Below are 142,809 nucleotides of genomic sequence, written 5' to 3' on the forward strand. Positions count from 1 at the left end.
TGTAATAATTTACACAAGCTAGGTGGAGACTTGTGGGGCTCTGCTCTGTGAGGGGGAGGAGAAGCAGGAATGATGGGGCAAAGTTAAGACTGGGGGGGATTTCCAGGTTTCCTGAGGGTTTGCACTAACTGTTAATTTTCCCATTTGCCAATTGTTTAGCATTTTAACACCGCTCTTTGGAACGCCTTGGTTTATTTGCACCTCACATTTCTCTCAAACTTGGTTGTCTTCGGGAGCTCTACTTAGAGGCTTGGTTTTGCTGCGGAAGGGGGGGCTGGTGCAGGGGGCTCTCTGGCTGCAGGTTAGGCTGCCCTTGGGAGCCCTGGCGCTGGGCTGGCTTTTTTCTACGTTTCATGACGGATTCTTGGAAACAAGTCCAAGCGGTTATTTAGTGCAACACGCAAAGCTGCCAAATCCATGCCCCTTTAGCAAAAGGGCCTAGTGCCTACGTCTTAGGAGGAACTTAGGATCCTTCCAGCAAAGGGGCCAAAGGAGAGATGGCAGGTCCCAGGCGCAGAAGCTATAGGAGTTGGTTGCATTTGGCCGTAGACGTTTCAGGCCTTTAACACAAGATTTGGGGTCCTGCTGCACCGCCCCCCTCGCCCGCCTGGCCGCCTCCACTGCGCCGCTCTTGCCCAGCTGCTTGTGCTGCCCTGGTGCCGGTGTTCAGCGTGCAAACGGCTTCTCTCCTTGACCGCAGGGCGGGGGTCCAGGCCTCGCCGGGCCAGCTTGCCGCCCTGTCCCTTGTTTTCTGTCCCCGCACCCCCGGGGGCGCGGCGTTCGGGGCCCGTGCTAAGGTGGTGACGAGCCGGGGCCTGCTCCGTGGCTAGCCCCTCTGAGGCTGGGGCCATCCCCGCGGCACTCCGGGGAAGGGCGGGCTCCCCACCGAAGGCAGCGGTTCCGCGGGGGGGGCCTGGCAGCAGCCCGCGGCCGGGGGCTCCCGGCGAGCGGCGCGCCGCGGAGCGGAGCGGAGCAGCTGGCTGGCGTGACCCGATCCCCGCTCGCGGCCAATCAGGCGGGCGTGGAGGCGGGCGGGGAAAGTTGCCCGCTGGAGGCTGGCAGCGGCCGGAGCATCTGGGAGCGCCAGGGACTTGCTGAGCCCCAGCCCCAGCGCAGCAGCCCCGGGGCCGGCCGCCGGAGACTCCCGCCGAAGGCGCCGTCGCAGGCTCCAGCCCCCGCTGGACCGGCCGGGGGCGATGCTGGCCTGCGCGGAGATGCTGACTATGTGCCGGCTGTCTGCCGAGCCCACCCCCGGCGCCGGGCGGCCCCCGCAGCCCCGCGGCCAGGGGCTCTCCCTCCTCCTCGATGTAAGTCGGCGCGGGGCGCGTCCCCCCTGTGCGCGGAGCGGGGCGAGCGGGCAAGCAGCGTCACGGTCCCTCCCCGCGGCCCCCAGGTCCGGGGGGCTCAAGCCCAGGCGAGCCGCAGCCGGGAGCCGGCGGCCGGCGGCCGGCGGCGGGCACTGGGCTGGGCTGGGAGCTGGCGGGGTCCCACAGGGCAGGTGGAATGCCCCGCAATGGAGACTTCTGACCGGGGCTGCCCCCGGGCAGGACCCTGCGGGGGAAGATGCTGGTTTAGTTGCTGTGACCCGTGTGTGTGTGTGTGTGTGTGTGTCTGCCCGCTCACACCCACCATGATGCGCACCGTCAACGACCTGTGACCAAGGGGCACCTGCAAAATCTGCCTTCAGGGGCACAAGCAGGCAGTGGTGTGGGCAGAACAGGTGTGTGAGTACAAAGGACAGAGAATTGTGTCTTTGCATCCCCACGTTTTGCGTCCATGAGCTAGGTGCCCGGGGTTGAAAATTTGTCCATAATGTGCAGTGCCATCATTTGGACTGGGAAAGAATGGGGAAATCCTTGCTTTCTCCTACGGAACAATGAGCAATTCCTAGCATTGTTCCCTAACAATACACACGCCTATTTCATCCCCCAACTTTGCAAAATGCTACTAACTCCTCCATTTGAGGGCAAGCTTTGCGGGGGGGGGGGTGTTGTTTTTCTTCATTGTCCTGCAAGTAGAATAGTACGTGTTTCTTTTTCAATCGGTAGCCTGGGAGGAGGGAAGCAGATTTTGGTTTTTTGGGCTGGTCAATTTTCATGACCAGTTTGGAAGCTTGAGCCCCAAACTGAATTGTGTAATGTAACTAAACCTACAGCTGCTCCGGAGGTAAAAGTCACCAGAGCATGGTTTAAAATCTCAGCCGGGAAATCTATGTTAACAAAGGTTTATTGTAGCTGGCAGTTACACACTTAATGTGGGTGATGAAGGGTTTTCGAGTCCAGCTCCAAAGAGGACTGCCAGCTGGGAAACATTTGAAAGTGTCTTTGTTTTTAACGTGCTGTGTTTACTGCAGAGTTGTGGGTATTGTCTGATCATTGTGTGCCCTGCCTCTCCCTCAGAAACTAAGAGTTAAAAGCAGCTTTGAAGTAATGATCTGACTTAAGGCTTCCAGGCAGCCCTCCGATGCTAGGAGCTGGCTAAGAGCAGCTGTTTGGGCTTCCTGCAGCTGTACCTGCAGTGGAGAACTTTCTGTTGATATCTTTCATCTTGACATTCAAAGCAAAGAGCCCATTGTGCGTGATGCTCTGCTCCCCTGAGTGTACCGGAGAGACATTAACGGAAACCCCTGTGGCTAATGGTACAAAAGTGAATTGTATGAAATGTTTATGAAGCCAGATGCTGGAGCTCTCTGGCTCCTTGTGAGAGGTCTCCATACCTTCACACCCAGGCTTTGCCAGTTCAGCCTCCACTGCTCACAAGAGCAAAAGCCTTTAGGAACAAACAGCCAATTGGCTATTGTTCCTTTTGGCTCATGGATCTTAGTCCTCAGTACTTTCTCTTGAATTGTGTATGCTGTGGAACTGCTTCCTACTTAGACAGTAGCTTGGAGCTGTGGAAACCACTGCCCAAGGCATTCTCTCCTCCAGAGGGTCTGACGGGTACCCCCAGAGTCAAATGTGCCCAGCTGACTCTTAGAAATGTGGCCTCCTGTGGCCCTCTGCCTGTGGCTACACGGTCACCCGCTGGGCTTTGTGCAACTGAGTCACCAACAAGAGACATCGCTCTGGAAGATGTAACTGAAGTACCAGCCCCAGTTATGGGTTTGGATTGATTTTTTCATTTTCAGACAAGCAGCATTTCAGCTCCCAGCTCTTTGCCTGGATGTCAAAGTGCTGGTCACTCCTGTTTCAGGCAGAGGCCACCTCTCTCCTCCTCCCCTTTCCGAGCAAGTGAGGAGCCCTTCCTCGGACTGAAATCAAGCTGGTGGTGGGGTGGCCCAGTAGCTAGGGGGAGGGTTTAATGCTGACAGATGGAAATGAAATCGAAGCTTCGGCCCTTCCCTGAGGCAATTTATAGCCAAGGTAACCACCAGGGACAGAGTCCAACAGGAGGAGCATGACTTGCAGGTCTTTGGAGCACTGCTGGGTCTGGAGCACAGTTAATCAGCATGGCTCATCCAGAACCAGTGACGTCTGATCAAATAAACTGTTCCTGTTTGCACCAGTAAATAAATCTGCAGGATTTTGCTTTGAAAACTCTAAACGGAGGATAGACAGGGCTGAGGAGGTGTTATTACACTGGGAGCAGGGTCAGTATGTCTGTTGTGACAGGAGCAGCTAAGTTTCTGGCTAAGAGTAGAGTAGACATTTGGGCTGGGATTTGCAATGGACCCTAAGAGAATTGGGTGCCCAAATCCCAGGTCAGCTGAGTGCCCGATTCCCAGGGCTTCTTTGCAAATTCCAGCCTTTGCAGTTGATTTGCAACGTTAGGTGTTTGCAGCTGCGCACATATATTTGCAGGTGTCTAACTTCCCGTGTCAGGTGACCACATGTGGGAGGTTGGTGCTCAGGTACCCTTGAGATGGGCACAGTGTACAAGCCTGTATAGAATCACATGAGTTACCATATGTAAATACCTGCATGTAACTGTCCGTGCTGAACTTTGAAAATCTGGCCCTATTTCAGAGAGAAATAAAGTGGCAGAGAGCAGTAGACAGCAGTCCTGACAGTCCCAAGTGTTTAAAAATAATCATGAGTCAGATCTCCAAATATCATATATAAATAATGATAATAAATATTGGGTCATTTTTAGTTTGTATTCTGGTTTCAGATCCTTTAGGGATCATGTTTTCAAGCTTTTCTCTGCAACCATGTGGGCAAGAAACTCACTTTAAAAAGAGCTGAGATTCTCATGTAGTCACATGACTCCAGAAGCTGGGGCTTTAAGGAAAGCACCAAATAGTGTGAGACTCATGATAAAATTGTGAGAATTGTCAAGTGCAACTGTTTAAAAGTGACACCCACTAGTGCTTGTCTAATCTAGATGCTAAAATATTGACATGCTGTCTGTTTTATCCGCTGGAATTACACCCCCTATTCTAAACATGTCATGAACCAGTTGAAATCAATCCTATTTGCTCAGGTACGGGTGTCTGACAGACACCTCAAAGACCAGGTGTGGCCCAGTGACTTATACCATCCATGGCTTTCTTTAATATAGAAGTCCTCTTATGGACGTGGCAGATCCCAGCATGCAGTGCTCAATCTTGATCTCAGTAGCAAGGGTGCTCGTCTCAAGGTGGAGCATTGCATGTTGGGAAGAGTAGTCTCCGAGGGAAGTAATTTAGGTGTGCCTCTGAGACTGAAGTCTGGGTACCCTTTTGCTAGGCCAAGAGCATCTGGGCAGCTTTTAGGGTGAAATCCTCAGTTCCTGTGCAAAGCACAAGTCAACTTGGGTTGCATGGGGGATGTCATCCTCCCTCCACCCACAGGCAGGGTGCCGGATGTGGATTTAAACCCCACTGGGGGTTTGTGGCCAGTGGGTCTGTGCAGGCAGCAGCCCCACTCTCTCTGTGCCCTTCTCCTTTGGTTCCTGTCCCCCCAGCCCTCAGTTCCTGGGAGAAGAACCCCCACAGAACTCCCCATCCTTGCATGGCTGCTCCGCTTCCTGGGCTGCGCTGCCGAATGTGATCATTTCACACCATTTGGCTCGTCAGGAGTCAGAGGGGCCAGGAGCAGCGACTGCTGCCCAGCAACAGGGTGCCGATGGAGAGGCCCAGCCTGAGTACGCCTAGCTGCTCATCTCAAAGCCATCGTCACTGCAGGTTGACTTTGAATGGCAGCTTGCTGTGCCAACCATCAGCTTCGGTGGGGCTATTTGTGTAGTGAGTGGCTATGCACCCTGAGTAAGGGTGGTGGAGTCGGGCCCTACAGAGGGTTGAGATTGGGATGGGAAAATCAGGGCCGAGGCTGCACAGCTGGTAAGTGGCCCCTGACTTTACAGCTGTGAGAGCCTGTGTTTGCAGTTTCTGTCCTGGGGACAGTCACAGGGAGGGGCGAGGGGAATGTCTGAGGCATAACTCAGGACCATCCCAAGGCAGTGGTATGTTTGCAGAAGGAAGCCATAGGAGTTCCCTTCCTCTCTGCTCACTGCTCCCCAGCAGCAAGCACTCAATAGCTGCCCACCTGGGAGTGTATTTTTCACTTCTTCATCCATTTTGCTGTGGTTTGCATTAGCACTTGCTAAATATTGGCCAGGTTGTGCCTGTGCAGGTGATGGCTTCCCCCTTGTTTCTCCCAGGCAGGGGCTGGCCGCAATTGCAGCCCTTGCACTCCCCTAAATACAGGACTGCAAAGTGTTAACTACACCAGAAAGGATAGGCAGAAGGAGGGGGTCATGGCTGTCCCCTCCCACATTGCAGTGACTTGGAGAGGAAGGAGGTTCCAGTGCTTAGGGCTCTAACCAAGACCAAGGTTCAATTCCCAGCTCTGCCACAGACTGCCTGTGTGACCTTGAGTAAATCACTTAGTCTCTGTGCCTCAGTTTCCCCTCCATATAATAGGGATAATAGCTCTGCCTTACCTCACGGGGTGTTGTGAGGATAGATCTATTGGGGACCGTGAGGCACTCAGCTACTGCAGTAATGGGGCTTTACCTAGACAGAGTGCACAGAGCGTCCTCTTAAGGAGCAGGAGCTGCACTCCCGCAGCACAGGTGATCCAAGCACCAGTCACCTTGCTTTGCGGCTTTCAACCCTCTCTGTGCCTTCCCCTTCACCTCATCTCTAAAGCAGCTGAGAGATGGGTGGGTCACCCCTGGACTCCTGCACTTTCCTTCTCTGCCTGGGCATCAGGGCAGAGCTCTGTCCTGTATGTTTGTTTCAGAACAACCTGTGTGTTCCAGAGAAGGCTGGCGTGATTAGAATCAGAACGAGAGATCTCAGCCAGTGCTGGGGCAGTAGCTTGGCCCATTGCTTCCCAACTCATTTTGCACCTCGCGTACCTCCCTGCCCTATCCGACATCCGGAGTTCTTGCAGTGCGGCATTTGTAGCTGAGCTTCCCATAAGGGAAGATTGTACGGAAACCTGAGCCACATCTCTGACCTGGCTCTGGCTGGAGGAGCTTCCCAAGGAATAAAGGGGGAACTGAACTAAGGGAAGTGATAATGTGACAAGGAACTTCTTGTCTCTAAATCCAGCTCCTATTCAACTGGGGTGAGCATAGTAACTCGCTTTTCATGCCTCCTTAAGAGCTTAGGTATCATGAGTTTGCAAGACAGTCCAGTTCTCAGCAGACTTGGGCAAACAGCAAAGATGCCCAAACTGATGCTAATTGGCAGTTTCACTGGGGAGGCTAAGGATGCATTGTGCAAAAGAAAGACCTCTCTGCCCCTAGCCCTTTCAGCTCACGGTTGTGGGGTGTGAGGCCTGTGGACCTATTCTGTCACTGGAGGATTTCAGTCCGTAGGACTGTCGAGCCAGCGTCAATGACTGCACGAAATGTTCAGCTGGATGGAGCAGGTAGAGCCCCACTTGAAAAGAATGGTCTGGCTGGTGAATGCTGCATGCCAGTAAAAATCCTCTGGGCAGCTGCTTTATTACCAAACCAGTTCATCAGAGCACCATTAGCACAATTAACCCCCGAGGCACGAATCTTGTTACCACCAATCCTAGAAGCATCCAATGGCTGCCCTTGTTCTCACAGCTTCCCTTGGACCTTCTGTTTGGTTTCTCTGCTCATAGGTTAGTCCCAGAGTCAGGTGGGAGGATTTTAAAACTTCCACTTTCAGCACTGAGTAACTGGACAGCTTCCAAACAGCTTCGCTGAGCTTGGCTGTGAGCAAGAGCCTGCTTCCTTCCATGTCTCCTCCACTGCCAGCCTCACAGATCAATACATGTCTGCATCTGGAATGATAAGCAAGAGCGTGTTACACATGAGAGGTACGTGTTAATACACTGCTAGTCTAGAGCCACCTCTCACGGTGCGTCTCCAACACTTTACAAACATCAGTTAAATGAGTATCACGACCTACCCCTGGGGTAGATTGAGACACACAACGGTGCTGGGTAGCTAAGTGTAACTGTAATTATCCCTGTTTTACAGATGGGGAAGGCAATGCACAGGGATTTTAAGGGATGTGTTTATAAAGGGTCTCTGCTTGTTTGTTCCCACATGTCTGCATGCAAGCAGATGCGTGCTTTAAAAATTCTAACCTGCGTGCACATGCTTTCAGTCGGCTGATCCCTGTAGTGCAGATCCACACACCTGTGCCCTCAGAGGTCTTAGACTAGTGACTGGCAATGCACACAGGAGGTGTCTGCACCTGCCAGGTGTGGCTGCATGCACGTGCATGTGGAGAATGGCCTTTGAACATGGATCCTTAAATGACTTGCCCAAGGACACCCTGATTTGGCCCAGGACAGCCAGGAGTCATTAGCTGTCCCTGGAGTTGGACCCAGAAATCGTAGTCTCCTTCTCTCTGTGTTACAACCCCCACCACTCCAGCTGGTGCTAATTAACACCCTGTTTGCATGCAGTCTCAACAGAGGCGCCAAGGACTGAACGGGTTCATAGAGAAGGAACTGTCCTATCAGCCATAGATTAGTTCCTCCAGGTCAGGACTGAGGCCCACGGAAAGGCAGCCTGTGGAAACCTGATCCACTGTGGACTATACCAGGTTTAAACAGAGGCCATTAGTCTCTAAGGCTTCCCAGCACCTTTGAAATCAATATAGTTCTCACACACACACACACAAAATGAGGAGTCTGCCTCCCACTCACTTGCTCTTAGCCACTGGACATATCGGTCTCCGAGATTACAGAAGATTGAAAATAAAGAGCCCCCCTTTATTATCTCTGGGACTGAAAGGGCGTTACCCTCCATCCGTCCTTGAAGTGACACCCTGAGCTCCATCCTGCGTGGGTGAAAATTCTTATCGTTTCCCTGCGGCAGGCGCATTGAGGCCTGGAGGGCAGGCTTAGCCCAGGTGCCGCTGAAGATAGATACACCTGATGTTCCTTCCTGTAGGCCGTGCTGGGGAAGGATGGAGGTGGAGGTCAGAGAAAGCAGAGAGGATTTCGGAAAGGCAGGTGACAGAAGGCTCCGGCTGCTTCGGCCTGCCCGGAGCCTTGGCCAGGTCTGTGTTCATGGCTCTAGCACAGTGGGGCCCTGCGAGGAACTGTTTGCCACTTCAGCAAGCGACTGCAGCCTGCAGTGTATCTGGCAGGCTCCTTTGTTGTGAGCCTGATGGTGCCCGTTAGAGAAGTGAGACCCCAGGACAGAGGGGTGGGCAGACGAGGGGGGGCAGACAGTGGATGGAGGGACGGTGGATGTAGAGTCTGCTGAAGCATCAGAGGCCTGAAAGCCACACCAGGATATTGGATTCCTTAGACACAGAGAGAGAGAGCACAGGGCTTGTGCAGCGCGCTAGGCTGGCTCCTCTGTGCTTTCCCCTGTAAAGGTACTAGAGGGCAAGGGCGAGAGGAGAAAGGAGCGAGGAGAAGAGAGAGCAGACTTGAAAAGAGGGGTCAAAAACAGGGAGTGGAAGAGGAAGGAAGGCAAGGGAGGGAGAGAGGATTTAGAGATGAGACACCCCCTACCGCACCAGTCGTTATCCATCACCTGAGACATGCAGGCCGCCCAAAGCACCGAAGTAGCCTTCCCCGCTGACGTTCATCCATTGAATGGCCTTGGCAGACGTGCAGAACGCTAGGCACCAGAGCCTCCTGACAGCTTCCCGCTGCCAGCTTGCCACCCACTGCCCGCTGGCTCCCCCTACCCCCTGCTGTCTCCCCCCCCATTCCCCGCTGGCTCCCCCTACCCCCTGCTGTCTCCCCGCTATCCCCCGCTGGCTCCCCCTACCACCTGCTGTCTCCTCCCCATCCCCCACTGGCTCACCCTACCCCCTGCTGTCTCCCCGCTATCCCCCGCTGTCTCCCCCTACCCCCTGCTGTCTCCCCCTACCCCCTGCTGTCTCCCCCCATCCCCCGCTGGCTCACCCACCTCCTCTGGCTCACCCCTTGACAGCTCACCCCACTGCACCCAGCTTAGATTCTTAGTGACATAAATAACAAGGGTCAGACTGGCTGCTCTGCAGGCTGTGTGCTCCTGGGTCCAGAGGCCTGGCATGGCCAGGAGGAAGCAGTCATCCTGGGAGAGCTGCCAGCAGTGCAGAGGGTCAGACTGAGAGCAGGATTTATCCAGCCAGCTCAGTAACAGCCAGAGCTCATAGTTAGTGCGACCCCACTGCTGTTCTTTAATAGCACATTCCGGGGGTGCCCAGAGGTCCCACTGGGGAGCGGGGTGTCCTCCCGCCAGGCAGTTGAACAGACGTGTAGGTAGCTATAGCTTCTGCCCTGAGGGGCTTGCAGTGTAAGAAATCCTCTCCCGTTTGCTTGGTTTATTCCAGTCAGAAAGCTGCTGGAGGAAGCTGCTTGATGCCACAGGCATCTCGGGGAGTGACATTAATCCAGGCGTCCCTGTTTGCTCCCTCCCCTGCCCCCTGCACCTAACTGAAGGGATTTTAAAAATGAGCCAGTTGCGGCCAACACAAAAGGCAACGACAAACCGTCCATGAGCTCAGCTGAGGACATGCTGGCTCGGAGCTGGCAGCGTGGTGGCTTCACGCCCCCAGGAAGCCCAGGTCATCCGTGCGTCCAGCCGGGAGTTTAAAGGCCAGCAATTCTGGGATGGGCGTGGGAGAAGAAAGCAGGCCACTCTTGGCACCGGAGAGGATGCCAGCTGCATGCTGGTAGGGGGAGCTGGCAGTAGGTGGTGCCATGCAATAGCAAGGGAGGCTGGAGAAGGTGCAGGGCTGCCAAGGGACAGGGAAATAAAGAGGGGGTTTACTGTTTAAATTGGATCTAAATGTCCATGTTTGTGGGTGGGTTGTTGGAGCTCGTTCCAGTGCGGCATGCTGAGCTCGAGGTGAGGAACGCATGCCAACAGGCAGCAGGCCCGTTTAACCTGACCCTGGCAGGCCTCTCTCTGGGCTGCTAAGGCTGATGTACTCTGGGGTCCTGCGCCAGCCCATAACCCAGAGGCATTGTGCAGGCAGAGTGCACCCACGGCAGAAAGGCTGGAGTCATTCCCAAGTCTGCGTGGCTAGGTTTCCATTCTGTCCCCTGGCCCCAGCAGCGTGTCTCACATAAATACGTCCTCACAACCCACTCCTAAGGGCTGGATTCTGGCCCGTACCCTGGGAAGGGTGGACGAGGGGCTGGGCAGCGGCCGGAGCCCTCCAGAGGATCTGACTGAGCCAGCCAAGCAAGCCCCCTGCCACCATTGCAGAGAGGTTCCTCCTCTAGACCAGCCTCTGCCCTCTGGTGCAGAGAGAGGCAGAGGCAAGTGCTTCATCCTAGCCTCACCATGCCCCCTTTAGGATATGTCTGCTCTGCAGATAGGAGCGTGATTCCCAGCATGGGTAGATGGCATGTAGCCAGGAGGTCCAGGCGGGCTTCTGCGCAGGCAGCTACCCCCAGCTACACTACTATTAGTGCACTAGCTTGAGCAGAGCTGGCCCGTGTCTACCTGAGCTGGGAACCATGCTCCCAGGTGAGCACAGACATACCCTTAGACAGCTCTAGGATGACTAGGCAGGAGCAGGGACTGCTCTCCCCAGTGGGACTGGCCACACCCTACACTGGGGATTGAGGGAAGGGGAGTTCCTTGCATCCTATCAGATGTCACTTGGAATGGTCTCATTGTCCCCAGGAACATCTAATCCTCTTCTGAACCCTGCTGAGCTGCCCCAGTGCAAGCAGTCCAGGCTGGGCACTCCCCTCATGGGCTGGATGGAAACCAAGATTTCCAGTTCATGGAACAGTGTGAGTTTTATTCAGAATGGTTTTATTCCACATCAGGATGAAACCGAGACCTTGTGACATTTTTTGCAGAGAGCCCCTCACTGTAGAATAGCCAGTAGCCCAGTGATTAGGGTACCCAGCTGGGCTGTGGGAGACTCAGGATCAAGTCCCTGTTCTGTCTGATTCAGGCACCTAAATATCTTCGAGGATCTGGACCCAGGAGGCCTGCAGACTATCCCACGCACCACCCATCACTTGGGAGGCAGCTGATCAGTCACAGGTGGTGTCGAGCCCACCGCCCTTAAAGAGCCATCCCACCCTGTGACAGTGACCTGGATAGACGTGGCTTTCACAGATCCCTGAGGTTTCCAAGACACTCAACAACCTTTACAAACCATGGGCTAAGTTTTCACAAGACCCCTGACCAGACTTGCAGGAGCTCTGCACTCAGAGTTGGAGCCAGATTTCCAAAGGAGTTCAGCCCGCCACTGCTCCGCTTTTTGGAAAATCAGGGCACTAATTTGGGATCCTCTGTGGGAGCTGAGCTCTTCTGTACAGGGAGGATCCCCGGCCCAGATGTGTGGCTGCACATGGTTGACGGCTCTTTGTCAATAGCCTGAACAGATCAGCCTCACATGCCGCAGGGGAGCAGAGCCGTGCAGGAACGAGCCATGTTTACAGAATCACTGTTCTTGATCATCGCTGCACCCTGAGGTCAGTCTTCAGACAGTCCTGGGATTCCCTTTGTAGATCAGAGAAATCCAAGTCTTCTCAGGAAAGAGGTGAAAGGTGGCACTGTGCTGGAGGCTCAGCTTTTGCTAATAGCCTCCGAAAGACAGAAGAAAGCCTTTCTCTCACAGCCATAGGCTTTGAAGTGTTTGGCATGTTTATGCTGAGACAGCAGAACCTTCCAGCTGGTGTGGTGGCAGAGACGCCCCACTCAAATCGTGCACAGCAATAGCAGATGGGATGTCCATACAGGACAGCCAGGGAGGTTTTTTTCTAATCTTTTCCCTGTTCCTCCTTTTCTGTAATTTTCCCAGGTGACCTTTCCCTCAGCATGTTCTGCCCGTTTATCAACAGGGAGATTCATTAAGGCAGCAGCCTGTTTTCCTCACTGCTTTTGAATTCTGGTTTCTTGAATGCCCAGTGTTCTGCACAATGGGTGGGATTTTCCACAGCTCCTTAGCAGCCCCTAGAAGTGACTTTCCTAGGGCACTTTGGAAGATTGCACCCAACGTAAAGATCGTGTCCTAGCCTCATGTGAATCCTTGCCAGAAGTTTTACACCTATGAACTCCTCATAGGGGGAGGGGAGAGGATCTGTGTGCTCGCAACTCTGTTCTCTCCTTTTCTTCAAGTGTGGGGAGTTGGGAACTTCTCTTCCGCCCCGTCCCTCCACCCAAGTATGGACAGCACTGAAGCCTATGACGTACAGAGAGGTTTCAAGGATCATTTTATTTATTTTTGGAAAGCCCTTTCTGATCTTTGGATAAAGGAACTGATTGAGTTTGAAGTACAGTGTTTTTATTCCAGTATATTTCCACTTCTGAACATCTCCAGTGCCTGGGAGACTTTTCTGCACTCCAGCGCTTCAGCACTAGGATTCTGTGTGAAATCTCACCCTGTTGTGACTGCCAGCCCTGGGATCTGAGAATCCAGCCGAGTTCATGCATTGTTGTTAATGATAAAGGTTCTGCATTCAGCGCAATTCTGCTGAAAATGTGAGAGCGTGAATAGAATCCAGCTCACTGTCCCAGGGCAGGAAGGAAACAGATGGCACTAAAAACCTCCTTTGCTCCCTAATTCATCAGGTCACTTGACTCTGAGTGCACATGGGGAGCAGTTCACTTGAGCAAGATGGTGCCAGTTTAGTCACTTTCCTGACCCTTCAGAGAAAATCATTGTAGTGCCTGCCTGGTGCTCTCCCAGGCCTACTTTACAACCAGAAGACAAACTAATGAGCCCAGGCCCCATGGGGTGGGTAGAGCTGTGCTCCTCAGCCACTGTACCAAAGTTATGCCAAGGCTGCTGCTTTCCTTGAAATCCTTTCCTTGTTCTCTCCCTGCCCCTCTGTTCATTGTCCATCGGATCTAAACCTGGATTGTTAAGGCTGGCTTATCTTCCACCCACTCCGCCAGAATCGGCCCTGACCTCTCTGTTGTTATGATTAAGTCAGAGATTTTCCTTTCTGTGCTTCTCAGTCTCACTCTCTGGCTCTTTGTCAGACTCTGGGATGTTGCCTTGCAGAAATGTGAGTTCCTCTTTTCATTCCCTGGAGGGATCACACCTGAGAGTCCAGGAGTTGAGGATGTTATCTCGCCCTGTGGCAGCGGAGGAGCTCCCAAGGCACTGAATAAATTCATAGGGAGCTTAACAAAGAAATGGCTGTTGCTTCAGCACTTGCTCTCTCCCCTTCAGCATCTTTAGTCTATTCAATTGACAGCTTCTCAACGCAGGGACCGGGGCTGTGGCTGGCGGTGAAAAGTACCAGATAGCGGCTCTGGAGGGAGACTCAGCATTACCTGCTTTGAGTGAAGGCAGCAGCAAAAGCATCTAAGGGAGACTATCTCTCAAAATACATGGTCCTATTACAGGATGATGGGCCCCTTTAAGAGGGGGCAGGGGTCCAGTGCACCTGTGACTGATTACCTGCTGCTCACTTAGGCTTAAGGGAAAGCACCTGGACCGTACAAAGAGGGAAGGAGGAAGAGCAGGCTGGGGCTCTCCCCCAAATGAATAGGGGTCACGTTGTGGATGATTGTGTGCTTTGGGTTAAACACAGGAGAATTAAAGTGTCTGGGGAGAGAGTCAATGAAGCACACAGGGAGGTCTCAGAATGGGGAGCTGCTTTGGGGATTGTAATTTTCAATCACGGGTAGGCGGGGCAAACCCCAGCACACGGATCCCAGGTGCAGGGGACTGGATGAGTTCTGGCTCCCTGTCATGGCCTCGAGGAGCTCTCACTCCCCAGGGCCATGGTCGGGGTACAGAGCTTCTCCAGTCTTAGGGCCGCAGGGGCGGGGGAGAGAAAGGAGCAAACGGGTTGTGGGGGCTACAGTGGGGGGGGGGTGCAATGGGGCGGACCGTGGATGGAACAGGCGGGGCCACGGGGGAATGGGAAGAATGTGGTGGGGTTGTGGGTGGGGCCACAGGCAGAATGGGCGGAACGGGGGCAGAACTGCAGGTGGAAGGAGTTGGGAGGGAGTCCCCACTTGCTCTGGCCCAGGGCCTCACGAACCCTTAATCTGCCTCTGGCTGGGACATAACAGACTGATGATGGGAAACATTGATCCAGAGCCACTATGGTGAGCCATCGGGTTAGTACAGCCATGCGATAGGTCAGGGTGTTGGGGCTCTACTCCTGCTCTTCCCCTGACGCGCTGTGTGACCTTTGACATGTCACATGACCTCTTATACCCCTTCTACAGTCGGGCAAACAGCAGCCAAGTCGTGCTTCCCACCGTGTTGTGTGTCATATGTGACATTACTCAGAGTCCAGGAGCTGAGGTCATTACCAGCCCTGCAAACGAAGTGCCGCTCCCATAGCACCAGGTCTTTCACTCGGTCTCAGCTAGGGCCCAGTCCTGCAAGTCTTACTCAGGTGAGCCTCTCTCACCCATGCATGAAGTGAGGGCACCACCTTGCATGAGGAAAGGCAGCAGGATTAGGCCCCTACTGGTGAAAAAGGCTGAGTATTCAAACCAAACAGTTATTTTTAAAGGGGAAAAATATACCAGCTTCAGGAATTTAATTTAAAAAAGTAACTTCCTTTAACAACCCCCGTCCCGCCCACAGCACTTAAAATAGAATCTTACAAAATGGAAAAAACGCACTTGCTAACTGCCTAGCCAGGGGCTAATTCGGGCTGCGATTGCCATTCTCTAGGCCATTTGAAGACATCAAGACAGCACTAATTAGGGTTCCTATTATTAGTGTGCTTTGTTCTCAAGGAATCTAACTGCAATAGGATGGCAGGTTATCATTTCACCTGTCGGATTTCATCCCTGCAGTGGCTCACAGCAAGGAAGGCCTCATGCTTCACATGGGGGGCTGGGTTTGTTTCTCACACCCAGCCTGCACTCTAACAGAATTATCAGCTGTCAGACAGATAACGAGGAGAGACAGCATTTGATTGTTTTTATTGACCAACACATGGGTTGAATGCCTAGCAAGCACAGGCCCCATGTAACATCCCGAGAGGCCTCGGGATCGCTGTCTCCGGAGGTTCTTAAGCTGTTGCTTGATTTTTCTTTTTGGGAAGTGGTAAAGAAGGGGAAACAGGCAAAAGAGGTTCGTCCGCCTGTTGTTGTATCATCCCCCAGGTTAGCACCGATGGATGGATTTAAAGGGAGGGGCTGTATTCGCAGCTGGTGTAGATTGGCATTGCTCCATTGACTTTAATGGAGCTGTGCCATTTTATACCCATGGAGTATATGGAGACTGGAAATAGGCACTTGCCTCTGAGCTCTGAATCCTGCTCAGGGCTCTCTAGGGACTCAGTTACTCACAGATTAGCCCTAAACTCATAGATGGTTTCTGGCGTGATGTGAATTCAAAATCTGCTGTACAAAGGAGGAGACCTGTAGCTCCACCAAAGGCAAACTCCTTCCTTCCTCCCCTAACTCCTGGCAGCTGTTCTGAGCAGGGCAGGATCATTGTAAATACAACAGCAAGACTATGGGAGAGCCTCCCTGCTTCCAAACTGACTTTCACCCCAATGTTCAGGGTCTGCACAATGAACATGCATCACTTAGATCGCATTTCAAGGCTTCCTAGGCACAGGAGGCACTGGGGTGAGTTCCAGAGTCCGTGGTGGTGGTGATGGGAAACTGGTCTGGTTAGTGGCTGAAAGGTGAAAGAGAACTGATACATATACATATAATAAAATAGGTGCTGAGAACAGGGTTAATAAAAGAGATGGGCCTGAACCAGACAGATCAAGTCTTGCGGTGCTTGGATCCCTGGGGGAGGTTTGACTCGTTGTAGAGTGATGGATCAGTTAGAGCATTTGGATCTGGACTTGACCTTCCCCTAAGTTCAGGTGCAGTTATCTGTCTGGGGACTCTTGTATCTCCCTCGCCACAGGGTCCGAGTGCCCCACAAACATGAATGAGTTTATCATCACGGCACCCCTGTGATAGGGAAGTACATCCTTGCTTTACAGAATGGGGAAACTGAGGCGCAGAGCGATTAAGTGACGAGCCCAAGAACACAGAGAGGGTCAGTAGCACAACCAGGAATTGAACTAAGTTGTAGGCTGGTATCCTAACCACAAGACCAGCCTTCCTGCTTAGAGCTTGTTAGGGCTCAGATCTAGCTCTAGTTAATAAGACTTTGCACATACAGCTCTTGTACACTGGGAGTGTCTCCAGGCACCCTGCAAACCTCACTGTAGCACCCTGGGAGGTGCTGTACATAGGGTTTACCAGTTGTGCTTGACAGACAGAGAAACGGAACCACAGAAAGATGAGGTGACTTGGTCCGGATCTCACAGTGAGTCAGTTGCAGAGCCCAGGAGACCTAGCACCCAGTCCTCTCATGTAACCAGTAGGCCCCATTCCCCTTCTGGAGGACGAATCAAACCACCTGGAGAAAGGTTTCAATTTTCTATAGCTATTCTGGATCACCTTACAGAATTGAGGAGAGACATCTACCCCTGCACTGGAATTCTATGGGGTGGTTAATAGAGACCCATGGAGAGGATTTCATTCTCTACTGAGTTCTGTAGGGTTTTAGGGCCATTTCACAGGCTTCTAGAGAAATGTCTATAGAAAGGCTTCTCTATTTGATGCCTGTTCCATTCTAAGGCTTTTTTCCCGTGAGGATCCTTCTCATATCAAAGGGCTGTAGACACAGAACAGTCTGCAGTGTGATCAGGATGCATCTCTGCGATCCCTGGCTCTTTGCACACAGTCAGGCTCCTAGCCTAGTCTCACTCCCTGAAGGGATGCAAACCAGAAGAGAAGGCAGTTGCCAAGCCAATGTCTGTTTAATAAGAGGGCAGCAGGCTGTGAATACAAAGGACAAAGAGCAACTGGTACGGTGATGCCAGCAGTTTGCTAGGTGATGCCACCAGACTGGGTACAGTTGTCTTGGCAGTTACACAGGTGCACCCATGGGAAAGAGGCGGAGGAGGGAGTTCAGCATTAAAAAAAATCAGCAAGAGAGAAATGAGAGGGGGAAAAACCAGTTGATGTGGGGCAGATGCTGCCAGGTTCTCATGGCAGGAAGGGCCTTTCCCAGGTAATGATAGCCAGAAGCTGTCCTGTGATCACTGATTTTTGGGATTGGCGGCAGTTTTGTAAAAACCAAATTTGGTTTGGGGCGAATCCAGTTCTGAAATTTGTTTTGCATGTTCAGTGAATTGAAAGAATCCATTGCGGGTCTGTGCCAGAGCAGGGGTTTGAGCCGGAGTTTCCCACCCCCCAGGAAAGCAACCTGTGCCCAGAGCTCATGGGTTAACTCCCCTGTGAGGTGTGCACTGGACAACAGGTGAGGTAAACCACTGGACCACCACAAAGGGAGAGCTGAGCGCTTCCCTGGGGGGCGTGGAGGGCTCCCCTGGAGTCTTGTGGGAGCTCTCCCTGTAGGGGGTGGAGAGCAGTGGGGGGAGGCAAGGGGCAGGTGGGGGAACAGGGCTTTTAAAGAGCCACTTTGTTCCCCTTTGTGCGGAGGAAGAGGGTTGAGGAGAGCACAAGCTGGAGGTGGTGTGGGAGAGGCAGTGGACGGGTGTAAAGCTGGATCCAGTACTGACGGTGGTTAGAGCAGTCTGAACGCCTGGCCCAGGGGTGCATCCCCATTGGGACCTGGAGGGAACAAGCAGAACGATCCCTTAGCCCACAGCAGACGAGCCTCCCTCACAGCTTCTTCCACATGATGTTGGGATTTCAGGGGCAGTCTGGGAGAGGATGGGATTTGGGGTGGGGTAGGCAGGGAGCATGCGGAGCAGCCTGGATTGCAGGATGCACTCTGGGGGAGGCCAGGATTTGGGGGCTGGGTGGGGAGCTCTGCGAGAGGCTGGGAATATGGGGGGCTGGGTGGGGAGCTCTGGGAGAGGCTGGGAATGTGGGGGGCTGGATGGGGAGCTTTGGAAGAGGCTGTCAATGTGGGGGGCTGGGTGGGGAGCTCAGGGAGAGGATGGGAATCTGGGGGGCTGGGCAGGGAGCTCAGGAAGAGCCTGGGAATGTGGGGGGCTGGGCAGGGAGCTCAGGGAGAGGCTGGGGATGTTTGGGGCTGGGTGGGGAGCTCAGGGAGAAGGTGGGAATGGGAGGGGGCTGTGAGTGCAGGAGGGTTAAATGGGGCATGGTCCATGTTCTACTGTTCCCCTGCACAGGGGTAAATTTCCCTATTCTGCTCAGTGCTGTACCAGCAGTGGCAAACCGCTGGCATCTCAACCAAGAAAGGGCGTGAGTGAGGAGCTAATGCTCAGAGAGATGCCTGGTAATGCTCGTTGATTAGCACAAATGGGTTAAGATAGCTGGCGTGGGAAGGCACAGATCCTTGCTCCTGAAATGCATGTGTAATTAAACGTGTGTGTGTGTGTGTGTGTGTGTAATAACTCCATGTGCTGAGCTCAGCAGAATGGAAGCTGCAAATGCAAGATACAGCAGTGGCTGGGTGCAGACCGCTCCCACTCTGCGGCTTTGGCATCCAGGGGAGAGTTTGCTTTGACTCCAGAGAACAGGCTTCTGTTGTGTCCTTTGTGACCGCCATAAATAAAGCCCAAACATTTACTCAGGGAGGGAAATGGGTTGTGGGCCACAAGTCCCCGCACCCCTCTTTAATCGCTGCATGTGGACAGGATCCACAGTGGCCAACGTTCCACCCCCCGGCTATGCACCTCAGAGCGGCTGAGGCCAAACCGAGAGCTCCCCAGAGCAGATGGATCAGAGGTGTTAGCCCGAAAAGAGGAGACGCTTTGAAAAGATCAAACGTGGCTGTGAAGTTTGTTAGCTGCATTTGTGCCGTCCTCTTGGTCCCCCTTCAATCCATGACTCCCAGCATTAAAAACCTCCCTTTTATTGACTCTCACGCAGCTCAGCTTCAGTAACGCAAGTCGTGCAGGGAAAGTCTCCTGTAGTTCTGGCTTTCCTAGCACACAGGAATGAGCACAGTGAACTCCGGGAGATGTGCCAAAGCTTTTTGCTCATTCCTTAATCACAGACATCGGCATGGCTGCAAAATAGCTCTGAGCTGGGGGATGGCGAGGAAAGGGCCGAGAGCGGCAGATTTAGCCATTGCTCGACCAGCTGGTCTGAATTTCTGACCTCAGCGACCCCCCCCCCCCGCGATGAGAATGTCCTGCATGCTGCCCCAGACTCTCACATCCTCTAGATCCTGGGCCCTCCGGGATAGGAACTGACTTAGTCCTCTGGGTGTGCAGCACCCAGCACAATGGGGCCCTGATCCCACCTGGGTATTTTGGGCTCTATCACAAGGTACATATTGACTATTACTAATAAATAATAATTGGAAGATTCATTAAAACAGTACTATTCTTACTGCTCAGAATAGTAGCACTTTCCTTCAGACGATCTCAAAGTGCTCTGCAAAGGAGCGTAATGCCATCATTGCCATTTTATAGATTGGGAAACTGAGGCATTACAAAGGGATGTGATTTGCTCAAGGTGACCCAGCAGCAGAGCTGGGAGGAGAACCCAGCTACCCTGAGTGCAAGGCTGGTGCTCTAGCCACTAGACAACATTGCTTCCAGGTAATTCAACTCTCACCAGCCTGTGCAGTGAAAGAGGCTGTACCTCATCTGCCCTCACTGCAGAGGGCACTGCAGAACACAACCAACAGCAGGTGCATCCCCACGGGCCCAGAGACCTGGAGGGAACAAGCGGAACGATCCCTCGGCCCACAGCAGTTGAGCTGGAAGCCAGTGCAGACTCTGGAGGTGACGCTTTAGTAGGCCTGGTTCCATCACATATAGCCGCGCTTGTGTCTGTGGCTGGAGACTAACTGGAAGGTTCGGGGGGCTGTACAAGCCGGCACTGCGGACGTTCAGAGGGTTTTTCTGTTGTATTTGGTCTTAAATGAAACTCGTTTTCAGGCTGATGCTGATCAGTTTGTAGCTTTCAGTTTGGTTTGGAGCGAGAGCTCACTTCACCTGCCCAGTGCATCTGATTTAAAATAGGAATGAATTGTTACTCACAGTTCTATCATCCAGGTCAAAGGCTCTCCGGGGAACCTGATTGAGATTGCTTTGCCACTCACTGCATTGCAGCTCCCCTGGGCTGGAGTGTGGTATATGTTTTACATCAAAAAGCAACATAGCCGAGCAGGCTAAGCTCGGAAGGCAAGAAAAATATTGTGTCCAAGTCAAATGACAGGGGGAGTTTAACACAGGCAGACTGTGATTACCTACACTGGACCGTGCCTGGGACACGGCAGCCGACACCCCACTTCTGTGACAAGAGCCACCACGCTGCATTAACAACACAAGTTTCGAGTGGCCATTCTGTGCCATCGGCATGACGGGACCTCCTACAGCATAGCACCCTTAGGCCCTCTCCTGAGGCATAGATGTGGGACTAACTCGGGGAAAGGGGCCCCCTGCAGAGTCACTGCAGCACGTAGGTGTGCCTTCACCCCCCAATCCAGGCACCTACGCTGCCCAGCTGGTGTGCCTGCAGAACAAGGTGGGAGGGTGCTGGTGCTCAACCAGCTGGTTCTGCCCATGCTCTGGCACTGGCTTAACACCTTGAGCCCAGCCCCGGGGATCCTGGCCTGGCTTCAGAGGTTAGCTCTGGAGTTCTTTGGGCCAGGACTGCACTGGGTCTCTGCAAGGGTTTCGAGTCTTCCCGTGGAGGAGCGGGGACAGGGCCTGCTCAGCCTTTGCAGCCAGGTCCATGTCTTCCGTCTCCAGGCCCTGCAGAGACTACTTTATTTTGCAGGTAGTCCAGCATGGAGCACGTTGGCATACGCCTTCCTCTGCCGCCTCCGAGGGCTCCGATATGATGGGCAGCTCTTTTTTCTTCATCCGGGGGGTCTTCTGTGAGACCTCTCTGAGCTGCTGGTCTTCTACCAGGACCTCCTCTGGACCTGGAAGCTGGTCTCGGCGACAAGGTCCATGATGACTGCTGAGGGGGCAGATCTCCTCGCAGAGCCCCTGCTACACAACCCCCAGCTCGGTGTGCAGGTGGCAGAGTCCCCCTCGGTGTGCCGGAGGGTGGTCCTGGCAGGAACCACCCGAATTGGAGACCTTCTGGACTACGTTTTGGGGGACTGGGTGGATCCCCTGGTGCTCTGTGAGTGCACGGGGCTCGCCACCCCTCATACTCCCTGGCACCTACTCCAGGAGGTGAGGGCAGCCTTACCGCCCACCTCTTGGGCCTACCTTGAGTGGGTCCTGCAGGAGGGTGCTCCCTGCCCACCCCTGGCCCTCCAGACCTTCTTATAGGCCCCTTGCCACGAGCCCCCCTGATTCCCCTTGCATTACTTGCACGCAGTCATGCAGCCAGCTTGTTTCTGAATCGCGCCTGGGGAACAGATGTACACCTTTGTGCACCACACGTTCCGTTTCCTCACCCTTGTATCTGGCCAGGACACCAAGTGGTGGGACCTTCTACCACCTGTGGAGGGTGAGGAACCCTGGTGGGTCAGTCTGTATTCCACCCTGGTCCCATGGCCCACCGGGGATATCAGCTGGCTGCTCCTTCATGAAGCTGCGAGCACGGGCTTGTATCTGGCACGGTTCATCCCCCTCCCTGACAAACGCCCCTTCTGTGGCGTCAGGGAGACCCTTCTCCTCAGGTTCTGGTTGCAGTTTTCCCTGCACCTCCTGATCTATGCTTACTCCATCTGTGGCCCCACTCGTCATCCTCCTCCTGGTGCTGGCCAAGGTGGCCGTCTATAAAACCAGGAGGAGGATGCTGGACAGGGAGGCGTTCTGTGACTGTGGGACTATTTCCATTCCTCCCTTGGTTCACGTATCCGGGCAGAGTTCCTCTGGGCCGTGTCCACTCATAGGTGCTGGAACTAGGGGTGCTGGGGGTGCTGCAGCACCTCCTGGCTTGAAGTGGTTTCCATCAGATCCAGGGTTTACACTTTGGTTCAATGGCTCTCAGAACCCCCACTGTACACATTGTTCCAACGCCCCTGCGTTTGCTGGACACCTTTGAGGAGCAGTGGGCACTGCAGACTCTGCTCAGTATCCCCCTCAGGATCCCTGATTTTGAACCTGTAACCTCACTCCTGTCCCTGGTTTATCATTTGTTGTCCCCCAGATTCATTTGAGTTCTTGGCTCAGTAGCTCCTCCCCTTATGCTGAGGGAGGGGCCTTCACCCTGGGAACTCAATAGGTGCAGAACATGGTGGTGCCTTCTTTGCTCATGCGAATGTGCACTCAGTCCTGCAAGCCATCTGTGCCCAGAGCTCCCATGAACATCAGTGCAAGTTCCATGCCCAGGGACACATGGGACTGCCCCTTGCATTTGCATGTTGCCTTTGTGATTCTATTGTCCCTGAGACCATAAATACAAAATCAGAAAAGATCAACATGCAAGAAAGCAAAGTGGAGAGAGCCCCTCCGTCCCCCACCTGGGTGGGGCTTTGCTCTAAAATCCAGAGAAATCCCCAGTGGAGGAAAATGCAGGTTTCCTTATTGAGTGGTAGGCTGGAAAGCTCCAAAGTGCATCAGCCAGTCCTAATGGGCTCTGAGAGAGCACAGAGCAGCACAGCCTGGCCTGACTCAAATCCTGTATCCCCCAGGTACCTATTACCTAACACTGGCAGGATCTGGGCTAGTTTATATCCCTGAGGCAGCACAAGATGGGGAGGAGAGGTGTGTGTTCTGCTGCAGACTGCATCCTTCTGCTGAGGCTCTGCACACTCACTAAGGGGGAAGCATGATGAGGAGTGGGTAAAAGCCAGGGCTTTGGGAGTGTGACCAGCATAATAAAATCCCTCTCCCCGGCCACAGGACAAAGGGCTTCTTAGGGGAGAAGCTGCAGAGGTTCCTACAGGGACATTAGTATAGAGGGCAGGAATGCATACGGAAGCAGGAAACTCACAGTAACTCAGTGCTTGCCCCAAAAGAAGGGGAATGTAGAGAAGTGTAAAAAACATTTCAAAGGGCTAAATTCTGCATCCAGGGGAGCTCTTCACCCATTTATGCCAGCAAAGAATTTGGCTTGTGACGTCTAAATGTTCTGTCTGGTACCTGAGTTACCGCCACAAAACCTGGGCGTTCAGATGCAGAGGGCCTAGTTCATGCACGGACGCAAACAACAGAGATAATGATGGGTATGAAAGGGACCAGCACACTTTCTACTCATAACTGGCCTCTAGTTCCCAGGTTCATTCCTAGAGACCTTTTAGAACATAGGGACAATACTTGCTGGCCTCCAATCTTCTGATACAGTACCTGGTTTTAACAAGAAGTCGTGCAGACCAATAATAGACATCGGAAAAGCAAATTGTAACAAACTCTGCAGAAGATTCAAGAAAGAGGCTAAGATGGTTTGGACACATGTCAGGAATGGACCATCTGGGGCAATACATGCCAGAGTGCAAGGAACTAGAAACAGAGGAAAATCGAGGATGTGTTGGATAGACCTGGTGAAGAATGACATGGAACCAAAAGGTTTAAACAAGAATGAAACTGTGAAGCTGGTACAAGATAGAAAGTGGTGGAAAGATTTCATTTGGCCCAGTCGTTGCTGTTGAGCTGATGGATGGGAATCAAAGAGATGAAAGAGAAAAAAACCCATAATGCCACTATATAAATCCAGGTTACGGCCACACCTTGAATGCTGCGTGCAGTTCTGATCACTGCATCTTAAAAAGATATATTAGAATTGGAAAAGGTCCAGGTAAGGGCAACAAAAATGACTAAGGATATGGAACAGCTTTTGTATAAAGAGAGATTAAAAAGACGGGGACTTTTCAGATTGGAAAAGAGATGACTAATGGGGGATACGACAGAGGTCTATAAAATCATGAATTGTATGGAGAATGTGAATGACAAAGTGTGTTTTACCTCTTCCCGTAACACAAGAACCAAGGGTCACCCAATGAAATTAATAAGCAGCAGGCTTAAGACAAACAGAAGGAAGTACTACTTCACCCAACACACAGTTAACCTGTGGAACTCTTTGCCAGGGGATGCATAGGTGCCAACTTCTCCTGGCGCTGGTGGGTGCTCGCCCCCCCCGGCCCTGCCCCCACTCCACCCCTACCCTGCCCCCATTGCAACCCCAACCCCAAAGTCCCCGCCCCCTCCCTGCCCCATTGGACTCCTTCCCCAAATCCCTGCCCCAGCCCTGCCTCTTCCCTGCCTCCTTCCCTGAGTGCGCCACGTTCCCGCTCCTCCCACCTCCCTCCCACAGCTTGTTACACTGTGAAACAGCTGTTTTGTGGTGGCAAGCACTGGGAGGAGATGGAGGTGGAGGTGAGTGAGCTGAGGCGGTGGGGCGGGGCCAGGAGCTTGGCTGCCGGTGGGTGCAGAGCACCCATCAGTTTTTCCCTGTGGGTGCTCCAGCACCGGAGCACCCCCAGAGTCGACGCCTATGAGGGGATGTTGTGAAAGCCTAAACTAAAATGGGGTTAAAAAAATGAGATAAGTTCATGGAGGACAGTTCCTTCAATGGCTATTAGCCGAGATGGTCAGGGACACAACCCCATGCATGTCCCTTGCCCCTGATTGCCAGAAGCAGGGAATGGATGATGGGATGGATCACTCAATGATTGTCTGATCTGTTCATTCCCTCTGAAGCACCTAGAATCATAGAATAATAGAGTTAGAAGGGACTTCAAGGGTCCTCTACTCCAACCCCCTGCCAAGATGCATCTAAACCATCCAAGACAGATGGCTATCCAGCCACGAAGCAGTGCCATGAAGCAGTGCATATAGTGGCATTGGCCATTGTTCTGACCCATTATGGCTGTTTTGATGTTCTTAAAGAAAATCTAAGGGAAAAAGGAGTTCAGGAGAGCTGGCAGTTTCTCAAAGAGACAATATTGAAGGTGCAATAGTAAACCATCCCAGTGTGAAGGAAAGGTAGGAAGAATAGAAAGAGGCCACTGTGGCTGCATCAGGAGGCTAACAATCAAAAATGAAATCCTACAGGCAGTAGAAATATAGACAAATTGCTAAAGACGAGTACAAAAGGAATAGCACAAGTAGGGTCTGTAATGATCTAGGGACTAGACCCCCCCATCTGCAAAGTCTGGCTCATTGATGTTCCGACAGTGCTACCAGGAAGCCATGGAGCTGTCCGACTAAGGAGCAGTGTGGATAGTAGCTGATGCAGGAAGTACGGCCCAAGAGACTCGGAGTGACAGTGCCCTGCGGCCCTCTGTTTGGCCAAGGGCCCTATTTAATCCCAGGGGTTGGCCCAGGAAGATGGCTGTGCATCTTTGGCCCCCTGCAATGCCAGACTTTGTTTGGTGTCCTGATCTCTGGACTGTGACTCTGACTTTTGCCTCCAGATTCCAGCCTGGTACTACCTCTGGACTCTGACTCTGGCCTGACTCTGACCCTGGTTCTTGTGATTCCTCCAGCTCCTGCTTGACTACTACCATCCCTGGTGGGAAGACCTCAGCCCAGCTTTGACTGCTAGGCCAGACTGCCCATGCCCTGGTCCCTTACAGGGACAAAATGAGAAAGGCAAAGGCACAAAATGAGTTATACCTAGTAAGGGACATAAAAAGCAATGAGAAGAGGTTCTATAGGGGCAAAAGGGGCAATTGCCCAGTGGCCTGGGCGATTTTAAAGGACTAGAAACACAGAACTGCAGGGCTGACAGGGATCAGTTGTTCTCTGTGTATACTGACAGTAGGACAAGACGTAATGGGCTTAATCTGCAGCAAGGGAGAATTAGGTTAGATAATAGGAAGAACTTTCTAACTATAAGAATAGTTAAGGCTGCCTAGGGAAGTTGTGGAATCCCCATCACTGGAGGTTTTTAAGAACAGGTTGGACAATCACCTGTCAGGGGAGCTCTGAGTTTATTTGGTCCTGCCTCAGCGCCGGGGGCTGAACTAGATGACCTCCCGAGGTGCCTGTCAGCCCTGCTGTTCTGTGTTTCTACATTTTTGTTAGCAACTCAGCTGCTTACTCTTGTGTACTGTCTGAGCTCATGGATGATGCTATCCATTCCTGGGGATATGCTGCTCTTCAGTGTATCAGTTCCTTTCAGCACCACCTCCTCTGTCTCTACCAACTACCAGAAACAAGTAGTCTGGGGTAGGAATACTCCCAACGTCCTGGGTGGGAAAAAGCAAGGCAAAGAAATCATTTATCTACTCTGAAACAACCTTATTTGCTTCTTTCACCTCATGTTGGCCCAGCCGAACCCCTGATTCTTTCACAGACCTCCTGTTTCTGAGGTACTTGATGGGTCTCTTGCTATTTGTTTTTATATCAGAGGGTGAGATTTGCAAAAGCACCTTAGTGACTAGAAGCAGGAGACCTTCTGATTTTCAACGTGACTTGTGCAGTGAAATCGCTTGGGTGCTTTTGAAAACTTATTTCAACTTCCCTCTTCGCACGGTTCCTGCTTTCCCTTTGACTTTGCACCTACCATTGTTCCGTATTATTATTGTCTCTACAATGAGATTCGGGCTTCTCACTGTGCGTCGCTCCGAAGCCTGGAATGTCGGAGTCAGCGTGAAGTGGTGGTAGCAATTGCCAGCATGGCTGAGAGCTCTTTTCGGTCCGCGTATCACCGGGTTCCCCCATCCCTGGGTTTCGTGGCCTGCTACTGTCCAATTTTAAGTTCTCAGCCATTTTGACTTTACACATTATACCCCTGCAACATCAGGGCATGTGTCTCTGCCACGCCAAGAGTCCTAGACCATGATGGTATCAGAGGTAAGTCCATCACCGCTCTTACACCACAGCTTCACTGGTTGTCTGAGAGACTGCACAGATGGGCGAGCTGCCACAGTTCCTCAAAACCACCCACACAGCACAACCAGCACACAATACCACAAACACATCGTCCCTCATGTCACACACCCCTGATTTGCACCTGCACAAATCAGCACGAATCTCATAGCACAACACAAGACTGTGCACAAATCAACACAATTCTCCCAGCACAACACACACAGTTGCGGGCACACACCCCCAACTCACACTTACCATAAAGCCACGGAAGTCCCCAGTCCATCGCTAGTTATTTGGACTGTGGTAGCATCTCGCAGGCCCAGCCTCGACCAGGACCCCATTGTGCTAGGTCTGTGCACACACTGAATAAAAAGATGTTCCCTGCCACAAGGAACTTACAGTCTAGTTTATGCTTCTTTCTACTGGCTGCACTGAAGCTGGATTTCCATTTTCAGACTGATCGCTGTTCGGTTTGAATAATCCCTTTCACCAGTTTACCACGCTGTTTTTATACCTTGCCTCCCTGCTCTCTGTTTTGCTTGAGAGTATTTTGTGAGGCTTCAGTAACCTCCAGGACAAATCTACAGATTTTAGTCTCCCCACCTTTGACTTTCAGTTGTCTTTGACTAGCTCCAGACTAGCAGCCCCCTTGTAATGGGGTTCCATCAGATGAGGAGGGCAGGGCTAGGAGACGCCCAGGGATTGTGCTGCAGGAAGTGGTGGTGGGGATGATTAGTTAGATCGCACGTGGTAAACAATTCCCCCCGTGGCTGGTATTGCCCACCTGAGGGAGCTATGTGGGCTTTACATCTTCCTCTGGAGCACCAGGAACTGACCACCGATGGACACAGAGTAGTGGATTCGATAGATCATTGGTCTGCCTTGGTGTGGCCCAAGGTGGGATAGCTGACAGAATGGGTTCTTGGTCTGGTCTGGTCTGGTCTGGTCTGGTGTGGCACAAGGCGGGATAGCCGACAGAATGGGTCCTTGGTCTGGTCTGGTGTGGCTCAAGGTGGGCTAGCTGACGAAATGAGTCATTGATCTGTTGTGTATGTCCCAAGGTGGGCTAGCCAACGGGATGGGTTCTTGGTCTGCTCTGGTATGGCCCAACGTGGGATAGCCAACGGAATGGGTTCTTGGTCTGCTCTGGTGTAGCCCAAGGCTGGCCAGCAGATAGAATGGGCCATTGATCTGTTCTGTATAGCCCACAGTGGGCTAGCTGACAGAATGGGCCATTGATCTGTTGTGTATGGCCCAAGGTGGCTATCACATGGAATGGATCATAGGTCTGTTCCGTTTGGGCAGGACTTCTAACACTATTTTGTTACCGAGGCGCACAGCCTCTGAAGTGACTGCCTCTCAATGTAAGGTTATTTCCCTTTTTTACATTTTCATTATAATGTGACTAAAAGTCACACAAGCTTTGATCAGATATAACCCCTCGAACACAATACAGCTCTGGGCCCTCACAGCCCGGCACATTATAACACTGCTGCAGCATCTTTGGCGTGACTTACAAATGAACAGAATACTCCTCAATTCATCTGAAGTCAGCCAAGTGTGTACTGATTACCAACCAATACCAGAGGAATGAAGCGGGGAGGGAGATCCCCTTAACAGTAGCTCAGCTCATCTGCTTTTGAGGTGTGTGGGTGGCAGGTCAAAGCAAGTGATAATTTCTTCTCTACCTCCTGCCTAGTATTATCCATTTTCTTTCATCAGCTTCCAAAGAAATCAGTACAAATTGTATCAGATGTGAAACAAAGGAACAGATTACCCCATTATCCAGAATTACTTTAGCCAGAAAACTGACTTTCTGTAGCCAGCTCCTTCATCATACCCAGGATGACTCTTACATGCATGTTGTAGTGGGCACAGAATCAGCTACTGCTCTGCCCTCACTAGAGGGAGAGGAGTTTTGCTGCTGGACGGGCTGCTGGTAAGGAAGATCTTCTAGGGAAGGGAAGTCCCATTTCCTTAGTGCTGTTACTCAGGGATTTTTCTGATGGGTGAAATGCGGGAGGTGCTGCACTAAGTGCTTAATGCTGTTGTCTTTTTAAGGAAGTGTGGCCTGGTGGAGAGTGCACTGGACCAGAATGGGCCTCAATAGACCTGGGTTCTATTCCTGGCTCCACCGCTGGCTGAGTTACCATGGATGAATCACTGCTCTCTGCCTCAGTTTCCCCCTCTGTAAAATGGGCACAATGATACTGACTTCCTCTGTAAAACACTTTCAGATCAACTGGGGGAAAAACCCTCTATACGAGCTAGGTGTCATGGTAATTATTTTGTTTAAAGGAGCTGAAACATTGAAGACTTTAAGTAACAACCATGGTCACATGCTTGTTGCAGGTTGCAGGCCACATGCTGCAATCTGGTTCTTTCTAGTCTGGATCCCTCCATGCTCGCTTCTCTAGGAACAAAAAAATGCTCTGTGCACATGCTGGAGTTTGCTAAATCATAGACAGGCATCCTCAGGGCTCTGTAGATTGGAGGAGAGAAACAGCTTGAATAGTTTGCAAAGGAAAATCTCCTCTGACCAAACCCATCCCACAGTGGTAATTAACACTCCAAGGATGTGTCTACACAGCAGCAGGGAAGCTGCTTCCCCATGTGGGCAGGCAGACACATGCTAGCCCTGCTCCAGCTGGTGTTCTAAAAATAACAGTGTGGCTGCAGTGGCATGGGCTGTGGCTTGAGCTAGCCACCACAATCCTGGCCAGCCCCCGGCACATACTCAGGTGGCTAGCCTGAGCCACAGCCCTTGCCACTGCTGTGTAGCCGTACCCCTAGTAATTTGGGTAGATTAGCACCTCATTAGGGGTCTGCAAATTGAGTGTCCTGATTTGCTCTGCAGCAGGGATTGGTGCTTTTCTGTCTCACTCAGGAATGAAAAGACGATACCCTCTATCCCCAATGTTGTTACAACACGTTCTATGTTTTTCTTTTCAGGTTTTTCGACGAGCCGACAAGAACGGTAAGTACTCAGGACACGGTATCCTATTCTTGTTCCCAAGCTGCCTGTAGGAAAGTAGATTTAATTCTTTCCCTATGGAGGTGTCTGCCAATAAAATGACAAAGAAAGGAAAAACAGCTCACCGGCTGTGAGGAAAAGAGCTCTGAACCTTCTCATCCTCCTTCCCCTGCTGCCTCTGGGAAAGCCTTTAGGGAGATAAAGAAATGGAGCACAAGAATTGCCCGTCCAGATTAGACCAGTGGCCCACCTGCTCCATAGATGTCTTTGACAGCTGCCCATGCAATAGCCCCTCCTCCTGGACAACAGAATAACTTGCTCCTAGGGGAAGTTTCTTCCTAGCTCTCTTATCCGTGGTTGGTTTGTGCCCCAGCTGTATGAGGGTCTCTGTCTGACTGCCTTTTGTGTGGGTAGCGATGTATTTATAGAACTTCTCCAGAATAACACAGGGCAACCGCAATTTACTAATTGTGTGAACCCAGCAAATAATCAACTGCCACCAAAAACAGCTTCCCTTCTGCAGATTTAAAATGAAATAAGGTGCTCTTGGGCTGAGAGCCCACCCGAGCAGGATTCGTATGGTTCTGTCTATAATGCCCTTCATATTCCAGGTGCACACGAATGTGATCACATTTTCAGGGCACCCTGGCTCTCCTGATGTTTTATAATTCAGGCCCTTCCAATCGCGCACAGAACTTTGTGCAATCTCTCATTAAAACTGTCCCAGCTCGTGAGCCCTGTACTATACCTAGAGCCCTAGGCATCTGGGTTTGTTGCAACAGAGGAATAAGAGAGATGGCTAACCCCTGTCTGTAACCTGACGATCAGTGCTAACCCCTCTGCAGCACCCGTACCTGTGCTGTTTCCATTATCCATGCTGACCTCTATACCAGGCCAGGCCTTTGCTCTTTCCCTGTAACCTGACGTTCATTTGATGATGCTGTTTCTGGTTTCATTTGAATTTGGCTGTTGTTGCATCCTCCCTGGCCCACGCGGAAAGCAAAGCAAAAACAGACCCCCATGTAGCTGGTGTCTGGCCTCCAATTGGCCAGGGCTAGAAAATGAAATCAGAGCACCCTTAAACACATGCACATTATGGGCCTCATCCTCAGCTCACTTGTGCCAGATCTAGTTCCTCCCTACATCCGCCAGCACCTGTAAGACTGACGGCAGACAACAGGGGAGAAAGAAGAGTTCTGCATCCAGCAGTGCATTGACTTTGGCTGTTATGGGACTTCAGTGGGACTGGGTCCACCGTATGACTCAGCTGCTACTGGAAGAACTCCAGGGCCAGAGGGGTGGCCGTGTTAGTCTGGATCTGTGAAAGCGGCAAAGAGTCCTGGGGCACCTTATAGACTAACAGACGTACTGGAGCATAAGCTTTCGTGGGTGAATACCCACTTCTTCAGATGCAAGAAGTGGGTATTCACCCACGAAAGCTTATGCTCCAGTACGTCTGTTAGTCTATAAGGTGCCACAGGACTCTTTGCCGCTGGAAGAACTCCTACATTCAGACCACAGCCACACAGCTACCTGGTTAGCCTTTTGGACCAACAGGTCCCTTTCCAGTGAAGTCCTTGTCAGTCCCACAGGGCCCAGGGTTGAGAGCTGTGCCCATCCCTCGTTTTCCCTAGTTCTAGACCCTGCAGTAAATGTGCTTGACAGAAAAAAATTGGCCTTGAAATATTGTGCTAGACCCATGGATGAAAACACAGTTTGAGAGGAGTAATCCACTCTTCTAGCAAGCCCTCCTGTACTGGCTAATAGTCATTGAGTTTAAGGCCAGAAGGAACCACTAGACCATCCAGTCTGACCTCTGTATATCATGGATCACCAACAGTATGCAGCACCTACGCACTAAACCCAACAACCAAAATGAGACCAAAGTAAATGATACCCACAGGAGACTGGACTGTTCTGTGCCCCAGGCAGAGAACAGGAGGGGCGGAGGTGCCCCAGTGCCCGAGGCCCCTGCAGTGGCAGGGAGATTATTAAGTGAGATCTACCCAGACAATCCTGGCAAGTGACCTGCTGCAGGGAAGGTGACCCCTCCCCCCCTCAGATCATTGCTCATCTGCCCTGGGGGAAAATAGAACATGACAAGCCACATAGCCCAATGTGTTACTGTTCTGCCAGCTCTACAATGCAGAAGATTTGCCCCAGAGCCAGAGAGCAGCAAGCAGCCATTCAGCAAGGAGAACCCACTGTGACTGGTTCCTCCCGGGGCACCACCTGGAACTGGGGTACCATGGAGCCCTCTGACCCACCAGCCTGGGCTCCCTTTCACACTTTGCTGCTGTGACAATTTGCAGACACGCCCCCGGTCTTATACTTCCACCAGCATTCACACAGGCAGGGACACACCCAACTGCAGTTAAATGCAGGCTCTCTGACCAGCCACTGCGTGTGAACCAAAAATAAAGAGGCTATAGCCAAAATAAACCCCAGTTTTCCAGCCTAGAACTCCAGAGTGGTACCATCCTGCCTTGGGCCAAGCCCCAAACAGTATGAATTTATTATGCAGTTCATGCCCTCGCAATGTGGAAGGAATATGCAACAGCCTCTCTGAGCTAAGATTCCCACACGCTTCACTCCAAACTCACTGGTTTAGATTAAAACATAAAATAAATTTATTAACTATAAAAGATAGATTTTAAATGGTTATAAGTGATAGCAAACAGATCAAAGCAAATTATCTAGCAAATAAACAAAAACACAAAGCTTAATATACTAGATACATTGGATATGAATAGCAGATTCTCACCCTAACGGATGGTACAGGCAGACTTGTAGATTCTTAAAGCAGAAGCTGCATTAGCTTTACAGCTTGGGTTTTTCAGGTCTTCATAGACAGGCTAGAAATCCCTTTAGCCTGGGTCTAGCACTTCCCCCAGTTCAGTTTTTTTTCCCTCAGGTGTTTCTAGGAGTCTTCTTGTGTGGGGAGTGAAGAACAACAGATGATGTCACTCCCTGCCTAAAAAAGCTTTAGCATAAGGCGGGAACCCTTTGTTTCAAAACTTGATTCCCAGACTGGTTTGTGGAAAAATACTGACATCCCAAGATGGAGTTCAGAATCATGTGGCCTGGTCACATGTCCTTGTAGAGTCATAGCAGCCATTACTTACAGGCTGTCTGGAGAGTTCACAGGAAGGCTCACCACATGGGAGATAAGCTTCTCCTAAGGCCTATTGTTTTCCCTAATGGCTCATTGCCCTGATTAGGCCCTTTCCAACCAGCTATCTCGACTGAAAGCATCTTGTCTAGTGGGCGTTACCCAGGTGTAACTACATTTGAAGTACAGATACATAGTCAGTATTTATGACTTTAGATACAAAAATTATACATGCATACAAATAGGATAATCATATTTAGCAAATCATAACTTTTCCAGTGACACCTCACATGACTTATCTTGTACAAAATGCATCATAATTATGTCATAATTAGATATTATAATAATATTACTATGACAAATATGGGGTGCAGCATGACACCCACTCCACCCCCAACAGCTGGAAGCTGCTGGCTATGCCAGCTGGACTCTGATGAGAATATGTCTGTATTTAAGAGATGAACCATGTAGTGTCAAGGGTCCTCCCGGGAATCACTCTGCCGAGTGGCCCTGACAAGGCAGGAAAAGGAGAGCTTGCCTTACAAATGCATTACAAATGTTTTGTAGCAACAGCAGCCAAAGGGGTCAGAGCCACATTCAAAGGAGCGCTGTGGGCTCCGATCCCCTGCACCTGCAACTGGATTCCTGGCTGTTTCCTTTCTCTGATCACTTGCCAAGCAGCATCTGATTGCTGCGTTTGCTGGCATAGAAGGGGGAGAACCATATTTTACTCTTTTCCACTGTTATCCAGCAAGGCAGAGGATAACAGTCACTTGTGTGCCTGATGCGTCCCATGGCACTTTTTGCAAGAGTTGGGCATTAGCCCTGGCATCCTTCTTAAACGCCAGTTTGGTTAATAATATGCTGGCTCCCTCAAGATGTGACCACTTGTAAGTAGAGCAGGGGTCTGGGGATCAGGACACCTGGGGTTCTGTTCCTAGCACTTCCACTGACTCGTGGTAACTTCCATATCCTCCCAGTTTCTCTTTCTGAGCTGGGTTATTCCCTTTGGTTTGGTTAGCCCCAGATTTTCAGCTGTGGCAACTGATTTGAGGAATCTCAGTTCTTAGGAACCCACTGTGAGAAAACGGATATGCTGAGCCCTTGTCCTCTGAAAAGCAGGCCCCTTTAAGGCACCTTGCATCGGACTGCTAAAGACAGACATGCGTAATCACCAGGCCCTTTTGAAAATCTTCACTAGTTTGCTGTCAAGCTTAGTTTGAAATGCCCCCAGTGATGGGGCTTCAGCAGCTTCCTTTGGGAGACTGTCAGTAGCCCAGCAGATCTCAGTGTCAGGGATTTGATCCTTAGATTTTCCTTTCTTAAAATGGGGTTATAATACTGAACTGCAGGCATTTTGTGAGGCTTAATTAATGTGTGCTTGCAGTATGCTTTGAGGGCCTCGCCTGGAACACGCTATAGAAGGACTAAGTGTTGTTATTATTATTATTTATTATTTATTATTAGAGCTATGCAAAGAACAGAAGTTCTGCTTGGTGAAGGATTTGGAGATTGCAAAATCTGACTTCATTCTGAATTGGAGAGAGAACTGGGGGCTGAATACTTTGGTCTCATTTGGGTTGGGGGGTTTAGTGTATGGTGATAACTGAACATTTTGAAACACTCCGAAGGAAAAGTTCCCCCCCCCACACACAATTTTTGTTTCAGTTCACTTCAGAAGTTTTGTTGTGACACAATTCAACTTTAAAAATGTGTTTGTATTATAACGTAAACAAACGGGAAATTAAAAGTTCTTTCAAAATGCAAAATCAAAATGTTTCCTTCCCCAAATGTCGCTGCGATGTTTTGACAGTGTCGGGGCCCTTTTTCCTTGCTTCTCTTCCAAAATAAAATACTGGGGAAATCGACTTGATTTCATCAAGTATTTGTTTTGACAGCGCTGTGTCTTTTGATGGAATGTGGTTCCACTGAAATGTCTATGACCATACAGAACACTCCCAGTCAGCCCACACTTCTTGTATAGACTTTACATGGCTGGATTCACTTCTCTTTGCAGCTGTATAATTCTTCCTCTCCTTTTATTTACACGCAGATGATGGCAAGCTGTCATTTGAAGAGTTTAAGAACTATTTTGCGGATGGGATTTTAAGCTCAGAGGAGCTGTGGGAGCTATTCAGTGGAATTGACAGGCATCATTCAGAGTAAGTACTATACTGTCCTAGGTACAAGGACGTGAAGCAGGATTTAAAACTCCATTGTCTGTGGATAGGGTGACATTTGGAGATTGGTGCAAATAAACCTCTGCAATAAATATTAGGCATGAGATAAATCCACACCTTGGAATTGTCAGATATTAATATTCATTGAATACCAGATATGAATGTGGCTGCAGAGTCAGACATTTGGGGACAATCACTGTTAGATTTATGTGAATTCATTCCAAGCAACATTCATTTAAAAATCATGCTACAGCGGTTTGCAGTTTAAAAATCTGTTTCAGAAATACGCACCACTGTAAAACCACATTAGAGCCGAGATAGAAACATGCAGTGAGATCAAAACAATGACAATTCTGTGGCGTGAGTGACACATGGGACCTCAATTCTCATTTACACGAAGGCTGCTTTACCCCACCCTGTCAGCATAAAGGGGCCTTCAGATGGGACTTAGAGTGACTGAGAATTGAGGCTACTTTCGATGAAAATAATGAGCCGAATTCTGATTTCTATAGGTTGGAGATATCCTAGAGGAACAGTAGAGTTACTCCAGAATTCCACTGTTACGGAGATCAAAGCCTGCCCTAGTGTATTGTTCTACACAACGTACAGCCAGATGGCATGGAAATGTTGTATTTAATATTTGAACCAGAGTGAGGGCAAATTTCATTTTTTAAAATGATAGAGGCCAATTTTATCTTTGGCATATATCCATTTAAATGAATGGAGTTGCACCAGGGAGGAATTTGGCCCTAGGCTTTCTACACCATCTGGGAGCAGATGGACTCTCTGATCTGAGTAGATCCTTAGCACGAGCAAGCAGAGTCTCAGACTGCTGGTCAGAGAGACCAGAAAATCTGTCATCTCTTTCCAACGCTTTCAAAGTCGTGTTATCTCAATAGCTCAGAAACATTAATTACTTTCCCCCGCCCTATTGAGTTAACGCAGTTTTCCCTGCAGTAAGACAGGGAACTGAGGCACAGAAAGATGAAGGCCAGATCCTCAAAGGTATGTAGGCACCTAACTCCAAGTCTGTTGCAAAGCCAGGAACTAAACCTAGGTCTCTTTTGCCTTAACTGCATTATAGACTCTAAGGTCAGAAAGGGACCATGCTGATCATCTAGTCTGACCTCCTGCACAACGCAGGCCACAGAACCTCACTCGCCCAGTTCTGTAATAGACCCCTAACCTCTGGCTGAGTTACTGAAGTCCTCAAACCATGGTCTAAAGATTTCAAGTTACTGAGAAACTACCGTTTACACTAGTTTAAACCTGCAACTGATTGTGCCCCGGGCTGCAGAGGAAGACAACCTACCCCTCCACCTCTACCCCCTGGGTTATAGTAGTAGCAAGATCAGGGCACCTGCTGTCTTTCCATTTCCACCATTCTGCAGGGTCTTCAGCATATGGACTACAGGGTTTAGCATGAGCGGTGACAGCTGTCACCACCATGTTTGTGTTACCAGGGATTAGAGTCTGTTCAAATCTTCGCCTAGCAGCTGCACGGACTTATGAGCTCCAAGGGGGAGTCTGTTGTCAGGAGCCTGATTGCTGATTCTCTGTTCTGTCATCTCCAGCAGACTTTTCTCCCCTTAGCCAGGTTTCAGGTGGAAATGACAGCTTTTGCATTAGACCAGTTTGTCTTGGAGGTGAGACTGTGAACCTTAAAGTGAGCAACCAGCATGCAAGCTGCATCCTTGCTCAGATGCAACATGGCTGAACCACTCAGGCAGGATGACTTGTGAAATGGTTCCTGTTCTGGTGCGGATGCTTGGATCTGGAATGTGTTGAACAGTCAGAGCTCAGAGAGTAGAAATAACTACAGAGATCGAAATGAGGTCTGAGCTTATCTGGCAGGTTAGCACCCTGTGGGGCTCTGGCATTTGAATCAGTCTCTCTGACACTCCCCAGGTGTGGAATCAGCAAGTTGTCAGTGAGATCTTCAGGCGAAAGGATGGATCCCACTTATTTACCGACGTCTACCAAAGCAAACAGTAAGGGGGGTTCCACCTGCTTATGCCATCTTACACAATTGACAGGCTGCAAAGACAGTGCCCTCGGCATGCTGTGCAGCTTGCAGTCTGATTGGGTGGTGTTCGAAACCCACTTAGCACAGGTGTGAGGTGCTGCAGAGCCAGACTAATGGATGAAGAGCGTTTAAAATGGCTGACCATAATGAAGTTTGCCACAGGAGTTTAAATGAACACTGATTTTATTGGTAAGGAATAAAAGATCAGAAGAAGAATATCTTTCTATGTTCGTTATATGCTCCCCGCCCCCAGCCATAGTAGCTGAGCACCTCACAATCTCTAATGTTGTCCTCACACCCCCCCGTGAGGCCGTGCGTGGCTGTTATCTCCTTGGTGCAGATGGAGAACTCAAGTGCAGAGAGACTGACTGATGTGCCCAACGTCACACGGGAAGCCAATGGCAGAGCAGAGCGTCAGCCTATTAGTGATTATCTTCTATGTGGAGGACGGGTGAGGTCCCAGAGGCCTGGAGAAGGGCAAACATAGGACCTGTCTTTCAAACGGGGAAGAAAGAGGAATTATAGACCAGTCAGCCTAACTTTGATGCCTGGAAAGATACTGGAACAAATAATTAAACAATCAGTTTGTAGGCACCTAAAGGATAATTGGGTTATGAGGAATAGCCAGCATGGATTTGTCAAGGACGAATCATGCCAACCCAACCCAATTAACTTCTTTGACAGGGCTACTGGCCTAGTGGATGGGGGGAGGCAGTTGACATGATATACAGTAAAAGCTTTGTTATCTGGCATGTTGGGGGAATGGAGGATGGCGGTAAATCAAAAATTCCAGTTAACTAAGAGGGAGGGAGATTGGGTGGCAGGGGCCCTCAGGGCTGGGGGTTGGGGCACAGGAGGGGGTGCGGGGCACAGACTCTGGGAGGGAGTTTGGGTGTAGGAGAAGGCTCGGGGAAGGGGGTTGGGGCATGGGAGGAGTTTTGGGGGGGCAGATCTGGGTGGTGCTCACTTTGGATGGATCCCCAGAAGCGGCGACATGTCCTTGCTACTCCTAGGCAGAGGTGCAGCCAGGCAGCTCTGCGCACTGCCTCCGCCCGCAGGCAGTTCCTGGCCAATGGGAGCTGCAGAGCTAGTGCTCACGGCAGAGTGGGGTGGGGTGGGGTGGGGTGTGGCAGCGATGAGCCCCCATGGTCGTTCCACCATCTAGGAGCAGCAGGGACATGCTGCCACTTCCGGGGAGCCATGCGGAGCCAGGTAGGGAGCCTGCCGGCAGCACACCAACCAGACCCTACTGAAGATCAGAAATGCCGGTTTATAGAGCTTTCTGGTTGGTAAAGTGCTGGATAATACAGCTTTCACTGTATCTTGATTTTAATAAAGCTTTTGACACAGTCCCATGTGACATTCTCATAAGCAAACTAGGAACATGTGGGCTACATGAAATTACTGTAAGATGTGTGCATAATTGGTTGAAAAACCGTACTCAGAGTAGTTATGAATGGTTTGCTGTCAAACTGGGAGGGTGTATGTAGTGGGGTCCTGCTAGGATCTGTCTTGGGTCCCGTACTATTCAATATTTTCATTAATGATTTGGATAATGGAGTGAAAAATATGAAAGATGAAAGGGGTAGCAAGAATTTTGGAAGACAGGATTAGAATTCAAAACAAGCTTGACAAATTGGAGAATTGGTCTGAAATCAAGAAAATGAAATTCACTAAAGAGAAATGCAAAGCACTGCACTTAGAAAGGAAAAAGCACAGCCACAGAGAGTGGAATAACTAGCTAGGAATGGCAGTAGAGCTGAAAAGGATCTGGGAGCTATAATGGATCACAAATTGAGTATAAGTCAACAATGTGATTCAGCTGCAAAAAAGGCTAATATCATTCTGAGGTGTATTAACAGGAGTGTTGTATGTAAGATACAGGGGGCAATTGTCCTGTTCTCCTTGGCACTGTTGAGAACTTTGCTGGAGTACTGCATCCAATAATGGGTGCCACACTTTAGGAAAGATATGGACAAACTGCAGAGAGTTCAAAGGAGAGCAACAAAAATGATAAAAGATTTAGAAAACCTGACCGATGAGGAAAGATTAAGAAAATGGCATTTTTAGTCCTGAGAAAAGACTGCTGAGGAGGGATCTGATAACAGTCTTCAAATATGTTAAGGGCTGTTATAAAGAGGACAGTGATCAATTGTTCACTAGGTCCACTGGGGCTCAATCTGCAGCAAAGGAGAATATAGAGTGACATACCAGTGCACAATCCAGACCAGCAGGGGGCTGTATCACCCGTGCCCTGCAACCTTGAGTGCCTCACAATGCCTTGCTATAGTAGCTTCCATCTGGGCCACTCACAAACAGCATGCAGGTCACACCCTGTGTGTAACTGCAGCCTGCCAGTTACACCTTGGCTCTCACCAGCCTGGGTTATACTGCAGGGTGACCCCAACACATCCCCAGCCCAGATCTTCCCCCAGACATGTATGTCCTGCACTGCCCAGCCCTCTCCTGGACAATACAAATATATTAAATCCATTATTCCTTTAAGGGACTAACATGCCATCTTATTATCTTAAATAGTTACCCAGACACTTCAATTTAAACACACTCCCCAACCCTATACACTGCAGTGTTCTGTGCCCGCACCACACTGGCACCACACCTTGGGCCATCAGAAAGCTGTGGACTTGTGCTCTGTGACTTGGGCATGGTCTGTGTATGGGGGGCTGGTGCTAAACCATCCTGGTGGTCTGCTGAAGTGATGCATGATGTGGGGGTCTCCGGACATGTTTCACTGTACGTGTTTTATATATGTGCCCCCTTCTGCGCTGCCTCGATGGGGAAGGTGAGGGCACTTGGCAGTGGGGCTGGTGGCAGGGGAAGGTGTGTCTGGTGGGAAAGGGAAAGCAGGAGTGCTTGGTGTGGCAGGGAGCAGCAGGGGATGCAGCAGCCGCTGCTTGGAAGGCAATAGAGATACAAGGAGAGAGTGGCTAGACTGAGAGGATTTGGGGAAAGTGAGTGAGAGAGGAACAGGGGAGGGTGGAGAGTGAGGGGGTAGGAAAATCCTTGTTGTAATAAAGAACTATAGTTAAGTGGAGCGAGAAGTGACTATGGGCACGTCTACACTGCAGCTGAACACATGCATTGGCCCACGTCCGCTGACTTGGTTTGCAGGGCTCAGGCTAAGGGGCTGTTCAATTGCAGTGTAGATGTTCAGGTTCAGGCTGGAGCCGGGGCTCTGGGGTCCCATGAGGGGGAGGAACTTCTCCATGGTGATGAGTAGCTTAGAGACAGGCCCATCCCCAGGGATAAGAGTAGTTCAGTCAGCATGCAGTCACGCTCCTGAGACGGCCTCTTCTGATGCAGGTTTCTGGGCTGTTGTACACATGCCTTTTAGGGTCTGGCACCAGTTCATTTCACAGTGGGCACAGAACAATCATCAGATGGCAACAACTTTCACTCACTGCTCCTGGGCTGGATTTGGACTGGCGACCTGATGATGGAATAGTCTGTGTCCTTTACTGATCTCAGATTGGCACTGGAGGTCCAGCATGGGGCAGGATAGTGTGCTGCTGCATCTAGGATCAATTCTGGGCAACCTCTGATCCCGCTGGAGAGATGGTCACTTTGTACCAATAATTTATCCATGTAAAATGCTCAGGGGGACTTTCAGGTAGGTGGGCCATTCATAAACAGGTGGAGGGGGGCGGTCCCGAACAGAAGTTTCACTATGTGGTTACATTAATTTTTACCAGACAAGCAAAATTCTCTTGAACAGGTACCGGCTCAGGCACAAAACCCCCTCACCTGCTTTTCAGTGAGTGAAAATAGTGAAAAAATTAAAGATATTTTACTCACGTACCAAAGCAATTTACTGACTCCAGGCTGTGCAAGATTTTATGAGGCTGAATTATTTATCAGTTCACAAAAATATCCTGCTGACAGCCCGTCGAGCTTTGGGCAGGGTTGGTTCTGGTGTTCGCCAAACAGATTAGACTTTCCCTTGACTCGGCACTTGTGGCGACTCTAGGTCAACTGGTTTTTCAGGGGGTGCTGTAACTTGCCCTGGGATGTGCATGTGTTTCTTAAAAGCCTGATCCCGCTACCACAGAAGTGTTGACTAGTCGTTTGGTGGAGCCATCTCCCTGCTGGTGCTGCTGCTGTTCTGAGCACCCTGCTGGAATGTGCACATGTGCTTATGAACTATGGGAGAAACGCATTGTCTGTGCAACTTGTGCAGTACAGTCCTCTTGCTGCTGCTACTTTGGAGCCCTTTCCTGGATGGGGTATGGCTCTACAGTCCACGGCAGTGACTCTTAACCTTTCCAGACCACTGTACCCCCTTCTGGACTCTGATTTGTCTTGCATACCCCCAAGTTTCACCTCACTTAGAAACGACTTGCTTACAAAATCAGACCTAAAAATACAAAAGTGTCCCACCGCACTGTTACTGAAAAAATGGCTGACTTTCTCATTTTTACCATATAACTATAAAATAAATCAGTTGGAATATATAAATATTGTACTTACATTTAGTGTACAGGTTTCAGAGTAACAGCCGTGTTAGTCTGTATTCGCAAAAAGAAAAGGAGGACTTGTGGCACCTTAGAGACTAACCAATTTATTTGAGCATGAGCTTTCGTGAGCTACAACTCACTTCATCGGATGCATACAGTATATCGAGCAGTATAAACAAATCATTGTATGAAATTTTAGTTTGTACCGACTTGGCTAGTGCTTTTAATGTAGCCTATTGTAAAATTAGGCAAATATCTAGATGAGTTGATGTACCCCCGGAAGACCTCCATGTACTCGCATCAGTACGTGTACCCCTGGTTGAGAACCACTGGTCCAGTGCACTTGCGTGTATCTAGAAGTGGTGTCCCGTGAGCTGTGAATTGCACTTAGAATTGGGATGAAGATCTGTTTATTTTACTCTGATTTTATTATTTTCCCATGTTTCTGGGTGAGCAGCGTTCTCACTCCCAAGTGCTCTCACTCCACTGCTCAGCATAAACTACTCCAGACCTGGAAAGAAATATGGGCTTTGATTATTTGAAATGGAAGACTGAACTGCAGTGGGAAAGCCTCAGAAAATGGAAAGTGAGAGGGGCTGGGGGAGTAATGTGGGAAAGAGAAATTGGAGTGAAAGTGACATGCTATGAATCAAGGGGGATGAGAGCGAGGAGGGAGCGACTCACTAATTTCAGAGGGAGGGGTGAGGTATGAAGCACATTCATCCCCATGAATCACTGACAGGGCCATTGAGCATTTGAAAAATCTTTGAAGAAGCACAAGGACATGGGAGAGTTTTGTTAAATTGTAATGTATTTGTTTATCTGCTTGATGCCGAGGGGGCAGGGTTCCTGCAACTGGCTTAACAAGCTATTGCCTTGGGAGATAGAGTACAGAGACAAACACATGCTGGAGGTGTCACATGCTGGCTTGCTGGCTTCTGAGGCTTGCCAAATGGAATAAAAGCCTTCCAGGGAAAAGGAGGTAGAGGGATTGTACCTGTGCAAGGAAGTGTATCCCACTGAGTGGACTGAGAGCAGGCAGACAGCTGATTTCCCAGGAAAAGCCAGAGGACGTGATTGCCCTTGGATAGCTTTTCCAAGAATGACTGTGAGACAAGAAGCCTGTTTCTTTGAAGACAGCTATTCTGAACTGAAACTCACAAGACTGATCAGTCATATTACTTAGGAAGAAGCAGGGCTGGTCAGATAGGGTGCGACACCCTGGTGCACAGGCCATAGATGCGCCTGGGTACAGCTGTGTGCCCAGGACTCTCTCTCACCCTTTTCATTCACAGGGCACGTGCAGAGGTTAAATGAATTCCAGAGAACATCCTCTGCTGATTTGACTTCCAAAGCATCACATGCCCAGCCGCACTCCCTCTCTCTAATCAGCACTGCATGGGAAATAGCCAGCAGGAGTGGGGAGCGACTGGATTATTTGCATTCAGTGAGACAGCTCAATCATGGGAAACATTTTCACTGGCACCAATCACCCCTTCTGCTTCCCTTTTGACTTCCCATTGCCTAAAGCAGGCCAGGTCTCTCCAGCAGTCGGCTCAGATCCACAGCAAGCTGATGGGATATGCTGTGATGGGGATACCCCCTGAGTTCCCACTAAGGGCACGCTCTTAAGACCCATCACCTGCACTCCAGGTGGTGAGAATGGCTCATAGGTCACTTCAGGTTCTGCCCAAAACTCTAATCAATTCATGTTTGCAAAGCATGTTTTGCTCCTCAGACGGCAGGTGATGTTGTGAGTTCTGATTTTAATAAGCATGCACCTTGGGAATGCATTTTCACCTGCAAAGCAGTCAGAGCAGAATGAGGAGACACTTCTAATGATCTGTGGCAGACTGTCTTTCCAAAGTGTGATCATATCTAGGTTATTGCTGCCCTGCATTCTTCTCAGCTCCTGCTCTTACACATGGAGAGGATGTGGATATTACACCATCTCATTAGCCAAGGGAATGGTATAAATAAGATGGGGCCAAATGCTGGGCAATGATGCAAAGGCTGAGTCAAAGGACTTTGATCTGCATGAAAATGTCTTTCCCCACCCTCCGTCTGTGCTCGGAGACTCACTTTTTACATTGCTGCCCGGTTGGGGCCAGCTTTGATTTGCCTGAATTTGAACCCACTTGGACATTTTGGTTTTGTAAGTTTGACTTGATCAGCATTGGGTTCCCACCCCACTGGGAAAGACTGTGCAGAAAGGGAGCAGAGAGAAAATACCTAACGAAGCAACCAGATGGGAACTGGGGCAGAGAGACAGGGGAGCGTGAAAACAAATCCAGAGAGACTGGGAGACAAAGAAGCAGCGAGGGGCACAGAGACTATTCAAATGAAAAGAAGAAATGCAGTTGATATGGTGTGTATAGGATCATGCTTGTGCTGGCTGAGTTTCTATCGTATAGGGACTGATCCCAAACTCCTTGAAAGCTGTGGGGATCTCTCCAGTGACCTCACTGGGCTTTTTTGGATCAGGCTTGGAGAAACAGGCTGACCTACAGCAAGAAAAAAAATGTTGATTTGTAAACAGACTCATCCTTTTGGGTGGAACTGCAGGCCAAAGTCTAACCCTATCACACTGGGGCAGCACGGCAGGGTTTCATATGTGTTACACGCACTCTGACCCTCTGGTGGTGGGCACTGGCAGAGACCCAGAGGTGAGGATAGAAGTTGGCCCTAAGAGTCTAAATTAGAGGGGGGGAAAGATTAAAAACAGATGAGATGAACATCTGTAAGGGATGGTCAAGGTTTACTTGGTCCTGCCTCAGTGCAACAGGCTGGGCTTGATGACCTCTCAAGGTCTCTTTCAGCCCATTTCTATGATTCCTCAAATAAAACTAGTTCATGAACCTAAAAACCGGATGAAAAGTTTTCCCAAATCACAAACTTCCCAAGTGTGGACTTCACATTTGTCCGTAATTGAAGCCATTTGGGTCTTTAATCCACTTGGCCTCACTATCAATAGTGTTCCACTTTAAGTCCAGCATAAGCAGGTTCATCTATAAATGTTTTTCAATCTTCCTTTATATCATGTCACTTGTCAGCACAATGGTTCGGGAGGCCTCCAATCCCAGAAGCCCTCCCCATCGCTCCAGAATGGAAAGTATCACTAGTATGTGGCAGTGGGAATAGGAAGACAGCTTCTCCTCCCTCTGGCTTTGGTCCAACGCATGCAGGTTACATTTTCATTGGCAGCTTGATTTCAAGGAGAGATGATGATGGAGATTTTCATACACAACACGAAAATTGGCTGGGTAATGGAATGATCCCTGCACATCTTCTGCCATGCACACCTGTCTCACTGCCAGATCTCTTCTACTCCCTTAGGTAACAGGACTGACATCTGGGAAGATGAATATTTTAGATTCCTCATCCATTATTTTGCTCTTCTTCTGTGCCGCTCCCATTGTACTCTCTCTCCCCTTTGTCTTTCTCTCCCTCCTTTCTCCCTCCTTTGTAAATGGTGCTTCTGGTGATGAGAGCAACATAAGAATTTAGCTAGCTAGAGTAGAAAGATTAGATCTGAAGGAATAAAACTCATAGCATGTTCCAACTTGTCTTTTTCTGGAGACTTCACTCTGGCTCTGATAAATAGAGAGCAGGTTGGAAAATCAAAATATTTCCTGTGGGAAATTTCAAATGAAAAATCTTTCAAATTTTTTGGTTGGAAAATTTCTGTTTTCCCATGAGGCCTTTCAAATGAATTCAAAATGAAAATGTTTAATTTTCACTAAAAATGTTTTTTAATAGAACTGAAGCAAAATATCATTTTAAGCTGAAACTGAATGAAAATTTGTTTCAAATCAATGTTTACTTAAAATATCATTTTGTTTAGGTTTGTTTAAACCAAAAACTCAAAATGTAATTTTAAATTGAAACGAAATGGGGGAAAAGAATTGTTTCATTTCAAAATGTTGATTCCGGACAAAAATTTGTATTTGGAAATTTCCTGCAGGAAAATCATATATATTTTTTGGTCAGAACGGACATTTTCTCACTAAAAAAAGAGACTTGATTTCAGGAAAAGTCTGTGTTTTGGTGGGGAAACTTTCCACAGGAAAGTTCTGACTAGATCTATTGAAAAAGTTTCTCAGTTAAGCTGACGTGCCCAGCCTCGAAAGGATGAAGTAGTCCTGATTTTCACTGAGTTCACCCACAGCTGCTTACAGAACAATGCAAGTCTCCAGAATTCATTTAGGGCAGCACAAGATCAGAACATGGTGCTCTGGAGGGATGGCTTTGTGGGTACGTCTACACTGCAGCACTGAGTCTCAGAGCCTGGGTCAACTGGCTCGGGCTCGTGGGGCTAGAAATTTGCAGTGTAGACATTGGGGCTCAGGCTGGAGCTCAGGCTCTGACTCCCTCCCCGCTCATGGGGTTTTCGATCCTGGGTTTGAGCTCAAACATCTATGCTGCAGTTTTTAGCCTCCCAGCCTGAGCCCTATGAGCCCGAGTCAGACACCCTGGGCCAGCTGCGGTCGTGCCATGGATCTTTCATTGCAGTGTAGATGTACATTCGTTTCCACCCTGTGGTGACACTGCATTAAACACCTGTCAGGGATGGGCTAGGTAGACTTTATTCTGCCTTACCGCAGGGGGCTGGATTAGAAGACCCCTCGAGGGCCCTTCCAGGCTGACATTTATTTGATTCTGTTCATACATGATAGTTGCACAATTTCAGGTCACCAGGCAGCAGTGTGACCTCGTGCTTTGAAGATGCAGGTGGGACAGGGGCTGAAGACAGCTGGTGGCTGCATTCTCAGCAGACAGCAGGGCTCCATGTGGGCTGGAGATTAGGACTTTTCCATATTGTTCCATTGAAGGTATTGGCTCCCAAGCCCACCTTCCCAGCTGGCTCCTCGGTGAAATTCGGGCAACTCTCAGTAGCCACCAAGCTTTTTGTGATCAGCTAATTAAATAGGGGCGGGGTCATGTGAATAAGGGGGAAGGTACTAAAGGACGAATCCGCCTGACTTCTATCAAGTGCTTGATAAAACTCTACTAAGCATGCAGTGGGGCACTGTCCTGCATGGGCCCTCGGGGGTAGGTGGGGGGCTGGTTGATCTGTGGAACTGAGCTTCTGGATCCTTGGAGGTTTTCCCACGCCAGCTGTTAATGCTCCAGAGATTTTTCCACAGCCTCAGTGTGTTTTGAATGAGATTATGGGTTTAGCTTCCTGGCATTCATTTCGCCAACCCCTTTGGACAGCATGTTGGTAAATTGCCTTGTTATTATTAGTTTGGTATGAGTAATGCTATCCATCCAGGCTGGTTCAATAAAGGCCACATATCTTTCTGGACTGGGCCAGGCAGGGATTTTTTAAAAATTAAGGTGCATCAAATTCTCCCTTCTGCAAGAGATAGCTGGCAGGTTACTGTGACAGGACAGAAGTCGAATGTACTGCCAAGAGTTGGCTTCTTTTTCATCTTGTGAGACAGAAAATATTGAGGGAGATTAGAGAGGAGAGACTGGGACTTCTGGAGGAAACCTGGCTCTTGCACCTTTTGGAGAAATGAGGTCAGAAATCAGCTTGAGTTCCTGGTTATACAGAGAGAGACAATATAGGACATTTTATCTCTCTCTCTTACATTCACGACTCGAGAAAGCAGTGAAGTCCTAGAAGATTTTTCATAAGAGATTATGGGTCTCTAATCTCAGGCAAAGGTCTCCAACTTTAAAGTTTGATGCAATTATGAAAAACTTCCCATCCTCTTTGCTGTGGCTGATTGATATTTTCTTGCCCTGGATAATTTCCAGGGGTTTTCTGACAAAATCCCAATGGTGTGATATTGACAGCTGTGGGATAATTAGGGTTAATTAGTCATTCATGGTCAAAGTACAGCCCTGTAGAAGTGTAGAGACACTTGCTAAAGAGCCCTAGGTAAGGCCCCTAGATGTGGGGCATGGATCTGTTTTCTGAGTCAGGCAAGGGGATGGGAGTGAAAGAGGAGAATCCCGAAGCCCAAGGTCTAGGTGTCAATATCCCAGGTGGTGTTCTGGAAGAACAATGAACATGGACGGGGTTCTGTGGTTAGGACATGTGCTGTAGGCAAAGAAAGCTGTGTTTGCAGCACCCTTTTGAAAGCTCCAACATTGGACATATGATGCCTTTAAATTATTGCCTTCTGATTTGTGCTGCAAAAGTATTTTCCAAGTACCATGTAGAATCATAGTAATGTATGTCTGGAAGGGACCCCAGGAAGTCATCTAGTCCAGCCCCTCACATTGAGGCAGGACCAAGTAAATCTAGACCATCGTGCTGACAGGTGTTTGTCCAACCTACTCTCAAAAATCTCCAATGATAGGGATATCACAGCCTCTCTTGGTAACCTATTCCAGAGCTTAGCTCCCCTTGAACGTTTTTCCTAATATCTAACCTCAATTTCCCTTGCTTCAGATTAATCCCATTGCTTCTTATCCTACCTAGTGTGGCCATGGAGAACAATTGATCGTCATCCCCTTTCTAACAACTTTTTACATATTATCAGATCCCTCTCCCTCAGCCTTCTCTTCTCAGGAACTTGTCACAATATAATCCATCCCACTTGCTGAGACGTTTTTAATTCATTCCATACAATCTATAACTCTGCCATTCTAACCCTCCCTGGAACCCGGCTTTTGTGATTATATTGGAATGGTGCTGCTCCCGAACCAGAGAGCACAGATTAACTCTCAGGTACGTGCACAAGGAACTTTGGCTTGTGGTCCCTAAGGAAAGAGGGACAGGCATGGAAATCCAGGAATGCCAGATAGAAGGAGCACACTGGAATGGAAATACTCTTTCCATTTTGAAATTCTCAAAAGTGATGAGCCGTGATTTAGCAGCATGACTCTTCTCCGGGTTTGGCTAAGTGTTAAATTATTCAGTGTTTCAATTATTAATTAATGTTTGTTAAGTATTTGGAAGATGCCAGCATTATTAATAATCCTGGGCCTCTGCTGAGAAGCCAGAAAGGGGGGGCTAATAAATATCAGTGGTGACCGGTGGCATTGGAGCAATTTTTGTAGTGAGGGTGCTGAGAGCCCTTGAACACAACTGTAAACCCTGTGTATGATGGAAACCACTTCAAGCAGCACCCCCAGCACCCCTCGTTCCAGCACCTGTGGTGGTGACAGTGGCTGTTTGTGATGGGAACTCCCGTCCACTAGACACTGGACTCAAACACACCAGTTCATTTCATGGGCATCCTGAAACAGCATTAGATGGCAGCGACCTTTTCTTTGTAGGAGAGGTTGCAGGACTAAAACCATTCAATGTGGTAAATCCTTGACCAGGCTTTGATTTAGGAAGGAGCAATCAATTGCACAAATACAAAATGGGAACTGACGGCCTAGGAAGGAGTACTGCGGAAAGTGATCTGGGGGTTATAGTGGATCACAAGCTAAATATGAATCAACAGTGTAATACCTTTGCAAAAAAACCCAAACATCATTCTGGGATGTATTAGCTGGTGTGTTTATAAGCAGGATATGAGAAGTAAGTCTTCTACTTTACTCAGCACTGATAAGGCCACAACTGGAGCATGGCGTCCAATTCTGGGCACCACACCTCGGGGTGGTTGTGGACAAACTGGAGACAGTCCAGAGGAGAGCAACAAAAATGATTAAAGTTCTAGAAAATGTGATCTCTGAGGAAAAAGTGAAAAAACTGGGGTTGTTTAGTCGAGAGAAGAGAAATCTGAGGAGGGACATGATAACCATCTTCAAGTACGTAAAAGGTTGTCATAAAGAGGAGGGTGATACATTTTTCTCTTTATCCATTAAGGAGAAGACAAGAAATAATGGGCTTAAATTGCAGCAAAGAAGATTTAGGTTAGACAGTAGGAAACACTTCCTAACTGTAACAGTAATTAAACACTGGAACAAATATCCTAGGGAGGTTGTGGAATCTCTGGTATTTGAAGTTTTTAAGAACAGGTTAGACAAACACCTGTCAGCGATGGTCTATATAATACTTACTCCTGCCTCAGTACAGGGGACTGAACTAGATGACCTATCGAGGCCGTTCCAGTCCTACATTTCTATGATTTGCCTTTATTTTTTGTCTTGACCTGTCTCGGGGTGGCTTCTTGCAAATAGGCTGTCTGGGAAGGGCAGCTACTGCTCACCACACAGTGGCCCAGAACAGGCTGGTTTGGAGAGAGCCCTGGGGGCAAGCCAAGCAAGGGGCCATTGGATCTGTGCTTGTGCTTAGAACTCTCTCCCCAGGGAGTGAGAGGGCTGGGCCTGCCTGTGGGTTGGGGGGTTGTGAATTCATAGATTCATAGATATTTAGGTCAGAAGGGACCATTATGATCATCTAGTCTGACCTCCTGCACAACGCAGGCCACAGAATTTCACCCACCACTCCTACAAAAAAACCTCACACCTATATCTGTGCTATTGAAGTCCTCAAATTGTAGTTTAAAGACCTCAAGGAGCAGAGAATCCTCCAGCAAGTGACCCGTGCCCCATGCTACAGAGGAAGGCGAAAAACCTCCAGGGCCTCTTCCAATCTGCCCTGGAGGAAAATTCCTTCCCGACCCCAAATATGGCGATCAGCTAAACCCTGAGCATATGGGCAAGATTCATCAGCCAGATACTACAGAAAATTCTTTCCCAGAAAATTCTTTCCCAGGTAACTTGGATCTTACCCCATCTAAAACCCATCACAGGCCATTGGGCCTATTTACCGTGAATATTTAATTACCAAAACCATGTTATCCCATCATACCATCTCCTCCATAAACTTATCGAGTTTAATCTTAAAGCAAGATAGATCTTTTGCCCCCACTACTTCCCTCGGAAGGCTATTCCAAAACTTCACTCCTCTGATGGTTAGAAACCTTCGTCTAATTTCTAATCTAAATTTCCTAGTGGCCAGTTTATATCCATTTGTTCTTGTGTCCACATTGGTACTGAGTTTAAATAATTCCTCTCCCTCTCTGGTATTTATCCCTCTGATATATTTATAGAGGGCAATCAGCCTTCTTTTAGTTAGGCTAAACAAGCCAAGCTCCCTGAGTCTCCTTTCATAAGACAAGTTTTCCATTCCTCGGATCATCCTAGTAGCCCTTCTCTGTACCTGTTCCAGTTTGAATTCATCCTTCTTAAACATGGGAGACCAGAACTGCACACAGTACTCCAGGTGAGGTCTCACCAGTGCCTTATATAACGGTACTAAAACCTCCTTATCCCTACTGGAAATACCTCTCCTGATGCATCCCAAGACGACATTAGCATTCAGACATCCCACCCCCTACTTAGCTCCCTGCACAAAGGTCTGTTTGCAGGGAGAGGTGAATTTCACCCAGAGAGTGTAAGGATCCCTAGTAGGCCTGGTGGGGAACTCCACCATGGACCATTGTGTGTAGGACAATACTGATTCACCAGCTCTGACAGGCAGGGAGACAAGAGAGGGGGAGTCATGCCCCAGAATAGCCCAGTGGCTGATGCACTCCACTGGGTTGTGGCAGACTCAGGATCATATCCCTGCTCTGGAGCAGTGACTTGAACCAGGCTCTCCCACACAGTGCGTGTCCTAACCACTGGGCTGTGGAGTCCATCTCTTAATTGTTTATCCCAAGTGGAACAGCTCCAGCAGCAGAGCTGGTGGTCAGGGCACTCACCTGGGATGTGGGGACCAAGGCTCAGGTCCCTGCTCCAAATCAGGCAAGGTGGGGACTTCAGTGTTGGTATCACACATGCCAGGTGAGTGCCCTGGCCACTGGGCTATTGGTGCTCCCTGGTTTTTCACGAGAAATTTGGAAAGGTCTCAGTTTTGTTTGCAGCATAGTTGCAGCCATGTTAGTCCCAGGATATTAGAGAGTCAAGTTGGGTGAGGTAATATCTTTTATTGGGCCAGCTCCTGTTGGTGACAGAGACAAGCTTTTGAGCTTACACAGAGGTCTTCTTCAGGTCTGGGACACTACATGACACCCCAACATCATCAATTAATCAAAACTACCCCTAACCAGAGCTGAATTATCTGTACTCTCCAAGGGACTGAATTTCTGCCCCACCACAAGTCCTGATACCATGCTAATGTGCGGGGGACTAGAAGAATTTGTTTGCTGACTCTGCCCCAAAGAATTATTTCACAACAAAGTCAACCCCACCCACAGCTAGCACATCCCCCCCAACAGTCATAAAAAAATCATCTGACTGGCCACCCCGCAGCAGACAAAACCACACAATTCACCATTACAGTGGTTGCTTCAGAAAAAGAATTAGAGTGAAATCCTTAACAAACATCACCTCCACCACAATCTCCCCACCATTAAGAGGACAGCCATACAGCCCCTGAAATCCAACCACCAGACAGTGATCAGACCAGCAGACAAAGGGGGTACCATCGCAGTCCTCAGCCAGGATGACTAAATTAATGGGGCCAACCAACAACTCTCTGACACTACCTAATATAAAAAACTCAAAGAAGAGCCAACACCACAATTCACCCAGGAATTTAAGGATCTCATCAAATCCTTCCCCAGAAAACTTCAAGAGAAACTCTATAACCTCCTCCCCCCACGAATCCACACCAGGGACCTTGTACATGCTTCCCAGATACACGAACAAGGGAACCCAGGCAGACCCATCATATCTGGCCCTGGCACTCTTACTGAAGGAATATTGGGACTCATAGACCATCCTCAAACCACTCACCACACAAAGAGCCAGCTTCCTCCAGGATACAACCAACGTCCTCCAGAAACTCTGCAACATTAACAGCCTGCCTCAGAACACCATCCTTGCCACCATGGATGTCACCTCCCTGTACACCACCATCTATCCCAATGATGGCATCGCTATCTGCCTCAAATATCTACAAGACAATGGATAACACTCAGATATTCATCCCAAATGCATTACCGAACTCGCCCATTTCATCCTCACCCGTAACTATTTTATATTCGTAGAATTAGAAGAGATCTCAAGGGTCATCTAGTCTAACCCCCTGCCAAGATGCAGGATTTGTTGTGTCTAAACCATCCAAGACAGATGCTCTCCAGACTCCTTTTGAGAGCCTGCAGTGAAGGCGCTTCCACAACCTCCCTAGGCTGAAAAAGAGGCTAATGCTCCAGGTGAGACTTGAACTCACAACCCCAGCATCACTCCACACCATACTGCTTTATAAGTACTGTGCACTAACCAGTTGTGCTACTGGAGCATCTAGGTTAGTTTAACCTTGGGAACAGCCATGGGTTCTAGGATGGCTCCACACTACGCCAAACGGTTCATGGGCCACCTTGAGGAAGAATTTCCCATAAAACCAGTGATATATCTTGATGATATTTTCATAGTCTAAACTCCCTCATGGATTTCCACCACAACTTCAGTCACCACCCATCACACTCTTGCTAGAACTCTCCCACACCAGCATCAACTTCCTGGACACCACAATGAGCTTCAACAGGGGAACCCTACAGACAACTATAAACCCACAGATCACCATATTAACCTTCACAGATCCAGTTACTACCCCAAACACACCAAAAAATCTGTTATCTATAGCCAGACACTCAGATACCACTGAATATACTCTGAGGAGAAAGTTTGGGATATATACCTTAATATATTTCCTTAAAACTGCTTTCACCAAACAAGGACATTCCACCAGAAAAGTAGATCTCATCATGGAATGGGCCACCCAAATAGCCTGAGAGAACCTGCTTCAAGATGGAAAAAAAACCCTCTGATGGCATAACCCTTCTTGTCACCTACCACCCCACACTGAAACCCATATGGAGTATCACTAAACAATTACAACCCATACTCAATGGGGACCACATCTTGAAATAAATCTTTCCTGTACCCCATCTTCTGGCCTTCAAACAACCCCCAGACTTGACAAGCTCATCTTCAGAAGCAAGCTCCTCGTAGACTGGGATACACCAACTAAAAGTGGCACCAGATCTTGCCATAACAACAGATGCAAAACATTTAGACATATCTGCTATGATGATCAATACCCACCCAGAACCACTGCCCATGAGGATTCTGATTGGGGTCAATGACCAGCTCCATTGATGGGACCAACCATACTATTTAAGCCAGAAGGAGGCACAGAAAGTTGTCTTAGCAAGCTGAGAGACTTCCTGACTGGATTCTGCACTGGACCCACTTTTGCTTGATCCTTGGCCCCTGATTCTAGCTCTGACTCCCAGCTTAGTTCCTGATTGTGACTCTGACTCCTGGCTTGGATTCTGGCTCTGACCACTAGGCATGACCATCCCTGTTCTGGCCACTAGGTGAGACTGCCCACATCCTAGTTCTGACAGTATGCCCTGTGCACACTGCAGACTCCGGTGATTGGACACCTATTGCATGGTGGTGCCATGCACTATTCTAACTTTTCCCCCTTGAAGTGGTTGTATTTCAATGATGGGTGAAATTATTAAAAGACAGACTGGTAGATCACAATCATATATACAGAGATAAACGCAAAAATATTATGTTTAAAGAACATTACTAAGGTTGCAAAGACAAGCACTCAAAACTTAGGAAATGCCAGACTTCAGGCTGCCTGCGCAATCTTAGTTCGGTCCCCTGTGTGTGTGCATTAATGATACAGCCTTCAATGACATGGCCACGTGCTATTTTCCCCACAGGGCCCCTGCATCATTCAGTGCACAGAATGGACAGCGTTCACCGAATGAGCCGCTGCTCAGGATTTTGTTTCTTCATTGTTCAATGTGAGGCCTCGTCCCTTATTTCCTGCATACTGTGCAAATCTTGCTCCGAGGACAGAAGTATTAATTTCCTCAGCGGCTTTTCTGTGGTGCCCATCATGACCGTATCGGAGTGCTTCACAAACACGAATACGTTTATTTTCACACCACCCCTGTGAGATGCGGGGATGGTCTCCCCATTTTACAGGTGGGGATTTGAGGCACAGAGATGAAGGTCAAAAATGTTCACTAATGTTGGGTTCCTGATTTGGTATGGGTAGGATCTGTTTTTTCAGAGTCCTTAGCATTATAGAGCATGTCATCCATTCAAAGCACAGCTCCCATTGGCGTCAGCTGCGGCTGTAAGTGCTCAGGACTTCTGCCAATCAGACCACAGGGACTCAAGTTCAGCACCCAGAGAAAGAGGAAAACACAGTTAGTGACTGCTTGTGAAAACTTGGGTTTAAGTGGTATGAATAGCACCGCACAGGAACTCGGTGGCAGAGGCAGGGATAGAATTTAGTTCTCCAGGGCAGCATTCATCTGCTTTGACCACGAGAGCTTCCTTTCTCTTCCTGTCATCCCCTGCCTCATGCACGTACATAGATTCATAGATTCATAGATATTTAGGTCAGAAGGGACCATTATGATCATCTAGTCTGACCTCCTGCACAACGCAGGCTGCAGAATTTCACCCACCACTCCTGCAAAAAACCTCACACCTATATCTGTGCTATTGAAGTCCTCAAATTGTAGTTTAAAGACTTCAAGGAGCAGAGAATCCTCCAGCAAGTGACCCGTGCCCCATGCTACAGAGGAAGGCGAAAAACCTCCAGGGCCTCTTCCAATCTGCCCTGGAGGAAAATTCCTTCCCGACCCCAAATATGGCAATCAGCTAAACCCTGAGCATATGGGCCAGATTCATCAGCCAGATACTACAGAAAATTCTTTCCTGGGTAACTCGGATCCCACCCCATCTAATATCCCATCACAGGCCATTGGGCCTATTTACCATGAATATTTAATTACCAAAACCATGTTATCCCATCATACCATCTCCTCCATAAACTTATTGAGTTTAATCTTAAAGCCAGATAGATCTTTTGCCCCCACTGCTTCCCTTGGAAGGCTATTCCAAAACTTCACTCCTCTGATGGTTAGAAACCTTGTCTAATTTCTAGTTTAAATTTCCTGGTGGCCAGTTTATATCCATTTGTTCTTGTGTCCACATTGGTACTGAGCTTAAATAATTCCTCTCCCTCTCTGGTATTTATCCCTCTGATATATTTATAGAGCAATCATATCTCCCCTCAACCTTCTTTTAGTTAGTCTAAACAAGCCAAGCTCCTTGAGTCTCCTTTCATAAGACAAGTTTTCCATTCCTCGGATCGTCCTGGTAGCCCTTCTCTGTACCTGTTTCAGTTTGAATTCATCCTTCTTAAACATGGGAGACCAGAACTGCACACAGTATTCCAGGTGAGGTCTCACCAGTGCCTTGTATAACGGTACTAAAACCTCCTTATCCCTACTGGAAATACCTCTCCTGATGTATCCCAAGACCGCATTAGCTTTTTTCACGGCCATATCACATTGGCGGTTCATAGTCATCCTATGATCAACCAATACTCCAAGGTCCTTTTCCTCCTCCATTACTTCTAATTGATGCGTCCCTAGCTTATAACTAAAATTCTTGTTATTAATCCCTAAATACATGACCTTACACTTCTCACTATTAAATTTCATCCTATTACTATTACTCCAGTTTACAAGGTCATCCAGATCGTCTTGTAGGATATCCCTGTCCTTCTCTAAATTGGCAATACCTCCCAGCTTTGTATCATCCGCAAACTTTATTAGCACACTCCCACTTTTTGTGCCAAGGTCAGTAATAAAAAGATTAAATAAGATTGGTCCCAAAACCAATCCTTGAGGAACTCCACTGGTAACCTCCCTCCAGCCTGACAGTTCACCTTTCAGTAGGACCCGTTGTAGTCTCCCCTTTAACCAATTCCTTATTCACCTTTCAATTTGCCTATTGATCCCCATCTTATCCAATTTAACTAATAATTCCCCATGTGGCACGGTATCAAATGCCTTACTAAAATCTAGGTAAATTAGATCCACTGTGTTTCCTTTAAAAATCTGTTACTTTCTCAAAGAAGGAGATCAGGTTGGTTTGGCACGATCTACCTTTTGTAAAACCATGTTGTATTTTGTCCCATTTACCATTGACTTCAATATCCTTAACTACCTTCTCCTTCAAAAATTTTTCCAAGACCTTGCATACTACAGATGTCAAACTAACGGGCCTATAATTACCCGGATCACTTTTTTTTCCCTTTCTTAAAGATAGGAACTATGTTAGCAATTCTCCAATCATATGGTACAACCCCTGAGTTTACAGATTCATTAAAAATTCTTGCTAATGGGCTTGCAATTTCTTGTGCCAATTCCTTTAATATTCTTGGATGAAGATTATCTGGGCCCCCCGATTTAGTCCCATTAAGCTGTTTGAGTTTCGCTTCTACCTCAAATATGGTAATGTCTACCTCCATATCCTCATTCCCATTTGTCATGCTACCATTATCCCTAAGATCCTCTTTAGTCTTATTAAAGACTGAGGCAAAGTATTTGTTTAGATATTGGGCCATGCCTAGATTATCCTTGACCTCCACTCCATCCTCAGTGTTTAGCGGTCCCACTTCTTCTTTCTTTGTTTTCTTCTTATTTATATAAATACAGAACCTTTTACTATTGGTTTTAATTCCCTTTGCAAGGTCCAACTCTACTTGACTTTTAGCCTGTCTCACTTTATCCCTACATGTTCTGACCTCAATAAAGTAGCTTTCCTTGCTGATCCCTCCCTTCTTCCACTCCCTGTATGCTTTCTGCTTTTTCTTAATCACCTCTCTGAGATGCTTGCTCATCCAGCTTGGTCTACAACTCCTGCCTATGACTTTTTTCCCCTTTCTTGGGATGCAGGCTTCCGATAGCTTCTGCAACTTTGATTTAAAAAAATCCCAGATCGTCTAACTTCTGTAACTTCTGTAACAAATGAGACAGGGATGTTACAGACAACAGCTTTCTTTACTACACAACACTGATTATGTGACCATGTGATTGAAGACTGTATCATAGTGCATGTGCATAATGGGGCTCGATTAACGTTGCAAAGGAAACCTTAATTCTGGCATTTCCTACCTTTTGAGTGCTTGGGTTTACAACCTTGACAGTGTTCTTTTAACATCGCGTTTTGGGTGTAATTTCCTAAGTTTTTAAAAAAACAAACTCCCCAAAGCCCAGAAATTCCCTCCTATAGCATTACATTGAATCCCACGTGGGTCATTAGCCAGGTTGGAACCTTCTGACCACCGCACAGACCTGCCAGTTGAGCTAATGGAGTAACCGATAGCAGAAGTAGGTTGTCATCCTGTGTGTGGGCCAGCTCAGGAGGCGTGTGAGACACACTTAGCCAGTGGGTATCGCAGATCTTAGCGGACAGCCAAGGAATGGTGAGACTCGGGAATCAGGTGTTCCATTCCAGCCTCTGGAGGGGAGTGTGCTGTAGTGCGCACAGTCTCTTCTGCTCATTCCCACCAAGCGTGACCCCATCTGCCTGTCCCCTCCAGCCTGTCCCAGTCCTGTCTCTTCCCCACCCCTGGCTCTTTGTCTCACTCCCATTCTCCTCACCTAGCTAGTCCCAGTCTCCACAACTTCAGTCTTCTCATCCCAGTCTCCTTGCCCAGCCATTCCCAGTTCCCCTCACCAAACCTCCATCTCCTTGTGCTCAACCTCCTTGCTCAGTGAATCCCAGTTCCCCCTGTCCTGGATCCTCATCTGATCTGTCTCTCTCCCCCATCCCAGCCTCCATCCCCCCCATCCTCATACCCATACCCAGTGGCTCCCAGCCCTACTCTGCGTCCCAGCCTCCTTATCCAACCTCAGTATCCATCCCCCTCACCTGGCTTCTTGCTGCCGTGTCCTTGCTCAGCCTGTTCCAGTTCACACTCCACACCCCAGCTCCCCATCAGATCTTTCTCCAGGCCCAATCAGCCCCTAGTTTATCACTGGTTCTCAGTCTCCCCCTACCTACTGGCTCCTGGTCTCAACGTTTCATTCCCCAGCTCCCACTCCCAGTCTCCCTGCCCAGGCAGTTCCTAATCTCACTTTTCCTCTCCCCTGTCAATCTTCACTAACAGTTTCCACCTCATCCCACTGGCTCCATGTCACAGTATGCTCCCTCCCCCCACAAATCCAGCATCTGTCCCCTCTGCATCTAAATCAGGTGGTTTCCTCCCCCATAGAGCCTGGACCTCTCAGTGTGTCTCATTGAGGGCACAGGCGAGACAGGCTTCCTGCTCTGAGCCTGGGCCTGGACCCAGCATGGCCCACCGGACCCTAGAACTGTAGTTGCAGGGAAAGTCCTATTCAGCTTGCCCAATATGGGGATTTAGCTGCTAAAAGCAATGAAATCTCTAGGCATGTGTGAACTGCAATTTTTTTAAGGCATATACTTTGGTCATATTTGGGAATTTTTACGGACAGGGATGGCAAAAGAAATATCTCTCATACAAAGGCCATGCCCCTGTCAAATTTCAAGTCCCTGCTCCAAAGCATGGGGGCATTACATCTCCTCAAAGAAAATGTCACCAGAACTTTTTAACATGTGCAAAACAGCGTATTGTTTCCCCTTTTGACTGGAGTTTGTTAACCAAAATTCAGGATCTTGCAGGTTGTTTCCATTCAGAGGAGAAATTTATGGAATCAAGTGTTTCTTTGTGTGTAATTACAAAGAATGTATATAAAGTCCTATTTCCCTGAACACAGTGGGAATCAAGGATTCCCAGGAGACAGTTTCTTTACTCACAGTTCCAAGCCTCTCTCCAGCCAGCACTCTGCCCAAAAGATTTCTTTCTTAGCTTTTCCTCAGGGTCATGCTATAAGTCTGTCTTTGATTGTCCTCATCTTTTTTCTACCTTCTCTGTATCTTTCTGTAGTGTTTCTATACCCAGCCCCTGCATTTGCATTCAGACCCCAGGGAAAACCTCCTCAGATTGCATGATTCAGCTCCTACTCCAGCCTTCCATGTGGCCTGTATTTTGGAAATAGATGCTACTGTTTCAGCCGTTTATTCCATAAAGGCGCTCAGTTGCTTTTCATATTTGCCCTTAATGAAGGGCAACCGTTACATCCATTAGCTTCAACGAGGCTTCGCCCAACCCCCAGCATAGCTGCGTTTTTCCCTAGCCTTGTTCTCAGAAACGGCTGAATCATTTTAGCTGAAATTTCTCAACATAGTTCAGCCCAAATGGTTAAAATTTGGCAAAATTACATGCAGCTGAAAACTGGGCCTTATAATGGGTAGTGTTGGGCAATCTTAATAACAAGTGGTGCTACCAGCCCTGTGTATAATAGTTTGCAAAGTACTTTGGGATACTTTGGAAAACATCCTACACCACGAGATGAAGAAAGTAATTGTTATTGTTATTGTTTTATTTGTTTAGCCTCACAACAGTAGCTGCTAAAAGCAATCTGATGGCAATATTACCGCCTGACTGTCTCTCTCTTTAAACAAACCACGTAAGTCAGCAATCAGCAGAGGAATTCTGACATGAAATTAATTCTCAGAAAATATAACCAACCAGTCTGTGTTTGTCTCATTATTTCCACTAATCTAATTTTTTTAATGGAGCATTTCACTCAGCTTTGCATTTCCGTTGGTTTGGTCTGGAGAGGCCTCTTAGCATAAATTTACTCTAGATTCAAAATAGGACAAAGAAGACACTCATTTATGGACAGCAGAGAAAGGAGGTGCCTTTCTTTCCCTGCAACTCAGACACAGACACACACGCATGTGCCAACACACGGGTGCACAGTACCACTTTAGAACCTTTCCCCCAGGTTCTAGATCCTCTTTACAGTGGTCTCTCACAAACTATGGGGTCTGCCCTCCCACCCCCGCAGTGGTCTGGACAGTGCCTGGCTGGGGACAGAAGCTCTTGCCTTAGTTTTATTTATTGGCAATATTGAAAATAAGAAAATATCAGTGGTTGCCTTGGATTCCCTGCAACATTCCCCTATTCCAGCTCCAACTACTGACTCTTTCATGCATGCAGGACTGAGCAGGATTTTCCTCTGCAGTGACTCCTCCCTGTATCACTTGCACTGAGGGTAGGCAGTGGGTTGACTGTCACCTCTCTGCTTTCAATGCTTCCCTGCTAGCGCCCCGCCAGCATGTTTCCTCTGCAGAGGACAGAGGAGAGGAGAGGAGAGGAGAGGAGGGGAAGAGATGGGAGGGAGGAGGCATTATCTGCCTGGGAGATGAAGGGGCCAGAATGGGGGGACCCAGGCTCGCCATGAGCTCCTGTCTCCCCATAGGCAAAGAGTTAAATAGCGGTAAGATTTTGTCATAAATGCTGTGTGTACCTCCATGCGCTGCATGGTATCACCCTGCCTGCTGCACAGGGTGAAATCAGAGGGGGTGGTAATTGGGACACCAGCAGGGAATGGCAAAGAGAAGACGCATGCCAAGGGCTCTTGGGGAAACAGTGGGGAAGCTGTTCATTGGGGAATACCTCCTGCCTGTCTCCAGCTAGGCTAGTGAAGTGTATTCCTCCCAGGCTGAACACAGGGTGAAAGAGGATACTAAAACCTGAGAGATGCTCTCCTCGGCAGGAAGGGGCCGGGAGGGGCCAGCAGCGCTGCTGGAGGTGAGGTTTGGACAAGCTATGTGTACATTACATGCTGGGGCGTGATTCAAGCAGGTTTGTACTCAGCACAGCTCAGCCCTGTAACCTCTGCCTCTTCGGTGTGGTGTGCTGTCCCCCTCTAGTGGCAGCTAGGCCACCTAAAGCATGATGAGCCTGCTACAGCCCTGGCTAAGCGAGATGTGTCTTTTAGCTCATGACGCATTAAGCTCCAGAGGTCCCAGGTTTGATTCTGGCTGCCGACTAGAGTCTGTCAGCGTAACTACTAGTAAGAGAGCTAGTACGTGAGTGGGGGAATTGCCAGTGGGGGATTTGCCGTGGGAGACGTTAAAACCTGGCCCTTTGAACCCGCCACCTCCTGGGTTACCATTCGAAATTTCACCCTGAGAACCAGAGCGATTGGCTTGCATAGAAAACCAGGACAAAGTTAACACATTGCAACCTGATCCATGGCTCCTGAGCTCCTGCTGCTGCCTTGGAGGTAGCTGGGAGCAGCAGGGGTCGAACCACTCTCAGAATCAGGCCCCTGCTGAACCCTTGTATAACTCATCTGTTTTTTAAGTAGAGCTTTTAAAAACATGCTGATGAACAGCATGTGAACTAGAGAGTTCATTAGGGCCTCGCGTCCGCAGTTCTCAGCTGGCCCTTTGCAGCAGCTGTTTCTCTTGAGACCTGACCCATCCTCTAACCAGAGTTTGTTTTTCTGTTTCTTGCAGCAACTTAGAGACAGAGAAGTTGTGTGGTAAGTAGGGCCGCCAGTTCGGTACTTCTAAATGAATTAGTCCGGGAAGATTGTTTCAGAATTGCCCAGGTTTCTTGCTTTGCAGGATCACTGGCAGAGACAGGACACTCGGGTCTGAGCCAGTCTGGCCGTTCCTATTTGTGCATCTCATCCAGTTGTGACAGGATGATGTTGCAGGAACTCTGCAAGTTGGAAAGCATGGAGTTTGCCCCTGGGTGGGACATTTTGATCCCTGGGAAGGAAAGGGCGTTTTGCTTTATTCCATGGGTGTCCATCTGGAGTCATTGCGCTGATTTCAATGCGATTAACATGAGTTAGCAGACAGCAGTTTTGATCTTGTTTCATTATGTCTGGCACTGCAAATGCCTGCTGTGTAGAAAATGATCCTCAGCTGCCATTCCAGGTGAGGGCACAGGACAAAATAACATCCCGGCAGCAGGTTTCCTAGGAAATAGCAGGATGGAGACAGGCCTTGACGGAATTGCTTTGAAATCTAATCTTGATTGTCTGTCCCACTCCAGATTATTTCTCGGAACACCTGGGAGAATACAGACATGTGCTTTCTGCTCTGGAAGCCCTGAACACTGCTGTCTTAGCTGCCATGGACAAAACCAAACTGGTAAGGATGGGGCCTTTCAAAATCTAGGACCCACAGTGTGGGGAGGAGAGAACACATTGCCGCAGTGAAACCTGGGTCTTTGTAATGAGTGCTTTTGTGCCCTCAGATCCTTGGTGGGAATGTCAGCCCTCGCATGAATGTGTTAATGATAATGTAATTAACTGGCTAGTGTGTATATGCACCACTGCCCGCTAGTGGATGGAACTGAAACTCTTCAGCTGTATGTCATAGGCCCTATACTGCTAGTAGCCCATGCGGATTCTAACTGAGCCCGAGAGGCAGGAGCTGTGTGTTTGGAGCAGAGAGCTCCGAGTTCTGTCCCTGCTGTCCCCGTGGAATTCTGAGAGGCGGTGGGGTGAGTACAACACAGGAACAAGCAGGAAGTCGGAGGTGGCTGCAGCCTTGTCACAATGTGAAAAACAGGCTATTGCTGGGCTCAACTGACCGTAGCGCACGGGCTGGATGGATGCAGCAAAGCCTGTGGGCTGCATGGTATCCTGGTAAGAAAAAACAGCAGCTTGTAAAAGTCACAGCAACGTGCCCTAGTACCTGCATGGGTCTGGAAAGCACAGAGGTGCCGGGGAGTAGACAGGGCTGCGTTTAGCTAATGGAGTCTCTGGCTTGTGGGTGCTGAGGAGACTTGTTTGGATTTTTATTCTTGAGTGCTCCTGCAGCAGGGACAGGCGGTAACGTGGCCTCAGTTGTGTGTGTGCGTGCAGACTCGTGTATCTTTTGCGCTGGTAAGTGTCCCTTTTTATGAAACCAGGGCATGTGTGTGCCTGCTAGTGAGCACACACTAGACACTAAGCATTTCCAGCCCACTGCATCTCCCAAGAGGAGCTGTGCCTTCCCACTAACTAGCCTTGGGGTGGCCCAGGACAATGGGCAGTAATTCTTGAGCTAGGTTTGTACCCTTTCTGCAGGTATCTATGTGGGAGGGCAGAAGCTCACTGTCCAATATTATCCACAAGAGACAGGACAGAAACTAAAAATTATCCAGCAAGCTGATCTGGTACTGACCCTAGTTAGGACTCCAACCTTTCCCTCTAGCCCAGCTCTGCCCCTCAGTACATGACAAGGAATCATCCCTTCATTGCCTTTCTTGATCCCGTTATATGTTCACTATGCTTTCCTTGTTACTGTTTTCCCTCTATTCTCAGTGCCAATAGCCTGCCGAGCCCCACCGCGTTCCCTGGCTCTTTCCGGACAGTTACCATCACAAGTGCTCTTTGTTTGAGTTTCCTCCGGCAAAGCAGCTCCTTGCTAGTCATTACGAGGCAGAATAGTCTCCATGTCTGTAGCTTGCAGTGGTCTGAGTTGCGCTCGCGAGCTATCTAGATGGCTGTGTGTATTGCCTGGCTCTCCGGCTGGTGGGATATCACTGTGGAGTAATGGAATCCTGTGGATTCCCTAAGCATTGCAGCCAAAATACGACCCCCATATTCAACCAATGTGAGTAATAACCTCATGGTGCTGCTGCTCTGCTCTCACTCCAGTAGGAACAAGGCTGGCTTGACAGAGAGGGAACTGCACCATAGGCATGCCTGTGGCTGTCTCACTGCATGTGGAAAGGATACGTCTAGTCAAGGTATTATCATAGGGAGGAATACTACCCAGGAATGGTCACAGGTATTTGTTCCAGTTTTAAAATTAATATGCTTCGTCCGAGTGCATGATCCTTATATGTTCGCTTTCTACAAAGAGACCAGGGGCTGATTGTTAAAGGTATTTAGGTGCCTACAGATACCTAATGGAGCATAGGTGCTTTGGAGAATCTCACCTAAGTGCCTTTCTGCATCTTTAGGCACCAAAATATCTTTAACAGGCTTCCCTAAGCAGCCAGTTTGCTGGCAGGAACGTTTAGAGAAGCAAGGAATTTTGAGTGAATAGGAGGAAAAAATGCAGAAAGAATTTCAAAGTTGTAAACGTAAATCTCCACACTTGAAATCTGACTCTGAGAGTTACCTTGTCCACTTAGGGTAGGGACAACACCATGTGACCTGAGGTCTGAGTCCATTCAAAACTAACCAACACAGCTTGAGTATTGAATATCGAATGGAATGAGGGGCAGATCCAACCCTGATTCCCAGAAAGTATCCAGAGATAGAAAATGAGTACTTGTGGCATCTTAGAGACTAACCAATTTATTTGAGCATAAGCTTTCGTGAGCTACAGCTCACTTCATCGCATCCGATGAAGTGAGCTGTAGCTCACGAAAGCTTATGCTCAAATAAATTGGTTAGTCTCTAAGATGCCACAAGTACTCCTTTTCTTCTTGCGAATACAGACTAACACGGCTGTTACTCTGAAACCTATCCAGAGATAGTGACTCTGCTTTGAGAAAATTACAAACTGCTAAGGACAATCCACAAACAGAAGAAGAGGCTAAATTCATTGGATGAATTCCTGGCTACAAGTCATTTGCTTTAGTCCAGTTGCATGTGCTTCCCCTCTTGCTCTATCTTATAAGCTCCCTTTGCATGGTTGGAAGGCAAATCTGTGACTCGTAACTAGGCCACGCAGGCCAGGCCCTGCCTGCTTGTGTGTTGTATGGCAGAGTGTCTGCAGCAGAGAGCATTCCATGCTAAATACAGCGGTGAGAAAGCCTCTGTGACTAATGGATGGGAACACTCCCTGGGAATCAGCAGCCCCGTTTTGTATCTTAAGCGTGTAAATTGGCTTGAGTCTGTGCTCAGGGGCTTATTCCATTCACAGCTGCAGGGTGAGATGGAATTCCCAGGGGTTTTTCTTTCCATTTCACATGAAGCGGTTCAGACTCAGCATGCAGCAGATTAATGCGTGTGTGTGAGAGAGAGAGAGGCAGAGAGGAGAAGTGTGTGAGTGAGTGAGAGATGGAGAAGATGTACATGTGTGTTTCCAAGTCGTTATGCTTCATATAAGGTTTCTTCCATTGTACAAAAGTGTAGGAGCTAGGGGAGCAGGGCCACTGGCCAGCTCCACCAGCCAAGGAGGGTTGGTGTTGCTGGTGTTCGTCCCCCTCGAAAATCGGGCTCCAGAGACATTGAGTTTAATGCCCAAAATGGAGTCATCCAGATTTAGGGCACATTTTGGAAAATCAGGCCTTAAGTGACTTGCCCACTATCACACACTGACAATGCCAGGAACAAAACCCAGGAGTCCTGGCTCCCAGTCGTATGCTTTAACCACCAGACAACTCTCCCTGCCATTAAGCAAATGGTTAACTTTGAAGTGATTGCTCAGAAATAAAACTATTCAAGGCAGCACATGGCATAGCTGCACAGAATTCCAGACCTCAGTTCCATCTGCCATCTATTGCTCCCTTCAATATCCTTATTAAAAAGGAAGCAAGAGGCAGAAATATGCAAATCCCTGCATTCATAGAAGCCCTGCATACAGGATACGGCTGCGCACGAAAAGATTCTGACACCTGCTACCCACTCACTGGCATAAACAAGGCAATCAGAATCAGAAGAACATGTGAACAGCGGGCAATTACACCATGGGGCTGTCACCACAGCCATTTGCTTCAGCTCTAGGGGGAGAGAGAATCATTCACAGTAGGTGTCAGTCAGACAGTCCTGAGTTTGTTTCCGTTGGGGTGGAAGGGAGGATGGCTCAATGGGTAGCAGCACCACACGCTACCCTTCTGCACTAGCCGGGACAGAGAGACATAGCAAGTCATGGAAAAGGAGAAGAGGCTGATGAAAGTGAAGGAGGAGGACTGAGACCCACTTGTTCCTGTTGCCCTCCTATGGTGAAAAAGTACTACACCATAAAGAGACCGGGCACATTCCTTCCTGCTCCCAGCAGGCGATCAGCTTGTGCCATGAGGACACAGGGTCCTTGTAATTTTTATCCTTGGTGCTGTGACTGCAGACCCATCAATTATAGGTGGCACATGATGCAGCAATGCCTAGAGTAAATGATGCCTAATGCTTCCCATGATAAAACCCCCTTTTCAGTTGCCTATAACTTGGCCAGACTTTAACCATTCAAGCTACGTTTTCCGTGTTGGGTGTCTGCCTCAGGCTGAATTCTTTTGGAAAGTTTCAGCAAAAATGGTTGGGCAGATCCCAAGAACAAGTTCTGGGGGAAATGAATTAGTTGTTTATCAGGTAAATAGGAAAATAGGGGTTCCAATTCCCATAAGTCTCTGGTTATTTAGGTCTCCCACACAGTAAATAAAATTGGCATATTTCAGATGTCACCATCACCTCCAGTCAATATCCTCATTAAAAAGGCAGCAAAAGGCAGAAATATGTCCCATCCTATATGGGTTGGGTTTTTTCCAGGCTAGATTCTGTTCTCAGCATGGTCTGTGCGTCAAGGTTCATTAGACACAGGTACAGGGCAAGATGAAAGTATCTCCAGACGGTGTTTTTTGTAATGAGTTAATCCTTTGAGTATTCAGGTGTTTCTACAAAGAACAGTGCAATTACCGCCTGCTTCCCAGTGTGGCCCCCACATGATCTATTCATTCATTTAACAGTTACTGGTTTAATTATGCAAAAAGAACAGAAGGACTTGTGGCACCTTGGAGACTAACCCATTTATTTGAGCATAAGCTTTCATGAGCTAGAGCTCACTGCATCGGATGCATTCCATGGAAAAGGGTTGAATTATGATAACGCTCACAGGGATGTTAAAGATGGCTGTATGGGCCTGGTCAGCAGGCACCTTGAGCCACTCGTTTTCTTAAATGGACTTGTTACTTTTCTTTATCGCCTCTTACTCAGCTCTTTCATTGCTTGAGCAAATTCTCTCCCAGCACTCTATGCAATCCACTGACATTTCTGTGGATAACAGAAGCAAGAAGGCCAGGCTGAAATGCTAGATGGAAATGTAATGCAGTTCCAGGATCAATGCTAGACGTACAATAGGAGACAATGTTGGAGAGGTTTTTTTCCCCCTAGGGAGTTGGATCAGGGAGTAGCTCAGAGCTAACTCCTGCTTGTTTTACTCATGGTAATTGTCACATTGACTTGAATGGGGCTATATATGTGAGTAAGGAGGGTCAGGTTAGGGTTTACTATCCATAGCAAAAGTAGACAGCAGGGGATGAAGTCTGGTTTCTTATTAATGTGATGTGCCCATAGGCTAAGCCATTAGAATAAATTAGTCAACACATAAATAACCAGCTCTAAAAACATCAGGGATTTTCAAAAGCAGGTAGGTGACTCAGGAGCCTAAGTACCAGTGATTTTCAGTGAGACTTAGGCTCCTAAGTCACTTAGACACTTTTGAAAATTTTCCCTGTTGCCTCTTTCCCGCCTGTGTCTTAATCACATTCCCTCTTCACTCAGGCTGGCATTATCCAAGGGGTCCAGCTCCCAGGGAAAGTAACTGGGATTATTACTTATCACAGAGCGCTGGCCAAAGTCCATCAGATTTAAGGCCCCAGAATTGTTTCCATCCAAACCTCCTGTTTTCACTCAACCATAACTGTTGAATTTTTCGATTTCTGGGCTGAAGTTTTCCAGACTTGGTCTCTGTCCCAAGGGAATTTTGGGGGATGCTGGTGGAAGTTAAGCAAAAACAGCCCAAATGTCTTGGAATTAAGGATAAAGAAGAAAATAGTTTTCATGATATTAAAAAAATGTGTGTTCATCCAGCCGCCCCCCCCTTTTTTTGAACAGCCCTAAAGTCAAAATGGCTGGGGATTTTAAGTTCCAATTTGGCAGGGATATAGCCATCCTGCAGGAGCAGTGCAAGGCTTTGTTCTGGAGGGAATTGGGGTTGATTTGCTAGTTACCTGTGATTGAAAATCACCATACAGAGTATGGGCAGTAGATTTCTTTGCTAAGCAATTTAGTGGCACACCTAAAGAAGGCTGCATTACACTTGTGTGCAGAGCTAACTTATCTGAGCAATACACAGCTTAATCTCCTGAAGGGCCACTTTCTAACTATTTCAGAGAAACAGAAGTTCTCTTCCTGTTCCCACATTCCCCACCATGATGCTCTTCGCCTACAGGAAGGTGCTTGGAGCCAATAAATGCAGAATTCTCTCCTCCTGTCTTCCAGTGACTTTCACAATTCCTTGCGCTATGGGGGGAGTCCTCCTCTCTGGCCCCTGTCCCGTAGCAGCCTGCCTGCACCCCAAACTCATCCCCAGCCCTCCCCCACCCCAGAGCCCACCCCCCCAGCCAGAGCTTTCACCCCCCACCGCACCCTCAACCATCTGCCCCAGCCCTGGGCCTCTCTAACACCACAAAGCCCTCATCTCCAGCCCCAGCCAGAGCCCTCATCCCCCTGCACCCTAACCCTCTGCCCAAGCCCTGAGCCTCTCCAACACCACAAACCCCTCATCTCCAGCCCCAGCAGAGCCCTCATCCCCCTGCACTCCAACCCTCTGCCCCAGCCCTGAGCCTCTCTAACCCCCCAAGACCCCCCAGTCCCAGACAGAGCCCTCACCCCCCACACTCCTACTCTCACCCTGAGTCCCTCCCACACCCAAACCCCTCATTCCCAGCACCAGACAGACCTCTCACCCCCTACAACCCTACTCTTGTCCTGAGCCCCTCCAATACTCCAAACCCCTCATCTGCAGCCTCACCCCACAGCCCTCACCCCATAGCCCTGCACCCCCTCCCGTCCCCAAACTCCCTCCCAGAACCTGCACCCTGCACCCCAGTCCCCTGCCCCAGCCTAAGGCCTGCACCCCAGACCTCCTCCCCCACCCAAACTCCCTCCCAGAGCCTTGGGCAGGTGGGGGGTGGAGTTTGGGTGGGGGTGGGTTCTGGGCACCACCAAAATTTCTACAAACCTGCCACCCCTACTAGGGCCCAGGCTGGAGTTTCATTGGCAGGGCAGGCTGGACCTCCCTTTGCCTCCAGGAAGGTGGGGGACACTGACTCTCAGAACCTGGAGGTAAAAGAAGGCTGGAAAATGTAGTTCCCCATAGCAGCCATGACAAGGGACAAGCATGGTGGGAAAGAAAAGGACTGTGTAAAAAGCCCCTGGGGATAAAGATGCTGGTCCCCTTTTAAAGTGTTTTGAGACCACCAGATTAAAACCTAGACATCTTTTGTTTTATTTACTGCTTTATGTTTCCCTGTTTTCAAATAATTTATGAACACCTTTCCAGGGCCAGATCTAGAAGGAATCAGGCTGGGCCTCTGGGACTCTCCAGAGTTCTGGGCACACACATTCTCTGTTCTTTGGTTGACTCTTGCAATTGTTTCTTTGTACAAATTTTGAAGCTGCTGCCTCTGCCAAGTGTCTGTGACACTGCAGAGACTGGCTGAGTGTTCTGGACAAACCAGGATAAAGCCCAAAGCAGGGGCCATTTTCAGTTTTGTTTACAAATCCCAGAATTTGTCTTTACTTTTTGTCCTGATCCATCTCAGGGTGGCCTCTGGCAGAGAGCCTGTCTGGCAAGGGTCACCTTGGCTGCAACTGCACACCATGCATTGGCTCAGAGCAGGCTGGTTTGGAGAGAGCCACGGGGGTAGGTCAAGTAAGGGGCCATCAGATCTGTACTTCTGCTGGGAACCCCCAGCATCTCCAGGGCATGAGAGGGCTGGGCCTGCCTGCAGGTTGAGGGGGGTTGTGAATTCAGACACCCCAATTCTCACTTAACTCCCTGCACAAAGGTCTGTTTGCAGAGAGAGGTGAATTTCACCCAGAGAGCGTAGGGCTCCCTAGTAGGCTTGGTGGGGAACTCCACCATGGACCATTGTGTGTAGGACAATACTGATTCACCAGCTCTGACAGGCAGGGGGTCAAGAGAGGGGGAGCCATGACCCAGAATAGCCCAGTGACTGATGCACTCCACTGGGTTGTGGCAGACTCAGGATCATATCCCTGCTCTGGAGCAGTGACTTGAACCAGGCTGTCCCACACAGTGCGTGTCCTAACCACTGGGCTGTGGAGTCCATCCCGTAATTATTTATCCCAAGTGGAACAGCTCCAGCAGCAGAGCTGGTGGTCAGCTGGGATGTGGGGACCAAGGCTCAGGTCCCTGCTCCAAATGAGGCAAGGTGGGGACTTAAATCTGGGTCTCGCACATGCCAGATGAGTGCCCTGGCCACTGAGCTACTGGCTGCTCTGGGATGGGCACTCCCTGGTTTTTCCTGAGAAATCTGGAAGGTCTCAGTTTTGTTCTGCATTGGAATAGAAACAAATGTTGAAACCTTGACATTTCCCCCAAAATATAAATCTTGTTTTCCGGCCCCCCTCCTGTCTACCTGCCATGGCAAAGCAGAACTGGTGATCAGACCTGTTCACCAGCTGAAAAGCAGGCTAAGAAAGTGAAGTCTTATTATCTAGAGCCTCTGGACTGGGACTCTGGAAAGCTCAGCTATTCCTCCTCCTGCCACTGGCTTTCTGGGCAAGTCCCTTTGTGCCTCTGTGTCTCAGTTTCCCCATTTGTAAACTGGGGATAAAGATGCTGGTCCTCTTCGTAAAGTGCTTTGAGACCGCCAGATTAAAACCTAGACATCTTTTGTTTTATTTACTGCTTTCCATTGCCCTGTTTTCAAATAATTTATGAACACCTGTTTCTCCTATGCTTGCTTGTAGCGAATCACTGTAGCGGATGAATAATGGGCCCCTTGGAAAGGCTACATTGGAAGCCAACAAATTTGCATTCTGTACCTTTCCTCCTCAGCGGATCCTAGGGAGGGTCCATGGGTAATTAGTTCCAGACGGCTTTTGCAGTAAACAGAAGAGAGCGTCTGAGTTTGTGCAAATCACGCAAATACAAAAGAATGATGTTGGCAGTGATTTCAGTGCCCAAAGCTTTAGCTAGAGAGAATGAGACTGTGCACAGCTGGAGTCTATTCAGGAATCCCCAGCCCACATTCAGGTCCCCCCCAAAACCAACGCCCTGATCCCTTTGTAATAGTCTCTTTATTTGGATTTCCTTACAGCTGGGGCAGGAGATTGAAACAGCAGGGGGAGCTCTCACCACACCAGCCAAGGAGATGAGGTGGGGGAGTTGGTGGGGAATACTGCGTAGCTTTGGTTTCCTCAGAGGAGGGAAAGCTGTTCCCTCCCACTTACTGCCATCCCCGCCCCCCCACCCCTCACCCCCCGGGCTCCTAAAACCATGCCAGAGACCTTGGGGGTTGGATTCATTTGACCGGGCTGTGGACATCCCGATGGTTCAAGAGGCGCATGCAACCTCAGCCTCCATGTAGAGCAACCCCTTTGCATGAGGATAAGTGGTTTGTATCTGTTGCTGTGCTGTCTTGCTCTTGGTTTAGCCAGCCTGGGTTGAGACACTCTGCCTGATGCTCAGCTGCCTGGTGGCTGGGTGTGTACCTGGGTGTGCAGTTGCGAAACCCTGACCCGGTACTCCAAATAACACCTCACATGCTGGGGGAGCTCAGTCTGAACTGGACTCCAGCCTTCCTGCTTCTGGCCCACCTCCAGCCACGTGGGAAGTTCCTGGCTAGCCCACACTGAGCTCCCGTTACCACCTGAACGGCGTTGTGGTGAGCTGACCTACAGCGGAGACCTGTCCAGGCAGCCAAGGCCGGGGCCCGTTTAGTTGCTTCTCTAGAAGGTGCTTATTCATGGCCTGGCAGGTAAATGAGGAGGTTCGTTTAAAACACAGAAGAAAGTACACCTGCAATAACGTTGCCTCTGCCAAGTGCTCTCCCAGTGGCTGAGGTGAGAAGCTATATTAACAGCTGCTGTCCCCTCCCTCTCAGGCTGGAGAGGAGAGCTGGCTCTGGCTGACACTTCTGCACATTTGAAGCCATGGGGACACTGGCTCAATTAATGGTCGTGTCCTCTGGGGTTTTTGTCTCCTGACAGAAACGTTTCCCACTCCATGTAATCCAGGTTACTCAGCGGATTTGGGCGAGCGTTCCCAATGACGCAGTTAAATCATAAACCCCTCTTCTCTTCCTTGAGACACTGTGTTCAAGCTTTGCAACAGGAGTTGCATCTGCTATCTCCTCTAGAAATGAATGTTACTGATTATTGCTGCAGACCTAGGCTTTGTGACAGTCGTATGGCACCCAAAAGTAGGGGATCTTCCTGTCATAAGAGTAATTCAGTGGTATGGGGTTCTCAGCTGGATGACGCTCATGACAGAGGAGCATCCAGGCCAAATTGGTGTGGGCGGCGTTGCAGCCCCATGCGTGAGTGCTGTTGTATCTTGGCACTATTGTAAGGTGGGGGCTGGGTCTTGAAGCAAAGACGCTAAGGTGGGGCATGTCGAGCTTTTCAGAATCCACCCTTGTAATAGTACAATTAGCTGCATGTTAGTTAATAATCCCTACTTCTTCTATAGCATTTCTCATCGGTAGATCTCATAGCACTTCGCAGGCTGTCATGTATTTATCCTCACAACACCCCTGTGGGCGCACCTGCACTGTCTCTGGGAGTGAGCCTCCCAGCCCGGGTACACAAGGCACGTTACAAACGGCTGTATAGACGTGGCTTGGGCTCTTGAGCCTGAGGGAGATGCCTGAGAGCCTGAGCTCCAGCCACTACACAGCTCTCTTTAGCACGCTAGGATGAGCCCCACATACACAAGTCTATAGACCCAGGCTGGGAGCCTCACTCCCAGGTGCGGTGTAGACATTCCCACAGGGCCAGGGCAGTGCTGTTAATTCCATTGTGCCTCAGTTCCCCTTCTGTACAGCGAGACTGAGTGTCTTGCCCAAGTCAGACAGGAAATCTGTGGCAAAGCAGGAAATTGAATCTGGGTCTTCTCAGTTCTAAGCCGACACCCTAACAACTGGGCCCTCCTTCCTCTCCAAAGCTCTTGGGAACAATCAGAGGAGCTAAGCTCAGGACCCCAGTGAGGGGGGCACAGCTGGCTTTATGCCATCCTTGCCATCCCCCAGTCCTAGGGGATGTTGGAGGCCATTTCAGCCCCCAGTACAAGTGAGAGCCACCTTGGGGCTCAAGGTGCTCTAAAATGGTGGGTGAGCCTTGTGCTGTTCACCCTGTATATGGAGTTTCACTAAGAGTTTATCTGGCCAAAGATCCCTTCCTTTTCACCTCAGCAAGTGATGGCAGGCACTTCCAGGGAGCACTGGTAACTACGGGGGCTCAGGAAGGCCATCTGTTCATTCCCAGTGAGGAGCAGCTGAAGCAACGGCAGGGGACTAGGTAATCATCCCTAAACCTCCCTACTGTGAGGTAACTGCAGCTTCTCATCCGCCAGAGCAGAGGAGGGGATGGAAGAGCCAGACCCTTTGGAAAGAAGAATTGTGTGCCAGCTGGAAGGTGGCTGTTAGCCCAGTGGAATCCAGATATAGCAAAATGAAACATCATTGATTTTGCAACCTTTATTCACATTGTGGACATTCACTCATTTTAATTTGGGGAAACTGAGGTACAGGAAAGGGGAAGTAACTTGCCCAAGGTCTTGCAACAAGTCAGTGGCAGGGCTGAGGATAGAACTCTATCCATTGGTCCGCACTGCCTCCTAGTCCTGGCTCCTGGACTCGAGAGACCATTGGTCTGTTGCGACATTCCTGCGCAGGCTTGTCTGACATATGAACTGTTCACAAACATGTGAATGTGTACAAAAGCCTAGGTGTGGGTTCTCCCAAATCTACGGCCCCAATGAGCAGGACTGAACAAGCCCTCAAGCGTTAGGCTTGAGTGAGCCTGGATCCTCATTATATACAACACTCGCCCCCTTCCTCCTGCACAGACTCTTGGAAATGCCAGCATTGACAGGGTTAAATTCAAGTGCTTTCTTTCAGGGCTTACAAAATTATGGAGCCCTCAACTTCTCCATGGGTCAGAGTGAGATGCAATAGGAATGGGATACATTCAACCTTGACAGTATTGTGGGAATCTGTTTTGGGGACACGCACTCTGGAGAGCAAATTCACAACACCCAGCAAGGAGAAAAGTCTGATAAGCTTCTGATATTTTTGGTGATTCATTTCTCCTCCCGTTTGAGTGACCCAGAGTTCACACTGAGTGCTAACCACTTGAAATATGTATGTGGTGGGAATGAGATGCGCCTGCACTTCAGAGCTTGCATGTGCGCGTGTTAGTTTATTGTGTGTATCTTCTAGACTAATACATAGCCTTACTTCACCAGGGAGCTTTGCATATACACACAGATTAATGTATTGTCATAATAGATATAGATCATGCAAAATATTGTATTTTCCTAATAAAACAAGTTATTTTTTATATTTTTGAATTAGGGCTGTCGAGTAATTGCAGTTAACTCAAGCAATTAACGCAAAAAATGTAATTGCGATTAATGGCACTGTTAAGGAACAGAATACCAATTGTAATATATTAAATATCTTTGGATGTTTTTCTACATTTTCAAATATATTGATTTCAATTACAACACAAAATATAAAGTGTACACTACTCTCTTTATATTATTATTTTTATTATAAATATTTGCACTGTAAAAACGATAAACAAAAGAAATAGTATTTTTCAATTCACCTCAGGCAAGTACTGTAATGCAATCTCTTTATCATGAAAGTGCAACTTACAAATATAGATTTTTTTGTTACATAACTTCACTCAAAAACAAAACAATGTAAAACTTTAGAGCCTACAAGTCCACTAAGTCCTACTTCTTGTTCAGCCAGTCACTAAGACAAACAAGTTTGATTACATTTACGGAGATAATGCTGCCTGCTTCTTATTTACAATGTTACCAGAAAGTGAGAACAGATGTTCACATGGCACTTTTGCCAGTATTGCAAGGTATTTACATACCAGATATGCTAAACATTCATATGCTCCTTCTTGCTTTGGCCGCCATTCCAGAGGACATGCTTCCATGCTGATGATGCTCATTAAAAAAAAATGTTTTTTAAATTTGTGACTGAACTCCTTGGGGGAAAATTGTATGTCTCCTGCTCTGTTTTCCCCGCATTCTGCCATATATTTCATGTTATAGCCATTTCAGATGATGACCCAGCACATGTTGTTCGTTTTAAGAACACTTTCACAGCAGATTTGACAAAACGCAAAGAAGGTACCAATGTGAGATTTCTAAAGGTAGATACAGCACTTGACCCAAGGCTTAAGAATCTGAAGTGCCTTCCAAAATCTGAGAGGGATGAGGTGTGGTGCATGCTTTCAGAAGTCTTAAAAAAGCAACACTCCAATGCAGAAACTACAGAACCTGAACCACCAAAAAAGAAAATCAACCTTCTGCTAGTGGCATCTGACTCAGATGAAGAAAATCAACATGCATCATTCTGCACTGCTTTGGATCATTATCCAGCAGAACCCATCATCAGCATGGACGCATGTCCTCTGGAATGGTGGCTGAAGCACAAAGGGACATATGAATCTTTAGTGCATCTGGCATGTAAATATCTTGCAACACCGACTACTACAGTGCCATGCGAATGCCTGTTCTCACTTTCAGGTGGCATTGTAAACAAGAAGCAGGCAGCATTATCTCCTGCAAATGTAAACAAACTTGTTTGTCTGAATGATTGGCTGAACAAGAAGTAGGACTGACTGGACTTGTAGGTTCTAAAGTTTTACATGGTTTTATTTTTGAATGCAGTTATTTTTTGTACATACTGCAATTCTACATTTGTAAGTTCAACTTCCATGAGAAAGAGATTGCACTACAGTACTTGTACTAGGTGAATTGAAAAATACTATTTCTTTTTTTACAGTGCAAATATTTGTAATAAAAAATAATTATAAAGTGAGCACTGTACACTTTGTATTCTGTGTTGTAATTGAAATCAATATATTTGAAAATGTAGTTAACATCCAAAAATAAATAAATGGGATTCTGTTATTGTTTAACAGCACAATTAATTGCACAATTAATCACAATTAATTTTTTTAATCGCTTGACAGCCCTAATTTCAATGATACTAAAGTAGGATGAAATGAATAATACTTTTTTAAAACCCAGGACTTTGTTGGTAAAAATCAGTTTAAACTGAAAGCGAAGGGGCTTAAGCATACATAACATAAGGAAGACCATGGGCTCCATGTACACACACAGTGCACACTGACAGAAGAGCTTTTTGGAGGGTGTAGGAACACCAGCTCCCAGAAAGACATTGTCTACGCTGACAGAAGCACTGCTCCATCGACACAGTTGTGTCTACACTGCGGGGTTTGTCGGCATAGCTGTGTCTGTTGGGGTGTGGTTTATACACATCCGTGTCCAATGTTGCTATGCCGGTATACGTTTTAAGTCCTAGCCTGTCATAAGCAGCCCCATCAAAGTAAGTGCTTCCCAATATGAGTGTTACAGAACTGGCCTTGCAGCTGATAGAGGTTGTGTGGGACAGTCTGCTGCGATACAAAACTGCTACCTGGAGTGTGGAGGGTGAGGGGAGACCACTTCCTGCATCCGGGGATTGGTGAAGAGGGGGGGTGATGGGGAATGGGCAGAGGAACCATCGAGGCAACAAAGGAAATGGAGGAGCTGTGGGGAGAGGGGTGAACCACGAAGGGAGGAGAAGGACAACAAATGGGGCCAGTGAGAGAGTAACCCTCTGGGGAGGGATTCAAAGGTTTTTTCAGATGAAAGAATTACATTGATGATGGTGCAGAGACCCCTGTCAAGGAGCAGGCTGGAGAAGGCAGCCATGGGGGAGAATCGTTCAGCTCCTCTAAAGTGATATTGTAGAAAAAGGATTGCACAGATAAATAACTTGGTCTGAAGAAAACCTTCAATGCATTGTGAAAATGTTATTTGAACTGCTTCCTGAAACCGCAGCTCTGTCTGCTTTTCTTGGCATCACAGTGAGGAGCAGAGAGGTGACTGGCCTGATCGTGTTCAGGTGTGTGCCAGCCCAGAATATTGATTTACAGGAGATCAGATGCAGAACGTGGCTAATCACACATGCAAATACTTCTGATTAGCCACAGGAGGATGCCCTTACTTCAATTGCTTGTGGAATTGCAGTCATTTTGCATGCAAATTAGGCACACAACTGGGTCTGTGTGTAACCCTTCTGCCCGTCAGAGTTGGCAGCAACAAGGGCCGGGTTCAATATCTAGGGGATCCATTCCAATAACACAATGCAAACCGGCTCGAGCCCCCACCCAGTGACCTGGGACAAATATATACCACCCCCGCTGGGCGCCTCCAAGAGGCAATACTTCCCCTCTCGCAAGCACATAGTCTGAGTGTAGCAAAAGCCTTTTAATAACAGAGAAAAACAATGTGGCATTATGTTGGGGAAACACCACCAACAGGACTCATAACACAACCCACGAGCAAAAAAAAACCCACCCCAGGCAAAATGGGGCATGCCCTTTTCCCTTTGGTTCTTGAGTCCAGCAACCCCAAATCACCCAAAGTCCCAAAAGTCCAATGCCCCAAAAGTCTCTGTCCCTGGTCAGGGCAGCCCCAGAGTTCGAAAGTTTATCTGAGGAGCTTTACCTCCCAACCTGGGTGGAGATGGGACGGGGGTAAGAGGCACCTTACATGATCTGAAGCTGAGCGCCCCATAGCTCCATAGCGGCGCTCTGCTCTGCCAGCCGCCCCACAAACTCCTTCGCTCCGCTGCGCTCCGCTCCGCCAGCCGCCCCACAAACTCCTTCGCTCCGCTGCGCTCCGCTAGCTGCCCCACGAACTCCTTCGCTCCGCTGCGCTCCGCTCCGCTCTGCCAGCCGCCCCACAAACTCCTTCGCTCCGCTGCGCTCCGCTCCGCCAGCCGCCCCACGAACTCCTTCGGTCCGCTGCACTCCGCTCCGCTCCGCTCTGCCAGCCGCCCCACGAACTCCTTCGCTCCGCTGCACTCCGCTCCGCTCTGCTCCGCCAGCCGCCCCACAAACTCCTTCGCTCCGCTGCACTCCGCTCCGCTCCGCCAGCTGCCCCACAAACTCCTTCGCTCCGCTGCACTCCGCTCCGCTCTGCCAGCCGCCCCACAAACTCCTTCGCTCCGCTGCGCTCCGCTCCGCTCTGCCAGCCGCCCCACAAACTCCTTCGCTCCGCTGCACTCCGCTCCGCTCCGCTCTGCCAGCCGCCCCACGAACTCCTTCGCTCCGCTGCACTCCGCTCCACTCTGCTCCGCCAGCCGCCCCACGAACTCCTTCGCTCCGCTGCACTCCGCTCCGCTCCGCCAGCTGCCCCACAAACTCCTTCGCTCCGCTGCGCTCCGCTCCGCTCCGCTCCGCTCTTCCAGCCGCCCCAAAAACTCCTTCGCTCCGCTCCGCTCCGCTCCGCTCCGCCAGCTGCCCCACAAACTCCTGCGCTCCGCTCCGCTCTGCCAGCCGCCCCACAAACTCCTTCGCTCCGCTGCGCTCCGCTCCGCTCTGCTCCGCCAGCCGCCCCACGAACTCCTTCGCTCCGCTGCACTCCGCTCCGCCAGCCGCCCCACGAACTCCTTCGCTCCGCTGCGCTCCGCTAGCTGCCCCACGAACTCCTTCGCTCCGCTGCGCTCCGCTCCGCTCCGCTCTGCCAGCCGCCCCACAAACTCCTTCGCTCCGCTGCACTCCGCTCCGCCAGCCGCCCCACGAACTCCTTCGCTCCGCTGCGCTCCGCTAGCTGCCCCACGAACTCCTTCGCTCCGCTGCGCTCCGCTCCGCTCCGCTCTGCCAGCCGCCCCACAAACTCCTTCGCTCCGCTGCGCTCCGCTAGCTGCCCCACGAACTCCTTCGCTCCGCTGCGCTCCGCTAGCTGCCCCACGAACTCCTTCGCTCCGCTGCGCTCCGCTCCGCTCCGCTCTGCCAGCCGCCCCACAAACTCCTTCGCTCCGCTGCACTCCGCTCCGCCAGCCGCCCCACGAACTCCTTCGCTCCGCTGCGCTCCGCTAGCTGCCCCACGAACTCCTTCGCTCCGCTGCGCTCCGCTCCGCTCCGCTCCGCTCTGCCAGCCGCCCCACAAACTCCTTCGCTCCGCTGCGCTCCGCTCCGCCAGCCGCCCCACGAACTCCTTCGCTCCGCTGCGCTCCGCTAGCTGCCCCACGAACTCCTTCGCTCCGCTGCGCTCCGCTCCGCTCCGCTCCGCTCCGCTCTGCCAGCCGCCCCACAAACTCCTTCGCTCCGCTGCGCTCCGCTCCGCCAGCCGCCCCACGAACTCCTTCGCTCCGCTGCGCTCCGCTAGCTGCCCCACGAACTCCTTCGCTCCGCTGCGCTCCGCTCCGCTCCGCTCCGCTCTGCCAGCCGCCCCACAAACTCCTTCGCTCCGCTGCGCTGCGCTCCGCTCCGCCAGCCGCCCCACGAACTCCTTCGCTCAGCTGCACTCCGCTCCGCTCCGCTCTGCCAGCCGCCCCACGAACTCCTTCGCTCCGCTGCACTCCGCTCCGCTCTGCTCCGCCAGCCGCCCCACGAACTCCTTCGCTCCGCTGCACTCCGCTCCGCTCTGCTCCGCCAGCCGCCCCACGAACTCCTTCGCTCCGCTGCACTCCGCTCCGCTCCGCTCCGCCAGCTGCCCCACAAACTCCTTCGCTCCGCTGCGCTCCGCTCCGCTCTGCCAGCTGCCCCACAAACTCCTTCGCTCCGCTGCGCTCCGCTCCGCTCTGCCAGCCGCCCCACAAACTCCTTCGCTCCGCTCCGCTCCGCCAGCTGCCCCACAAACTCCTTCGCTCCGCTGCGCTCCGCTCCGCTCTGCCAGCCGCCCCACAAACTCCTTCGCTCTGCTGCACTCCGCTCCGCTCTGCCAGCCGCCCCACAAACTCCTTCGCTCCGCTGCACTCCGCTCCGCTCCGCTCCGCCAGCCGCCCCACGAACTCCTTCGCTCCGCTGCACTCCGCTCCGCTCTGCTCCGCCAGCCGCCCCACGAACTCCTTCGCTCTGCTGCACTCCGCTCCGCTCCGCCAGCTGCACCACAAACTCCTTCGCTCAGCTGCGCTCCGCTCCGCTCCGCTCCGCCAGCCGCCCCACAAACTCCTTCGCTCCGCTGCGCTCCGCTCCGCCAGCTGCCCCACAAACTCCTTCGCTCAGCTGCGCTCCGCTCCGCCAGCCGCCCCACAAACTCCTTCGCTCAGCTGCGCTCCGCTCCGCCAGCCGCCCCACAAACTCCTTCGCTCAGCTCCACGACCCACAAGCAGCTCCTGCCATCCACACACTGCTCCGCGTCGAACTGCTTCACCAGCCGTCCCGCAAACTGCTCCACAATATATCTTCAGGCTCCCCCACTACTTAACACAACACTCAGTGATTTCAGCTCGTAGGTGAATTCAGCTTGTAGTAGGGGAGCCCCAGTGCTGGTACACTGCCAGCCCAAAGTGAGCTCAGCAGCCTATAACTAGACTTCTAATGAAATCAAAATTAGCTCTGATATTCCACAGTGGAGAGAGGAGGAAGTGCAATTAGCATGTAAGGCCCTCACCAAGGGGCCCATGCCACCAAGTACTAATACTTGTCCCCAGCCTCTCTCTATTCACACAGTTTTGGAACCCATGACCCTTGCCTAGCGAGTGCTACTTAGTTGATGGTGAATCCCTCCATCATAACAAAAGGCCACGTACAGTTCCAAGCACAGTTCCCATAATCAGGGTAATAACAATTTATTCTTCCTGCCCCAATAACAGAGACACTGGGGATCCCACAGCAGCCAAAGTGACCATTTGAGCAGCTATGGTCTCATTCTAGGCGTGGTGGGTGTGCCTATGCAAATGAGATCGGCCCCTGAAGTTCTTTTTCACAACTTGCCACACCTCACCACCAGATGTCAGGGTGGAGCTCATCCTGACACTGCTTACATGTGTTTTTTGTGTATAAAACTGCATCCCTAAATTGTTTCAAAATCAGGCCCGCAATGTGTGGTTTGGAGTTTCAGACCTTCTGCAGAGTGCTGGGAGATGGTGGTCTCGGGATAATGGGGTCAACAGGCAGTGTTCTAGCCCAGATAATCATGTCCAGGGACACCGGGAACACCCCTGCAAACCCGTCTTCGCACACACAAACGGCATTTAGTGTTAAATAACTTTGACAAGCCATCGCATATCTGTTTACTCATTCACTGTGTTCCATTGCAAATGTTTGGAGGCGTGGGAAGGGGCATGAGAAGTGTGTGACACCATTTGAAATATTGCCCTTCTGATCTTGGCCCGTGTTTTGGCTCCCGGATCATATTACTGTTCATGAAAGAATTGCAAAGGGAAAGACCGCTCGGTATTATCTGAGTTTATTGTGTAGACAGCAATAGAATGCTTGGGCACTGGACATCTCTTCTACAGAAAGAGAGTCAATTCTACCTCCTAGGAGTAAGTCAGTAAATAATAGATTCTGTTTTAGCCACAGTCAGTCATTTGAAATGCTCATTTTCCTTCCTCCTGAGCCCCATCAATGGTGACAACGCTTCTACAGTGGACTGTAGCCAGAGAGCTCCTCACCAAGGAGCAGGGAGTGCAGCCTGTACCAGAAAGGGACCCCCTCCATTAGGGGGTCCAGGCAACACCCCTCATCCAGTTCAAAAACCATGACCACGAGAAGCAAGACTGAGCCCATGGTCTTCCTTATGTTGTGACGCCTCTGCTTCGCCTTCTCCTTGTCTCCTTTCCTTTCACTCCAGAGGGCTGAGGCTGGTGCTGGTGGGCAAGCCTGGATTGTCTGCCACCCGAGGATTTCCCATCCCTGGTGTATGGCTGTCACTGGTGGGGTGGCACAGTCCAGTGGGGGATGGGAGGTGGTTATTTGAGCTGGGATGCACAGAGCTGGTCTGGAAAGTAACAAATTTTCCCATTACTTCTCCCTTACTGGTGTGAGGGCTAAGCAGGTGAATAGCCAGGGTCAGTGTATCCCTCAGAGGCCAATGGAAAGTCCCCAAGGACCTTAGTAGATAAATCCAAATGTTGCGTTCTGTTTTCCCCTGCTGTGCCAGCAGAGTATGTAATGCAGGGGTGGGCAAACTTTTTGGCCCAAGGGCCACATTGGGGTTGCAAAGCTGTATGGAGGGCCAGGTAGGGAAGGCTGTGTCTCCCCAAACAGACTGGCCCCCGCCCCCTATCCACCCCTCCCACTTCCCACCCCCTGACTGCCCCCCTCAGAACCCCCAACCCATCCAACCCCCGCCCCGCTCCTTGTCGCCTGACAGCCTCTCCCAAGACCCCCCAACCCTAAATGCCCCTCCCAGGACCCCAACCCCCCGGTCCCCTGACTGCCCCGACGCCTATCCACACCTCTACCCCCTGACAGGCCCCCCGGGACTCCCATGCCTATCCAACCCCTCCCTGTCCCCTGACCCCCCGCCATGAACCTCCACCCCATCCAACTGCCCCCTGACTGCCCCCCAGGACTCCCTGCCCCTTATCCAACCCCCCCGCCCCCCGGCCCAGCCCCCTTACCGTGCCAGAGCAGCATGTGTGGCAGCTGCACTGCCTGGCCAGAGCCAGCCTGCCCACTGCGCTGCCCTGCAGGAGTGCGCAGCCCCACCGCCCAGAGCACTGCCCTGGCGTGGCTGTGGGGGAGGGGAGACAGCAGGGGAGGGGCTGGGGGCGAGCCTCCCCGGCCAGGAGCTCAGCGCCGGGCAGGATGGTCCCGCGGGCCAGGTGTGGCCCACGGGCCGTAGTTTGCCCACCTCTGATGTAGTGTATACATGTTGTGTTTGCAGGGTATGAGTTGTGTCTATGGTAAGTGACTGTTATGTGTGTTTTCCTCTCTTCCTTTTTGTGTTTGGTTAGCCCACTGATCCCTCTTGCTAATGGTTGTAAGCTCCTTGGCACGGGGACTTGTCTGGTTTTTTATCCCTAACGCACCTTGCAAACTGGCAACCAATGAAACGTAATAACAGTGAATAACCTAATGATGACACCCCAGTAACTTGGGTATGTCCTCAGTGGATACTTACAAATTTCTTCTTCTAAAACAGTGTTTGAATCACACTACCTCCTTCTCCAGATCTTTCCTCCTACCCTTGCATTGGCATTCTGATTGTCTTTCTCGAGATATAATTTCTCATGCTGGGGCTTCCTCACGGTAACAGCCACTCTTCCTTGGGAGGGAGGTCAGGGTAATTCTGCTGCCTCCCACCTCTTGGGAGATATGCCTCTGACTAATAGGTCAGTTGTAAAAGCCACCAAACTGCTATTGTGAGGTCACCAAGATGTAGTTTTGCAGTGAGTAATCAGTGACTTCAAGACTTGCCCCTGAGTGTGACTCTGAGACTTGGTCCCTGGATATGAAGAGCTGAAGGGGCCTTAAAGTCTGTAGAGGGGATACTTGTACTGGGAATAAATTTCATTCTGCAGATTTGAATTAAGTTTGAGGCCATCCCTAAACCACTTCTGAGATACACAACCCCATTGCACTGTCCCCGCAGCAAGAAGTATCAGCAAAGAAAACTCTGCTTGTGGATTCAGTGATAATATTTCCCTTTCTCAGAGTATTGCTAGGCAGCAGCCTCTCTAGAGCTAAAGTGGCCAACTGAGGGGCAGCCAAGAATGCTGGCATAACTCCATTAACTTCAGAGGAGCAATGCTTGCAGAGAACTGGGTCTTGAGTTTCCAGAATTGGGCCAATCATGCACCAAGTCCCTAAAATCCAAGACCAAAACTTGCCCGAGCCTCAAAACTGACAGGTTGGGTCTGGGTCTAAGGTAGAATTTTTCTGCTTGATTTGAAGTGAAATGTACAAGGAGTTCCTGAGTTATGGCGTCCTAAAAATAGCAGTATTCAGAACGGAAAAGGTCTCTTAATTTTTGTCACTTTATAACAAAATGAGAGAGAAAGAGAGAGAGAGAAACTTAGCTAACTAGCCTCCCTGAGCTGAGAGCCGATGTCCACCACCATAGTTTATCTGATTTAATGTCAAAACCAGAATTATTAACTTTGTATTAGGAATCTTGCTAATGCAACATGGGGAAAGAATGCTTTCTATATATGCTATCATCTGCACCTCTACTCTCCTCCCAACCCTGCTCCGTGTGGCTCTCCTGAGTTCTGCTGGAGAAGGTCCAGTCGACAAATGGGGTGTTTCTCTTCCTGACATTCATATGAACAGCTCGATTGGGGATTCCTTCTACAATCTGCAGGACAAAGATCCTTTCTAGTGAAATTCAGGGACTTTAAAAAAAAAATAAGGAAATTCTCCAACAAAACTTTAAGCTGAAGTTAAAGTTGCAGCAACACATCCGTGTCGGGTGCTTTGTATCCCTGCAAGGCACAGTCTCAGAGCCTTAGTGTTGTCTGTACACAAACTGGAACCAAAATAATTAAATCAGTTTTCATTCATGCCAGCGTCAGTTATTTTGGTGTAAGCCTATACGTGGCGACGCGTGTTTCAGATTAAGAGTGGCCACACACAGACTTCCATTGAAACACTCATAGGTGTGAATTAAAAGCAGTTTAATTACTTTGATTCCAGTTTGTGTGTAGATAGCCCCAGAAATAGAAACTCAGGAAATCCAGGAGGAAGGTGGTATTTCTCAGACAATGCACTCATATGCACTCAGATCATGACAACCTTAACTCTGCCCCTGGAGAGACAACAGGAAACTGGGATGCCAGATGCATTGCTTTCTTTGTTACAGAGACCTTTGCATTCCTGCCTTGGCTTTAATTGTATAGGCAGAATTATACCATTTTGGGCAGACAGATAGCCAGAACAGTGGTTATTTATTAGAAACTAATTGAACTTCTTGTGCACATATGCTGCCCCGCACTCCTGGTACTCGCCCTTTCTCATCCACATATGCCGGAAGGACTTAAGCGAGGCTGCCATGGAGCCTCCAGCCCAGACTGCCATACTCCTCTTTGGGGCAGCCAGAATTTTAATCCGGTAGCCTTTGCCATATAACAAGGCATCCAGCTCTGAGCACATCCTCTCAGGGAAACCAGGAAACATTGATGAGCCCCCTGATAACACAGTGTTACCGATAATGTCCCCCTTGCACTCGTCTGGCACCTTCTGGAGGCTTTGGAAAGCTAAAAGGTGAATGCCTGGAGAATTTTGGTCCAGCAGTTTTGGCTGGAAGAGTGGCTCTGGGCAGCAGAACCGCTCCTTATCCAGAGTTATCCAGTGCCCATCAGGGGTCTTAAAACACACTGGGAACTGGTGAGCTTTGTCTTGGAGGTCTCCTTCATAGTCCATGGACACGTAGCAGCACTGCTTCTTCAGCTGGGTCACCGTCGTCTTCTGCAAGGCATACAGCAGCTGTGGGTCATTGGAGCTCTTCAGCAGCAGGGTATGCATGTGCTTGGAAAGGAAAAACCCAGCCACATCCAGGCGATACGTGGCTTCCCTCCAGATCTGCCCAGCGCAGATGGAAGTGACATGGGACACCCCAGCCCCAGCCTCCACAGCCAGGCCAGTGACCCTGCCACAGGAGCAGAGGGAGAGGAGGCCTGTGTTAGCCACGTGCAAGGCTGGAACAGCGAAGGCCTCAAAGAACACCTCGGCCACCTTCTCCCGATTGGTTGTGGGGCAGGAGGGAGAGTCGGTCATGAGCAGCGGCTGCTCCTCAGGGGACAGTCTCAGCCCGCAGAAGAAAAGGTGGCTCCACAGATTTTCCATGGCTTCCCAGTCAGTGATGATGCCATGCCTGAGCGGGTGGGTTTTGGGTGCCCTGGCACCCCCTGTCCCACAGCCAGTAGCAGTGAGATGGCATGGGATCTCCCGCATCACAGCTGGGCAGGTGGGAGGCATGGACGTGGTCTTCAGCACAGACTTTGGCTTGTCCTCTCCAGCAAAGCCGGCTCGAGTGAAGCAACTACCATTGTCGATGACAACCGCAACCTTTCCCATAGTGTTATCTGCACCACCAAACTGTCTGAGCTTTATCCACTTCTGACGTCAGGATGGGGAAGATGCACAGTCAGGGATTAGAGGGAAGAAGGGAATTGGAAAGCTTGCCTCATCCTGCAACAGAGCAAACGGATGATCTATAATGCAGTGTCTAGTCACGTTACCAGTTAAATACAAACCCATTGTGAATGCGGGATTACAGCTGAGAAACGCAATGATCAAGAGTCAGGACATGCCCACAAGCCGGGGGTTCCTCAGCAGCAGTGACCTGGTTGTGCCGTGGAGTTGCCCCCTTCTGGAGTTGGTCTGGTTGGACACTTTTGGCCATCTCATCATGCCTTGTCACGTAAACACAATCATGCTGGTACGTCTGCTCAGCAACACATTGCATTGAAACAGGCTCCCGTCACAACAGGACAGTGCTCCAAGAGCCCAAAGGAATGATCCGGAAGAATGGCAATCCAGACTGCTGCTTTGGTGCTCCTAGGCTGTGATTTTTCAAAACTGCCTAGGGGATTTGGATGCCCTACCACATTAACTTTAAATCTTGACTCTAGTGCACTATCTACGGCCTGGGCCTGGTTTTCCTACCCCAGACGGGTCGTAGGGCATTTCTGTCTTAGCAAGGCCGCATGTACGTGGCAGCTCCCGGTGTGTGTGTCAATGTGGCTTGATAACCATCTTGCCTTGTGCGGGTACCAAGCAGAATGTGCACCATGCGTGCAGCCATGAGTACGCAGAGTGAGCACGAGGCCAGAGATGCACTGATGCTTGCCCAGGGCTAGATAATCAGGTGCTACAGCCCTCTGAAAGTTATTGCCAATGTATTTGCCTAAGAATACATCACAACTCAGAGGGTCTGTGCTATGAACAGAGGGTTTGAGTGATGCTATGTATCACTTCACCCTAAAGACTTAAACAGTGCTTAGACCTTGTGCTGATTCTCCCTGAAACCTGCATTTCCCCCCTCATCAACTGATACCTGCATGCATATTGGAAAGGGCGATCTTTAATAGGTGCTAAAAATGACATCCTGTGTGTGCTCGGTGTGGCATTTTCAACTGTTCTTTCCAAATCCAAACTGTGCAAACCTGGCAAACTCGCACATTCCTCAGTGGAGGCTGTGGATCCGTTAGAGGAAGCAGTGTTCAGCCTTTATGACTTGTCTTAGCCTATCAAATGGTCACAAAGCCTTCCCACCTCTTACCCCCCTTACACGCACCTCAGAAAGGACCGAATGGATTTTATTCAAATTAAAAAACAAAGCCCCCAGCTTTGGGCTATGGTGTGAAATTTCGCTCCCAAAGGAAATGTATAAGGAAAATTGTGAGCAGCTGAAAATTGGGGTTTGGAATGGAATGATGTTCTCCATCTTACGGTGCAACCCTCTGAGAAATGAAAGTATAACACCCACCCTGTCCTAGGGCTGTCCATGGCACACACTGAGCTGAGGTCACTTGCTGTTGTTGGGCAACTCTCCTAAAAATGTCTGTCCCCCCACATTGGGCCACATTAAATAGTGCAGGACTACCCAGGATATGGGCACAGCAAAGGCTATTCTGGCGATGAAGGGAGTAGAGCTGGTTGGAAAAACTGCAACGACATGTTTTTTGTCAGATTTTGCAGATTGGTAAGATCAAAGCATTTTGAGGAAACAGTTCGATTTTGATGAAATTCCTCTGGAAACCTGGCAGGATCCATCAGAAACTTGCCTACTGTCCTGTCAGCTCACCCGCCCAGCTTCTCAGCAGCCCACCAGGCAGGTGGCGGGGGTCCAAAGCCTGGAAGCCATAGGCTTCCAGGGTCCATGGCTCTGGAACAGCCATGCAGACAGACTACCTTGGTGTCAGGGATCCAGGGTCCTGGGCAGCACCAGGTGCACCGTTTGGGGTTACCTTATCTAACACGATCATATAGTTAAACCCAATGTTCTTCAGTCTCCTCCATGCCGTCCCCTTCTCACTTGTTTCTTGTGTTCTCTTTCCCCACCCTTCACTGCCCCCAGCTGAATGGGTTGATAGCAACAGTGACCTCAGCGTGGCATTGCTGAGCGCTCCCCTGGGCAGCTTGACACTTGGCAAAGAAATGTTCATGGGTTATTAAATTCCAACCCAAATGTGCTCAGCCATGTTGACTGGCCCTAGGATCTTCCTGGAGTTCAGATTCCCCAGCTATAAAACCCTGCAGCTCAATTTTGTCACAGGGCGAGGGTGGCCATTGGGTGTGGATAAATTGGAGAGAGTCCAGCGAAGGGCAACAAAAATGATTAGGGGTCTAGAACACATGACTTATGAGGAGAGGCTGAGGGAGCTGGGATTGTTTAGCCTGCAGAAGAGAAGAATGAGGGGGGATTTGATAGCTGCTTTCAACTACCTGAAAGGGGGTTCCAAAGAGGATGGCTCTAGACTGTTCTCAATGGTAGCAGATGACAGAACGAGGAGTAATGGTCTCAAGTTGCAGTGGGGGAGGTTTAGATTGGATATTAGGAAAAACTTTTTCACTAAGAGGGTGGTGAAACACTGGAATGCGTTACCTAGGGAGGTGGTAGAATCTCCTTCCTTAGAGATTTTTAAGGTCAGGCTTGACAAAGCCCTGGCTGGGATGATTTAACTGGGAATTGGTCCTGCTTCGAGCAGGGGGTTGGACTAGATGACCTTCAGGGGTCCCTTCCAACGCTGATATTCTATGATTCTATGATTCTATGTGTGTTCTAGGGCTCTGAATGGGCCTTTATGTTGCATTTAGGGCCCCCGTCCCTAAAAGAGCATCATTTCTCTGGGGGAGATGTGTTGGAAGTGCTCCCTGATTGCAGCCCCACACAAACCCAGATTCTGATACCCTCCCTGCTGAGATGGAGTCATGTATGGTATGACGCCCTCACCTGATGATGTCCATCTCCCCTCCCCTCTGACCCCTGGATCCTCTTGGAGCTGGCCTAGGACAGACATTAGGGCTCCCGGGTGTGGCCTGGAACTGCTGGTGAGGAAGGAAGGGTTCCAGTGGGGGGACGCTGTCCTGGAAGTTCTGGAATCTTCCCCTACCCCATGTGGCTTCTGTTCCTAGAAAGGGATTGTTAGCTCCCATGACCTCACAGACCTGTGTGTGCACATGTGTGCTGGAACTGCCGATGCCAGGAGAATGCATTGTAATACCAAAGCCCTGGGCATCAGACCCGTGCCACACTTTCCACAGGTAGGGATGACACGGCTGAGACCCTGGCAAGGTCCCAGCCCACTGTCTTAATTCTGTCGTCTTGCTATATGCTGCTAAACAGCCGTTGTCTTCCATCCAAAGGAAGGGGTGAAGTGATTCCTACACTGACAGCTTGTAAGACTCTGTAAGATCCTTTGGGATTTACATGATTTATTGACAGGAAGCATTTCATGCGCACACACTGAAATGCAGCCACCTCTGAAGTGGAATGTAGGAGCTGTTTAACAATGTATAGCAACTGCACAACAGTTGAGGACAGACATGAAACTACAAGGGGAATTGGAGGGAAGCAAGATTTGCCCAACACACTGTTTCACACCCCTACTCTTGCCTCCCTGGCTTGTTTCTATTTTGCCATGTTCTAGATTTCTTGCTAAGCATCACATGCAGCTCAGTCCCAGTAGGATAAAGCCAGGAGCTGAACGGTATTGATGGTATCCATTTAGAATACTATACTGGGGAATAACTGGCTAGGTGGTAGTACTGGTGACAAGGATCTGGGGCCTGCGCCTCTCACCCTGGTGGAGTACCGGAGTCGACAGGAGAGCGCTCAGCAGTCGATTTATCGCATCTAGACTAGACTGATAACAATCTTCAAATATGTGAAGGGCTGATATAAAGAGGACTGTGATCAATTGTTCTCCATGTTCACACAAGGTAGGACAAGAAGTGATGGGCTTAATCTGCAGCAATGGAGATTTAGGTGAGATATTAGGGAAAACTTTCTAAGTTTAAGGGCAGTTAAGCTCTGGAATAGGCTTCCGAGGGAGGTTGTGGAATCCCCATCACTGGAGGTTTTGAAGAGCATGTTGGACAAACACCTGACAGAGATAGTCTAGATTTACTTGGTCCTGCCTCAGCGCAGGGGGCTGAACTTGATGACTTCTTTAGGCCCCTTCCAGCCCTATGTTTCTATTATTCTGTGATTCTACCAGCTTCTGGGATGTGGCTTTCTTATTCACCAAAAACCTGTTTTGTGGGCCTCTCCTTCCTGATGTTAAAGATCTTTGATCCAGAGCCTGGGGAGAAAGAGGGTGGAAATAGCCAAATTTCTTTTACTCTCTGCAAAAAGCTCTTTTTTCTGTTGGAGCTGGCTCCTGGTTCACGCAGTGTGACTACACAGTTATATAACTCCACTCCAGAGTGTGACTAGCAGCACAGATTGACAAGGAGAGAGAACACAGGGTAGTTGGTTAGCAGACAGGAAAGCACTTTCTAGCCTGAGTTTCTAATAAAAGCCAATGTTAAATGGTTCAGCGACGCTTTTGTTGCTTTCTGTGAGTCACAACAGAGGGACGTTAGAGGAACACTAAGCCTCCCGTCTTGCTATATACACGACTGTAACTCCTGACCGCTGGCTGATTTCCAGTCTGCTGTGTTGACCAGGTGCCAGCATTTTCTTAGCCCCAGTTTCTCTGGTTAACAATGCTCCATGGCATCTCTCGATGCAGCATGGACATCCCTGTATGTCAGTATGCCAGAGGTTTGTTCATGGAAACAGTTGGCCCTGCACTTCCCACTCCACCAGGAAAGCCAGGAACTCCCCACACCTTCTTAGTTCTCAGCTGATAGAGTGGAGGCTCCTGCCCCCTCTTTATACAATGGGAATTTCTTCCCAGGCAATTTGCCTTTTCACCCGCCATCCTTCTCATTGGTCGATTCACCTCTCGGGAACCCCTGAAAGGCTGTGAAAGGAGCTCTGTCTCCAAGGCTAGCTTGGAAGCACTCACTTTGCAAAGCCAATTTCTTTCTCACCTCCCACCCCATCCCCCACCTCCTGCACTGTCTCCTGGAGGCCCTCTCTCCAGCCAAGGACTGCAGCGTGGGGTCGCTGGTGCCAGACCCTTAGTGTAAGGCTCTAATATTTCTTGTCTTCCTGTCTTCCTCCCGCGCCCCCGAACACATACTAAACACAGCCAGTCATCTTAGATGCTCGGGTTGGTTTATTTTCCCCCTTCCATGGGTTCCTTGGTTCCCGCACGCACTGTAGTGTTGTTGGAGACAGCGACGCTCCTTGGGCTGCTCACCGCCTGGGCCATCCACTCCCAGCGCCTGGGTGTACGGTGTACCAGAACCTCACCTGGTTCTTGGAGCCCAGGGAATCCCCTCCCTCGGCCTTGTCAGACTCCACCAAAAAGAACAGGGTCAGGATCCTCCTCATCTTCTGGATGTCCCCATCTCCGGCTCCCAGCCGTGCTGATGAGGGGAACGGCTGTGGTGGCCGGGGAACCTCTCCCCTCCTGCTGCCCAGCTCCGATCTGCCAAAGATTTTAACTGTGCTTCCAGGAGGGAGGGTGATCAGAGAGGGGGTCTTTGGGCAGTGGGACAGCTTCCCAAGAGGAGGCAGCAGCACTGCTTTGATCTGTAGAATAAATGAAACAAACAAAGCTTTCAGTCCCATTGGCCTGGGCTGCTCCCCTGCCACTCAGGACCTCCCCTTTCAGCTCTCCAGCCTCAGCCAGGCGCTCCTGGAGAGCAGACGTGGCCAGTGACACGGCTGACGGTGCCGCAGAGTGAAGCTACTTCCCGGAAAGTGCCTTCCCTCGGCCACCGGTCTCTTCCCAGTCACCCCAGGAGCAGGGTGTTTGCCAGTTGGCTGACGGGAAATTCCACGGCTTCTTATTAGGCAAAGTGAGTATTGGTCTTTGGGGACTTTCCTGGGTTATTGATGTGTTTTAGGGGACCGTTCCCCAGTCCCTCTGCCCAGGGTTTTGGTTTCTTGTTTATCCAAGAGCAAGAGACAATGGCTGGCCTAGGAGCTCGAATTCCAATTACTCAAGAAGGATTAAGACAAATACATTGTCAATTAGGAACTCATGATGGTTCTTGTCACCAGCATTCCTTCGCACTGTATAATGCAAACAGTATCAAAATGTACACACCTCTACTCGACCCACCAGCGTAATGTACCCCCACCCTGGGCCAGCAAAAACCTAAGGCTAGAGAAGGGCCTTAGCCCAGGGCCGGTTATTCTAGTTTTGAAACCTAGTTCCGACACAAGTCCACACGGCAGTGGTTGGTCCATGTCGCCCAGACCTCAGCCTCTGTCTGGTCGCTCTACAGGAGAGATGGAACGCGGGGATAGTGTTAGGGGGATGGAGCCTGGCATGTGTCTGTCTGTGGCAGTTGTGCAGGGAGCCATGTGTGGAGAGCAACTGTGCATGTTGTGTGGGATGAGGGGCGTGGCCAGGTGGGGTGTGAAGCTGTTGGAGAGCATGAGTGCGGATGCCCCTGTAGCTGGGGCGAGTCACCGGCTGGCACTTACAGTGGACTTGTTCTTTTTCAGATAGATAACCAGTCGCCCTTTCTCCTTTTCCTTCTCCAGATCTGGGCACTTCTCCTTCTTCTCTTGCTTTGCTTTTTTCACCTTCTTTCTAGAGTTGTAATTGCCCATCTTGTGATTCCTTCCGAGCCAGCTGGTACTGCCCCTGCTGAGCCAGTTGTGTCAGAAGTCAAGGAGCTTCTGTGATGTCAACCGTAGGCATAGATGTGACTTTACAATGGATGAGGTGTCTCTGAGGCTGCCTGGCCCATTGGGTCCCATTGTCCTGCTGCCTATCCCCGGATACCCTTCCCTGGCAGTGAGAGAAAGAGGCCAGGCTCTGTGTATGTCTTTGTGTGAACTCCTTAAGGCGTGGAGCGCTGGGAGCAGGTTATACTGGGTGGATCTGAATGATGCTAAGGAGACCCTCAAATCAGTTTGGGCCACATGCAGCTCGTTCCTTCCCGCATCCCTGCCTGATAATGAGCTGACCCAGTACTAGTCACTCATATTGTGTAATTTTGCTGAGTGGTCCCATTAAAGACAGTTCAGACGGCAGACTAAAGTATTGTTTAGTGGGCATAAGTGAAGTGGATCTGGCCTTTTATTTTAGAGGTGGGTCATATACCCAGGGATCACCTATGTGTAATGCAGCCACCACCTCTGCTTGTAACACAGCAAAACACAAAGTGCCACGCTGCCCAGCACTTTGGGATAGAAAGTAGAGACAAGTCCCAGATCCAGTGAAGCACATGGATGAATTTTAGGACGACAAAGTGACCAAGATGCTGGTTTAACATTCCTGCTCTTGCAAAAATTGACGTGGGATCTTTAGTAACTACCGGTGATTGGGAAACCTTTTGCATCCCTAGGAGCCCGCTGCTGCCACTCTCATAATGGACTGAGAAGGCAGAGCACTCCTAGTGAACTACCAGAATCACTACTTGCAGTACCCAATGTCCCTTGCAGGTCTCCCGTCCAAGTATAGGCCATGTCCAAGTGCTACTTAGTTGTTAGGATCATAGCACCAGCTGCTCTGGTTGCAGGCAAAAGGTATCCTGTCACTTCCTACTTGAGCCCTGATCTTTGGTTTTGATCTCTCAGCTGAGAAAACAATGTGATGGTGCAAAAAGGCTAATAGCTTCAGGTGGGAAATGCTGCGTTCATGCCAAAGCCCCACCAATCTGATGTTATGTAGCTGTCTACCTCAGTTGTGGCCACGTGCCAGGTAGTTAGTTAGACCCCGGCATGACAGCAGCTCAATCCACACATCTTGAGGATGCAAAACTGCCCCTGGGGCACCGGATACTCCCAAATGGTGGATGCAGAAGGGCAGGCCAGCCTTTAAACTTCTATTTCCGAATAACATTTTCTGTGGCATTCCCAGAGTCATCATCTGCTTTTTAAGGAAAACAATGGTGGCTAAAAAACCCGAGAAGGAAAAGGTACCTGAAAAGGAGAGAGACATCTAGACACTGTTCTTTTAAATGGATCTAAGGATGAAAAAGAACCTTGGAGTAACCTGGACCAGTTTTAGCCATGCAACCAGAAGACAGAGAAGACTTGCTATGACACACCTAACTCATCTGCTTGGCTGACTCAGGATTGTTGCCTCCAGTATATTTAATAGCACATAGTCCAGTCTAGTTGCAAATGTCCCTGATATTTAGCCTAAATGTTCTTTGGCTTAAATGCGTCCTTTTACTTCTAGTTCTGTCCCCTTGCACCACCTCCAGAAATTCTCTTGCCTCCTCAGGAAGGCAGTACCAGTTCTTCCCCTTTGTACTGCCACGTGATTTTCCTGAGGGAGCATTTTCTAAATTCGACTGGTTATCTCCATTTTTCTCAGTGCTCCAGTCATATTCCCCTTCACTGCACCCAGTTTTCTGGGTTCTTTAATGGGAAAGTTTTATGTTTATTTCACCTTTCTGTGGTGATGTAAGCTCATCCCAGTCATATCAGCGTCCTGCAGGAGGTGGTGGCCTTAGCTCAGTGTCTATCAGAGAAGTGGTGTCTAGCAGCTAGAGTTGGTGATTGGGCATCAGGATCCCTGGGATTTCTTCCCAGCCTTGCCACTGATTTGCTGTATGACCTTCAGCAAGTCACTTTCTGTATCTCAGATCCTCCATCTGCTTGTAATGGTATGTTTATCTGCAGCATATAGTTCAGCTGCTGGATGTCTCTGTGTGCTGTACAGTATTCCAGACAGGATGTGGTCTGTGGTAAACAAGAGAAAGAAAGCTGGAACTCAAGCTGGGTGAAAGCCTACTGGTCTGTGACTGTAGTTGTAGAAGTTTTGGTTAATAATTGTCTCTTGTTTAAGATAGACTGTGATACTATGACACTGTTAAGTGGGCATAGTAAATATTTGCCCATGAGACGGGCTGTTGTGAGGTGTAATACTTTGAGATTCCTGGGAAACGTGCTAGAAAAGCATGTAATATTATTAAAATGCCCATGACTTTCCAGTCAGCTTTATTCTCCACAACAAGGAGTGTTAGCTGCATGCCCCGTATACTTTGTGGCTCACCTCTGCTTATAATCTGCAAAACAACAGGCTAGCAAAGGAACATGATCCCTCCTGCTCTGCAATGCTCGGTCTTTGGCCACAGTTCAGCAAAGCACTTAAGAATATGAGCAACTTCCTTTGGACTTGACAGGATTTAAGCAAATGCCTAAAGTTAAGCGTATGCCGGGGTGTTCTGCTGAATAGGGCTGGACCACTGAATCAGGGCACTGATCAGGAGAATTTCTGTTGTGTTATAGTTATTGGATATTTATCAGTTTCTGATTTTCACTGTTAACATTGGACACATTTTGTTTCCAGCTTCAGGAGTAAAAATGATTTTATCTGTGTTTAAAAAATATCCCTTGAATTCTCTCTTACATTGACCATCAGGATGCCCAGACTTCTGGATATTGGAGATCTCTCACCTCCTTCCACAGACAGCATCCATCACTGATAACATGATAATGGTGGGATATTTTTATATGGATTTTGTAGAAAAAGCCTATTCTCAAACTTATGCTTGTGTCACTTTGAACTGCAACTGGAAACTTTAGCTCTGATGAGGCAAGCCTTGTCCTGGATCAGAGATCTCTCACCAAGTCACCAATGGGGCTGATGAATATCTGAATTTGGTTTACAGAGAGTCCAGCCTGGGTTAGTTCAAGCCAGAAGTGCTATGTATCTTTGAAGGCAGAGAGACATCCGGGCTCCCAGCTGCTGGCTGAGCTCAATGGTTCTCATATTCTGAGAGGTCCAGCACACAGAGGGCCATATTCTTTCCTGCTGCCTCTCCTTGGAAGTCAATGGAGTTAAACCAAGGATAAATTTGACCTACTTGCTAGTTGCATTTGTGTACTGAGTGTAACCTGAGAGGAAAGAAGCTGCTGGTCCAGTCCCTGCCTATGCAATGACAATTTCAAATGATTCTCTTTGGGGGCAGTGGGTGTGCATTCGGCAATGGGGAGAGGCACTGGATGGGCTGCCCTGGGGACTCTAGTCCAGTGGTTCTCAACCTTTCCAGACTTCTGTACCCCTTTCAAGAGTCTGAATTGTCTTGTGTACCCCCAAGTTTCACCTCACTTAGAACCTTACAAAATCAGACATAAAAATACAAAAGTGTCACAGCACACTAGTACTGAAACATGGCGGACTTTCTCATTTTTACCATATAATTATAAAATCAATCAATTGGAATACAAATATTGTACTTACATTTCAATGCACAGTGTACAGAGCAGTTTAAACAAATCATTGTCTATGAATTTTCGTTTGTACTGACTTTGCTAGTGCTTTTTATGTAGCCTGTTATAAAACTAGGCGAATATCTAGATGAGCTGATGTACCCTCTGGAAGAGCTCTGAGTACCCCTGGTTGAGAACTGTCTTTTTGTTGGTCACAAAACAAGCACACCAGGATAGCAACGGGGCACGTTCTGCTGTGCTGCCCCACCTGCCTCTGGGCTAGAGGAGCGTGTTTGGTCTGCCTGGCCCATTCAGTCCAACTCCTTGGCCTCTGTGAAGCTGCCAATGGGGAGGCCCATTGATGCTCACTGTGCTGTGCTTTTTGTCCCAGGGATACCTTCTGCAGCTAGTAACTGAGTTTTGCACTGCACTAGAGAACTGCCGATTGTTGCCGAATGATTCTCTTTTCCAAAACAGTGCATTCAATATCCAGCGCTTCTGAGAGCCTGGAAATGAGAACTCCTGAAGAGGTTTGACCTGTGAAAATGCCATTAGCTTCCTTGCAGTTTGGAGCTGACTGTGCCTGACAAGTGGAGGCCAGCTGTGGTTTCCCTTTAATCTGATTTCTGTTTTAAATTGCCCACCCCCACCACACATCCCACGATCATTTCTAGCATTTAATACACTACGGCTCAATAGGGAGCTGAAGAGCTACCAACTGTCTTGCCTATATCCAGCTCTGCTGGGCACAAGAAGCTGTACAAGCGAGTGGTTAGGGCAGAGGATCGGAAGCTGAGATTCCTAAATTCTTGTCCCAGGCTCTGCCACTGACTTTCTCAGTGTCCTTGGACAAGGCATTTATTGATGTTCCCAGCACTTATCTCAAGGCTCTAAGGTCTTTACAGAAATGCAAAGCCAACCCAGTATTAAAGTCTGCAACATTTCTATATATTTATTCACCTGCTCCAAGCATGAACACGCTCCGCTCGTGCCTCAGTTTCCCCACCTGATAAGTGGGAGTGCATTAGCCTCCCTGCCTGGGGGCTTGGGAGGGGCTCTGAATGCTATTCCAGTGCCTGGAGCTCTTTGGAGAGAAGGTGCCACAGCGGCAGCACCATTATTGTGTAGAACGAACTGATCTCCCCGTATGGCTCTGGGTTGCGTATAAAATCTGGGACGGGCTCTTCAGCAGCTGCATCTGCCAAGGCCCAGTGAGGCGCTGGGTGGGAGCGAGATGGGCCTGGGACATTACAGGAGAGGAGGCTGCAGCCCAGCAGAGAGGTCTCCTGGAGGACCTGATCTGGCATTAGGTGCGACGTTCCCTCTCTCTCCTTCCCCACAGGAGTACGAGAGTTCCTCCAAGATGGAGCAGTTTGTGACCCGCTTCCTGCTGCGGGAGACCAGGACCCAGCTGCAGACCCTGCAGGCCTCGCTGGAGTGCGCCTCGGACACGATCGAAGAGCAGGCCGGCTGGGAGAGGTAATGCCGGGGCAGCTGGCGTGGGGCAGCTGGTATCGGCCCAGATGGGAGGCAGGGAGCGTGGCCCATGGTGAGCTGTGCATTTGGGACCTACCCGTTTGTGCTTGGTTCCCAATGTGGCTTTGGCTAATGGCCTCCCAAGAGAGCCCACATTGCAGCAGGGTGTTAATGCTACGAAACACCACCCCCCGTGACTGCATATTAACGCAGCTGACCCGCCCTCCGAGCTATTGGTGCTGGCAAAGTGAGGGGAACTCTCGTTGCCACATGAGGCTCCTCTTTGGCTTCGTTCCTGAGCCCCACCACCCGCTTTGCCCCCTTAGTTACCAGCAAACAGGCCCTTTGCTAGAGAGCTGAGGAAACACCGCTCCAGCGAGGGCCAGAGGCTGGAGGCACTCCCGGACACGCTGTTACTGCGCTCTCCGGATTGGATCCCTGTTCTTCTGACACGCTCCTTTGTGTCTTGCTCTGAGGCTATGTCTACACTGCACGTCACTGGTGGCGGCGTGTAGTGTCTGTGTAGCTACGCACTGCAGTGAAGGGCAGGCTGAGTCCACGCTGCGCTGCGCAGCTGCACGTGGCCGGGCAAGGCTCTGGCCGGGGGAGGCCGTGGGGAAAAGCTTCCAGCAGCAGGCAGCTGCTTTCCCCATTGCCTTCTCCCTGCTACCGGAGCCTTTCCCCACCCCAGGGAGCTGCCAGAGCCTTTCCCCACTGCCGGAGCCTTTGTCGAGCACAGGGAGCTGCCAGAGCCTTTCCCCACTGCCTCCTGCCCTCTTCCAGAGCCTTTCCCCACTGCCTCCTGCCCTCTTCCAGAGCCTTTCCCCACTGCCTCCTGCCCTCTTCCAGAGCCTTTCCCCACTGCGGGAGCTTTTCCCTGCGGCTGGAGCCTTTCACTGTGTCTGGGAAGGGCTCTGGCGAGGGGAGGCAGCAGGATGCTGCGTTGCTAAGATATCAGTGTAGACGGGAGAGGCACTGCTTGGGCATGCAGAGAGCCATGTAAAGTACATAGCCAAAGGTTCTGGCATGTCTGTACTCTGCTCACCTAAGCAGTGTCCCACCATCTACACTGCTATTTATACCTGGATTAAGGGGGCGGGCAGTGTCTGCCCTCTCCAGGCTGCTGTAAGGAGCGTGCAGTGTAGCTGTACCCTGAGAGTTGTGTAGACCACTGAAAAAAAACCCCAGGCACTGCCTGCCCCAACTGCCTCAGCTCAACTGGTCCCCAGCACAGGCTCTGCCCAGCCCGCCCGCTCTGGGCCAGCCAGTCCCTGCTAGGGGTACTGCTCAGTCTGCCTGCTCCAGTCCAGCCACTGGCTGACTTGAATGGGAGTTTGTTTGAAGAAGCACCTAGTAAGATGAGAGTGGGGCTTGAGTGCACAGTCAGCACTGCTCCGGATCAGGTCTGAGATGCTCCTGGATGACTGAGCTGGACAACAGTAGCTGGTTTTCTGTTGTCGTTTGAGCATTCGTGTGCAGGCCCAGGAGTGGGTGCAACTGTGCCAGTCGGCCAGGTCTGAGAGTTTGGGCAGCACACGTGCCAATGGGCAGAACCTGAGCTCTTTCTGCTCGGCCACAAGGTCTTGGTTTCTTCCTTCTGGTGTCATCTAACAGTCAGGATCAGGCCTCCAATAGATCTCAGTTAGTGAAAACATGATTGTCTCTCTGGTTTCCCCACCTGTGTGGGGTGTCTGCACAACCCACTCCCACGGGGAAGCCGGGGATGGCAGACACAGGGGAGGGTGTAGCCGGCGGTCTGCGCTGAGTACATCCGTTTTTGTTTTTAGGAAAGGCTTGAAGAAATCTGAAGTCTTCATTGGCCTGAGATCTGGCAGGAGATGTGGGCGCAGAGCTCAGAAGACCGTCTGCTTGTCTCCAACGGATCCCTATTCCGGGATGCTTACTACAGGTATTGGCAGGGCCAGGTGGATGAGGGAGAAGCCATTACCATTGTGCCGCCTGTCTCTTGGGACCTGGCTGCCTTTGGAGGGTGGCGGTGTGGGTTACAATGAGACGTGGGAGGGTGTGAACACCAGCTCTGAGTCCGCTTTCCTTCACGGATGTGATTTATAATGCCCGAGTTCAAGGGAGCCTCGTGTGTCTTTCTGTGATTTGGCCTAGCTTGGTGGATGGGGAAATATCTGAACCAACGTTCTGCAGGAAGTCAGATCAGGTTATTGTTCTGTACGCAGTCCCACTGCCAGGAAGGACACCAGTGCTAATGTTCCGGGGACCATCCTATCTGTACTTAGTTGGAGCGTCTCAGTTTCCTTTGGAGTAAGGATCAGAGATTGGGTCCGGTTTAGATCCAAATGTTCAGGAGTTTATCCATGTGATTCTAAGCCCTGCCCGCCCCCGCAATCCAGACCACCCCACAGCCTCCCTGCTCCCCTCCCGTCCCCATCGATCCAGCAGTCCGTGGCGATAGTTCAGATCAGCACCTGCACCTCTGAACGCCTAGCTGAATCCCAGCTGGTACTTTGGCATTAACATCAGTGGGACCAGGATCGGCTCATCCTAGTCGCATAAATCACAAGAAATCCAGAGGGCTCCCATCCCGCTAGCAGTGAAATTCAGACATTGCTGACATTGCCTGCAGTCTCAAGGAAGGGTGTATTATTTAGGCAGAAAGAGAGTAAAATATTGTCTGCCTTCCAGAGCCAATCAATGCCAAATAAATCTGTCCCGTAAATGCTAAAAGGCAGCAATAAAGATTCACCACTTTCTTCATCTGTTGTGCCTACTGCCAGAGGACCTAGTCTGTATAAAGAGCTGGGGCAGACAGCCAGGGTGTGGGTGAACTGAGCCATCCCTGTGTGAACCTGGCTAACAATGTCATCTCCCTGTCCATTTTCCATCTAGGGGTTTGTGTCGAAGCTGACAGCCAGTGGGCAGCTCAGATTAACAGGCTACAGCAGCTCATTGACAAACTGGAATGCAAGGTGCGTGGGTAGAGGGGAGACTTGTTCCGCGTATGGTAATACAGCTCAACCCCACCCCGCAGCCCCCCTGCGAGTGTGGGCATGGACCTCTGCATCTCAACCAGTGGAGCATCACCTCTGACTCGCCTCAGTCCTGACCTGCAGCACTCCCTGCTGTTCTGGTTCTGGGCCCCCTCTCAGCTCTGCTAATGGACCCACTCCTGACCTGAGCACCCCTTGTTCTTTCAGGTCTGGGACAGCTCAGTCCTGACCCACCAGTCCCCCTCCTGCTCCCCGCTGGACCTTCCCTGCAGAGCTCTGCTGAGGTGCCACCACCCTTGGTCTTCAAGTCCCCAGCCTCTCCGGAGCAGATCACTGCTCTGTCAAGTCCCAAGTTGGTTTGGCCAGTGGGTTAATGTCTAGTGGGGACTCTCTTGAAGCCCCCATGGAGGGGCACCCCTGCTCCAGAGGAGTCACCTGGCTGGTTGTCCAACTGCCCTGCTGCAGCGTAGATCCCTCCACCCTCTCCAGACGCTGCTGCTCGCCTGCCTGCCTGTCTGCCTCCTCCGTCAGCCCAGCCGGCTCTCGGCAGGTCAGGTGAGACTCAGGCAAACCCTGCTCATGGCGCCCTCTTTGGCCTGCTGCCCTGGGCCGCCCACCCAGAACCAAGGCCGGCCCTGACCCCACCCTTGTTTTCCCCTGTAATTAGATTCTCATATTAGCAATGATTTTGCTTTTCTACAAATGCAGAGCCCAAGGCTGGAGCCTCTAAAAGAAGAAGTTGCTTGCAAAGGGAGAAATGCTGTAAGTTCTAGGCCTGCTGCTTTCCATTGATTGCTAGCACCGAGACACAAAGAGATTCTCTCTCTCTGTCTCACACACACATCCACTCACGTGCAGGTGCAGACGGGTACAGGCCTCCCATCCCTGCATTGACGCACGGATGTGCACGCCTGCCTGAGCGCAGACAGACGCGCACATTCCCGGTTGAACTCACCAGAGAGAGTCCCCGGCTTCGCTCTGAAGCTGGAGTCATTGTTCCATGGTCTCGCACCCCAGATCGATAGGCAAGGGAACCAGAATGGTGGGCAGACTAGGGCATGAGTTCCATCTGCTAAATGGTTCCCCTGAGGAGAGCGTGTTTCAATCCACGGGGCTGCCATGTGAAGAAAGGGCCACACCTGAATGAGTCCAAAGGAAGCCCGTGGGCTCAAAGGGAATGTTCTGCATGTGAGTCCCATGAGACACTGGGCCAACTCCATGCAGGAGCAAGCCAGTTTAAACCCGGATGGAAGGGACCCTGTGGTGGAAAGTCCCTATGACCCCCCAGGTATAGCAGCTATGTCCTCTCTTGCCCCAGGGAGAGGGCACAGGGGGCCAGTGGAGCTGACTGGAGGGGATGTGACCAGGTGGCTGCAGCGTGCACTAATTCACCACGCCCCTAGCCTTGCGGAGACCGGGAGAGGCAGTAGTCGCCCCGCTCCCTGCGGATCAGGCAGGGTATGCGTTACAGCTCCTCGCTCCCAGGGTGGCCTGTTGCAGTTCTGCACTTGCAACCTTGGCAGCAGTTCATCACTGCTCAGTTAACAGAGGAGACGGTGCCTCTCAGCACCCGCCACGTGTTCATTACACGACTCGAGAGGCCCTGGCCTAATGAGCCACCATGCAGTGTGATGGGCAGGGGAAAGCAGAGGGGACAGGGAGTCTGTAGTACAAAGGGCAGCCCCAGCGAGCTCCTGGAGCAAGAGTACTGACCCTCCCAATGTGTCGGCACCTTTGCCTCTAGCAAGGGCCTGCAGGTCTGGCCTGGAGTCCTAACTGTGCCCTCTCTCCCTGCAGCACATCCTGGTGGCTCAGAGACAGCTGTCGGTGACAGAGAGCGGCTTAGAGGGATTCCACCAGGCACTCCAATCCTACACAGGGCTCACAGCCGGACAGAGCCGCTGCTTACAGTAAGTCTCCTGGGCAGCTGAGGAGTCAGACGTTTGGCTGGAGGAAATATGGGTGTCGGTAATGTCGCTGATCATGGTGCTTCACACCTTACATCCGAACTGTACAAGCGTTCAGGAATCCCACAACGCATGAAGGAAGTGCTCTAAATAATGACGGTTAGCACCTGTACAGCACTGCAGAGACACCAGGCAGACGTTAACTCATCCATCCTTGCAACACAGCTGAGAAGTAGGGAAATGCTACAACACTAGATCCCTATGTCATATAGGGAAGTATTACTGTTATTACTGTGAATTATTATTATTCCTCTTACAGACTGGAAACGGAGAAACTTGACCAAAATCTTACCCCACAAGTCAGTGGCAGAGCTGAAAAAGACCCAGGAGTCTTGATACCCAGTCCCCTCCTCCCAATATCATAATTCTCTTTTTCCCTTGAAAGAAGAAATTGGGTAAATTCTTCCCTTTTGCCAAGCAACAAAGGAGGTGCCCCCCACAGCTGCTCCCGTTGGGGAATTGGGGCCAGATTTTCAAAGGGGTTTAGGTACCTAAAGATGCTGATCAGCACCGGTGGGATTAACAAAACATCTAAGGAAGGGAGGCATTGCATTCCCATTCAAGTCAATGGAAGTTAGGCACCTAAATACCTTTGCAGACCTGGGCCTAGGCATCGAAACTGCTTAAGCACCTTTGAAAATCCCGTTTAAGCACCTCAATAACTTTGAAAATCTGGCCCTTAGTGCTAGAGCTGAAAGAAGTGTCTTTTATGGAGCGTGGTACATGGGTGATGAATTCATTGACCATACCACAGAGGTATGAATGGGGAGCTATGGGCATGATGGGTAGCATGGCCTGGTGGTCACAGCAGGGAGCTGAGAATCGGGAGACCTGGATCTGATTCTTCGCTGTCACTGGCTTGCTGCATAGGCAAGTTAGTTAACCTGGTTGCCTCTCAGTGTCCTTTTCTGTAAAATAGTCACAATAATCACTCGAGAGCCTCAGCTGGCAGAAGCTGTGGAAGGATGGAGTGTTGTTATACTGGCATAACATTTTGGCCGAGGGTTTGTCTACATGGCAGTCAGAGCGGGGGCTCCGTAACAGGGGGGCCAGGGAGCCATGGCCCTCCCACTTTAAAAGTGGGGGCAGAGAGGAGCGGATGGGGGGGTGGGGCCTCGGGGGAAGAGATGGCATGGGGGCGGGGCATCAGTTCAGGCGCCAGTGCGCCCCCCCCCACCACTTTCAGGGTGCTTCTGCCGCTCCTGAGTCAGAGGTGTGACTGCCGCTCGGGTTCGCCTACCGGTGCTAGCTTTAATCTACCTCGCGTGACTCAGAACAAGTGGCAGCCAGATCCTAGCGTGGGCTAGCAATATGAGTGCGTCCCCCGGGCTCTGTGCACGCTCGTGCAGCCTGTGCCGGGGTCCACGTCACTGTCTTCACTGCTATTTTTAGCTGTGCTGGCTAGATTAAAGCTGGCACAGGAATGCCCACGCAAAGTGCAGCCACACCTCCGATTGCATTGTGTCACCCCGTCTCCCGCTAGCGGGTGCTCCCAGCACCTATAACAGCCTGCTACTCACTCCTCGCTAAGGAGGCCTGTGGCTTTGGTGCTGAAAGTCCTGGCTCGGATCGTGGCTGCGGGGTGTGCTGTAAGTGACCGTGGCATGTTACAATGGCATAGCATGAGATGAGAGATAAAGGGAGGAAGGGTCAGGTGGGGTACATCAATCACATTTCAGTACTGTGTCCACCATTCCCCTTTGGTTTTAAAGGGTCAGTAGTGCTGGTGAAACGTGTCTGGTTGAGAGCCCCTGAGGCTGAAGGCCTCTCTCTGTCTAAGCCAAAGGCACGTCCCTCACCCCAGCAGTCCAAAAGAGCTGAATTCAAAAAAACAAGGCAGCAATGACCCAGAGCTGGGGGAGCTGTCTGATTCTGCCCCAGGCTCCCTGGGCTGTCTGTGGCAAGTCTCCAAATGCAGTTTAGCTGAAAGATGTCAGTTTTCCTGCAGGAAGTGTTGAACGGGTTGGGAATAGAAAATTATCATTTTGTGTCCATTTAAAATGTCACTTCGGATTTTCTACTTAAATAAAACGTATGGGATTTGCTGTGGAGGAACGTTGTAATTTCTCCTCAGAATTGTCATTTCCACATGAAAAAGATTGGTTTCAATGAAACCGTGTTTTTCTGCAGGAAGGCTGGCCGCATGAAAAATGGTGAGCCGCTCTAGTTAGATTAGCCTAGAAGGAAAGTTTCTCTGATGCCTTTCACAAAGTGCCTTCCGAGGGCCCAGTGAGTCAGTAACTCTGCGAACACAACAGCTGTGATGCACTCCAGCACAGCTCCAAGTTAATTGCATTGTCTTGGATTCTGCTGTTTGGTTTGTTCGTTTGATTGCAGTAATTGTTACCTTTGCTCCGCAGGGTGTGCGTTAGGGCAATTGGGTCTATGTTCCTTTCCTGGTCAAAAGAATTACATTAGAGTTGACTGGGAAATTCTCCTTCAGGCATTTCACAATCTGTATGTGCTGTCTCTCTTCCCCCCTCCCCCCATGGTGTGAAAATGTCAGGCACTTACCACTCTGGAAGCTGGTGTAGGTTAGAGGTATGAGTGTGGGGTGGGCAAACAGTAGGGCCTGGGGTCTCATCTTGGCTCTGCTACTCTCTTACCGTGTGACCTTGAACACCTCCCTCCAGCTTTCTGCCTCACTTTCTTCCTCTGTAAAATGGGACCAATCACTGTGAGCATGAATGAGTTAATGTGTCCATACAGTGCTTTGACCATGTAAAGAGCTATATATATGCTAAGTGTTGCTAACCCTTCCGTTCCAGTTCCCTGCACCAATGTGTTCAGCTCTTGACTGAAAACATTTTTGAAAAAAAAGTTTGTAAAGAATTGAAACGGCCCTTTTTGACATTTTCCAAACGAAAAACTCCCGGTTTCCCATTCCAAACAACTTTTTCTTTCAAATTTTAAGCTAATTACAGTAAAAAAAACATTTTTAAAACAAAAAGGTCAAAAGTGAAACAAAACATTTTGAAACCGTTGGAACATTTGCATGAACCCAAACTGGCTTTTTCCCCCCACCCCGGTTTTCAAGAAGCTGACGTACTGAGAGCATTCATTATTGCCCCTGCAGCGTGTCTTCCCGCAAGCTGACGAGCGAGGCCTGCTTCATTCTCTATGAGTTCTGGCAGGACGTGACTTCATGGAGAAGGTTTGAGGCTAATTGCAATTCATTGCTGAAGGTGTCCAGACTGAGGAAGGCTGCATCCAAGTGCAATTCTTGTGAAAGAAACAAGATGGGATTTCTATTCAGGATGCTCACCCTTTTCCACTTCTTCCTGCACCTAACAGTGGTTACCGCCTCCCTGATTTGACCTGTCTAGTTATTTATACCTATCTGCACAGGGCAGCAGGATCAAATGACCACAAGGGGGCATTGACATTTTGTATGATGTGCTAACCACTATCATGTGTGGATGGGTGCATTATCAGCACATTTGAGACAGAAGGTAGAATCATAGAATCATAGAATATCAGGATTGGAAGGGACCTCAGGAGGTCATCTAGTCCAACCCCCTGCTCAAAGCAGGGCCAATCCCCAATTTTTGCCCCAGATCCCTAAATGGCCCCCTCAAGGATTGAACTCACAACCCTGGGTTTAGCAGGCCAATGCTCAAACCACTGAGAAGGTGTTCTGCTCTGGGGAGTGCAAGGACTGCCCCTTGCCCCGGTCCTCTCGTGGGTGTGCACAAGGGTGGCAAGTGTCTGTGCACACTCTTCCTCTCTTGCACACCCACACAAAAGCTCTGCCCCACCCCTGTATAGCAATGTGCAGGCTGGCTCTGACACAATCATACTGGCTTTGACATTGTCCTAACTCTCCGTATTTCTTTGCAGTCACTTGCAGTCCAGCTACAGCAAGACGTTCCAGTGGGCCATCATTGACGTGCTGAAGTCTCCAGAGCTTGTGACCACCATGCTCTTCCCAGGTGGGATACTCTTATGCCCAAACATATTGAGATGAGCTGCTAACGGGAATTGCAAACTATGGATTCCATCCTGCCGCCTTTACTCAGGAATAACGCCCAGTGACGTCATTATATACTGTATACACCCATATAGTACTGTAGGAATCCATTCACCCACCACTGCAATGCAGCCAGCTCTGCGGCGGAACACGGTAGCTGTTTAACAGCACAGAGCAACACTATCCAACAGTTAAGAACAGGAAGTGAGGATGTAAACTTAGCTGCATAAGGAATTTAGGGAGACAGAATGTAACTGTTCAAATATTAATTTGGCCAGAATATTGAGGCTGAAACCCCAGCTCTTGCAAAATTTATTCTGTAAACAGTTAGGAAGCAGGCAAGAGAGAGAAAGAAAGACAAGCAGGATTAATGAATTAGTTAAGGCTTGTAAAGAGCTATGAATGTATAAAGAGCTACCACAGTGATGCAAATGATTTATTAATAGCTGTTACTATTACAAGAGGCGATAAGCATGCTACACGCTGTGATGCTGTTTGCCTTCATCTCTGGTGTATTTTTGGTCAGCTTTCTGATGGCCCTATCAGCCTTTCCTGGGTCACAAATCTCTACTCAGGTGCGAGACCTTTCTGCCAGCAACCTGGCTCTTGTCTTAAATTGCTGCATTGAACTCCCAGCCCTGCCCCTGCCCTATATTCCAAGATGTGGCCCGAATGGGTAGCTCAGGCCTCATTCCCATTTGTGGACAGAAATTGTGGTCCCATTTTCCTGCCCCAGTTCTGTGTGAGGAGCACAAGGCAGGTCGGCAGAGGGGCAAGTGCTCAGATTTGTGCCTAAATTTCATTGTAAGGCACCTTAATGCAGATTTAGCAGGGAGCTCAGGCCTTCTGGAAACATGGTCTTCCTGATTGCAAGGGCACTGAGGGAGAACCTCAGACCAGGGTCGGGTTTACCATTAAACACAGGGTGCCCTGGCACAGAGCCCTCCAACAACAGGGTGCCCCAGGGCCGGACACTTGGGCAGCACCGACGCACCCCCCGCGGGGGTGCTGCTCCATGGGGCCGGACTGCAGGGGACAGGGGAGCAGGCGGGAGGTGTGGGTGGCGGGAGCTCAGGCCAGAGAACTCAGGAGGAGCACAGGGCGGCTGCGTAGCCAGCCAGAGAGAAGCGGCGCATTGAAGGAGAAAACGCTGCTTCTCTCTGGCTGCCGGCTGCGCGGCTGCCCCTGCTCCTCCTGAGTCCTCCAGCCTGTGCTCACAGAGCTGGAGTCAGAAAGGGGGTGGGCTTTAGGGGTTGCAGCCCAGGGCCCCCTTAGCCCGGGGCCCTGGGCTGCAGCCCCTAAAGCCCCTGCATTCCAGCCCTGCCTGGTGGGGGGGCAGTGGGTCCAAGAATCGCGGCCAGTGGGAGCTGCAGGGGGCACGCGGAGCCACCTGCACTGCCCGCACCAAACCAGAGCTGTGCCAGGTAAGCACTTCTCACCCCAATCCCCTGCCTGCCCTAGCCCTGAGCCCCTCTTGCACCCTAACTCCCACCCAGACCCCTCACCCCCAGCCCTGAACCCCCTCCCACACCCTCTCACCTAGACCCCACCCCCAGCCTGCTTCTGCACCCTTACTCTCACCCAGATCCTGCACCCCAACACCCAGCCTGCTTCCACACTGTAGCTCCCTCCCAGACTCTGCACCCCAACCCTGAGCCCCCTCCTGCACCCTAACTCCCACCCAGACCCCGCACCCCAACTTTGAGTCCCAAGAGGAGAATAGAGAAAAAAAGAATGAAAAAGGGTGGTGGTGGTGGGGGGGGGGATAAAAGAGAATGCTCCCCCTGGAGGGGGGCGGGCAAAGGGGGGCAAAAATGAAGCTGAGCACAGGGCCCCACTAACTCTAAATCTGCCACTGCCTCAGCCAGCCTTAAGCAGGGGTAGATAAAACAAAAACCAACCCAGGTCCACCATCGCCCCAGAGCCCCACCAGGATCTGAGCTCAGCGTGTGGCTAATCTGGATTATATTCTCTACCCCATTGTCATGTTCCTCCTCCTTGCTCCAGTCCTGCTGGTGCAGCCCCTGCCTCCCAGCTGTGTCCCTTGCGACTGCATTGCACAGTGCGTCCTGCTGACCTATGGGGAAGGCACAGCTGAGCAGTGATTAGGAGCTGTCCTAGCAAGAGTCAGCAGCAAAACAGGAAGCTAACGTCCAGCAGGGCCATTGCCAGAACTGACCCAGGGGAGAGGAGGGCAGCAGGTGCCCTCTGCCTGGCTCTGCTGGGGGCACCCAGTGCCACTTTGGAGGGAGAGGTTGCCTTTTGCACATCTCCTGTTCTTGGCAGGGAGGGGCTGTCGCTGAGCTAAAAGGGGCCCTGCCTGTGTATCGAGCTGACACAGCCAGGCAAAATGAACTGAAGAGCCCCCTGTGCTGGGCAGGGCTCAGAGCTGGGGCTGGACTCCGGCTCAAGGTGTTAAGTACATTTAGTCCCAGTATTTCTGCCTTGTTTAGTGGGGCGGGGGAACAACCCAGGGGGTTGGAAATGCTGCTAGGCTTGATGCTCACATCCTTGCACAGGCAAAACTCGCCGTGACTTCTGTGCCGTTTAGCCAGTGTGAAACCTCAGGGCGGACCGTGGCCTTGGTGCTGTGCCAGGGCAGGGAGGGGTATGAGAATCCCATGGCTGCGAGCCTGGGGGCAGTTCGTCCTGGGGTGAGTGAGCAGAGGGGCTCCCACCTGCCCCACAGCCGACTTACCCCGCACTGAGCGCCTGAGGCTCTCAAAGCACTTAGTGAATCAATCCCTGCAACCCCTGGATAGTAGACCCATTCTCTAGAAGGGGGACTGAGGCCCAGACAGAGTCAGCCGCCTGCCACGGGCCACGGGGAAGTCTCTGGGGTAGAACCCAGCTCTCCCTGTCTTTTCCCTGTGCACTCAACAATACAGATGAGGGCCCCCTTTGGCTCTTCGTGGCTCATGCTCTTTCCCCGTTTGCTTTCCCAGCCTCCTGGTGGATTGTGAACAATAACTGATCCTCTGCGGCCCGCTCCGAACAGCAGCCGGCGCGCGGACGGACGAGGAATCCTCACTCCCAGACCCTCCCCAGTGCGTCTGCAGCCTCCCCTCTCGCGTGGCTTGTACAGTGCGGTCTTCTCCCTCCTCCTGCAGGCATTTCCCGGCTGCCCCAGGCTGTCCTTCCTGGGAGTCGTTTAGCCCTCTCCCCGCGCAGTGTGACTTTCCACAATGATGTCACATTGCTGCCAGCCAATCAGCCTTTCCAGCTATGAGGCTCCGCCCCTGAATGTACCATCTTCGAAGCATGATGGGGAGGGGAGCACACCCGTGCCCGCGCCCGCGGATAAAGAAGTGGCTACCAAGATACTTGATGTCGGGCTGGCCTGAAGTCCAGAGTCGTGTGATGACGTGCGGGGGGCAGAACTCACCTTGGCCTGGCCCGGGGGGCTGGGAGCGCTGCAGAGACGGCAGTGCTGAGCCTGATCCGGACTGGGGGGAACAGGGAATGGAGGACAAGGGACGTTTATTGTTCTCTGGCACTCACCTGGTGTTGAATGCATGGCAAGGCACTGAGGGACTCTGTATTGAGCTGTGTCCAGCCACTGCACTACGGGCCCTTTGGGGGATGGCAGTGTGGGGAAATGGGGGGATCTTCTGTGCTCTGAGCGGGATCAGTGGAGCCAGGCCATCCACAGGTCCTCTGGGGATCAGTGCGGGACGGCTGGATCCAAATCTCTGCCAAGGTCCCACAACACCTCTAGACAAGCCGTGTGCTCCACTCTCCCTGCCTAGGCACAGCAATACAGTAGTCAGGGAGAGCAGAGGGCGGGCAGAGTGTGCACCCATGCCTGCTAGCCACACCCATGAGCTCTAATTTCAGCCCTCCCGGCCCCAGCCGGGCCTCTTTAAGGCTGTGGTTGGTGGTGGACTCACCTTAGTCTTAGAGCTGTTGCACTAACCGGCGGCACTGGCCTAATTCTGTGGCGTGGAGTTGGATGGCCTCACTGCAGTTCCTATCAAGACATGTGTCTATGTCCCCAAAACAACTCCTGCGTGTAGGTACCCCCACAGCATAATGGGCACTGGTCAGCCTCCCCGTTGGCTGTCCCCGCAGAGCAGCCAACAACCGAATGGCCCTTGGCGCCTGAGCTCCCCCTCACTTCTAGCAGGGATGCCACTGGGTTGAAATCCAAGCCCATGGGCAAGGTGATGTGTTTGGCAGCTTGCACTGCCCTAGCCACATTATAACTACACATGGGGCTGGGTGGAGGATGTCAGCATCCCAGGCTGGCAATCTATCTCTTATCACCACTGCTAGCTAGGAAATATTTTCGTGCACGTCCAATCTCATGGTCCTTTAAACGTCTGAAGATGAAACCCAGACACCTACGCTCACTCCACTGTGTGATGTCAGGTCAGAGCGATTTAAATAGACATTACCATGGCGAGAAGCCTACCAGCAGTAGAGTTATTTGATTAATCTTCTGGCAGGTCGTGTGGTGTGAATGGGAAATCTCCCTAGGTGCCAGCTCAGAACACTCTGCTCCCAGGAGGTAGAGGCATTTCACACCTCAGTGCAGTCATCCACATGTGCTGAACGTGGGTGCCAAATGCTACCAACCCAGCAGTCTCCTCTCACACCCACCAGAGGTGGCATTCTAGGCCCATAGTGCACAGGTGCACGTGACAGCACAAAGAGAATGCGTAGCCCACAGGTGAGTGTGGGTTCCAGGTTCCTCCCCAGTCATAGAGTTTAAGGCCAGAAGGGGTCCCCAAGTCATCTAGTCTGCCTGCCTGTATACCACAGGCCAGCAACACTCTATGAATTGTTTCAGAGTGGAAGCCATGTTAATTGTGAACTGTGACAGCCTCCAATTACAGAGACTTGGCTTTAAGCTTCAGCTCCTGCAGGTCCGTGGTTCAGATTCTCAGCTGGTGGCCATCACACAAAGCAGTGGGGACTCCAGCCCTAGGTGTGGCATGTCCAGCTGGTCATACGCTTCATAGGTGGGAGGCCCGACTGTAAGAATAGCCCCAGCCTGGTGTTTCTGATTTAGTACAACCAAAAGAACAGCTGCTGTTGGGAGAAAGAAAAATGCCTGGTGTATCTAACCTGCCAGGGCCACTTCGCCTGCTGTCAGCGTGTGAGTGACCCAGCCTTTACCAAAGCACTCACGACCCTGGGCAGGTGTGAACAGAAGGTCAGCTGCTATTCCAGTCAGGGCCGGCTCTAGGATTTTTGTCTCCCTAAGCAAAAAAATTTTTGGCCTACCCCGCTTTTTTTTGTGCCCCCCCCGCCCCTGGCTCCGCCCCAACGCCACCTCTTCCCCAAATCCCCGGCCCTGCCTCCTGCCCCAGGTGTACCGCATCCCCCCCCCCCCCTCCATTGCTTCCTGCAGCTCCCCCCCCCCACAACCCCCACCCTAGCTCACCTCCGCTCCGCCTGCTCCCCTGAACACGCCACTGCTCTGCTTCTCCCCCCTCCCTCTCAGGCGAGGGAGAGGCAGTGCGTTCAGGGGAGCAGGCAGAGCGGAGGTGAGTGAGGGTGGGGAGGGGAGCGCAGGAAATAACGGGTGGGGGGGGTAGAGGAACCGCTCCCCACCCCAGCTCGCCTCCACTCCACCAACGCCGCCTCCCCCGAACACGCCACCGCTCCGCTTCTCCTCCCTCCCTCCTAGGCTTGCAGCACCAAACAGCTGTTTGGCGCACGGCAAGCCTGGGAGGGATGGGGGAGAAGCCGAGCGGCGGCGCACTCAGGGGAGCAGGTGGAGGCGGAGCGGGGGCAGCGGGGGCCACGTTTCTAGGGGCGGCATGGCCGGCGCCGGAATGCCGCCCCTAGAAATGTGCCGCCCCAAGCACCTGCTTGTTTTGCTGGTGCCTAGAGCCGGCCCTGATTCCAATGCAGCGTTAATTCCCTCTTGCAGCCCATGCAGACACCCCTGGGAGGGGGGTGCATAATATCCTATCAGGCCTGAGTCTGGCAGCCCTCTAGTGTTTTCACTGGGAGTTCTGCCTTGTTCTCATAAGGCCCAATCCAGCTCCCATTGCATTCAATGGCAAAACTATTCCTATGAAGGATGCAGGATCAGTCCCTTTGTTTCTTTCAGAAAGCACGTGGCATTGGGTCATCTCCCCTATTTGTTGCTTTAATCATCTTAGCAATCTACCAGCAAAAGGTAAGACACTCCAGAACTGAGGTACATGACCAGCTTGTGGTTACAATTGCATTTGTTGTATCTGTATCATGGAGCTGTGCCAGCCACTCTTGCACCTCCCAGTCAGCAGCAAACACCCTCTGGGCAACAGTCCTACAAGTGACTCAGGGTAAGACTTAAACCAGCGGCCTTGTGGCCTGGCACTGCTGAGTCCCTCCATCTCGCTGGGCTAACAGGAGCCATATGGTCACAGATAGAATTTCCTCATTCCCTATTTTATAGCAAGTGCCCCATAAAATACTCTGTTCTAGCCCAGAAGAAGCAGAGCACAGAAAGTCTGCTCCCTTTCTGAACAATGGAAGTTCCTGGGGTAAAATCCCAGTGATCTACATCACAGGCTGGAATTCTGCGTGATGCGAACAGCCATTCTCCCCTTGCTCTCAATACATGTTTAAATTTTGTGTCCATTTCAAAGGGTCGACTTCTGCACCGAACGAAGGAATCCAACCTGGGGCAGCTTAATGGAATAGGAGGGTTCCAGGTTGAGTTTACATCCTGGTGTTTTTGGGACACTGGCTGAGCATCAAAATGTAGAGGCTGCCAGAAACAGAAAGAATCTAATGCTAATAAAATGATAATATCCACAGTATGTCATCAAAGAGTCCAATGCAAATGATCCTAGGTTCAGGTTTAAAAGGGCCCCAGCAGTGCTGGCAGCCCAGGGGTCCCGCAATGTGCTCGTGCATCATGAGAACTAATAACAAACTGATTAGAGAAACAAACGCCATTGGTGAGTGTCAACTCACTGAGAAAAGCAGGGAATAAAGATCCCAAAGGCATTGCCACAGAGACAGGCACTGTGCAGAAGTGTGAACTACCTGGGGTGGTGTTATAAACGGGGGCAGGACAGTCTTCGTGGGGTTGTGCCATGCAGAGCCCAGTTCTTAGTTCATATAATGTCACTGTCGCCAGAGGGGCCTGCTTGCAGGGAGTGTCGCTCCCAGAGAATCTGGCCCGTGAGGTTTAGCCTGGTAGCATCCAGAGGCTGTTTGTACCCGTGGGGCCCTGGGAGTGTTACCCAGGGTTTTGCTGAACCCAAAGCTCTTGGTAACGTTACTTCCTGTAAGGGGGTGGCAGGAAATAAATGGAGACACGGCCAACTGGCTGATAGAGAGTTGATGCAAGCAGGCAAACAAAAATGCTTTCACTCAAAGCTTCTACTTTATTTCATCTCCAGCACTTCCACATTCCTGCAACAGGTTAGCAGAGCACCCCAAATTACCCCCAGATTCATATTTACCCAGGGTCTTGAGGAGGTCTCGCGTGGATTAGTCAGCCAGTGATCAGCCTTCCGTCTGCAGGGGAAACTCGAGAGGTGGTTCAAGTGTCCACCGAGCCCAGATTTCTTCCTCTTTTTATACCCAAATTGTTAGTATGAAACAGCCCATTCACCAAAACCTGCTCAGCAGACGCTAAGTGTGGCGTTTTCCTGCCTTGCTTGCCCATCAGTTAACTGGCTGCATTTCACAGCGCAAAAGTTAACTATCCCCAGACTTTCCATCTTGCAAACCACATGCTTTGGCAAAAAGCTCAGGTCAGGAGGGCACAGGGTCACGTTTACTCCTCATGGTCACTCCCTTCCCCCTCCCCTCCTGGCTCGTTAGCACTAAGGCTGCTACAAAGGCCTTACGGCTGTTTCCCGGTGTAAGCATAACAATTTGGATTCCAGCCGTGGGCAGTGGTTCAGGCATGTTACTGGCTTAACAAAGTTTCCTCCATACAGGAAGAAACGCTCCCCCACTGCAGCGATCCTGCCACCCTCCCTGCTCTTCCCCACCCCCTCTTGCATGTCTCCCTCCTCCCAAAGTGGGTACAGAGATGCCTGCTGGCTGGTTCAGCACTGAGATTCACACCCCTTCTGTCCTGCCCAGGCTCCTGCAGCCTTAGCATGGCCTGTTCCCAGCCCGCAGCCAGGGGAGGCCAGGCCAGGCTCCCAGGTGGGCTGAGAACAGAGGAACTCCCAGCTGTAGGGAGACCTGACACGGCAGGACTGGCTTTGGCCAGTAGTCCTGAGCTCTGCACAAACCGTCCCTTGTCTCTGCCACAGCATTCCTTAACGCCGTAAGCAAATCCTGAGCAGCTCAGGGCAGGCCCGTGGCCTAAGGTGTCACTTAGGTGAGGTTCCTTGCAAAGCAAATCCAGCTGTCCTGCAGCAGCCTCCTGTAAACCGGATGGGTGTGAACAATAGCCCCGAGTGTATGTCATGACAGCAGGAGCACGTCTCATTCCCTTGCACTCGTTCCCTTGCATTAAGACTGAATCTGACCTGCATGACCCCGCTAGCCCCCAGGGCTGCAGAGCCAGCTTGGCCTTTGCTCATTGAGTTTGGCAAACTCCAAGTGGCAAACTCCAAACTCCTTGGCGCGACAGCTCCCTAAGCACCATTGTAAGTGCTGTTATTTCTACACCTGCCCTCTGCTTAGCTACCAGCCCTAATCGTTCCAGATGGAGTGGGCGTGGGAAAGCTAGAGTAGCCCTGGGAAGCATGAATGAGGGGCAAATGAGTAACACACATCAGCTCCCATATTATTAAACATGGCAGAGGGGTCCTAGGGCTGTTGGCAGGATTTTTGTGTCTGGCTAGTACCCGGTCCAGCCAAAGTCCCAGGTTGTTAGCATAGTCCTCCACCAACTGGAGCAGTTCTGAGCTAAATGCTGCCGGAGTCTCTTCCTCTCTCCAGGTTCTGCTTGTACTGATCCTGTGACCTCCTGAGCATGCTTGGTTTTCTGGGACGTCAAGGGGACCTGAGGGAGTGCAGCACAAGCAGGATTGAGTCCGAAAGGCAAAATTCTGCTCTCGGCTCCACAAGGCAGATCTTGGTTCTCATCCTCTGCCCTCTGGCTAGGCTTGGAGTTTGGAGCCTGTAAGGGAAGCAGAATAGCAGCTAGTCCTGGGGGAGTCAAGCCGACTATCAGAATGGAGTTTCTGGGAGATCAGTTTCTCAAGGGTAGGCAAACGATCAGAGCCGAGGGGCATGGGCCCCTCTGGGGAGCTGAGAGGACACGAGGCCCCCTGTGGCATGCCCCCATCGAATGATCCTGCCCTGAGTCTGCCAGCAGACTGGTGAGGATACAACTCAACAGCATGTAAAATGTAAACCCCCATGCACATCCAGCACCTTCCACTGCATATGAAAGCACTGCAGCCCCCCAGATGCCACCGGTGGGCCCCCCCTCCAACTGACTGAAATGGGGTGATTCCCAACTTACGCTTTGAACTAAATTGTATCATTTCTTTCAGGGGTGGTTTTTGGCCTTCAAAATTCCTTGCACTCTAAAATCAAAATGAAATGTCCTCCCAGGGACCTGCATGGCGTCTCTGAGCTAGGAGGTGGTGTCCGTGTCTTTGCTATGCTACAGTGTGAATCTGGGGCTTTAAAACATTAAAGCAAAAAGGAAGAGCATAGTTAGAAAAAGATAAGCAAAAGTCACCTGAGCCAGAAAAACAGCCGTATCAATTATTACACAGGGCTGCTTAGTTAATTACAATTCCCTTTCTGTATATACAAGATTATAACTGTATTAAATATTCAGACTTGCACTGTAGCTGTGTATGCCAAGTCTCTTGTCTGTGAATAAACAGTTCCACGCTGCTGCCTAGTGCTGGTGCATTTCCTGGGCGTGGGTCAATTTTTGGCTGCCTCTTATGAATCATTTTTATAAGTACCTTGTTAGAATAACAGCCGCAGAAGGAATGTGTTTTACCAAATGGAACCTTTTCAATGTACTCTGAAGTCCTGCTCATTGTTCCAGTATCTTTGCCAAAGGAATGTGTTCTTACTGAGCATAAATTTGAAGCTTTCTATTGTCTTTTTAGCCAAGGATTTGGCATGTGTGTATAGGACATTGTGTGGGTAATGAACACAGAAGTCTGGGGCAGGGAACTGACTGATTATAGCGTTGGGCATTGGGAATAGGAGTTGGCATGCTCTAGGGGTATTAGGTAAAGTGGAGATGGCGTTGGCTAGGAGACACACCTCCCTCCTTCCCCCCCCCCCCACAAAAAAAAAAAAAAAAAACAACCCATGACTAGAGCAGTAAAAGGTTGCTGGATTCTGCTTTCCGGCCAGCATTGCTTTCCAGTCCCTTCTCCCAACTTTACAACACTAATGTCTCAAAGAACTAGTTCCTGGGGAGTCACGGTGCTGGGTGTATTGCTCTCCGGAGCGAGCGAGTTGACTTCGCTGACCCAGGCAGAGCAATGAATCCTTAGCTGGAGACAAGCCTGACGCCAAGAACGCCTTCCACCGGTGACAAGGAAATGTACCATCTGCTGTGACGTGACAGAAAAGGGGACGATGGCGCAGCCCTTGATTTCTGTAGCTGCTGCCAGCACTCGGAGTGTTAAACACTAAGTGCTGATGTACTGTCTAGAGGGCGTGGGTGCTTTAGGGCAGGCTGGTTGTTGCAGTGCTGGTTCCAGGTGTCCTGGCTCCAGGCATCCTGGCTCCCGCTGCAAAGGGCTGACTGCCACACTGGCCACCCAGTGCTGCTGGAGGCAAACCCAGCCACGCTGAGCCAGGCTGCTGGAGTTAGGCCTCCCTCCTTTACAGAAGGGCACTTGGGAACTGGAGGGGCCATGGTTTAAAAGCGCCTCTCTAAGCTGGCAACCCTTAAGGTGCAGGGCCCTCCTTCCCGCTGAGCTGTGCTCCGAGCAGGGATTGAGCCCTGCAGGATTGCCTACCTCAAATGTTCCAAAATCATGAGTCAGGGGCACCAAAACTCATGAGATTGGCTTTCAAATCATGAGATCCTGTAAACTGAATACGTACTTTCTATTTGCCTTCTGCTTTGGGAGCCTTTAGGGTCACATTTGAAAGTTTTCTCCACAGCCACAAGGGCTAGAAACTTACTTTTTCTTTAAGAATGAAGGCTGAAATCATCACATTTCCACTTGACTCCAGGAGCTGGGGCTTTAAGGAAAACAATAATTATCACAAGACTCACGAGCGTTGGCAACACTGGCCCAGCAGCAGCCCCTAAGCCCTCAGCCTCCTGGCCCAAAGGCAAACTAAGACGGCAAATCATCAAACAAGGCTCTGTTTCCCTAGGGACGTGGGTTTAAATCCCATTGGCCTTAGGAATGGCCCTAGGTGACGCATTAGCTCCTCCCAGAGAACTGTGGGACCAGTATCCAATATTTCAGCCGTGTCCTACATCCAGTTCTCCAAGAGCTGCTCTAACTAGGCCAGTGTCTTCTAGCGCTCCCCCGCTGCTACCCATTCACACAGCCATTCTGCAGCCAGGCTTGATAACACAAAGCAGGGCAGTCGAATGAAGAGCTCTTGAAAAATCCCCACTTGCAGCAAGCAGTGGATCAGTGGCATTGAATTCTCCTGGGTTGCCTCAGCGGCACAAAGCCCAAGGTCGATGCTGAAATCCAGGCCATGATTCTGAGAACATCCTCAGAACTTAGGGTGACCATATGTCCCATTTTGGCCCGGACAATCCCTTTTTGAAAGCCTGTCCCGGCCATCCCGGCTTTTTTGGCAAATTGGGCGTTTGTCCTGTTTGCTCTCGCCAACTAGATCAGCGCCGGCAGTTCTGATTCTAGCTTTGGGGGTGTTCAGCATACCAGACAAACCCGCCGATAGACTGTAACCCTTGGCAGGGACAGACATCCAGTTGCTCAAGAGAATTATTCTCCCACTGACTCACAAGCAATCTCTTTTCCTGATGTCTTCAGCTACTGTTTATTGATTGTTTTACAGCTTGTTAGCTCCTTTGTTTACAATGAATCCAGTTCCCAATTAGTTCTCAGAAGACAATAATAGCTATTGAATCACAGTTATCTGGCAGACAGAAAAATCAATGGCTCTGTTAAACCAGTTGCCTGCCTTGTTTGATCATACTGTTAGAACGCTCTAACATCCGCAAATCATAGCGTTTTGGTATAGAAGCTGTGCAAATCCTAAAGCTTATTACTACCAAGCCAAGGCAACATTATGGACCTGGTGGGTAGGAGGATGTGTCTTTCCAGAGGGCCAGAACCTGACTGCTTGTGATAACTAAAGCTCGGGTGGCACTTTGCATGAGACCTGTGATCTCAGCCTCGCAGTGCTGGTCACGAGTTAAATTTGGATAATTATATTCTGCTTCCTTAAAATCGCCGTATGGTTTCAGATAGACACTGTGGCCTTGTCTAATCGTACTGTGTGCCGCTGCATTCCACCCAGAGATAGCTGCAGGAGAAGACAGCATGTGTTTCTTTTTGCAGAGCGATTCAAAAGCCACGTTTCCACGTGTGAAATCTCCACAGTAAACCCGTCTTGCTTTACAAAGTGCCAGTGACCTGGAGGCAGGGAGCAGCTGTAATTTCTGAATTTGCAACATTTCTGCTAATGGGAAAATCCGAGCGCTTCACTTTCAGCGCATTCCTTCAAACCCTACTGCCAGGAGTCAGCCGGGCACAGAGCGTGAGTCGCCGGTGCCTTACTGAAGAACCATGCCTTGTTCTCGTTTGCACTATGGTCCCTCTCCATGGCTCTCGGTGCCGAGCTCTCCCAATTTAAGCCCAGCACCTGAGCTGTGTACGTGAGAGTCAGGCCTGTGTGACACCACTGAAGGGAATGGGCCCGATCTGCAGCTGGGGTAAGTTGAGGCTGCTCCAGTTGACACCGATGGTGCTACAGCATGGGCCTTGCCTAGCTAAGCTCCTTAGAATCTTGCTGCCGCTGCTGTGGCCATGTCAGTGACAGCCAAAATGGAAGTGGCTAGTGGAAACAGGCCACTGCTGGCCGCGCTGTGTTGTCTAGGCCTGAGCAGGGTTAGCTAACGCAGCGGTTCCAACCAGCCAGCCGCTGATCTACACCAGTGCTCCTGCCAGGGTCAGCTGCAGGGGTGGGAAATGTTCCCCGCAGCGTGTAGCGCAGACTGAGCCCTGCGGAATGAAATCCCGCCCCGCTGAGATCCGTGGCACAGCTCCCGTTGGCACAACTTCTCTCTAGGCAGGCATGGCCGGCTGGCTCGGCCAGCAGCGCTCAGTCCCCTTCGAATGGGGCTGGAACGAGGCTCTCGGAGCGCACGGAGAGTGCGCTGGCTGGCTGGGTCTGTGTGTGACTCCCAGCTGCTGGCAGCGGGGCTGTCCTCTGGGTTTCCGAACCCCTGACACATTCTAATGACATGCCCTGCGTTTGGGCCCAATCCTGAGACGTGCTGAGCTTCTGTCGGCTTCAGTGGGAGAGCCTGCTGCCGCTGACGCCAACGGCCCCTTGATTTCAGTGGGAGCAGACTCCTGCTAGAACACCCGCGGCAGCGTAATTCCCCTTTGCTGGTAGTGGCGTGTGTGTATCAGGATGAAGAAATCACTTACATACCTCCCAGCTTGTGGTGTGGCCATCCCCGCAACCAGCCATGGCAGGGCCTCCCCGCTCTCTGGCCCACCCGTGCCCCACACGAGGGTGCCCGTGAGCTCAGCCAGGGGTCTATCAATAGCATGTCCTTGTGACTGACCGCACAGCTACTCCTGGCCCCAGTGAGTGGAGCGGGCACCGCAAGGGAACACAGTCCTGCCGAGCACCTGTCACTGCTCCGGGCGTGTCACAGCTTGCAGCCAGGGTGTCAGAGTCAGGGAAGTCACACGAGCCAGGGCTGCAGGGCATCTCTGGCACGAGCGGGTGCTGCCGCGCTGTCAGAGTCCTGCTGCTGTGCCCCCCGAACAACAGAGGAAGAGCCGGGAGTGACAGCCAGCCTGAGGGCAATATGCCAGCACAGAAGCTGTGTGCAAGGCACTTGGCATGTGTAATCAGGGAGGAAATTCCCTGGGGCTGGCGGGCTCCGGGGACTCGCAGTGGGATAGTCGGTGCTACACATCTGAGCTGGGCTGGTGGGAGCCGATTGCTGCTCAGGGGCCTCTGTGAATGGAGACCAGGGTTCAGCTGCTAGTGAACTGGTGCGTGCATCCAAACCCAGCTCCGGCATGGCACCCTTGGTGACTATCTCAGCAGAGGGCAAGGACTGATGAGCAAAGGAGCAGGCCTTTGCCTCGGTGATGTGGAGCTGCAGATCACACTAGCTCCTCCTGAGCTTAAGCAGGCTCCAGCCGTGACCATGTACGAACGCAGGTGGGCCTGGACCCAAGCCACAGCCTAGCACCCCCAAACTGAAGGGCTGGTCTCTGTGCTGAGCTGGGTCTGGATCTGGACCCTATCTCTGGGATAGCTCAAACTCCCTGATCCAGACCCCCCTGAACACAGCGGGTTTGCAATCCCCACCTGTTTTCTGCCTTGAACCCACCTCTGTCTGGGAACAGGGGCTGCGACCCTGTCTCTCGGGACAGTGCAACATGCTGCTCTCAGGAGCGGATTTCACATGCTTCTGGATCTTTGCCCTGATGGGGCCAGTGGGCTGGAGGGAAGGGACCTATGGTGGGAAGGCTCTTCACAAATAAGGTGGCATCCCTCTGAGGCAACTGGAGGGCCTTCTCCCCTTTCGAGATGCTCCTCACCCATCCTGTGATCTCACCACTGACAGTGCACGCAAGGGCAATTTATGAAAGGAAGTACCAAGAAAGGCAGTACCCAGAATGCAGTGCTCTGAAGGCCAGCCTCTTCTGAGGGTGAAAAGCTGCACCAGTGGATTGATGGGCTTGGCCCAATCTGTCAGGAGATGCAGTCTGATGGCTCAGAGCTCACCTGCCTTGGAGCTCATTCTCTCTGTGGGGCCGGTGGATGGGGCATGACTGCAGGTTTTGTCAGTCACATGGAAATCACCAAGCCACCCTAGTGAAAAGCACAACAGATCACACCTGGGTGGGTTCATCACCCCTGTGATGCAATGGGGCCCCGAAATGGAGGCAGCCATATTCAGAGATTGCTCTGGAGAATGGTGACCCAGGAGTGGAGCCGGGCTCTTGTACTGCGGCCCCGAGGTGGTGCCATGTATGGGATGCTGGGCATGAGGCACGCCATGGTCAGCAACAGCAGGAGCAGGCAAAGCTCAGAGCTTGGCTCGTGAAGGTGCGCTGAAGCCACCAGCCCTCAGCCCTCCAATGGCAGCAGGGCTCTTTGGCAGACACAGGGCCATCTACTCACCAGGTCCCCCCTGCCTCTCCCAGCTGTCTCAGGGAAGGGCAAGGGGTGCCCCTAGTTTTGCCCGGCTGGTGCACAGGTAGGGAGCAGGCCGGCCGGCACGCCAGGGCCAAAGGCTGTACCTGGCAAAGGGCAGTGCTGACTTTGATCCACAGACGGCAGCACTGAGCAGCCCTAGACCAGAGAGACACAATCAGCATCCTGCAGCCCTCACTCCCAGGAGTGACCCTCAGTTGCTCGGGGGTGTCACAGGCCCGGTATCCGTCCCCATAACAAGGGGGCTGGGAGAGAGAGAGCTGGCCCCAGACCAGTCCCCTCGGTCCAACATCCCCGTGCTTTGGAGCAGCCAAACGCTTGGACTCAGCTGCCTACATTAGCCCTGGCACAGTGCCTTGCTGAGTTCATTTGCTTCAAGAGTAGATCGCTCCCACAGGTGCTGGAACTAGGGGTGCAGGGGGTGGTGCCGCATCCCCTGGCTTGAAGTGCTTTCCATCGTATCCTCGGTTTACAGTTTGGTTCAAAGGCTCTCAGCACCCCCTCTGTACAAATTGTTCTAGCCCCCCTGACTGGCACTAGCTGCCCCCCCTTGTTGGCAGCCTCAGCAGAGCACAGGCCGGGGAGTGACCCCTCCCAGGGAGGGATAAGGCACACCAGCGGGGCAGCGTGAGGGACGCTGGCATGGCCACTGCCCATGCTGGGGACAGAGAGTAGCCCAGGCAGACGGGATGGCTTTGTGGTTAAGGCTGGGGCTTCTAGAGTGCCCACTTCAAGCCCTGCTTTGCCACAGCCACGCTCCACAGACAAACCATTTAATCCACCTGGTGCCTTAGCTGTGAAATGGGGACAGCACTTCCAGACCTCCCTGAGGCACTGTGAGGAGACATAGCTCAGAGCTGGGGCAAGGAGCTAGCCAAGAACCCGACGCAGAAGGAGGGGAGGGGTCTTCAGGCCCCAGGCCTCTCAGCACTTTATAAACCATTAACTTTGGTTTTCTCTGCTCCTGAAACCTTAGACCCTGCTCCCCGCTCAGCTGGTGTCGCTGGGTTCGTGCTGGACTCCCCACTTCCACCTACCACAGCCTCCAGTCCTGCCACAATACCATGCGTTCCCCCTGCATCCATCTGCTCTTACCATTCCTGGCCGGCAGGAGTCTAGTTAGGAGAATATCCTGGACCCAGCTGCTGAGGGACTGGGCCTAGACCAGAGCGGGGTGTAATTCAGCGAGTGTCCCCATCACCAGCTAGAAGCCGGGGCCAAAGCCCCAGGATCCAAACATCCCTGGCCTTTGTGAAATTCAGATCCACAGGTCACTGTGGCTCAGCCCCTGTCTCTGGAAACAAGTTACAGACCCGGTGCCTTGAACGTAGCTGGGACTTCAGCGCCTCCTGGTGGGTCACAGCTGAGTGGGTTTAATGCCAGTGTGGTCAATAGAGATCAAAAGCTCTGCTCTTTAGAGGAGGTGCTGAGGTCAGGCGGCTTGGGTATTAGCCCAGGACTCCTGGGTTCTAAACCCCTTTGTGCCACTGATGTGTTCTGCCGCCTTGGCTGAGTCACTCCACTGCTCTGCGCCAGTTTCCTTCCCCATGCTTTGTGTGTCTCCGTGGCGCTTGTGCGCTCTCTGGGGCACAGGCTGTCTCGCCCACTGTGTTTGTGCAGCACCCAGCACGAGGGAGGCCTGATCTCAGATAGGGGGCGCTAGCCCTACTCAATACAGCTAATGAATCGCAATGCTTCCTCTGCGGAGTGATGCGACTCAGAGCGAAGAGGAATTTCGGAATGACAATGCACTTTGGGAGAGAAGTGCCCAGGAACTGCATCCCCACTCGGAAAGCCAGGGCTCAGGTTTCGTGCCAAGAACCACGGGCCGGAGGAGTTCCCCCCAGTGCAGCAGAGCCAGTGTGGATTCTGGCACGTACATCGATGGAGCCGGTAGGGGATGAAGCCTGGACTATATCGCATCTGCAGAAAAAGAACCCAGCCACATCAGATAAACAGGTGTACATTGCCAGTGCCCCCGTGGCTGCCAGCCCAGAGATAGCTGCTGAGGGGAACAGCTCCTTCCCCTGGCCTCTCACTTTCCCCTCGCTCTATGCTAGACTTCATGCCCATATGTTTCCTTCTCTCAGGATCAGGGCATCAGCATCCTTGGAACTTGAAAACAACCAAGTCCTCAAAGTACGCTGTTAAAACTGTCTGTCTCCAGTGTGGACTGGATCGTGTGACAGGGAGGGGCGAATAAAGGCACATTCTAGCATTAGCCCTCACGGCATCTGCATGGTCACACAAGAAACACAACAGAGATGTCATGACAGGTTCTGAGGCACCGGGTGAGTTTGGGACGCTGTGTGTGCTTGTGGAGAGGGATGTGTGTCGAAGGTACAAGCATGTGTTATGGCAGTGGGTTTTCAGGGTGTGTGTGGGAAGGTTTGTGGGGAGAGGGGTGTGCATGCATGTTGGGTATATTTGTGTCCAGGTATGTGTGTGGCGTGTGTTTCGGGGGGGGGAGCTCTCTCCCCCTCCCCTCCTGTACAGGCATACGGGTTGCATTTGTGTCTCAGACACATGTGCGCGTGTTCATGGGGGCACTGGAATTGGGTGGCTATGTGCAGGTATCCAAGGACAGGGGGAGTGAGGAGGGATCATCTGGATGAAAGAGATTATCGGGAGGTTTATGGGCTGTGCCTCTACGTCAGGGCTGGGATTGGATGAGAAATGCATTTGTCTGTCTTTGGTACTGTCACTGGGTTCAGGTTCTCCTCTCCCTTCGACTCCTAGTTCAGCTAGGCATTTACTTGGGCTTCTTGTCATCAGTGCATGGTGCTGCTGAATTTGTGTAAGCCCTGGGCTGGGGTTCTCTGCTTCAAAGGGGGAGAATTAGGCCAGCACTGAAAGCTTCTGAAAATCTCTCCCAGCTACCCCGCCAATGACATTGTCACATGGCTCAGCAGTGCTGGTGTCTCCAGGCCACAGCTGGTTTGAATCCTGGCTCTCATTCCACATTTCTTCTGGTGTTTCTGACGGGATCCATTTGGAGGCCGTTATTGTTTTTACTTTATATTTATGATATTCCTCAGAATATTACTAGCCAGATTAGGCTGTTTGTGGGGAGCTGTGCACTTTAGAGAGTGCTGCATTCAGAGCAGGTACATTAAAATTTGATTAAAAGATTTGTCAGTGATGTCTGGAGAGCAAGGAGAAGAAACAGAATTATATGTCAGTTCTGACTTTCAAATCAATCATGGGGGTTCAGCCTGAGCAGAAATGCCTGGGCGGGGGTTTGACTTACAGGGGCATAATCCCCCTCGGTTATGTATCAGAAGGGCCACTAAGAAGATTTTTTAAAATCAAGTGTCCAAACTGACCACTCGGAAGCTTGAGGCAGCATGGCCATAGCTCCCTTGGGAGCTCCTGTAACTCCGTGCTGACCACTGTGCCGGGAGCCGCGCAGGGGACAGCTGCTAGATCTGGCTCCAGCAGAGAGTCCAATGTTAGAACAGGCAGCTCACGGCAAGTCTGCCCTATGCAAGGCGAGGAGCCTGGAGGCTATGCTGCACTTCCCCAGGTGTTGCCATGCCTGCCTCCCTGTGCCACCTTGGGCTCTCAGCCAGGCAGTGCCCTGCCCTCCAGTACCACAGCGGGGCTGGAACAATTTGTACCGCGGGGTGGGGGGGGACTGAGGGCCATTGAACCAAACTGTAAACCGTGGATAGGATGGAAACCACTTCAAGCCAGGGGGTGCGGCAGCAGCCCCAGCACCCCTAGTTCTAGCACCTCTGAGGTACAGAATGTGTTGCAGGGCTGCAGTTACTGGCTGGCCTGAGTAGGGATATCTTGGCCTATGGCTCTTATTTCTCCTGCGGCAGGCTCTAGGTCTGCTCCTGCTGTCACGGGGTGGGACAAATGAGAAGGGTAAAGTCACTGGACGCATGTCAAAGATTTGGGCCTTGCTTGAACCTGACACTCGCCATCTGGAGGCAGCAGTTCAGTGATTTGGGATTGACACTCCTGGGTCTCTAGGGGGAACCACTTAAGGGTCCCAAGGCTGCTGAACCAGGTGGATGTGCCCTGGGACACATTTAGCTGATGACAGCGCAACCCCCAGAAAAGTAGAGAGAGAGACGGTGACAACCCCTGGCGGGGAAATCACTGAGTATTTAGATTCAGGCAGCAAATAGTTTGGGCTGGGAAAGAATTCCCCAACTTCCCTCCTAAAAAGCACCCGGAGAGCACTCCAGCACACCCCCCTCGCACACACGGCACCAAGCGGGAATCTCGACACTGCACGTCAGCACGTACCACCTCTACGTGCGGGACAGGTGGGCTCTGCGCTAAGGCCTCAATGGAGCGAGTTTGCTGCACTTTAGGTTTCCCCAGAAACCAGTGGGGAGTTCATACCTCTTATCCATCCCACCAGTGGCTGTGGAGTGTGGACCAGCTCAGAAAGCTGCGAGGAGAGGCACCAGCGGGCTAGGGATTTGTTACCATGGATTTCATACTGCGGCAACTGAGACTGGCAGGGCTGCTGTCCATCCTAGGTACCCCCTTGAGAGCGCGGAGACAGGGCCTTCTCTTCCTACAGCTCTGGAATGCCCTCCCCCTTAAGGCCAGGTAGACAGGAGCGCTCAGTGTGCTAGGAGCTGAGCTCTTCTGAAAATCGGGCCCCGATCATGGGTGCCGACTCCCATATTACCCAGGCCATGGCAGTAGCATCACAGTGCTGGGATGGTTCTTGGGTGCTCAGGGTCAGGTGCGGGAGGGTGGGGTGCCCAAGAGGTGGTGCTTGTGTGCATTTTGTCTCAGCTCCCCCTGCGTATTCTGTACTCCCCTTATGATAAACTGTCTCCTAAGCTAACCTTTGTTAAGGCGTCCTACAAATTCAGATGTTTCAGAGCAGTTATTGCTGAGCGGCAAAGGCGTTAGCAATTTGAGTCTCATCTTTCAAAAAATATTCCTCACAATTGTAGGTGCTGCAGATATTTGTACCTGGCCTGACCTCTTCTGAAGGCCTGTCCTTTTGACTTAGCTGCAATACAGGCTGAATCCCTGGTTTCAGTGAGGTTAGGCAGGTGTGAATACGTGAGGATCTAAAGTTGGTTTGGGAGCAAGTCCCTTGTGATCTAGGGCAGGCTGATCAGTGCGCAGTACTCAGAACCTGTTGTTTCCTAAGGTTCTGAGCGTGGCAGGTAGCTTATTTTTGCCCTTTGCTTCTTCCAGTCAGTCAAAAAGATAGGAAATATTTTGCAAATTGTTTTGCAAAAAATGTGTTCCTTTCATTTGTTAAAATGTTGAATTTAGACATTTTCAGACCAGCTCTATAGTTGCTTGAAAAATTATTTATATTTTGCATGCACCAAAAAAAGCGAAAAATTTATCCTGTTTTTTATATCCAAAAAAACTAAATTCAGAAAATTCTGACCCCCTCAACTGCTTTTCAATCCATACCCCTCTGTGCTCAGGTGCTCCAGCTGGGAGAAGAGCTGGACTTTGTTAAATACTATCTGAAAGGCTGTTCCCAGGAGACTGTGAGCTCAGTTTTGCAGACTCAAGAAAGTGCTGAAGAATATTTAGACTTTAGGATGCTTATCCCAGCAGAACCTGAACGGTTAGGGCCAGCCTTTCAGATGTGCACAGATGTACGTACAAAAATCCCAATTAATTTCTGCACCTTGTTTGCATGTGCAACTAGTGTGACTGTGAGTGAAGTCCGAGTAACAGGGCCTGAGCATCAGGTATGCAGGCTAGACTGAACCAGATGCTAAGTGACTTAGCATGGTCCCGTCACAGAGAGACACAAACAGTTCAAAATGTAAATGTTCCCAAAGTGAAAATGGAAAAATAAAATTCACTCACTTCAGGGACCAGCCCTGCCAAATTCATTGTCGTTGGCTGGTTCTGCTGCCACAGGAAAGACAGGGTCAGTCTGCTGGAAACATCCACCTTTCCCTTGTAGTCTGGAGGCCCAAATGGAAAACCTGCATGAATTTGAAATTTGTAGCATCCCTCCCTCATGGAAAAGGTTTAACACATTTTTATGAAGGGATTAACCCCCTGGAGTGATTTTCAGGGAGACGTGGCATTGTGCAGTGGGAACTTTGAGAACTGTGGATGCTTTCGTAAATCATGTCAAATGGCCGTCACAAATGTCTTGAAAAAGTCACAGTAATGACTCTTCTTTAACGTGTGTACAATTCTACATTGATTTCATTATGGCATATTTACTTTATATGTTCTCTGCTTGTTGCTTTGTCTATATGTGCAATTTATGATCCACTCACACAATGTAATTTCTACAAAAAATAGCTTATTTCAACATCATCTTTTCCAGGTCTGAAACATGGACAAAACTGGTTTCATTTTAGCTAGACATAATTTTACAAGATGAATAATGTACTAATGAAAATGAAAACCTATGGAAGAAGGCAGTCGTTTCGTAATAGCCAGTAACAAGCCCCTCTACAGACAGATATTATCAACTGACCAGGATTTCATTCATCTAGTATCCGGAAGTGCAAAGAGTACCCTTAAACACTGTGCTTGCGATGTCTGTGTGCCACAGGACAGGCTCTACACGGGTAGTAGCAATGCATGTCAGGTGTGAAGCCCTGGAGAGAACGGACACAGGTATTATATTGGCTCTGCATTAAAAAGCTGCTAGAGACAATGTCAGACAATAATGATACAAATGAGGAAGCGTTAGATGGAAAGCACACAACCCGTACCACGACAACAGTGGTCTATCGATGCAAGGCTCCCTCAATTCCAGAAGGCAGCTTTTGCACAGTGGCAGCTCAGACTCCAACAAAGAAAACAGCACTGCAAAGACAATCACTTGAAACTCCTGCAATGTGCCAAGACATGCTGGAGTAACAATCCTCGTGGTAGACTCCCTGCACGCAATCCTGCTGTGGAAAAAGTAAAACGCAACTGGTATCTGATGTTAAGGGTGGCCAACAAGCCACCAACCTGGATCTGCAATGGATAATTCTAAGCTGCTGCCCAACCACGCTATTGAAGTTGAGTTTAGAAAGGCGAATGTTCAGCATGTAATAGGAGGGATGGTTTTTAATGTGATGACTTCATCTGCCATACCAACAGTAACACCTATTGGTTACTGTCCAGTGCTGCCTGCATCACTGACTAAACGGAGTGCAGTTTTCACTAGATGTCTAAGACACTTGACCAAAGTTACAGTGTCTGGACATTTGATGGGGCTGTATACTGCAAGGCTAATGAGATTCCCCAGAGGAATTTCTGAAAACTGTCTTGAGAATGGACGGTGTCCACATAGCAGAGACATTTCTGTCTGAAAGTGGAAAGAAGTATGAATAGAGTGGTCTGAAAGAGAGCCTCATGGAACCTCAGGTAAATGGTAACAACACAGCAAGCTAGCAACTTAAAGGCAAATCATACAATCATGGAGTGAAGGTCCACAAGCTTGTAACGGAGGCTCTGTCCAAACTGTGGTGGCAGGCATTTTGTAAATGGGTACAAGACAAAGAGATTGACTGTGTTGTAGGCCTCACCCAAGGCAAGCTCCAGGAATGTTTAAATTCGGTTAACAAACAATAGTACCACAAGTCTAACCATAACACTTTCCCAGCTGAGTGATGCCTTCAAGAATGTATAGGATGTCTTGCACCTCCCTTGTCCCATCCCACAGCAGTGCTTGGGCGTTCTTTCTCCGTCAGCCCCGTTTTGTCACAGTTATTTTAATAGAAGTCAGGGACAGGACAAGGGCTTCTGTGAATTTTTGTTTATTACCTGTGACCTGTCCACAACTTTCACTAAAAATAACCTGACAAAATCTTAACCTTACTCATGAGCAGTTTATGCAAGGAAATCACCCTGTGGTTCGGTCTAGAACTATTCAGCCAAGTCTGGACAGATGTGGCACCTGATCAAACAGTGAACGGTCGTAGTAAAGGAAAAGGGGGTATAGTGGGTTTCACTTTGAAACCAGGAACCTTGGCTCGATGGTTCTTCACTGCTCAGAAGCACTCAGCTATCACAACTTCCATGAAGGGCATGTGTGATCTGGTAAACTCACCTGGCAAACACAAGGAGGCTGCACCACGTCGCATGCGGCATGATGTAGGTGATGTAAGTAAGGTTGCTCTCACTGTCACTGACTCCTTTGATTTGAATGCTGACTTGGTAGCAGTCAACAATATTGAACCGGTGTTGTTGCACCCGCAAAGATTGCCACCAAGCCTGTTACTGCATATGACGCAGGAATCAAGCAATGAAACAGTCTGTGAAAGACAGATTAAATTCAAACACCGCTGGATTCTTTGATCCCAAGTGCAACATCAAGACATTTGCATCTCTAAGCAAGATCAAATCAAAAGTTAGTAGTGATAAGACAGTGACTGTCCCTGCAGACAGGGAGTTGTTCAGCCATCTTGTAGTGGCTGCATGAACAAGAAAGATTGATCTGAAGGAAGTTTTCACACATGAGCTTCCCATAGTTCCATATGCTCTAGCATGTTCTGATGGTATCCTGAATAAAACTGCAAAGAGTGAGCTATTGCCTTAATTAAAAAAAGAAACAGAGTCAATGCATCAGCTGCCAACATCCAACATGCCAACAGCTTGGATCGTGGAATGCATGGCTGTTTTACAAATAGTCGGGCAAGGAGGTGCAACTAGCTTTGCAGAATTTGCTGAACTGGGCTTCAGAATAGTATGCCAGCTTCTACAGAGTTATGAGAGCTGCAGAAGAGTAGATATCTGATCGATATGTCAGAGATGCAATTAAAGCTTTTGAACATGCACAAAGGCAATCTTCACAAAGCAATGAAGTCAAAATCCATGATCCCAAAGCACCTGTCTCAACACAGAGGAGTACGTTCATTGGAAACTCCAAGAAGAAAGCACATCTGGTAACATTTTTTGTCAGATTCATGGTGCAGCATGGCAGATAATTTACTTGGCTTAAATCAGAAACAGATTCAAGGATGGCCTCAGTTGCTCACATGGTCACTTCAGATGGAGTTGTAGATCAAGATCTATTCTCATCACACAAAGAAACAGATACTTGACTTCTACTTCACGTGGCACATGCTTCACAAGAATACCCTCGGTAGCGGTGTGGGCTCTGGACACTCCCGTTGCAGTCCTCTGTGCACACTTTATTCACAAGTTGGAAACAACTTTGGTTTGAAACTTTGGTTTTCATACTGGTGTGAAAGATAAAGCCAGGTTTACACCAGGCCGCACCATAGCAGCTGACCTTGGCCAAGAACGATGCAGAATGCTGTCAGCAGCACACACACTGCCTGGGTGTGATTCAGCCAGCAGTCTGGCAAGGGTTGGCAAACTAAAGCTCTGGAAGCTTATCAGGAAGCATCCGAACACATTTAACAGCCTGGCTAATTTTGGCATTATGGTGGATGTGGTGGCTCCTGAACAGCTGAAATCAGTAGGACTTCTGATAACCCTTCTCTATGACCCAGCCGCTGACACAGTGGATGTAAATGGTGCGTGATAGCAGCTTTTCTACCAACAGCCCCGGAGCAAGGCCCTTCCCACCAGCTTATGATAGTCTTCTGCAACATACCAACACATAAATTACTAGCCCCTTACCTGGGACCAGGCCACGGCGATGGAGCCTCATAGCCCTTCCCCATTTGGAAATGGCTGGCGCCACGACAAGGATGGACACAGATCTCCAGCACTAATGACACAGTCGCCTGCCCCAAAGCACTCCTGGAACCCATGACATGTGGGCGTGCAAAAGCCAAGTGCGAGCGCAGCCCTGTTGTCCATGACAGAGCATGGCGTGCACACAGACTTGCTCATGTACTGTGCGTGAGGACTGTTACACTCCTCATACAGTTACCAGTGTGGATCCAGATGAGTCTGAGACTACAGATGGTTCAGACTTAGACCTGTAGCAAATGGCAAATATACTGAAAAAGGCTAGACACATATATACTGTCGTATTGCCCATTGCTGAGAGGGAGCCCATTGGCTATTCGTGGTTTGCTAGCACCAAAGTGTGCAATAGGATACCTGGCTTCTAGTATAATGAATACATTATTTAAAAGGTGTGTCAATGAATAATGTGTGCGTTTATCAATATAAAATGCAAGGTCAGCATTCCTTAAGTAATGAGCCTTAATCATTTGTGTCAAATAAACCATTTGCATGAGAAGAATTTGGTTTTGGCGTTTAAAATAAATTAGTGGTAATTTGTGTCAAAGAAACCTTCTGCACAGCTACAATTTGTGTCTTTTTAGACTAAATTGTTTATGGGTCATTTGTTCTTTTAAACTTGTCTTGACAACTTAGGTACATGTTTGTGGTCTTTTTGCTTGCACCAAAGGTTGTTCAGACATGGGTCCAAGAACCTATCATTGGCATACCTTGCTACCACCTGACACCACCGCGTGCAGCCTGGATAAGTACCTAAGGGACACGTCTATCACGATAGCATAGCTGTTGTTTCTGTATGGGGCGGGGGGTGTTACATCACCAAACACTTCCATCCGGGGCCCCCAGACCATTCATTTTTGGAATGTTTACAAGAACTTTGCCCCTGCAGGTAATATTCCTTCCTGCACCCTGCTGTCTAACTGTCATAGGTGGTTCCTGGTTGACAGGGACATGCTGGGTCAGCTATGCTACCCATCCACAGCAAGGAGGAAATAGCTGCACCCTACACAGGCCCTTGGCTCATCACCCTTCCCCGCGCGTAGCTCTGAAGGGTTTGCAGCCTCTCTTCCTTGAGCAGGCTGGCCTCTGCTCCAGCCTTCCTTCTCCCCAGCAGGCTTTCCTTAGTGGCCACATTAAACCACGGCCCTACAGCTGGCAAGTAGCTCAGCTAGGCGGGCTCAGATTATAGCCAGGCAAAAAAGCTCTCACCCAAGTCACGCGTCAGTCCAGGGAACCCAAACGACGGCCTTGGAATAGCCGTGCAGCTGGGCTCTGCAGGGGGAACTGATTCCATAGTCAGCCCCGCTCTCTGACAGTACAGCCACAGGCAAAGGCAACACACAGTCCAGTCCCAGCTCTCTGGGAGCAGGACGGGATGGCAAGACAACTCCCTGCTCCCTCTGCTAACGCTTGGGGCCCACGGCCCTGCAATACACGATAGTAACTCGTTCTCGGGCAGGTCATCGCAGGTGAATCACGTGCACACAGAGGTGCCTGTGTCTGCCACTCACTGTGCGGTATGGCAGACCCGTGCCACATGGGGCATTGCAGCCACCTGACCCCTCCTTGATCTGGGACACTGAGGCTGAGCCCACCAGCCAGGGCAGCTGTCCCATTGCCAACGAAGACCTTGCTCAGGGCCCACTGGAAGCCGGCACTGGGCTGTGGGTGATGCTGATGGGCACAGAGCTGGTAGGAGCTCCAGGCAGGGGTGCGTTGAATGCAGCCTGTTGGGGAGGTGAGGGTAAAGGAAGGAAATGCCGTGAAACCTGGGGAGAAGTGAGTTAACCTGGAGGTTCATTTGTCTGAACATTGACAATGCAGGAGCACTGCCCCTTCTCATGGCCCAGGCTCACCCCCCTGGAGTGCTGCCCCCTGCCCAAGTACCATCCCCGTCCTCAGTGCACAGCACCCACCCATGGAGCACTGTCCCCTTGGCCCCACTCCACCCCCGAGTGTTGCCCCCTTTCCCATGCATAGCCCCTCCCTAATGTGTGGCTTCTCTCTCCCCCTTTCCTGACACATGGCTTCGCCTCCAGTTGCCATCCTCTTGCCCCAGGCATGGCGTCCCCTCCCCCTGGAACCCTGCCCTTCCCCACCACCACATGGCATTCCCCCCCACCCCACAGAATATCTGTCCTCCCTGCCATGTGCAGTTCCCACCCACCCCTTCCTGGGCATGGCGTTCGCCCCTCCACCCCTGGCACTGCCCAGGGTCCAAAGGCTGCTTGTGAGATCTCACAGGAGTACAAATCTCTGGGTCAAAAAAGCCCCCGTTCCCTCGGAAGCCAGTGGGGAAAGTAGCACAAGGCACATGTTCCCTGGAGGTCTGCTGCTGCTGGACTGTGAGAGACACTGTAGACAGGTGGACTAGCCAAAGCATATTGACTGAGCTTTGAGAGAGTTATCTGTATCTCCGTGGGCTAGGGATTGTGTTCTGGAGGGGAAACAAGGTTCCCTGCAGGTGGTGAAATCACTCGCGGGGTGAGAGGGTAATTGATGCAAATCCATGGGCAGGACAAGTCTGGAGAAGTCTGGCCCCCAGGGGAAATCTCACAGACTGGTTTGACCTGGTGACAGAGGCTTGGCAAACAAAGATGTGAAAACAGTATAATGCAGTGATGGGTAACCTGGGGCCCACACCGCTTCCCGCAGCTCCCATTGGCTGGGAACAGGGAAACCGCGGCCACTGGGAGCTGCGGGCAGCCGTGCAAATGTAAACAAACTGTCTGGCAGCCCGCCTGCGGATTACCGTGTTGGGCAGCATGTGGCCCATGGGCCACAGGTTGCCCACCACTGGTATAAAGTGACCAGCCTGGCGGGGAAGGGAGGAGATCATGCCCACAAAAAACGACTGACATGTGACTGTGACCTGAGGAACAAGCCCTGAAGTGCTTGGAAACCTACCAGGCTCTCAAGGTGGAGGATGGGTGACTATGGGGAAGCTGGGCATGCATATGAATTGTGCAGTGTTTTCAGGATCTGTTTTCTCTGTAGTGCCTTTGTTCTGAGTAACCAATGCTCTGCTGTCTGAAGGTGGCTGGCCCCTGGTGAACCCTGTCACTGCCCTGAGAGACCAGGATGGCAGGTGCCGAACGAAAGTCAGACCTGCAGAGAGAATCAGAGTGAACTGCGGCCTAAATCCCCAGTCTAAAGCACAAGTCATGAGACCCCGTGCCAAGGAAGGTGACAGCCAGAGGCCTGAGACCCAAGGGGGTGCCCTCGAGGAGGCCAAGAGGTCAGAGGTGCAGTAACCTTGGGAGCTGACGGGCGTGTTACCCTCACTACAGCCCTTCGCTCGTCTGGGAGCGCTCGGCAAAATGAGCTGCTGTAGCTGCATTTCGAACCCGCCAGGGTGAATTCGCAAAGGAGAGAATACGCTCCCGTCCCCTCCACACGGACTCAGCTCTGCGTGGTGAGACAGGACGGCCCGGGGCGCCATTGGCAGAGGTGGCTGAGCAGTAAAAGATTCTTGATTTGCAAGCTAAGCGGCTGATTCAAATACAGCACGTTTTTGCTTGCATCTCAAAATGAACACTTAGCCTCAGCCTCCCCAGCTGGGACCACAGAACAGAAACATTCCTTGTCTTCATGTCCTCGCTAACCTATCAGTTCTGACCCTGCGTTCAGTGTCATGGTTTCTGAGCACTTGGTTGGGGTGGGTGGCTTCTTACCGGCCCAAGGAGTTTTATAATGACACAATGTAAGTCATTTGTGACATCACAGTGTAAGAGAACCCAGTGAGCTGGTTTTTACATCAGTAGCCTCTTCCCTGGGGGTTTATTTATGCAGATGTATTTAAAATGCACCTGTCCATAGCTGTGTAATTAGTCCACTTAGGCACTGGGCAATCACCGCATACATAACACAAACCTGATACGAACAGAGTCATTGGTTCAGAGGGACTTAGCACACGCTGCAGCGAGCTCCCTTTGGCTAGCAGTCAGACCCCCCTGCAGGAAAAGCCCTGGCCCTATTGTTGGAGCTAAATGGGGGCCCCCAAGCACACTAGCTGCCCTAGAGCAGTGCTTCTCAACCAGGGGGACACGTACCTCAACCAGGGGGGTATGCAGAGGTGTTCCGGGGGTACATCAACTCATCTACATATTTGCCTAGTTTAACAGGCTACATAAAAAGCACTAGTGAAATCAGTACTAACTAAAATTCATACAATGACTTTTTTATACTGTTCTATGACCTATACACTGACATGTAAGTACAGTACAATATTTATATTCCAATTGATTTATTCTATAATTACACGGTAAAAATGAAAAAGTCAGCAATTTTTCAGTAACAATGTGCTGGGACACTTCTGTATGTTTATGTCTTATTTTGTAAGCAAGTCGTTTTTACGTGAGGTGAAACTTGCGGGTACGCAAGACAAATCAGACTCCTGAAAGGAGTACAATAGTCTGGAAAGGTTGAGAACCACTGTCGGCCGGAGCTTGCAGATCTGGGCAGTTCTGAATCTGTCCACTAGAGGGCAGAGCAGTGCTTTTTATACACAAGGTACACACACATGCACCTCTACCTATCTCTAAGTTCCTTCCCAAGTCTCAACACACACACATCTCCAGCCTGGCCACAAGGCACTATAGGAACAGGTCCATTGGGTGACCTGCTCACAGGTATCATTTAAGGGCATAGCTTAAGCCCCATTGTTTGAAAATCAAGTATCAGAGGGATAGCTGTGTTAGTCTGTATAAAACCCACTTCTTCAGATTCATTGTCTGAAAATGTTGTCTCTGAGAGCCAGGTTTCCCAGAGAGAACTCGGAACTAGATTTCCAGGTGATCAACACTAAACCAGGGTGGACAAACTTTGACAGACCCACATTCATCTGAAAGCTTCTTGAATTTGGGTTGATTTTTCTGGAATTTCAATTAGGACATTTTCTTGAAAGTTCTGACAACATCAAAATGTCCCAGTTTGACATTTTCAGCACAAAATGTTTCCACGTTTTTGTTTTGAAATGACTTCTCATTTTGTCTTGTTAACCATGTTGTTTATATCTAATTATATATTGTGATATAATGCAACATTTTTTAAAAGACAAAATGACGATGAAACAAAATTTTTAGATTTTGTCAAAATGAAACATTTTAAGTGATCCAAAGCAATTTCCCCTCCCTTTCCCCCTCCCTTCGCTCCCAAATTTCCCTTCACAGAGAATTTCGAAATTTTTGGTTTTCTGATTTGGAACGAAGCCATAGTTCAGAATCTCCAAACCCTTTGTGAAATGGAATCTCCATCGTCCACAATGCCTCTCAGCATTGTCTACTAGAGTCTGATTTTCAAAAGCTCTCAGTATCCAACATGCACCAGATGGGCTGAGGTCTTTTGAAAATTCTGTCTCTAAATGTCCCTTCCCTGGATGCTTTGTGTATAAGAACCGCTGGCCTTCACCTGAAATCACTAGGAACTGGTGTGTTGACACGGAGCTCTGGTTAGGTGAAGGGTTCCCAGCAGATTCCAGACTCGCCTCCGTCCCATTTGTAACAGCTGAGAACAGGTAGTCATTGTATACAGAGTGTCCTGTGTACTAATGAGGCGGGGAAGAGTAGGGCTGAGTACAAGGGTAACTGCTTGGTGACAAGCTCATGTTGACTTCTTAACCCCCTTCCAATGTAAATACTTATGGAAGAATACGATACTTTGGAGAAATCTGTGAGCAGCAGGTGTCCCAGATACATGCAGTGTCCAAGCCAATGCTGTTATCCAAACAGGATCAGCCCTAGGCGTTTTGCTGCCCCGCTCGCCTGCCCTTAGAATCAGCCCTGTACCCAGTTTCCTTGGCACTCAGGTGTGGGGGACCGCAAAGGCAAGGGACTCACCTGCCAAGATGCAAGATTCCTTGGGCAAAGCAGCTGCCACCTGACAGGAAAATGGGCCTGGAGACACAGGGATTGATCCTCAGCTTGTATGTAAGAGCTATGCAGGATCTGACGGCGGGGCAAAGGTGACTCTAGGCTCTCCTTGATGGTGGTGCTGGCCACGTGCCAGGGTAGCCGTGGTGCAGATCACAGCAGCCCCCGTGACAACAACCCCACGAGCTACTCTGCCCACCAGGAATCTCCAGAGCACAGCAGCACGGCAGCCATGCCCCGTCCCTTGGCCACGCCCAGACCAAAGTGATAGAAGAAAACCTGCTGATTTGCCCTCATGTTCGTAGATTTGTATCAGACTAAGCCACAGACCCTCCAGTGTATTTAGGCTTCTAACTTCCATTGATTTCAATAGGAGTTAGGAATATAAATGCATTGGAGGATCTGGGCCTAAGAGCTTTCCTACAACTTACTGGCATCAGCACCCATGTGCGCAGGCAAGAGTCAAACCACCCGGGGTGGAACGCTGGGCACCTCCAGCTGGAAACATAACGAGATCGCTGGAACGGATGTCCAGACTGCAAAGGAGAAAGTCAAGACACGACATGGATGGAAGGTTTCCAAGACAGAGCACACGAGGGTCTGATCCAATTCCCATTAACGTTCACACAGTGACTCCCACAGACTCCAGTAGAACTGGACCAGACTCCAAGGGCATCTAGAAGATGGCGGGAAGGAGCCAGAGCAGAGCGAGCAGTTAAGGATCAGGGAAGCAGAGGTGGGAATCAAAGCAGGGATGAGGAAGTGCAAAGGGATTGCCGAAGTTTACTGGCTGCCTCTATCCCACCAGCCTGTCCAAGGGAAACCACAGAGTCAGCCAATGAGAGGAGGCTGGAGGGAGAAGAGACAGAGTGGGAGGAGAGGGCTGGCTGGCTGGTGTCCGTGCTAGACGCCACACACAGAAGGAGACAGGGCTGCCACCAGGGCACACCAGGAATTTGAAGGGAGGGAGGAGTTGGTGCAGGGAGAATTGTGCTTCAAGTGCTGTCCCATCAACCCATCACCCCCATGGAAAGGAGCACCCAGCATTTGAGGGGGGAAGCAGTAGATACTTAGAGACGCTTGACACATTTCAACAGCACCACTTTTCCCTCTGAAAAATGGAATTTCAACAAGAAATTGTTGTGGGAAAATGTCATTTTGGGGTAGTTTTTTGATGGGATAGCTCAAAAGGTGATGAGAGAAAAATATGCAGTTTAGTTGCAGTTGTTGAAAATGGAAAAAAAATGAAACTGGGGGATTTTTGTCCCCCCACCTTTTTTTCCCCTTTTGGATACTGAGTGCAACAAAACGAATGATGTCATTCCTTCGGTCTGTGGCATTCATTTGCAAAAGAGGAAAAAAGGGGGAGAAAGGAAAAAATATCACAGATTTTGAAATAAAAAACCGTTGTTTTTTGAAAAGTGGCTCACAGTGAAAATTCTGAATTGAATCAACATGAAAATTTCATTTGGAAAAATTTTCCCATGAAAGAGCGACAGATCTCACCTGGATATTTTTAGTATGAAAATGTTCATGGGGAAAAGCCAGGGGCTTCACAGACGAGCTGGTCATTATTTCCTTTGGAAGTGTGGAGGAAATGAGTGTGAGGATCTGTGCTTGTTTTAGCCAGACTGGAGTGGGAGGTGGGGAGGATACCAGGCAGAAATGGCCCCTGGAAGGGTGCTTCACTCACCATTTTTGCATTTTCTGTCCGGTTTTGTGCTTGAAAACTGCATTAGGCATAAAGTTCCCTGAAACCAAAACCAAGTTTGGGAAACAAGACATCTTGGTTCCTTGCTCCAGCATCCCAAGGACACTGCTGCCCTTGACGTCCGATCACCGTCGCACACAGTATACGGGCAGTTTTGCTAAGCACCAAGTCCAGTACATTACAGCCCTTTCATACACAAGGGTCTGTTGGTTTGTAATCCCAAGCTCTGGAGGCCTTACAGACTGGGTTTGTTAGACTTCATCCCGACGTAGGGAGGTGTCGCAACGCAGCACACTCAGGAGAGACATCTTGGAAATAAGGCATACATTTTAACGGTGAGAATAATTAAGCACCAGAACAAGGATTGTGGTGGATTTCCTGCACTGGCAATTATTAAATCAAGACTGGATGTTTTTCTAAAAGCTCTGCTCTCAGAATTATCGTGGGGCTGTTCTCTAGCCTGTGTTATGCAGGAGGTCAGACTTGATGGTCACAATGGTCCCTTCTGGCTTTGGGATCTAGGAATGGGCAGAGCCAACTGTGGATACATTTCAGGGTCTGCCACACAAATGCACCAATCATCTCAAAAACTCATCGCAGCCCAGTGACTCAGACTTGGGACTGGATTTTGCTCTCCCCATTCCATTCACAGCACTTGACCCAAAGGTGTGCTAACTATGGACAGCACTGCTGCTCCGCGGGAAGGAAGCATGGAGGGAATACAAGTTAGTCTGAGACAGCTGCTCCAGTGCCCTGTAAAATGCAACTGAAACAAAATGACAAGGATTGACACCCCTTCTGCACAGGTGTTAAGTGTCTCCACAAGGTGTGAGGCAAAGAAGAATCTGGCCCAGTGACTCCCAAGGAATCATCACACTGGCCCAGTCTTACCAAGGAATAATCACACTGACTCTTTGCTTTGACAGGTGCTCAAAGGAAGCATCTCTCTCATGACAGGTTTGGAGCTCTTTTCCTTCTGCATTGCCTTTCGTTTCTAATCTGCACTGGGCCGAGTCCCTGGGCTTTCCCATGAGGAGAACTCATCTGCTTCACTGATTTTCATTTCATGGATCCCGAACAAACCATTTCTAACCCAGCCTGGGGCGTGTGCTGAGAGGGCACATTCACACTATGGGAAAACCTCCAGACGGAAAAGTCTGAGCAGGGCTGGCTGAGTGGACCACTCATTTTTGGAGGCAGAAGAACGCCGAGTGGGGTAAAGCGTTAATAGTATTACTTATCTGAGTTACAGAAGCACCTAGGGCAGTGGTTCTCAACCTATTTACAACTGTGGGCCGCATATGCAGCTCTCTGGGTGTTATGTGGGCTGCATCCACACAATATATATACCACCAGTATGGCCCTGAGGATGTCACATGAGCCGCAGCTGTGTGCTGATTGGGCCGCAAGCAGCCCATGGGCTGAGAACCACTGACCTAGAGCCGCCAGTGAGATCAGGGCCCCATAATGTGAAACAGACCCTGCCCCAAAGATCTTATGGTCTCTATAGACAAAGACTAGGCACAAGGAAGCTTTATTCTCCTCACAATGCAGCAAGGCCAGTGACTTGCCCACGGTCACACAGGATGTTTTGATTAGAACTGGGACTTGAATGAAGATCTCCCGATTCCTAGCCGAAAGCCTGAATGACAAAACTATGTTTCCTCCCTCTTCAGTCCTTCCTTCGAGGCTATGGATTCCCGAGCTATAGCAGTGGTGGCCAAGCACGGCTTTCTGTGTGTGTCTCGCAGCTGGGCTTGCCTTCATTATGCCCAGGCGTGTATAGATCGCAGGGCCCAGCCTGACCTGACGGGAGCGGCTAAGCAGGAGCATTGCAGGCTGGAATCTGCCCTTTCCGCAGTCCACGCCTCGGTGCCGAAGACCAGTGAAGTTACAATCTGCTCCATGTAATGCAAACAAGCAAGCTGCAGCCCTCAGGTTCCTGGCAAGGTGCCCCTGACCTATCTTGCCCCTGACCTATCTGCATTTTACAAAGGAAGGCCTTGACTACACACCAGAGTGATGCATGTCTCGTTATACAGGTCCAGCACCACGAGTGAGTTGCAGGATAAGTCTACAAAAAGAAAAGGAGTACTTGTGGCACCTTAGAGATAAGTCCACATTGCAAAACACACCCCACAGCAGTGAGTCTCAGAGCCAGGGTCCACTGACTCAGGCTCACGCTACGGGGCTAAAAATAGCTGTGTAGACCCTCCCGCTCGGGCTGGAGCCCAGGCTCTGAGACCTGGCAAGGGTGGGTAAGGGATGGAAATGAGGGAAAACCAAATGAAAAATAAGGGACGACACTTAGCTTTAAGGGAAACACTTCCCTGTGCATAGCATGTATTTTTCTCTTAAGTGCACATTTCTACTGCCCTCAAGTGTACAGCGCAATTATCATCAGCTTCAATGTAATGTTTCAAAGGGCCAAGGGACGTCCCTTGAAATAAGGGACAGGTGGCCACCCTAGGGCCTCAGAGCTGGCACGCCAGGCCGAGCAGGAATATCTACACTGCTATTTTAGTGTGAGCCCCACGAGTAGGGTTGCCAACTTTCTAATCACACAAAATGGAACACCCTTGCCCTGCCCCTGTCCCAAGGCCTGCCCTTGCCCCACCCCTTCTCTGGCTGGGGGTGCGGGCTCTGGGGTGGGGCCAGAAATGAGGAGTTCAGGGTGCAGGAGGGGGGCTCTGGGCTAGGGCAGGAGGTTGGGGTGCAGGCTCTGGGGTAGGGCCAGGAATGAGGGGTCTGGGGTGTAGGAGGGGGTTCCTGGCAGGGGCTGAGGGGTTCAGAGTGTGGGAGGGGGCTCCAAGCTGAGGCAGGGGGTTGGGGTTGTGGAGGTGTGCAGGGTGCAGGCTCCAGGAGGGAGTTTGGGTACAGGAGGGGGCTCAGGACTGGGGCAGGGGATTGCGGTGTGGGGGGGTTGTGGGGAGCGGGATCCGGGTGGTGCTTACCTAGGTGGGCTCCGGAAGCCATGACATGTCCCTCAGCTCCTATGTATAGGGAAAGCCAGGCACCGCCCCTGAAGCTCCCATTGGCCAATGGGAGCTGTGGAGCCGACGCTTGGGGTGGGGGCAGCTCACGGAGGTAGGGTAGGGAGCCTGCCAGCCCTGCTGAGGGCAGCCAACCAGACTTTTAACGGCCCAGTCAGCAGGGCTGACCGGAGCTGCCAGGGTCCTTTTTCGACCGGGCTTTCTGGTCAAAAACTGGACACCTAGCAACCCTACCCATGAGCCTGAGTCAGCTGACCCAGGCTCTGAGAGGTGCTGCTGTGGATTTTATTGGCAAAGTAGACGTACCCTCAGTTCTCCTAGGTACATCCCGAATGGGATGGGGAACTGCTAAGCCGGCCACTTGTCTGGTTTTATACCTGACATTCCCCTTTTTGGCTGGTTTGTTCCCAGACCAGTAATGGGACAAAATCAGCTGTGGTTTTGTCCGGTATCCGACAGGGGGCGCCCTTTGGAAGAGTGCACCGCTCCGCCCCTGCATGCGTGTGAGATCATGCTGTCGGGGGCTGAGTCACGTGGGCGGAGGCAGGCCCACGCTGTTCCCAGAAGTGCTGGAATGTCTGAGATGCCAGGAACTCATGACTGGCCACCTTAGGAGTAACTACACCAGTGTAAGGCACCTTCGTACCAGTATAACCGCATCCCCCTGGGGGCTGTAGTGGTAGAATTGCTTTGGTAAAAAATAAATAAACAAACAAATAAAACATGCCTCTAACCTACATGGTTGTACCAGGACAACAGCTGCTTAGACCAGGTCTCACCCTTTGCCCCATGGCATCCGCACACATTCCCCGGCAGTGAGTCACTGAGGAATGGCTGGTTCCAGGTTGCAGTCCCACGTATCTGGGAAGAGG

General features: G+C 50.4%; 2 protein-coding genes and 1 non-coding gene across 3 annotated transcripts; 1 reads left to right on the plus strand and 2 right to left on the minus strand.

The window, feature by feature from the left end:
* The first annotated feature begins 1,196 nt into the window (after positions 1-1,196).
* On the plus strand, positions 1,197-109,479 carry NECAB3 (N-terminal EF-hand calcium binding protein 3). Its single transcript, XM_077832281.1, has 13 exons — positions 1,197-1,307; positions 29,877-29,901; positions 35,064-35,172; positions 61,774-61,799; positions 62,321-62,418; positions 97,472-97,608; positions 99,393-99,514; positions 100,468-100,547; positions 101,277-101,330; positions 102,366-102,478; positions 105,612-105,689; positions 106,376-106,467; positions 109,451-109,479. The coding sequence occupies exons 1-13, from the start codon at positions 1,197-1,199 to the stop codon at positions 109,477-109,479; spliced, it is 1,074 nt and encodes a 357-aa protein (XP_077688407.1).
* On the minus strand, positions 52,756-52,849 carry TRNAI-UAU (transfer RNA isoleucine (anticodon UAU)). Its single transcript has 2 exons — positions 52,812-52,849; positions 52,756-52,791 (listed from the first exon to the last, which is right to left on the minus strand). It is a non-coding gene; the product is annotated as a tRNA-Ile (tRNA).
* On the minus strand, positions 84,846-85,964 carry ACTL10 (actin like 10). Its single transcript, XM_077832612.1, has one exon. It carries the CDS (start codon positions 85,962-85,964, stop codon positions 84,846-84,848), a length of 1,119 nt encoding a protein of 372 aa, XP_077688738.1.
* Positions 109,480-142,809: the final 33,330 nt, after the last annotated feature.

Source organism: Eretmochelys imbricata, chromosome 13 (assembly GCF_965152235.1).
Source record: "Eretmochelys imbricata isolate rEreImb1 chromosome 13, rEreImb1.hap1, whole genome shotgun sequence".
Classification (NCBI taxonomy): domain Eukaryota; kingdom Metazoa; phylum Chordata; order Testudines; family Cheloniidae; genus Eretmochelys; species Eretmochelys imbricata.

Bases quoted from the DNA above. Each gene is read 5' to 3' on its own strand.
- NECAB3 (XM_077832281.1), top strand. From the start codon at position 1,197: ATGCTGGCCTGCGCGGAGATGCTGACTATGTGCCGGCTGTCTGCCGAG. The intron at 99,515-100,467 runs GTATTGGCAGGG...TTTTCCATCTAG, and splicing joins TTCCGGGATGCTTACTACAG to GGGTTTGTGTCGAAGCTGAC. The intron at 100,548-101,276 runs GTGCGTGGGTAG...CTACAAATGCAG, and splicing joins TTGACAAACTGGAATGCAAG to AGCCCAAGGCTGGAGCCTCT.
- ACTL10 (XM_077832612.1), bottom strand. From the start codon at position 85,964: ATGGGAAAGGTTGCGGTTGTCATCGACAATGGTAGTTGCTTCACTCGA.